The following is a 144,179-nucleotide window of genomic DNA, read 5'->3' as shown; positions in this document are numbered from 1 at the left end:
AAAGCCCACACCTTCCCCACCCAGATGTAGGTCTGACTACCTAGCTCTCCATTAATTGAGTTGCTTGAATGTTCCATAGCAACGCAAATTCTGTATGTCCCAAACCAGCCAATCCTGTACTTAAATTTACAGTGATCAAGACACTGACATAGGCATTGTATTTAATCTTTCTTCTCCTTCATTCCACACTTGAACAGTTTCCAAAATACATTGATTCTAACTCCTAACCATAAACACCCATTCCACCCTTCCATTCCCAACGATATTCTCCTCATCCAGGAAACCAATTTCTCTCCCCAGGGTTTCCATAGTATCCTTCTAAATGACCCACTGGCATCCAATATAATCTTTCAAAATTAACTACAATCCCAGCAAACTCTCTAAGTGGAAATCTCATCTTGTCACTCTTGCTCTTGAACCACTTTAACCAACTAGAGAAAGTACTGAGGTCTAAGGGCCTTCATGATCTCACCTCTGTTTACCTCTCTAGTCTTGAGTATCTTTACTTCCTACTTCATTTTTCTTGTATTTAAAAATGTTACTAGGGGCACCTGAGTGGCTCAGTGGGTTAAGCATCCGACTTTGGCTCAGGTCATGATCTGGCGGTTTGTGAGTTCAAGCCCCGCATGGGGCTCTGTGCTGACATCTCAGCCTGGAGCCTGCTTCAGATTCCGTGTCTCCCTCTCTCTCTACCCCTCCCCTGTTCATGCTCTGTCTCTCTCCATCTCAAAAATAAATAAAACATTAAAAAAATAAAAAATAAAAATGTTTCCAGTCTTATTGATATATAATTGATATATAACATTCTGTTTAAGGTGTACAACATGACGATTTGATATATGTGTATATTGCAAAATGATTAAATAATTTTACATTACATTACATTAATTTAATTACATTACATTACATTAATTTAATTACATTAAATTACATTAAGCAATAAATTTAGTGAACACATCCATCACCTCACATAATTACAACTTTTTCGTGATGAGAATATCTAAGATGGACCCTCTTAGCAACTTTAAAGTATATAATATTGTTAACTAGGACCACCATACTGTACACTAGATCCCCAGAAATTATTCATCTTGTAGCTGGAAGTTTGTACCCTTTGATCCCTTTCCTCCCCCCACTGCCAGCTCCCAGTAATCACCATTCCATTCTCTGTTTCTGTAAGTGTAGCTTTTTTTTTTTTTTTTTTAGATTCCACATGTAAGTGGGATCATAGAGTGTCTTTCTCTGTCTGACTTACTTCACTTAGCATAATACCTTCAAGGTCTGTTTATGGCTTGATTGCTCATTTCTTTTCATTGCTGAATAATATCTCATTGTTTGCATATGCTGAAGTTTATGTATCCATTCACCTACTGAAGGACATTTTGGCTGATTTCAGGTGTTGGCAATTATGAATAAAACTGATATAGGCATCCATATGCAGACTTTTGTGTAGACATCAGTTTTCATCACCGTTGGGTAAATACCAAGAAGCACGATTGCTGGATCATATGGCAAGAGTATGTATAATCTTGTAGGCAACCACTAAAGTGCCTTCCAAAGTGCCTGTACCTTTTTCCATTCCTACCAGCAATGAATGAGAGTTCCTGATGCTTCACATTCTTGCCAACATTTGGTATTGTTAGTGTTCTCAATTTGGGCCATTCTGATAGGTGTGTAGTGAAATAGCTCATTTTAAGCATCAGTTTAAATTTTATAAAAGGTGCCTCTTCTCATTTAGTGATAGTGTATAAGTTATACACCCACCTTAAAAATAGCAACAAATACAATTCTGTCTTAAATAAAACAAACTACTATATAAATGAAAATATGTAATATGTAATGTTATTCAATATAAAATATGTGCTAGTATGATTATTTTTATAATCTTCATACATTTTCAGATCAACATATTAAATGTAAAAGTGTAAGTTACTTGTATGAGTGTAATTACTAGTCTACTTGAAATATACAAGGATTGGTCTTTAAACAAATTTATAACATATTCAAACATCTTATTTTTATCAAAGAGCCCTGAAATATGTGTGAAGAAAATAAAGCAGTACAGGAAATTTTAACACTTGGAAGAAAACAGTTTAAAAGAACTTAGAATTTGCAAAATTATTTGTAAGTTACTTCTTATAATACTGAGAAAAATCTTACTCCTAATGTTATAAAACAGGAAACCAAATTTGAGAGAACATAAGGCAATAGCAAAGTATCAAGGGCTTGAAAATCCCTCAATATCTATGTAACTCAGGTGAGAGTTGCAAAGTCAAGATGTCTCTTTAAGATTCTATGGCATAGAAATTGCATAGAGTCTCCAAAAGGAGAGAGTCCACATTTCTTGCATGTCCTGAGGGACACAGGTGACCTCAGAATCCTAGAAATAAAGTTAAAATGGTAATGGATACAGTATATACAATGAAACCTAGATAAATTATTTCTTCCATTTTTTATTTCCTGTATTGCATCCAGGCACTATGTCAGGCATTGTAAGAGTACAAAACTGAATGAGGTACATTTCTTGTCTAGGTACTAATAATGTCTTACAGAGAAGCTAAACATACCAAATATAATCTAATGAAGAAGGTGACAAATGTCATCAGAGGGATTAAAGGCAAAGTATTAAAATAACTTAGAGCAGGAAGGATTAGTTCTGCTTGCAGGAAGACTTTCCAGATCAGGGTTCTTGAGCAGCGCCTGTCAGTATGGGTAGATACAGACAGAGATTATTAGGAAGTTATGGTAGGGAAAAGCAACAACTTCAAGCAAAAGTTTTAAAGTGGGAAAGCATGGGATGTAGATAGAAAGAGAAAGTAATTAAGTTGATTTAGAGCATAGAATGACTGAAATGCAATAGTAGACGATGTTTGGAAATACAGATTGCGTTCAGTCTTTAGAGGACTTTGAAAAGCATAAGTGCAGTTCTTTTATTCTGGAACATTGACTAAAATTTAAATCATATAATTAATTTGATTGAGAGCTACCTTTAAGAGTGTGCAAGAATACACTAGCTCAAATCAGGAAAAAATTCAGTTCTTGGTTAAAGATGTACCAGTCCTCTTCAAAAGGACTCGAAAGATTAATACTTTGCAAGCCAGCTTTGGAATGGACCTGGGGTATTTGCATAACACTTTGCTTTCATTTCCTATCTCTTAGTTTACTAAAACAAGAATGTATCACCTTCGATTATTTGACATTTCTTCTCCTGTAAGAGGAATTTGTTTATATGTCCATGCCAAAATTTCTGTCTTTCAAAAAAATAATTTCAACTAGTAATAATATAATAAAAGTATGATTCATTGAGTGTCTGTAATATCCCAGACATTATACAAGCCTATTAAAATATATCATTTAATTCTCATAACAAGTCTACATGTGTAGTATTACTATACTAATTTTACACATGATGAAACTGAGGATCTGAGAGACAAAATCACTCTTTGTCTTATAACTAGCATGTTAAGAGAGATAAGGTTTGAACACAGGATACTTTGACTCCAATATGAGCATAGTCTACTAACGATAATAATTGAAAATGCAGTAAATTCTATCTCTGGTGTTTCTTGCATAAAAGGCCTATAAACTATATTAGTCTATATTATATCTTCCGATCAATTCTTTCATTTGAATTCCCATAAAAGAGATCTCAGACAAAATTTCTCTTTTCTTCTTTTTTTTCCTCTGTATATAACATGACTCTTTTATACATTTACCATGATTAATTGCTCCAGATTCAGTACCTTACATGATATTAATGGTTCCTAGAGGAAACATTCAAAATGCTTAGTAACTATGACATAGCAGCAACCAATAAGAAAAGACCACCAAACATCAAGCTCTGCCATAAGCAAAGAGAATGGCGGCTCTGATACAGACAAACTGAAATATACCTCTTGTCAGTACCTCACTGGAATTGATAAACAGTACCTTTATCCAAACAAATTTCCTGGTTGACTGCATCTCTCATCTTTTATGTACTTAATTCTCATAACAGATTCTGACTCTTGAAATATTCATTCAAGGAATAGTGGGCAGAATTCAAAGAGATCTGTTTCATGCTCCCTGCTTAGAACCACACACCCTCAAGTAATCCCTTACCTCTCAGAGTCTGTTTTCTCCTGTGGAAACAGTGATCACAACATCTATTTTTTAGACATTTATCAGGACTAAATTAATATGTGTCTAGGGCCTCATAGCTGCTGACACAGAGCAGGTATGATCCTGGATACTATCCTTCATTCCTCATGGCCTCTGCATTGGTTTTCTTCCTTCTGTTTCTTCAGCCTCTTCTTCTCAAATGTACTGATCTAAAGAAATGGTCCAAAGTAAAAAGAAAATCTCAGTTCCAAGATGAATAGAAGAGCAATATATTTTTCTTTGTAATTCTTTTTTATTAACCTATTCTAAATCCTGTTTTCTGCTCCCCTTGTCTAAACGTTGCATTTGTGGCTGATTTTCATCATGCTTATATATCTGAAACTTTGAGGAAAAGTCAGATCAAAATGTCTTTGTATAAGAATCAGGACCCTATGTCTTATAAAATTAAATCTGCAGTGGAATTGCATTGAAAAACCTGCTATTCTCATAATTCCCAGCCTTTATAGTATCATTCTCAAAGGATCTATTCTTAAGTATATTCTTTGCTTGCTTCATACTTTTAATTCACACCTGTGACTTTTCCCAAATCTACATCTGTGCCATACTGTCTTTTGAGATCCATACCTGTGTTTCTCTTTATTGTTTATCTAATCCTGAATGTCTCAATGGCATTATTTCCTCTTCCCTTCCACATTTCCAAAACTGTATATCACCCCTCCCCTAAAGCCTAGTGTTAATACCCATCTAGTTGCCAAAATTAGAAATCTGGGAAACCAGGTGAGAAACCACATGAGCTTCCTCTACTTCTCATCACCTCTACCCCCAGCTAAATCTGTCATCTTTATCCTTTATTGAATTATTTTATACACATTTATTCATTCAATTATTCAATATGTATACACGGAATAGCCAATATATTCCAAATACATTGAGGGGAACAAGAGAATGATAGACTTTGTTCTTGTTCTTATGAAGGAAAGGAGAGAGAGATATCAAGGTAGACACCTGGATTTTGAGGTTCTCTACTGAAATGATTTTTGTAAGGCTCAAACTGGACAGATAAATAAAAATTGTGCAGCACTCTATTCTACCTTATGTTATAATTAATTGTATATATGTCTTTTTTATTCTCCACATTATAAGTGAAAGAACCATGTGTCATTTATCTCAGCAGAGTGCCTTCTGCTTGGTCCATGATTAGTAACTGTTCACTGAATTAAAAGGATGTGATTGAGTGAATGCTGAGGTTAAAGTAACTGGATATGATAAATAATCTCCCTTAGGAAGCATAGACACAAACTTTCCACTTCAGGTGTTTAAAAATAATTTTTAAATTATTAATAATCCATTTTGCTGCATTTTAAAGCATCTATAAATGGAGTGAAAAAAAGACTTAATGGCTCATGTTTCATTGAGGAAGAAGCAAGAATAGTGAGCTGAAATATACCTTGAACCATCACCTGATTTGAGAAATAGTGAAATACTTCATTTCAATATCCAAATGCTTCCTTAAATGGGCGATTTTTAATGTCTGCTGTCCCCTATGATATGTCCTGGATCTATTCCTGAAATTCATCATAGTCAACAAGTAGCTGAGAGCAAGGCCATGGCCTCTGTAGACCCCAAAATAATAGCCTCCTAGAAATATGGCTTTCCAGATGATGGAAAGAAGTTATATTGTTAATAGTGACAACAGAATAGGATTGTTATCTATCCAAGCATAAGGCTCAAGCCTGTATCCAGGAAAATATTTGAAGAGTGAAAAGAATCATTTTTCCATTCTTTGCACCTGTCAGGATACATTATTATTATGTTTCTAAATATGAAATATCAGTATGGACAAACAGTTGAAATAATGCCAAGGGAACAAATAATGTGTGTGTTCCATTTCAGATCACTGTTGATTTGTAAACTGTTCAGTAACCTGCTTATTACTTTGTGGACTGTTATAAAAATAGCATGTTCAATGTGTTCTCCCTCCTCAGGATACTGGAGGAGCACAATGAGAGTGAAGGGAATAAAATGAGTGATGAAATGTTTACCATGCAAAGTTCAGCTCAACAAATAATGTGATATTTCTTTGCTTGACTAATTCACATTTTATGAGAGCTATTTTTAAATGTGTGCCTCCTTCTCTGTTGACTTTGCCTATGCTCCAGGGATTCTGCCACACACAGAAAACATTTGTATTGATATTTCTAAAATGAACTTGTTCATTCATTTGGTATAGTATTTCTAATTCATCCATATCTGCTATCTTAATATGTAGTAACATTATTTTGATTAGATATTAATTAACTACTCTTTCTCCTACTACACATAGGAACTCTATGATCACTTATGAAGGAGAAATCATTCTCCACCCATGCTTCCTCTAAAAGAATAGCTTAAGCAAAGTTTGTTGTAAAAAATATGTGTAGTAAAATAAGTAAGACAGAGAAAGACAAATACTGCGTGATCTCTCTTATATGTAGACTCTAAAAAAATGAAACAAAACAAAAACAAAAACCTCACAGATGCAGAGAACAGATTGGTGGTTACAAGAGGTGGAGGCTGGAGGGTTGGGGATGGGAAATATGGTGAAGGTGATCAGAAGATACAAATGTCTAGTTATAACGGAAATAAGTCCTGGGATGTAACATACAGTATGATGACTATAGTTAATTAACAATAGTGTATTGTATATTTGAAAGTTGCCAACAAAGTAGATGTTAGAAGTCCTCATCACAGTACAAAAAAGCATTGTTACTGTGTGTAGAGATGGATGTTAACTAAACTTATTGTGAAAATCATTTTACAATACATACAAATATCAAATCACTATGTTGTACAATGTTATATACCAGTTATATCACAACTATAAAAAACTCTCTGACCCCATCTACTCTACAAGAATAATAATTATGTATTACATACATATGTATACATAATAATTCATTATGTATAATGAATGTAAATGTGGATGTTTACAATGAAATCCAGATCTAAACCATATTTTTTGGTAGTTTCAGGTTTTTATTTAAATTCCAGTTAGGAGCACCTGGGTGGCTCATTTGGTTGAGCATCTGACTCTGGGTTTTGGCTCAGATCATGATCTCATTTGGGGGTTTGAACCCCACATTGGACTCAGTGCTGCTGGTGCAGAGCCTTCTTGGGATTTTCTTTCTCTCCTTCTCTTTCTGCCCTTCCCTGCTCTCTCTCTCTCTCTCTCTCTCTCTCTCTCAAAAATAAAAAATAAAATAAACTTCTAAAATATTCCAGTTATTTAACATACAGTGTAATATTAGTTTCAGGTGTAGAATTTAGTGATTCATCTCTTACATAACAATACTCAGTGCTCATCACAAGTGCCCTCCTTAACACCCCTCACCCATTAAACCCATCCCTTTCTTATATCCCTTCTGGCAACTCTGTTTGTTCCCCAAAGTTAAGAGTCTGCTTTATGGTTTGCCTCTCTCTTTGTCATCCTATGTTTATCTGTTTTGTGTCTTAAATTCAACATATGAGGGAAATCCTATATTTGTATTTATCTGAGTTATTTTGCTTAGCATTGTACACTCTAGCTCCTTCCATGTCATTGCAAGTGGCAAGATTTCATTCTTTTTTATAGCTGAATAACATTTCATTGGTTGTGTGTGTGTGCGTGTGTGTGTGTGTGTGTATACACCACATCTGCTTTATCCATTCATTAGTTGATGGACATTTGGGCTTTTTTCATAATTTTGCTATTGTTGATAATGATGCTATAAACATTGGGGTGCAGGTATCACTTTGAATCGGTATTTTTTTTTGTGCTTCAGGTAAATACCTAACAGCAAAATTGCTAGATCATAGGGTAGTTCTATCTTTAACTTTTTGAGGAAACTCCATACTGTTCTCCAGAGTGACCGCACCAGTTAGCATTCCCACCAGTAGTGTAAGAGGGTTCCCTTTCTCTGCATCTTTGCCAACATCTGATGTTTCCTGTGTTGTTGATTTTAGACATACTGACAGGTGTGAGGTGATACTACATTGAAGTTTTGAATTATATTTCCCTGATTATGAGTGATGTTGAGCATCTTCTCATGTGTCTGTTAGCCATCTGTATGTCTTTTTTGGAAAAATGCTATTCATGTCTTCTACCCATTTCTTAACTGGATTATTTGCTTTTTGGGTGTTGAGTTTGATAAGTTCTTTATAGATTTTGGATACTAACCCTTTATCAGATGTGCCATTTACAAGATCTGTACTATGAAAACTATAAAACATTGATGAAAGAAATTGAAGATGACACACAAAAAATGGAAAACATTCCATGCTCATGGATTAGAAGTACAAATATTGTTAAAATGTCCATATTACCCAAAGCAATCTACACATTTCATGAAATCTCTATCAAAATACCACCAGCAGTTTTCAGAGAGCTGGAGCAAATAATCCTACAATTTGTATGGAACCACAAAAGAGTCTGAATAGCCAAAGCAATCCTGAAAAAGAAAAGAAAAGCTGGAGGTATCATAGTTCCAGACTTCAAGTTATATTTTAAAGCAGTAGTGATCAAGAAAGTACAGTATTGGCAAAAAAAACAGACACATAGATCAATGGAACAGAAGAGAAACCCCAGAAATGGACCCACAACCATATGGTCAACTAATCTTCAACAAAGCAGGAAAGAATATCCAATAGAAAAAATACAGTGTCTTCAACAAATGAGGTTGGGAAAATTGGACAGCAACATGCAAAAGAATAAAACTGGATCAGTTTCTTAAGCTATACACAAAAATAAATTCATAATGTATGAAAGATCTATGTGAGATAGGAAACTATCAAAACCCTAGAGGAGAGCACAGGCAGCAACCTCTTTAACATCAGCCAGAGCTTCTTCTTGATACGTCTCAGGAGGCAAAGGAAACAAAAGCAAAAATAAACTATTGGGACTTAATCAAGGTTAAAATCTTCTGCACAGTGAAGGTAACAATCAACAAATTTAAAGGCAACCTTCAAAATGGGATAAGATATTTGCCAATGATATATATAAATCATATTCTTAACAATTCAAGAGCCCAAATTTTGTGTAGTCTTTTATAGTTGAATAAGTTAGATCCTCATTATATAAATTGGCTATACTTCCTTCATCTAGACTTCATGCTTTTCAGATTAGCTAATGCTAATTTCTCAAGATTTCTATTGGGAAATTTCTAAAGGCAAATTGTTAGGAAAGGCTGGGTTATGAATTAGAATTAATCATGAGCAGGTAGAAATCTAAGACCTTATTTTATAATGATAATTGAACCAAGAATAGAAATCTGCCAAACTAGTTGTTTATTGTCAACCAGCATAGTAACTGCTTTCAGCATTAATTTCTGCTTTATATGGCATCATCAAAATCTCTTTCCTATCAAAATGATGCATGATTACATTGTGACTGGATGTCACACTTCATCACTGTAGCAGAGTCTTGCTTGGACCAGTATTAAAAATACCTACTCCATTTCTGGTAACTTCAATTTTCCTTTGGAGAACCAGTCTCCTCTCACTCTCAGTCTGTGTGGTTGTGATGAGACTGACCTCATCCCCTAAGTTCACTGACGAGTTAGAGTAACTGTGACTGGTTCAGAATGGGCACCGGATACAGAAGGGGCTCAAGAGTCCCACCCTAAACTTTCACCACTTGTAAAAGGCTTCAGTTTCTCCTGATATTGCTAAACCCATAGAAAATAAGTGAATTTTCTAAGGTTATTGTTTAGAGAGAGCCAAGATGAGAATAGAGCCAATACAGAAGAACACAGAAGTCAAATGCAGACAGCCATTTTCCTGAAGTCACTGTTGAGTTCATAGATCTACCTGTGATCAGAGTTGCAGAAAACTGTACAACTCTAATAAAAAAAATAATGGATAGGGGCGCCTGGGTGGCTCAGTCGGTTAAGTGTCCAACTTCAGCTCAGGTCATGATCTCGCGGTCCGTGAGTTCAAGCCCTGCGTGGGGCTCTGTGCTGACCACTCAGAGCCTGGAGCCTGTTTCAGATTCTGTGTCTCCCTCTCTCTCTGACCCTCCCCTGTTCATGCTCTGTCTCTCTCTGTCTCAAAAATAAATAAACGTTAAAAAAAATAAAAAATAAAAAAATGGATATAAATAAATGAAAAGATAGTCCATGAACATGGCCTGAAAGCCTCAACTGATTTGAAGATTCAAGTGATTCAGAATCTTATGTCTACACAAAAGCCTGCACATGTATGTTTATAACTGTGTTGCTTATGAGTGGCAAAAGATAGATGCAACCTCCAATAGGTGAATAGATAAACAAGCTGGAATATTCATATAACGGAATGTTATTTGGTGATAAAAGAAATCAGCTGTCAAGCCATGAAAAGACATAGTTTAATTTTAAATGCAGACCGTGAAATGAAAGAAGCCAGTCTGAGAGGCTTTATCATTATATCATTAAATGATTATAATTATATGATATTCTGGAAAAGGCAAATTATAGAGGCAGTGACTAGATCAGTGTTAGCTATAGGTTTGGGGGGACTAATGAATAAATGAAACGCACGGGTTTGTTGGGAGCAGTAAAGCTATTCTGTATGATACTCTGATGGTAGATACATGATATTGTGAATTGATCAAAACCCACAGAACCTTATCGCAAAGAGAGCTAACTATGTTTGTAAACATTATAAAAATCATTTAGGGCATTGGGGATCCCAGAAAGAAATGCAGTTTGTGACAAGAAAATCTAACTGTGTTACAAATATAGGAAACAACCCCACTTAAGGTAGGGTGGGAGAAGGTGCTGACTTACGTAATTTCAAAGTGAGTGGATTCTCTAAGAATAGGGGGAAAAGGAACTGCACATAAAGTTTGCTTTGATAAAGTTAATTCCCACAGGAGTACTGGTTGATATTTCTGATATTGCTATAGGTATATACTCGAACTGAACAATTAAGTAAATAGATGGTGGATGGTGAGAGTCATGTTTTTCACTGTTGTTATAAGAATTTATGAACAAGGATCGGGAGAATCCTAAAATGATCTACGTGGGAATAGATTAGAATTAAATATCAGTATGCACTGATATTTAGATTAACATAAACATTGAAGGCTATGTACAGAAATATTTATAAATGTGTATATATGCTAGTTTGTATAAATACCATACTTTTTTTGCTGTCAGCCAAAAGGGCCTACAAGTAACAACATCCCAGTAACAACTAAACATCAAGTATCCAGAACTTGGTTTCTAATACCATACCATACTCCATACATCCCTGGATAAATGGCTGATTTTACGACTAAGGCTGGAATCAGTGAAAGAGTTCTTAATAACCAAAGGGAGAACAATTTGAGCAAATTAAGTCATATTGTATTATAACCCAAAGTATAAAATAAATATCAATAATTTTAGACTGATATAAACGAATGATTGAATAATGGATAAATAGGGAGAAAAGACAAATTTCTTATGCAGAATAATTTCAAAGAATTTTTGAAGGTATACCACTTTCAAAGAAGAAGACATACTCCAACCTCAAGGAGTATATTGTATTATTGTTGCTATTTATATATAGTGCTTATATATTGCATACGTTTATATTTATATTACATACATTATAAATTATGTATTCTGTATATCACATGAATATACATACACACACACACACACACACACACACACACACATATATAGTACTTAACACAGTGCCTGGCTCATAATCATTATTCAAGGAGTAATAATGGTGATAGTAGGAGTCATAACTGAAGAAGTAATCAGTAATAGTGATTATTAAGTAATAATAATAAATGATTGGCACTGGTAGAATCATTTTGGAAGCCTATTGGACAGTATTTACCAAAGTTGAATATTTGTACAACCTATGTCTCAGCAGTTCTGTTCCCAGGAGGAGTGTGTGTGTATGTATCTGAAATATGTACATATTTCACCAAATGGCTTATACTAGAATGCTCATAATAGTACTGTTTATAACACCTAAATGCCTGTGAAAAGTAGAGTGGATAAATAAATTGTGGTATACTTATGATCTTTGGAATAGCAAACAGCAATTAGAATAATAATATGGAGCTACATGTGACAATACAGATGGATTTTACAGGCATAATGTTAAGTTAAGCCAAATATAAAAGACTATGATATATAATTTCACTGATATAAAATACAAAAGCAGGCAAAGATAAGTGTTGTTAGAACTCACGATCCTGGTTAATCTTGGAGTGTGGTAGGGTGGATAGTTACTAAAAGTGGGCATGGAGAGTGTCTAATGCTCTTGGTCTGGGTGCTGGTTACATGAATGTGTTTGATTTGCAAAACCCCATCAATCTGAACACTTACATGCACTTTTCTGTTTGTATATTACACTTCTCCTCGAAAGGAAAAACCCTGAAGGAGCATTATGTAAACCTGTGTGTGCAGACACTACATGTGGGGTTTTTTGTTTGTTGGTTTGTTTTTCATTTCCTTTTTGCAGCTCTTACCAGTTTATCCACCTTCTGTTCTTTTTTTCTACTCAAAAATAAATCCAGGCTGCAATGCAGCTGATCTGTTCACATTCAAAACAAAAACAAAAACAAAAAACCCAAACATCATGTAAAGGTCATTGTGTGTAGGGAAGCTGTCAGTAATTAGCTCTAAGAGCCTGAGCTACTTAACTTCTGAAACTGAGTTTACCCAACTACAATATATCACAGAGTTATTGTAAGGATTAAATAAAATCAAAGTATGTAAAACCATCACAAAAGAACTTAATCATCACTGACTGTACTTGTGTAATGGGTTTTGGACCACTGAATTGTCAGTATCACGGATGTGGAGAAATGAGTGATGTGTTACTCATTTTCAATTACTCTGTATATTTTCTAGCTAGAGTAGGATTACCTCAAACTCAGTCATCAGGGGGGGTCTTCTATCTCTGAACTTGTGTCACATGGCATGACTGCCAAGTAGATGTAAAGTGAAATAAGTTAATATAAAATTTGCTTCCTCACAGTGTCAAAGGATGCCAATAGCTATTTTGGGCAGTGTGCCATGGTGAGAGGATTATTATCACTTTCCATATGACTGTGTTAAGATTGCACCTGGAAAACTAGTTTTTTTTAATGTTTGGCAGCTCAAGAGCCTCCAGCAATAGACCAAGTGGTGGAAGCCTAGGAAGTGGAAAAAGAGTCCATGAAGTTCCATGCCTTTGAGAAAAAGAAAAAAAGAAAGATGATAGGTTAAAAATGCTCATTTTGCTTTGTCAGTGAGAATGAAAATAATAGCTCATAGATATGGGAAATGTATAAATTCTAAAATAAGGACAAATGATCATAGTCTAGTGTAAGAAGGTATATCTATTTTTTAAAATAACAATTTAGGTTAAACACCAGAAAGAAAGGTCTCCTGAGAGTAACAACTATTCGACTATGGGATACTCATTTAAGAGAGGCAATGTGAGCTCCATAACTCAAGACGGTGCAAACAAACGCAGTCTAAGCAGCCAGAGGGTGAGTTATAGGGAGTAATGCTTTGCTGACAAGATGTTGGTTTGGTTTAGCATCCAAAACACAGAAATTAATCTCATTTTAAAATATACTAAGAAGTAACTAACTTCAGATATATATTTTTCTTTATTTTTAGCTTGTCTTGTTACCAATTATTTGTCTCTTAGTGGGTGGATAAGAAAGATAAAAGGTCTGTTTCATAAAATACATTAATGTGTCTCTGTAATGTCATTAAAACAAATGATATTTTAAAAATTTTGACTGAAAAAAAGAGGTTTTCTGTTCATAAAACAGTGTTTTGCAGGCAGGCAGTAAATATTTTTTTGAACAAATGATGAAAAGATTGAACTTAGAGGAAAATGGCCATACCTAAATTAGGCTTAGTATTTAAACATAAAATGAACAAATCATTACGTCATGCCAAGTCCAATTATTGGCACTATAGTGAATTGAGACTCTGATAGAGTATTTAAGTGCTACCGAATAAGTTCAATCCTTGCATATTTGGAAATCAATCATTTTATCTTCCCTGATCCCTTAAAGTTCTTTGAAGTTCAAAACATAGTACAGTGTTAGATTTCCTATGTAGAAATGAAATTACAATGAGAATATCTGATTCTACCAACTCTATTTACCAAATATTTTATTAGTATCACTGATGATATAGAACAATAAACAAAACCATACTTGATGAAATGGACAAGTTACTATTTTGCTGAGATACCACTTTTCCTCACAGAAGAAATCTGTTTTTCCAAGTTCCTCTCAATTCTCTTCTATAAGTGATAAGGATCTTCGACTAAGTTGTACCTTACAGGATGATTAAATTCTCATGAAATTAGCATTTGTTCTCTCTTTTGCTGTCTTCTGGTTTATAATTGTCTATTACATAAAATTGGCATAAACATTCTCCTCAAAAAATATATGTAATAAGAAACATCACATTGTTTTTTTTTAATTCAAATTCTTTAACTTAAATTACTGTTTTCAGAGTTTCTAATAAAAGTCAATATGATGGAGGGTCAGGGAGATATTTTTCCCACCCAAGAATTGTTGTATAAGAGTTCAAGAGATCATACACAATCCAAAAAGTTGGAAAATGATTTTGTCCTTGATCCATCATGGTCTTTCCTGAGAAAGTTATTGTCCAGATCATCCCTTCTCAACCAGGGGTTCCATAAGAGTTAAGCCCTACTGCCCTAAGACATTCATTATATATAATGAATTATCTTTTCTCCTATGTTCCTAAAATGGTACTACCTATAAACCATCCTTGGTAAAATTGGCAAAATATTCATTTCCTGTTAAGCTTAATTGTTGGGGCGCCTGGGTGGCTCAGTCGGTTAAGCATCCAACTTCAGCTCAAGTCACGATCTCAGGGTCGCTGAGTTCGAGCCCCGCCTCGGGCTCTGGGCTGATGGCTCAGAGCCTGGTGCCTGCTTCTCCTTCTGTGTCTCCCTCTCTCTCTGCCCCGCCCCCGTTCATGCTCTGTATCTCTCTGTCTCAAAAATAAATAAACGTTTTAAAAAAAATAAAAAAAATAACTCATTTCTTAAAAAAAATAAGCTTAATTGTTTTGCAGAACCTTGGTTGGGAAAGTGTGGCATAAATCCATGTGATCCATTTTAAGACTATTCTTTGACTACTTAGAGTATCCATTCATCTCCTCTCAGCAACTAGGACTTTTTGATATTTCCAAGGGTTCTTCCTGTACCAGCAATCACATATAACAACTCTACATGTAACAGCTCCACCTCCCAAGGCCCTGCATTATAATAGGGACCAGATTTTATCACTCACAGAGATATTACCTCCTCCACTGTCCCTGAATCCTGGGAAATGCGGTCCTCCCTAACCTTTCCTTCAACTCTACCAAAGGCCTTCCAATTCTTTTCTTCTACTAAAACAAAGCTTTTGGCTTTCTCCTGGGGCAGAGGAAGTCTCAAGATGAATTTGTTCTACTGAAAGAAGAGATATTATCCCTTATGCTTCCTGAAAGATCCTAAGAAGCAACAGGACAAGATAAGCTCTTAGTTTATTTAGACATGAGCATCTGAAGTATCTCCATGTTCTTAACTGTTCCTTCCTAGGGTACAGTATTTTCTGAGCTTCCTGACCTTTCTCAAATCATAGCACATAGAGAAGATAATGGAAGATGTATGATCCACTGGGAAAAAAGGGAGGGAATTTGGGGACATCCCAATGGCGTTTGATCTAAAAAATCATTACATTTTCTTTAGATGGCCTGATTATGATTAAAACCATATAAAATATTAGATAAAATAATACCTTTTTAATTTATATTTTTTCCAAATATATTCTAACAAAAGACTATATTAAAATTTTTCCCATTAATGGGATACATCATCCCTAATCAAAACTTTGCTAAAATGGTCTTTTCAAATTCTTGACAAAAAACTATTTTTGGATCAGTAGTTGATAATAATTTTCAGTCACTACTATAAATCATCATAAATAATATTTAAAACAAACATTTTAACATTATTTCTTCTGAAATTTCTTATAGTAATGTGAATGTTCCTCAAGTTCAATAGATGTTTTTATATCAAGTGTTTCCTGATAACCATCTGTAATTGCAAAACTGCTTGCAAGTGGCCTACGTGGCACTAAAAGGGCACAGGTGTCACCAAAAAAATGTTTCAAATAAGCATAAAGATACTACTACCTAAGGCTACACTCTCTGGAAGCTTCCATCTGGCTATCTATCCCCCATTCCACTAACTCTGTCACATTGTGCTGCTTCAGTAATCCTTGACACCAGTAATCCTTAGGGTTATTTCATTAGCCACTTTATTCATGGAGTATGTTTGCACCTGACTACTGAAGTAGATGCCCAAAAGATAGAGTACCTCCTTGGCAATACTCAGTATCACATACCATACCCTCAAATACTGGAGGATACTGAGTACTATGCTGCCTGCAGTGATTGCAGATTTCATCCAGTGGTGACACATATCCATTGGTGGGTATGGGAGGTGATGAAGGTAAGGAGCAACAGCACTACAAGATTACAGTTGAATGCTCTACTTTTTTAAAATTTGATTTTTTAAAGTAATATCTACACCCAACATGGGGCTTGAACTCCCAACCCCGAGATCAAGGGTTGCATGTCCCACTGACTGAAACAGCTAGGCACCCCCTTGAATGATCTAGCTTTTTAAATTCAGATTTCTCCTTTGCACAATATTGTCAAAATGTCCATCTCACCAGCTACAGCACTACCTCTCTAGTTCCAGCCTTCATTTTTAGAGCTGTAATAGACTTCTACTTCTTTCATTCCCGCCCCATCCCTCAGTGGATTGCATCTGGAGTTAGCAGATTCAGAAATAGATTTTATTAAAATATAAGTCATTTCATGTCACTTCCCTTCTCAAAAGCTTCTAATCTATCAATTTAGAATTAAGTACAAAATATTACCATGGTCAAGCAGCTTTAAATAATGTAGTGACTGGCCACCTCTTCATTCTTATTTCCAATTACTTTCCACCTAACTCACTGGGCTTTAGCCATTCCAGAAACATTCTGCCCTTTGCCTACTGTGCTTTTTTCCCCAGTTCTTCCTCAGGTTCACACACTCCTTCATCCAGGTTTCTCTGATCATGTGTCCCATACTGTACACTGCCTAAAATACCCATTCAGCACTTCATTCCCATACCTTAACAATTTATTTCACTCTCTGAAATTATATAATCATTTGTTGACTTGTTTGTTGTGTGAATCCCCCACAGAGTGTAAACTGGTTAGGGCAGATATTCTGTCTTATTTATGGGCTATTCCCAGCAGCTAAAAGAGTGTCTGATGCACAGTAAGCACTCCATAGATACTAGCTATTATTCATCTTTAGTATTATCTCACAAATTAGTATTACCCTGCCCTGCTCAGAAAATGTTTTCAGGGTCTGAGCCCACAGATAGTCAAGTTCTGGTGTATGGTTGAGAGTAAACTAATTACAGTAATCGGGAAGAATAATTAATATTATCTAACTTATTTTTGATATTATGTAATAGTTCTCTTCCTAACTCATGCTCTTCAGAATAAAGTTTGACCTACTTCTTTAAATATTCTACTTTTATGGCAATGCAACTGTCCGATCAGTAAACCTAAAATTTTTAACTGCTGTTGGCTGTGTACAGAGTTCCAAACAAAGAACATTCCTAAGTTACCAATAAAATGTAAAAGCTGCTTTTATTCTTCACGATTTACTGATTGAAGATGCAGGAAGTGAAATAAAGTACTAATTTTATTTTTTTTTAATTTTTTTTTCAACGTTTATTTATTTTTGGGACAGAGAGAAACAGAGCATGAACGGGGGAGGGGCAGAGAGAGAGGGAGACACAGAATGGGAAGCAGGCTCCAGGCTCCGAGCCATCAGCCCATAGCCCGACGCGGGGCTCGAACTCACGGACCGCGAGATCGTGACCTGGCTGAAGTCAGACGCTTAACCGACTGCGCCACCCAGGCGCCCCAAAGTACTAATTTTATTTGTGTCTCAGTGGCCTGAAAAAGTGAACAGAACTTCTGATGTTTCTTATTTATTCCCAACAATTGGCATACAAGTTGAGAGAATATAGAGTTAGCTGAACAAAAAGAGTTTCCCTTGCAATCTCAGAAACCTTATACTTATTCAGCTCCTGTGGCATATAATCTACTACAGTTATGGCCTCTGATCTACTACAGTTATGACCTATCACTGGAGGAATAAACTCTTCTCATTGGATTTTCCATATTCTCTTATGATTTAAAGGCATAAGAATGTATTTTTTTTAAAGCTTAAAGATTTCTGATTAAAAAAAATTATTTTTAAATTTATGATTTATTCCCCTGGCTTCTTAAGCTGGGAATATTTAACACAACTTTAATTTCCAAGCATTATCATAACTTAAAATTTTAAATTAAATTTAAATATAATAATACTCTATGGAGGTATTGAGATTCATAGGTATTTTCCCACCCACATTAAGCAGCCTCACACTGCTGTGCTTTTTAGTTTCTGTTTCTCATTGTATAACTTCTTCTGATTAAAAATTAATACAAGATTTTGTTCACAAATTGAAAAGTACAGAAAGTATAAAGGAGAGAATAAAAAACATAATCACCACTTAGAGCACTAATAAAATGTATAATTCCTTACAGTGTTTTTTACATTCATACTTTTAAGGAATATTAGGATTTTTTCTTTACTTATATGATTTTTAAAGTATAATTTCAAGTCATATTTATTGCTAAATAGTATATAATTTTATATATAATTTTAATGACTATAGATTATTCTGTTTTATAACTTTACAATTCTTTCTTATAATTTTAGCTTTTAATTGGAGAATTAGGCTGATTTTAACTTTTTTCCTAAAAATTATACTGTTACGAACATTTTTATATGTTATCCTTTTGATCATCAATGAATATTTTATTAGAATAAAAATGCATAAGTTAAATTACTGAGTCAAAATATATTAGCATTTTTAATACTCCTGATAAATATTGCTGGATATCGCTTTAAAATATTGTACCCATAATGCAAATTGGTGCAGCCACTCTGGAAAACAGTGTGGAGGTTCCTCAGAAAATTAAAAATAGACCTACCCTATGACCCACCAGTAGCACTGCTAGGAATTTACCCAAGGGATACAGGAGTACTGATGCATAGGGGCACTTGTACCCCAATGTTTATAGCAGCACTCTCAACAATAGCCAAATTATGGAAAGAGCCTAAATGTCCATCAACTGATGAATGGATAAAGAAATGGTGGTTTATATACACAATGGAGTACTACAGGGCAATGAGAAAGAATGAAATATGGCCCTTTGTAGCAACGTGGATGGAACTGGAGAGTGTGATGCTAAGTGAAATAAGCCATACAGAGAAAGACAGATACCATATGTTTTCACTTTTATGTGGATCCTGAGAAACTTAACAGAAACCCATGGGGGAGGGGAAGAAAAAAAAAAGAGGTTAGAGTGGGAGAGAGCCAAAGCATAAGAGACTCTCAAAAACTGAGAAGAAACTGAGGGTTGACGGGGGGTGGGAGGGAGGGGAGGGTGGGTGATGGGTATTGAGGAGGGCCCCTTTTGGGATGAGCACTGGGTGTTGTATGGAAACCAATTTGACAATAAATTTCATATATTGAAAAAAAATTAAAAATAAAATAAAATAAAATAAAATATTGTACCCATGGAGATTTCCACAGTATTTATGAAAATAAATATTTAACTTCACCCCAATATGAATTATCATTTTTTAAAATAATAACTAGTCATTTGTTATATTTGTTTACATATGAAAATTGCCTGTTAATACATTGTGATCTTTACAATCAAGTTGTTTTCTTTTTAGTTTGAAATAGCTTTTTATATGTTAAGAATAAAACTGTTATTATTGTTTCACATTTTTCCAGGTTATTATTTGCCTTTTTCATTTTATTTTTAAATAGGTCAGTGAAGGAAACAAGGAGAGGAATCACTATGCTGATTTGATTTTTTTGTAAATATCAGTTGAAGAAGTTGTGGATAAAGGCTTGGAAAAATAACATCTCTCCATCTTTCATCAGCTCTTTATTTTAATTGCTCATATATTTGTTCAACAGATAATTTCTAAGTGTTTGTTCAGTGAGTTTATAAGTTAGTGTCAATTCAAAATAGGGGAAACAAACATCGACATAGTGAGATATACACCCAAATTTCTACTAAGCCCCTAGCCAAATACTGTAGTTGTAAGATAGCTGAACTGGACAGGAATCTCTTAAAACTAAAATTATTATTATAACAAAAAATTCCCCATTTGAGGGAAAATAAAATGGTAAAAATAATTGAATCTTGTACCTGTCCAAGAATTAATCAGATAAGCATGTATTTTGAGGGAAATAGAAAAAGCTGAAAATTGGGACATGTACATGATGATAAAACCTTAGAGTAGCAGGAATCTGGAAATACAGAGACAGAAAAGTAAGAAGCATAAATGAGCAGAAGCTAGTTAAAAATGTCAAAGACAATAAAAATGACATTTTTAGAAATGTTAAGAAGAAGAAGAATGAGGCCAGAATAGGCCCACTGCTTGGGGGCAAATGATGCATAATTCTTTAAGGAATAGATAGTGCAGAGGATGACAGAAAGAACATCCAAAAAGATCTCAGCAGGAAACAATGAGGGGCAAAAGCCAACAAGATGAAATTAGATAGAGATAAATGAATCAACCAGCCCTTAGGTTAAAAAACAAACAAACAAACAAAAAAAAAAAACGTCTATGAGTACAAGACTGGAGACAGAGGACAATCCATAGGACAAGTACTATGCAGTTTTCATTGGTTGAAAACTCAGCCTTGTATCAGGATTCAGAGTGTGATCAAAAATGGCCAAAATTGTTATAGGGTACATTTACAAAAAAATATAGAACCACAGAGAAAATTATCCTCTAGTACATGGTTCTCACTGGAACACACCTGTTGTACTTTACACAGTGTAAGTATTTTTATATTAGAGAAGCAGGGACAAGTTAAGACTCCCTAGTATCAGTGACCTGTACCTGATCTTGAAGGGACTTGGAAATTTCTCCCATAAATTTTCGATGTGACACAAGGCATGAAAATTGTAAAATATTTGCATGATCATGACAATAAAAATAGTCTTTACTTGTTTTTTGTTAGTCCAGAAGACAGATGTTGATTTATTATGCAGACTTTTTAAAATGCAGTCTCATCTGGGTCACTGGATGAGTTGAAGAGGTCAGGAATATAGTAAGTAGAAAGGATCTAAACATAAGATGAAATCTAACAAGTATTCTCATGGCCCTGTCAATTCTACCATTATGTGCTAATCTACTTTTCATATTTGGTAATGTAACCTAAGAGCTTGTTCTTAACAATTTCTTTGGTTCTGAAGTAATGATGTGAATGATTGTTCAGTTGAGAAATACATAACATTATATCTTAGCACTAATTTTTTAAGTGTAAGAGAGGGTCAGAAATTACAAATGCATGTAGTTTGAGAAGAAACAGGTATTAACTCTTCTTTAAATGTTTGGTAGAATTCACCTGTGAGGCCATCTGGCCTTGGATGCTTGTTTCTTGGAGTTTTTTTGATTACTGATTCGAATTATTTGCTGGTTATCAGTCTGTTCAGGTTTTGTATTTCTTCCTATTTCAGTTTTGGTAGTTTATATGTTTCTAGGAATTTATGCATTTCTTCCATGTTGTCCAACTTGTTGGCATATAGTTTTTCATATTGTTTTCTTATAACTGTTTTTATTTCTCTGGTGCTGGTTGTGATTTCTCCTCTTTCATTTGTGATTTTATTTGGTCCTTTCTCTTTTGATAAGTGTGGCTAGAGGTTTATCAATTTTATTAATTTTTCCAAAGAACTAGCTCCAGGTTTCATTGATCCGTTCTATTGTTTTTTAGTTTCTGTGTCATTTATTTCTGCTCTAATCTTTATTATTTCCTTCCTTCTAGTGGCTTTAGGTTTTGTTCTTCTTTTTCTATCTCCTTTAGGTGTATGGTTAGGTTATTTATTTATAAAGGACTTACAAGACTCAACACCCCAAAAACAAATAATCCAATTTAAAAATGGGCAGAATATATGAACACATATTTCTCCAAAGAAGATTTAAAAATGGGCAGTAGAGGCATGAAAAGGTAGTCAACATCACTCATCATCAGGGGAATGCAAATCACAGCTACGATGAGATATCACCTCACACCTATCAGAATGGCTAAAATCAACAACACAAGAAACAACAGGTGTTGGTGAGGATGTGGAAAAAAGGGACTCTCTTGCACTATTGATATAAAGGCCAATTGGCACAGCCACCCTGGAAAATAGTATGGAGTGTCTATAAGAAGTTAAAAGTATAAATACCCTACAGTCCAGCAATTGCACTAGTAGGTATTTACCCAAAGGATACAAGAATACTAATTCAAAGGGATACATGCACCCCAATGTTTATAGCAACATTGTCTACAACAGCCAAACTATGGAAACAGCCCAAGTGTCCATTGATAGATGAATGGATAACGAAGAAATGGTGTTATATACAATGAAATATTACTCAGCCATAAAAAAGGCTTCAAGAATGAAATCTTGCCATTTGCAATAACATGGATGGAGCTAAAGGGCATTATGCTAAGTGAAATAAGTCAGTCAGAGGAAGACAAATACCATATGATTTCAGTCATTTGTGGAATTTAAGAAACAAAACAAATGAGCAAAGAGGAAAAAAAAGAGACAAACCAAGAAACAGACTATTAACTATAGAGAGCAAACTGAGAGTTATCAGAGGGGAAATGAGTTTGGGGGATGGATGAAATATGGAAGTAAGGGTACATTTGTGATGAGCACCAGGTGTTGTATGGAGGTACTGAATCACTATATTGTACACCTGAAACTAATATTAAACTGTGTTAACTAACTGGACTTTAAATAAAATCTTAACAAAATAAAAATAAAAAAGAAACGGGTATGAAACCTGTGTCTTTCTGGTTGCAAGAATTTTGGCTTTCTCTTTTGTTTTAGCTATTCATCTTCTTGGCTTTACTAGAATTGCAAACTTTTTACCTTGCATGGCATCTCTGGTCTCAATTGCAGAATCTTTGGTCTCCAAGTCCAAAAACATTGTTTCCAGTTACCAATATATTATGGTCAGTGTTCCTTTTATAGGCCCATATTTTAATTCTGCTTGAAGAATATTTCTTTTCTTTTCTTTTTTTTAAGTTTATTTATTTTGAGAGAGAGAGAGCACGTGAATGTGCACACACACACATATAGGCACAGTGGGGGAGGGACAGAGACAGGAAGAGTGAGAATCCCAAGCAGGCCCGATTCTAGCAGGGCAGAATGCTACTTAAGGCTTGATCTCATGAACCCTGAGATCCTGACATGAGCTGAAATGAAGAACGAGATGCTTAACACACTGAGTCACACAGGCACCCTAAGAATATTTCTTTTAATATTCATTTTGATGAAGATCTTATGTCTAAGTAAATTCTCTTAGTTTTTTGTCTGAAAGAAATCTTTTTCTGTTTGATTTTTAAGGCATTTTTCTGTGCATATGATAGAGTTTTTTGTTTGTTTTTACATTTCATCGCTTCAAAATGTCATTCATTTGTCCTCTGGATTCAGTAATTTTAGGTGAGAAGTCTGAAATTCCTTCTTCTTTTCTTCTGTACGTAATGTGTCATTTTTCCTCTGGCTGCTTTTAATGATTAATCCTTATCACGGGTTTCCAGCAATTTGATTGTGATGTACCTTGTGTGTTTATCCTGTTTGCAGTTTATTGAGCTTCTTGGGTATGTGCATTTGTAGTTTTCACCACATTTGGAAAACAATATGCCATTATTATGTCAAATTTTTTATCTTCCTCTTTTATAATTTATATTATATCCATGCCTCACTTCTTCAATTGTCCTGCAGGTCAATGAGTCTCTATTTTTTTTCTCTCAGTCTTTTTTTCTATCTGTGATTTAATTTGTATTGTGGGTTTGGGGTGGGGTTTTTTGTTTTTTTGTGTGTGGGGGTTTTTTTTTTCTTTTTTCCTTTTTTTTTGCTGTAATTCTAATTTCTATTGTTGCATCTTAATATTCACTGATCTTTTCTTCTTTAGTGTCTAATCTGCTATTATTCTCAAATTACTGTTTTTGATTTCAGATATACAATTTTCCATCTACAGAAATTATATTTTATTGCCTGTTATGTCTATAATTCATATAGTTTCACATTGTTTTCCTCTTTGAATATATTTCTAATATGTGTAACAGAGGTTTTAAAGTATTATCTAATTCCGTCATCTCTGATATCCCAGTTATAGATCACATTTTCCAGTTTTTTTCATATTTAAGATATTAATTGGTTAGTGTATACTGTGATTTTTACACTGTTGAGTAATGGTTGGTAATTTTCGTTAAGATGTGTTAGACTTTCTTTTTTAAATTTTTTTTAATGTTTATTCATTTTTGAGAGACAGACAGAGCATGAGCAGGGGAGGGGCAGAGAGACAAAGGGAGACACAGAATGTGGAACAGGCTCCAGGCTCTGAGCTGTCAGCACAGAGCCCAATGCAGGGTTTGAACTCCAGAACTGTGAGATCATGACCTGAGCCGAAGTCAGATGCTTAACTGACTGAGCCACCCAGGCGCCCCAAGATGTGTTAGACTTTGTTAAGTTACTTACTGAAGAGACTGATAGTTGAGAGGCCTGTTTTGAAGTATTTCAGTATTTCATTCAGATGTAGTTGCCTTTACTCCAGGCATAGGTTAGCCCTCCTACCTATGAGTGCCCCACCTCAGTTTTCCACTGAAGGCTGAGTGTTCAACAAGGACTCTTTTTTGCTGCTTTTGAACCTTAACCTTCCCAGACATCTTGTAAGCCTCAGATTTTAGTTCTCTCATCATTCTGTTTCTAGTCTTGTGAAGTTGCACCTCATGATTGTGGGGCTAAGAATTTAAGCACACACTCAAGGGATCCCTGTAGAGATCTCTTTCTCCTGAAAAGACCCTCCTCTCTAATATTCTGTCCTGAAAATGTTGCTACCTCAACCTCCCAAAACTCTGTTCTTTGTCCCAGAAATTCCATGCTCTGTTTAGTATTTCTTTTCTTGTAACACAATCTGTTAAGTGCCTATAGTCAAAAGATCAGGAGAGAAAACCTTGCTTTTATTTCTCCTCACCCAGAGATTACAATGGTGCTCTGTCTGTCACACAGTATCTGAACAGTTTATTTGAATATATTGTATATAGTAATAGAGTGAATCCAGTCCCATTTACTCCATAATGGCCAGGAGTAGAAATACCCATACTTTATTAAAGGTAGAAATCACTATAAATACATCATTTGGGGTTATTTTTATACATGTTTAAAAGTCATTAATAGTCAAAGGATATTTCGGATATAAATGAGAAATTGTGATGAATACAGTACTAAGTACCATACTTTCTCTAATTTTCATAAGCACTAACAATATTATTAGGTAATGACTTCTAAGATCTATCACCAGAAAACAAAACAAACAAAAAAAAGATAAATTTAGTTTTAATTATCTTCACTTCTTGATATTTAAATTTAAAAATATTCAAAATATTGTTTTCTTTTTTCCCTTTTTACCAGAATCACATTATCAAATCCTACCTAAGTCTTTAGGTATAATCATTTCTAACCACACTGACAAGAGTATTAAGATATTAAATGTACTTGTAACATTTAAAAACTGCCAAATGGTTGGTAATGATTTTGTGATTTTTCTTTTCTTTAATTTTTATACTAAATTAGTCGTTCAGTCACCATACAAATTTAGCTTATAGTAGCTTGAACACTTGAAATCAGATTTCAGAATTAATGTTTAAAATTTTGACCTTTTCAGTTTCTAACCAGTATTGGTGACTGACTTGCTTGTTTCATCAGCTTACTTCATTATACAAAGACAGGTGGTATTTGTTTAACAACTTTTGGATTTTCCTTTGTCCATATTTTAAAATTTCTATGAGTCTTATTTGGGAAGATGGGTGCATGAGTATCTCAGAACTCTTAAATGCTTATTGGCAGAACTTAGGTCCTTAAAGAAATCAGTTATGAAGGATTTTTTTCTGATTAGCTGATAAGTTTAATATGAATTATTTCAGGTTACCTATACACTCATATTCATTGTGTCATTTATAAACCAGCAGGTGGCAAACTTGAGATTTTTTTATACTATGACTCTTGTTAAAGATGTACAAGTATTGAGCCATGTATCACTGGATCTCATGAATAGCTCCTTTGTTGTCCATGATTTAAAAATTAAACCCTCTAACTGTAGAGCCACTGGTATTTGGATAGCAATGCACTTTATTTATTTATGTATGTATTTAGTTTTAATTTGATTTGCAGTTTCATCCTATAATTCTTTCTCTAAAAACCAGTTTTGAAGCATAAAAGATGCCAATTTAAATCCATTTTTGTTATGATTTCTATGATTAAGAATAAATTTTAGTGGTCCTTTTGTTTACTTTGGGGGAACTTTACATCATTGAAAGGGGCATGTAAAATTACTTTGCTCCCAGAACAGGCAGTATTCTTTTGAAAGTTCTAACAGCATTAATTCTCATGTTTTTAAACATAAAACATAATTTCCTCTATGTATAATTATTGGTTTTATTTTATTCCTCTAAATATTTCTGTATAAGTAAGTGTAATTCATTGGTAGTCACTGATAAGTGAAGATAGATTTAATTTCTTCTTTATACATTTGATTTTTAAAAGTTATGAGTTATGCATCAGTTATCTAGGATCAATCAAGATTGATTATATTCAGGCATATGATTAAGCTGTGGGGGCATTTAAGTGAACATATTTCTAGGCATCGCATTCAGAAATAATACAACCATAATATGTGATTTACTTATTTCTTTCTCTTTCTGAAGTCTATCTATTGTTAACACTACTTGTATGTCCTCTACAAAATTAATTTCCCTTCCTTAAGTCACACTCCTTCCTGTATGTCTGCATTGACCAATCTATTTGAACAGTTACTCTAGTTTGTTATTCTCTTTCAAATGGGGGAAGAATTTAAAAAAAAAAAAAAAAGAAAAGGAGTGACTAAAGACAAACCAAAGCTAGGCAACCTGGATACTTCATTATTTCTACATATAAATTGGATCATCTAGATGATTTCTACAATATTTAAATAAAATAAACTGTGCCTCATTAAAACCAAAAAATACTTGAAGGATTCTAACAACTGGCTGTTTGGTGGACTGGGTTTTCAAGACGTGGAAAATGAATTCACTAATTAATCAACATAAATGTTTGAGTTGTTTTCCAAATATCACAATAACTGAGGACTATTAAAGGCCTAATAACTTATAATTCTTCCTTCCTGCTTTTATATTTTTTAAGGTGAGAGGACTCAATTCTTTTTAAATGTAGAATATAAACACATCATAAAGAAAGTAAATTATAATCGTTTGATAATTTAATAGTTTAGTTTAAATGATTAAATAAGCCCCAAATCAAATTTAAGAGAAAACTGAAATTGACACTTAGGCTATACAATATGTATCACTCAGCTTTAGTGATCTCAGCATTAGGGCTTTCAAAAAAGAAACTTCTAATCAGAGAGATGCCTACATTGCATTAGTCTGCATGTATGCAGAGGACAAGATGCCCTGGTTTGGTCTAGTATATCCTCACTCAATCCTCCTCTTTTTTTTTTTAATTTTTTAATGCTTATTTATTTTTGAGAGACAGAGAGACAGAATGCAAGTGGGACAGAGGCAAAGAGAGAGGGAGACACAGATTTTGAAGCAGGCTCCAGGCTCTGACCTGTCAGCACAGAGCATGACATGGAGTTTGGGCCCAGGAACTCTGAGATCATGACCTGAGCCAATGTCTGATGCTTAACAGACTGAGTCACCCAGAAGCCCCTCTCCTTTCTTTTATTTTCCTCCAATCTATCTCCAACTGTGAAACTCAGTTTTTGAGAAAGATGGCCCACACCCCAAAAACACCTTCTCATCTCCCTGTTTCCTGAGTCTCCCTGATGAGATGCCTTGTGATTTTTCGTGAAGTAAAATCAGAGATATGAAAATGGGAAACAGACACAGTGATTTCCATACTTTTGGAACACCATGTGCATCAGATTATAACACAGAAACACCTAAGCTAGGGTTGGCTCCCGCCCTGATGACTCTGACAACTGTCAGTTGTTCAAAGAGCCAGATTTTTGTTTTTAATAATGCCCTTTCCAACGTAATACTTAAATGTACACATGTCTTGAATTTCAATGTGAACACAGGGTCCTAGTCATGCTCAAATCTGGCGATGCATCCCAAACGGATAGCAGTGCTACTGGATAAGAGCAAGGGTCTGCTGAAGAATAAGGACCACCAACATCCCCACTAAAGTGTGTTCGGCCCATTGAGTCTCCACACCTCCGCCACCAACACGCAAGGGACTTGTGGAAACAAAGGAGAGTTGACGCTCCCTATGAGCAGGCTTGAGTCTAGCTCTTTAGAGTGTGGAATTCCTGGGTGAAAGTCCATAGGGGCCCTAGTGAATTTAGGAGTCTGGCCTTTCTCCATCCCTTCGGCTCTCTCTGCCTTTCTATTTCTTTGCCCACTGTGCCCCCACCCTACCCCGTGTATACGCAAAAGAAAGTTTTACACAGAATGAGCTCCGCGTTGACGTAGGCATCCCTCCCCTTCCATCTGGATACAAACCCAGAAGGGAGCAAGCAGGGGAGATGCGAAGGCAGGGATCGCGAGGATCATTGTGGTTAGGGTCCCCAGGGGGGGCCGATCAGGAGCCAGCCAAGAGTATTGGTTCTAGACCCACAAATAGATCAGGCTTTTCCCTCCTCCATCAACCTCTCAAATCCCAATGAGGTCACTGAAATGAAAGAGAATCAGAGCAAGAGGCAGGGAGAGGAAGAGGACGACGAGGAGGGAGAAGAAACCCAGACGGAAAAAGGCCATCAGACAAGGTCGCTTTTTCTGGCGACACAGCAACTACGAGGAGCGTGGTGCTGAATATATCCGCCCGCTCAGCCTGGGGACCGAGGGACTCGCAGAAGCACTTTGTGTTACCACGAAAACAAAGGAGAGGAGACGAGAGCGAGAGGGAGAGAGAAGCTCTGAACAGTTCCGCTTTGGATCTCTGGGAAGCAAGGCTCATCTCCTTGGCAAGGAGAGAAAGGGAAGCCTGAAGGGTCTGGGAGGCTACGAAGGAAGCAGGTTTCCTGCGGAGACTTGGGACGCGGCAGAACTCTGGACAGCGCCTCTCGAGCAGGGCTCCTTTCCTCCTGGCTCCGCCAGGTTTCTGGCTCCTTCCTGAAAGCCCTTCTGCGGGTACACTCTCCTCTCCTGACCCCGACCACCGAACCCGGGAAAATCCGACGATCGCTGTCAGAACGTGCCAGGGGGCGGAGCGACTCTTGCCTCTGGCCCGGTCAGGGAAGAGGGTCTCCGGTTCTGGAAATCTAGTCCTTGTGGAGAATGCTTCGCTGGTGAAGAAAGAAAAGTTTTGGGGTCTGGTAGGGGGTGGAAGGGGTAAGGAGGGTAGTGGAAGAAAGAAGGTGGATGGTTGGTTTCCCTCTCTGATCTGGAAGGAATGATGACCGAGGAAGGATGTGCACCAGCGGCCAGATTATTGGGAGCCTCTTGGTGCTCTCTGTGCTGGAGATAGGGCTGGGGGTGTCCAGCGTGGCCGTGGGGGCGGTCAGCTTCAGCCTGGCCCTCCGAGAGCACAAGCCGCAGCTCGGAGACTCGTCCCCGGTATGGAGCGGGGTGTGTGTACGTTGAGCCATTTCACTCTCTCTTTACCTCTTTACGGTGATGGTCAGTGTGCGTGCGTTAGTCACTCCCTCCCTGGGGAAGAAAATCATAAATCTCTGGCTTGCATGTAGGTTCTTGTTGGCAGATTATTCCTCTTTATGTTTGTCCCTTTATTTACTAATTGGCTTTTTCCCCCTCACCTTGCTTAAGACCAAATTAAATGGCTTTGTTTAAAGTGGTGGTGGTGGTTAGGGGGGTTCAGCAGTTTCCCCTGGCTGAATCTGCAAAAGGCTGCCTAATAGTGCTGATTAGGGAGTCACACCTGTCAAGGGCAGACTCACTTAGCCTGTTTCTTTTACAAGGAATATCAAAATGAAAGTGTTACATCATTTCTTGTATCAGGAACAAGCAAGGGTAGATTGATGCATGTATTTCTGGGCAACAGTGTCCGACTAAAGACAACACTGATAAAACAGAAAGAGAAATGTGTTATGCGTGTAAAAGGAATATTTTATCCCAGAAAACACTGCTCTTAATTTTTCTTTGCTAGCTTTCTGATACTTCACATCTAAAAACTCTTCTGTAAGTTCTAAGCAATAAGTTAAACAATAAATGGTAGGATATGTAACTACATTCTAATTGGAGAATAACTCGGCTTAAAGAGTACCTAATGCTCAGAGAGAATGTCATAATTTCCTCTAGGTCAGATGTCAGACCCAATGACCTTCTTGTTTACTGTGGGTGGAATCTCCAGGAAAGCTTTAGAGACTCTTTCCTTCCACCAAAGACCAATAAAATAACTCAGCACTATTCCTAGTGTGGCCCTGATTGTGAAAAATCATTTTTTTTTCTTCTCCTTTGAGTATATAGACGCTATATCCTTCTTGGTTTCTAGCTTGATTCCAGTTTTCAAGATAATTTAATAAGATGTTGTTCTGTCACTGATGATCAGTAGGTGTAATTAACAATCATGGCTTGAGTATTTTTGTTTTAAGTCAATGAAGAAGAAAAAAGACTATTTGTTTAAGAAAAATCGTTTCAAAGTAATTCAGATTTGAGATACCTTCCAGCATTCCTAAAACTAGTACAATTGTGCTGTGGAAATTAGTTTTTATATTTTAATTTTTCAAAGTGAAGCAAATGTTTTTAAACTGCAGAAGTTAAAAGGAAAAGTAAAAATGGTACTCAATTCTACCACTGAATGTTTCCAAAAATCCTTGTTCTGAATTCAGTAAGTTACTATCATCTCCAAATAATTAACTTTTTCTTTATTATGTAAATTTTATCAATATACATTTTAAACTTAAGTATGAAAGGCTAAAAGGCAAATCTTAAATTTGAGAACTTTACATCTTATATGTAATAGTGATTATTTTGAGAGTTGTAGTTATCACTATTTAAACAGAATTAGTCAGACTTTAAAACTTCTATCAGACAACTATCAAAATTGGATATAATATCAACATTTAAAACAAATGGGGCAAAATGTGACCTTTTGATGACTTATGAAGGAGAATCCTCAAATACTCTTCAAATCACTTCCCCTCTTAATTTTGAGAAATTGGATGAATAAACATAGATTGTCTCTAAGTAGAATTAAAGTATCCACTTTATCTTTAAGAATTAAAAGAATGGTTACATTTGCTTGGCATCACATAAGGAAAATAGATTCTTTTTTTCTCTTCCCAGACAACGTACCATTATCTAAATGAGCCAACATATGTATTTGTTACCAAAAATGAAAGTTTTGAATCTGCCCAGTAAAAAGCAAATAAAATAATTATTTATATATAATATACATGTAGTCATCATAAAGAATTATTTCCATATTTAACTGGCTCTTTAGAGTAACCAAAATTCACCTAGGGTGCTCAAACAACAGTTCTAAATTCTATTGTCTGATTCAATAAAATTTTTAAAAAATACATGTGATTGAATGAATGGATTGAAACAGGGATGCCCCAACAAGTCCCTTTTGGGATCACTTTTATAAACTCAAGTTAAAAAATCAAATTTATGAAGAAATACTCAGTTTTGATCATTATTTATTAAATTATAGACTTCCTAAATTGATTTTTTAAATTGTTTTTCAGAGGTCATTTGTGATATAATCTCAATTATCTCTTATTTCTGTCAATGATGAATTCATATAACCAGTATTTATAGAGGGCTAACCATGTGCATTTTACTATTTAATACAAAGATTATTAAGATAAGTCAGAATAACTAGTAAATCAGACAAGATGAGTGTATCACTAACTTTATCAGTGGTGAGAAATTAAAGTTTGACCTCAGAGAGATATAGGGGCAGATATAAGGGTGAGAGTATGGGGTGGTCAGTGAAATATCCATGGGATAACAATTACTTTTCTCTTGATCTTGGAAGTTTACTGGGACTTGTAATTTATGTAACACAGTGTTAAGTAATGCATCACAGAGTGGACTCCAAAGTCTGCCTGGGTGCGGATCTGTCATTTGTTATCGAGATAACATCCACAGTTCTCATATTCTGTAAAACAGGCCTGTTAAAAGGAATACATGAAATAATGCTCTTAGTAAATATATAGTGTGTAGTGAGCACTGAATAAATGCAAGCCACTAATACTGGGTGCACAAACTGGCAGAAGGGCATAAGAAAGGAAAGCCTTTCAGACAGCATTGGATGAAGGCACAAACTGGGATGGGATGTGTTATGTTCCAGAAAGAATAGGCTCTTCTACTTTTCTGGGGCTTATGTGTGAAACAAAGATAAGGATGGAAAGAGTGGTTGGGGCCAGACCATGATGCAAGGCTGTGTGCCAGTCTAAGGCAATAGACTTATTGCCTCATATTTTTAGTAATAATAATAATAATAATACCAATTCATACTTCCCAAAGAGATTCAAGGAGAAGCAGAGAAAAACTAGATTAAAAAAATTATTAATCTCTTTGGTATTTTATGAATTAAAAATATGTGTTAGTTATAAACACTAGCTGGGATTTTACAATAATTAGCCTGTCACAATAACCACAGTCTATAATCAGAGTGTGCTTTGATTGGTGCCATGAAGTTTTTTTCAATACATTATTGTCATTATTACAAGATGTCTGAATTAAATTTTAGAAATCAATAGAAATAAAACTGTACTGTGAAGGAATTATTTTTTTATGTATGGACTCTGACATAAGCTTTTTATCTAGTCAAGTACACTAAGAATTCAGGCAACTATTTTGATCTTTGAACCCAAATATGCAAATTTTGCAAAATGTGATTTAAAAATTAAATAGTAAAATAAAAGTCTTAGAAACCCAGGGGATGGATGCTTATATTTCTAGTCACTGTTTTATAATGAAGCAAAGGGTGATCAGGTTCCTGTCATGGGTTTAAAGATGTGGCCAATAAGCAGGAAAAAAAATTATTTCACTATACAGAAAGAAAGTTATCAATCCCTTATAGGATTTTTGCTTCTTCTTGTTCATTTGTTATAGCTGATATAGTAACCTTGTTGAAGGAAGACATTACTGCTAGATAACAATGAATGAACTCTTGAGTAAACTGCTTTGGAAAAGAAAGTCATGTGAAATATAATTGACATGTACAATTTATTGACAGAGTTCAATAGACAGAGCTATGTTTCCAAGTTGCTGTATGATAGTTACATTTCCCCATCAATAATGAATCTGTAATGGAAATGGACTGTATTTAGTACTACACAGATTCATGGTTCCAAGAGAATTTTATTTTGCTGCTCTAGGTTGGCACTTGAAAATGTAGGGATTCAGATGGTTGTGTCCAGAACAACATCTAGTGCTAAGTTGTATTTGAGATATGGCATGCTAAATTCCATCCATCTATATCTAATACTCATTCTATAAATCAAAAGTATTAAAATTTTTTTTCAACGTTTATTTATTTTTGGGACAGAGAGAGACAGAGCACGAATGGGGGAGGGGCAGAGAGAGAGGGAGTCACAGAACCGGAAACAGGCTCCAGGCTCTGAGCCATCAGCCCAGAGCCCGATGCGGGGCTCGAACTCACGGACCGCGAGATCGTGACCTGGCTGAAGTCGGACGCTTAACCGACTGCGCCACCCAGGCGCCCCTAAATCAAAAGTATTAAAAGAAACTTTTCTAAGCCTTGTTTAGTCCACAGTCTTTTAAATATTCAAAAAAATATTTACCTTAAAATAATTAAAAGTTTGAATGACTTTGCTTATTTTTCTGGACAATACTTGATTTGTATATTATAACTTTCTCCAGATAATAAATCTGATACTTTAGGTGGGTGAAATTTATAGCATAATCAAGGCCACCTGTTAGGTGGACTCCTGATTTACCATTGCAACAACTCAGCCAATTGGAAGTTTGTGTTGAAATTAATCCTACATTAGCAATGTGAGGGAGGTGCTATATATAAAATGATATCTGCCTCAAAGTGTTATTTTTAATTTTTAAATCTATCCAATTCATTTAAGGAAAAATAAAACAATAAGGAGAAATAAATCTGAAACATTTGAAGTTACTTCAAATGCACAAAATTTGAAGCTAATGTGTCTCTAATCAGATAATATATCAATTTTCTCCAGCTTCAAAATATATAACATAAGAGACTTGTATATCTGAGCATGAGATGAAAGTTCTGCCCCACCTTCATAAAAATTACAAATATACATTTAAAACCAACTTTGGAATTAATTTTAATTACACAAGTAATTCATACATATTCTCATATCAAAGGGTTAAAAAAGAATCAAAGCTGATATTCTCTTTCAACTCATCAAAATTAGCCACCATTATAAATTTAGTGTGTAATCTCATAGGCATTGCTCCACATATAAATAGTATTGTTTGAACATGTAGATCAATTTTGATTAAGTTTTGGATGTAGTGAAGCCCATTAATGGACTCTGTAAAGCCCAGGCAAAGAATCTCTTCCTTATTTGATGTATACGATTATTGTCAAGTGCCACTTTTATCTACTGGGGTTAGGGCCATTAGATATTGGCAATTAAAGAAGTTGGATAAGTCAAACTACTAGGAAGTGTAGTTATTATTCAAGGAACCATACTATGTGTCAAATGAAACATAAATAAAATTCTATTTCTGGTATTGATTGATAATGGTATAATAGAAGAAAAATGGTGACTTTTGTCATTATCTGATGAAGTATTTTGCTTTAGTCTATATTTCATCCTCATAAAGTGACATGTGCTTAAATTTTTATCTAGGGCCTGTGACAAATTATGTCTCAGGATTTTGGCCCTGATCTGAGAGTATAACTATCTTGAAGACTTTGGCATAGGAATATTAGGGGATAATTGATAATAATTGCATCAGTCACCTTTTTGTGGACAGTTTCCTTGATACAAACATGATTTGAATAAAGTCAAACCCTTTCATTTGGATGATTTTGCCTAAAGTGTTCAAGTTGGTTTTCTTGTATTGACATGGTTATTAACCAGATCATCCAATACATGCTTCAAATGTGGCCAAGAGATTTAACTTTCTATATTAGCCCTCAGATAATATTTAATTTTTTTGGTTGGTGGCATAACCCACCCATCCAAACTGAAATGCTTGTCTTTAAAATTCTATAAGAACTAGAATAGATTTTGGTGAAAGTGTGTGTACACAACTACTAGAGGGGGAAAAACCCCAAAAATTTTATGTTCAAATAATGTTGGGTCATTTACTTATGAAGTAAACAGATTTTCATTTTACTACTACACTATATATATATATATATATATATATATATATATATATATATAAACTTATTCATTCAAATGAATTCTATAAATAAATAAGCTCAGAGTCTTAAATAATATTTGACTTTACTGTCTTAGTAATTTAGTAAAATTACCAGGTGGTCACTCTGCAGGTAGATGTTTATTTCAACATGCTAAATGGACAATTCCAGAATAAGTGGGTGGCAGTATATATTTTCATTGAGTATATTTCTAGGAGACAGAAGAAATTGTATGAGTACTTTTTTCTATTATATCGAAAACCATGCAACTTTTCTTGTGAATGCAGATCCAAGCTATATATACTATAGTCAAATTGAATGACAGGTTGGATTCATATATCCTACTCACTATAACTGTGGCACTGGATAACTTCTGTTTCTTTATGAAGTCAAGGAGAGAAATGCCGGTACCAGTTTCATGGATTACCGTCAATACTAACATTGGCATAGAATAAGTGCTCAGTGAGCGTAAATTGCTTCTTTCTTCAACTGCCCTTATACTATCCTAGGACTGCCTGGGACCTAGATTACACCAGTACTACACTGGGTCTCAACATTTCTTCAACACCGTTGATCAATTTTAGTTTGACTCACCTTTTGTTTTTTTTTTCGTATATGGTATGTGTCTAGTTACCTTTTGATTTAATTCACAAGGTACATTATTAACTACAAAAATGTACCAAAATATCTGCATTAGACAGGTCATGTAAAATATTCAGCTTTAAAACTGAATGGGGAAACAGCAGTAAGGCACTTCTCTCTCTCTCTCTCTCTCTCTCTCTCTCTCTCTGTTTTTCTTTTGGGGGTAAAGAGAATGGTAAAAATTCTATCATAAAAATATTCAGTAATAAGATAAATTAGACAATTATCTAAGTCAGACAAGTCAAACAGTGAGGATGTAGGAACCATTATTTATGCCATAAATCAAAGTCCTTGAAAACATATAAAACTATATACGTTCTTATCGTTAGTCAAAATAAAAGTACAAATTAATACTTCTAATAAAGACACATAGTATTGGGACACCTGAGTGGCTCAGGTTAAGCATCTGATTTTGGCTCAAGTCATGATCTCATATTTCATGAGTCCGAGCCCCGCATCGGCCTCTGCGCTGTCAGAGCAGACCTTGCTTCAGATTCTCTGTCCCCCCTCTTTCTGCCCCTCCCTTGCTTGCACTCTGCCTCTCTCAAAGTAAATAAACTTAAAAAAAGATACATAGTATCTTGGAGGTTTTTATGGTTTTGCTTTTGAAGCAATATTTATTACATGTTGTAGTATTAATAGATGCATCAATGAAATACCTAGATTTCAACAATGATTCTTATTAATTAGGGCTCATGGTTTTTAGCACCAGTATCAAGATTCCTGAGAAGAAATTCTAAGCTCCATTAGTTCATGATTTATTATTAAATATTGAACAAAATTATGTGGTCAAGACAAAAAAAGAAAATATTAGTGGCTAAGAAGACCATTTTGGGAGACAGGGTGCCTTGAGCTATTTGTCTTGTAGAAGTAATACAAGATATGATTTATTAATAGTTAACTGTGTTCCAGATGTTTTTATATACATTATTATTTCTAATCTTAACAACGTTGTGAAGAATGTAGTATTATATAAAATTTATGTAGGGAAAAGGACCTAGAATCCACTTTTATTTAATCAGCTGAGTTAGTATTTAAAGATGGACAGTCTCATTTTAAAATCTGCACTTTTTCTATTGCATTGTGTGGAACATGGGAAATTGTCATGAAAAAGTCATTCACTGAAGTCTGATCTCATTATTTGCTCCCATCCCTGAATATATGAGTCAGGCAGAATGGCATAAAGATCCAGTCCCCATCACTGTTTGTACCTGTTTCCCAGAAGAGACTGACATAGTCAACTGATGAACAAGCACAACTTCCATATTCCCAGAAGAATGTGAAATATTAGACCAAATCGTTCTTACCTTTAGAGCTTAGGCTTTAGCCTTAAAAAGTAAACTGAAATTATGCATCTCAAATGATCATTACATATTATGAAAGCAAGTCAGGAATATACAAACCATATTTAAACATAGTTCAAAATGTGAGTTATCAGTGAGGGATCAGGGTTGACTCCCTTGTGGGGGGAGCTCTTTATCCGGGCCTTGGAGATTGGGCAGGTTTCCAGTGGGCAGAGGAGAAAAAGAAGATGTGCTAAGCAGAACTATTAACATGTGTAAAGGAGACTAGACTTGTTAAAGCAAAGAGATGTTCACATAATAATTGGCAAGTGAAGATGTAGCTCACCCAGATATGATAAGACCAGCTTTAAAAGGGTCCTGAAAGAATGGTAAGACTAATCTGCCTTTGATTCCTAACTAAATTTGGTGAGCTTTGCTGGTTAGAACTTGATGATCATGAGGCCAAAGCAGTTGGACCGGGCATTGGTGCTCATTTCAAGGCAAAACACCAGCTCTTGATTCCAAGACATGTGTCCTGTATCAGAAGAAAGATGTGAGGGAACTCTTGAGACTTGAGGGAAGTGTAAATCTACCATCACAAACGTAAACCCACTTCAAGTGGCTTTCCTGTTGATGGTGCATTTGTAAGATGTTCAATAATTCTTACAGCTGCCTGACATATAAGAGTTCACTTATTTAATTGGAAACATCAGCGTTACACTAAGAAATGAAAATAGATTTGGAGGCATTAAGACTTGGGTTCACATTCTAGCTCTAACATTTGTTAGCTTAAGTTTGAGTAAGTCACATTATCTCCCTGAGCTATCAGCTAAGTTATCTGTAAAATAGCAATACTAATACCCATCTTATGGAGTTCAAAAAATTAAAATGAATACTTATATAAAGGGCTTGATACATGTTAAGTATTTAATAACTATGATGAGCCCACAACAATGACTGCATGCTATTGCTGTATGTCTGGAAAATCAATTTTCTGTACGTGGTTTCTATTTTTGTGTTAATAGAAATGTTATTTTTATACATTTCTGAAGGGTAGCTTTTTGTAAGGCCATTGATGAAATTGATCTTGGACTCAATGCTTGGTAACATTTAGGTCATATACCCTCTCTTAGAAAATATGTGCTTTTCATAACCAATTTCAAACATTAATAGTTGTGATTTAGAGTTCATTTTCCAGGGTCCCAGGAATATTATCTAGCTCAACATTGGGATAATTTTTGTGTGTTCTCCCAAATAGAGATCATGTATTTGAGTTTATCATTATTTTTGGCTAGGCTGTTGGAATTCTTATCTCTTTCTCTACTTGTTTCCTGCTGACTATTTTCCTACATTGTTTGCTCTGAAGAATTAATAATAATAACAGTCACATTAATAATAGTAATACTGGCAGCTTATATTTCGAATATACTGCATTGCCTAAGAATTCAAACTGCTATGTTAGACCATTTATCTCAGCAGGATGAGTTTCTTCACCTAAGGAATGAGTACCTAGCAGATTTAGGATTTAGTGATCTAAATCACCTGAAGAGATAATGTGTGCATGTGTGTGTGTGTGCGTGTGTGTGTGTGTGTGTGTGTGTGAACACATGCATGTGCTCATATGCGTATGCAGGGGAGATTAAAAGATAAGAAATTCATACAAGGAAGTTGATAATTGTCACTGATATGCACTATATGCTGCGTTTAGGCTGCTAGTAACCCGACTTGGGTACAAGTTCACAATGCTGTGATCCTCTATGAGCTGCAACTTATTTCCATAACTGGCTGGGTTTCAGAAACTGCCAGGCATGTTGGGTGGACATTCTTCTATGGTGTTGACAATTCTTGGGAAGAACATAACTTCTAGTCCCCTGGAGTCCCTGGCTATTTTCAATTCTGTGAGAACAGGTCACAAATCACAGACTCAAAGCTGGCACGTACCCAAGGAAGTATTTTTTGTTGTTGTTTCATCTTCACCAAATGTATCTTCTACATTTTAAATTTTGTTGTGTTTTCCACATGTATCAAGTTATGGACATAATATTTGAGTGTTGTCCAAATACATTACAGCATCTATGTTAATCTTACTCGAAAATGACATGAAGAAATCTTAAACATAAAAATATAAACAAAAATTATGCAAACTAGGATAGCCCACATTAATGTAAAATTACCTTAAGCTATATACAAATACCTACTAAACTGTCATCACGACATAGGTCATAGAGAGGCCCTATATAATATATATATATATATATATATATATATATATATATATATATATATATATATAAAGTTTAAGCTGCTTTATTTTTTTTTTAATTTTTTTTTCAACCTTTATTTATTTTTGGGACAGAGAGAGACAGAGCATGAACGGGGGAGGGGCAGAGAGAGAGGGAGACACAGAATCGGAAACAGGCTCCAGGCTCTGAGCCATCAGCCCAGAGCCTGACGCGGGGCTCGAACTCACGGACCGTGAGATCGTGACCTGGCTGAAATCCGACGCTTAACCGACTGCGCCACCCAGGCGCCCCTAAGCTGCTTTAATAAACAGAATGTTATTGACAATGTTTCCATACCTGGGTGTTCAATATTGATGACAACTTCTTGTACTTCCCTCCAGAAATAATTATCTTAAAATTTTATGTGTTTGAATTTTGAAATTCATTTATTTGTTGTAATGGCTAAAATAACAAAAATTTGGACTCAGAAGATAAACTCTTCGATTTTGTTACTGCTATACATGAGATAGTTTTATTTTGTTCCATTTTCAGGATTAACATGAGTAATGACTATACCTAACAATTATTTGGGTGATTGACACCTAAATGTGTAGTACTGCAAATTCAGTCCCTCCTACCAAAATTTATAATTTTCTTGCTACTTTTGGAGAAGAAACAGCTCTAACATCAAAAGCCTTATTTACTCAGCATATTCAAAATAGTCAACAGATTATTTTTTAAAAAGAAAAACTATCACAAAGCAGAATTGGAATAGAACACAATGCATAATGCATTAAATACAAGAAAGACTGAGTTCCATGAACACTGAAAGGGAGATGTGAGGGAATGGTGTTGTGAGAATCAAGACTGATTCTTTCTATACATTGAGGGATTTGGGTCCAGGGGCAGTCAGAAGTTTCTGAGGTTTTTGGACTTGGATTCATCTAGAAAAGTTTGACATGCCAATCAGCTACGTGCTATGTTTGATGATTTCTTCTGAAATTCAATCTTGTGATTGTTGGTTTCATTCAGTTACCTTACAGTCTCTGGAAAAGGTTTACCTCACTGCCTGCTGTGCATCCCTTTTTATCACTGTGGGGGTTTTCTTTCCATGTCTCCCTTGAGTGCTTTTGGTTCAATTTATTTTTTCACTGTAGTTGCCTCTTGCCCCATGCTACCTGCTAAGCCACCAAGATGGCCTGATGCTAATGGAGAACTGTTTAGCACAACAACATATCTGTTGTACATTTTATTCCTTTGGTATTTTATTTTTTGTAAAGGTGATCATATTTGTGAGAGGTCATGACTTTCTTGATAAAAATGTACACTTATCCTTTTCCAGTTGAATTTTTGAAATATTGAAAACTTCATAATTTTCTGGAGTGAAAGACACATGGTATATGGATCTATGTGCTTTGCTTTTTTCAGTGCTCTGTTTTGGGGTGGAAAATAAGAAATTAGTTCTAGCTTAAGGGAAAAAATAACACTGCATAATTAGCAGGGTTTTCCATGGACTAAGAAAAGAAAGAAATATAAATAGGAAAGTGGAAAAGTGACTTATTTTAAAGATGAACATTATGCTAAAAATGCAAAAGAATTGGGAGAGGGGAAAGCAGAGGTCATTAAGGAGATTTGTAAATCTAATAAAGGCAGACAAATCCCAGGGAGCTGGGTTGTGGGATAGCATAGCTCAGGGGCAAGGACCCCTAGGGGTTAGGGATATGGAGATGGGGACCATTCCCTGTTGAGATCAATGGTAAAGACATTTAATGGGCCTGAGCTCATCCCACTGGGTTGGGATGAGTCAAGAAGAGGAATGACAATGTAGCATGGAGAAAGAGCTAAAACAAATCAGAAGAGTCAGGTTCCCATTCCAATTCTCATGCCAGATGCTTATTCTCCTTAGTTCTCTTTCCTATAAGATTTTGTCAACAAATATTGATTCTACAGCTACAGCATTTTACAGTCTGAGTTAGGTTCTGAGGATCTAGCAGTGAATACAATAATCATGATTCCTGATCTTCTGAGGCTGATAGATAGATAGATAGATAGAGACATATAGATAGAGATATATAATATATTATATTGTATATTATATACAATATAGATAGATATATATAGATATTATATACAAAATAGATAGAGATATATAATATATTATATATACAATGAACAAATAATGCACAAACATCTAAAACATCTCAAGGAAGCAGTATTTTCTGAAGGATGATGAGGCATTACCCGGATGAAACAGGGGAAGAACGCTGTTCCAACTAGAGGGAACAGAATGGATAAAGACCCTCAAATAGGAAAGGTTTGATGTATTTGAAAAACTGAAAGAAGGCCAGGGTGACTGGATTTATGGCAAATGAGCAGAAGGAGATAGAATGCACTCAGTGAGGTAAAGAGGCAAAAAGGAAAAAATCACTTAAGGCTTTATACACAATTTGCAATGTCTTGATTTTTCCTTATTTATAATAGGAGACTATTAAAAATAATGGAAAGGCTTTAAACATAAAAGTGACAAGATAATATTTGCATTTAAAGAAGCTCATTTGGGGCTTCAGTTTATAAAATATATTTGAGTCAGACAAGAAGTTACAAGTCTAGTTAGGACGCTACTGACATTTATGATATTATGGTTACATGGATGACAGTGAAATATTGAAATAAAATGGAGGAAGCACAGATATTTGAGATACAGAGTTGACAAGACTTAGTGTTTGATTAGATGTCATTGTTGAATAAAGCATTAAGAATGATGGGGCGCCTGGGTGGCTTAGCCGGTTGAGTGTCTGACTCTTGATTTCAGTTCAGGTCATGATCCCAGGGTCATGAGATCAAGCCCTGTGTGGGGCTCCATGCTGAGCATTGAGCCTGCCTGAGCTCCAATCTCTCTCTTTCTCTCTCTTTGTCTCTCTCCCTCTCCCTCTGCCCGTCTCCCCTGCTTTCACTTTCTCTCGCTTTCTCTATCTATCTAAAATAAAAGAAATAATAGTAATAATTAAAAAACAAAAGAACAAGTCTCAGATTTGGGGACTGAGCAACTGGTAGGATCCCATTTACTCTTTTGAGAATTAGATGATTAGAAAAGGGAAAACTGTGTGTGTGTGTGTGTGTGTGTGTGTGCGCGCGCCTAGAATATAATTGTGTAGGATGTGGACAGATCAAGAATTTATTTGTGATCTGTTAGAGGTACCTGTGAGACAGAGACATGCTGTGGACTATTAGATGGGTCTAGAGTTCAGAACATAGAACTGTGGTGAAATCTAAACATGGGAACAGTCTATAAATACATTAAATACATTTAAAGGTATTTATAATATTATTTTTTTAAATTTTTTTAACGTTTATTTATTTTTGAGACAGAGAGAGACAGAGCATGAACAGGGGAGGGGCAGAGAGAGAGGGAGACACAGAATCAGAAGCAGGCTCCAGGCTCTGAGCCATCAGCCCAGAGCCCAACGCGGGGCTCGAACTCATGGACTGTGAGATCGTGACCTGAGCTGAAGTCAGACGCTTAGCTGACTGAGCCACCCAGGCGCCCCCACTTAAAGGTATTTAAAGCCATGTTACTGGTTGAAATTACCCAAAACAAAGCCTTTAGTTCCTCTGAAATTCAGAAGCTGGATATTAATATGAAGGTAAGAAAGAGAGACTGAGAAGTTGTGACCAGAGAAATGTATGGAAAACCAAGAAAGTGTGGTGTTAGAGAAGCCCAAAGGAGAGAGCTTCCTTGTAAGATGCGGACTGTAACATGGAAGTCATTGGTGACCTTAGCAAAAGCAGTTGAAGTAAAGGACACATACTCCAGTGTGAAGTATGCTAAACAAATAATGGGAAGCAAGAATACAGAAATAGTAAGTGTAGTGGTGTAGTGGTGGTGAAGGGGTCTGTGTAGAGAGAGAGAGAGCAATTAATGTGAAAGGATTTGGAGTCAAGGAAGGTTTTTGATTTTAAGGGAGATATTGGAACACTTCTGTGTGCTGAGGTAAATAATGGAGTAGGTAGAAAGGGAGAGAAAGTCTGAGTAGACTAAGGGTGATTTAATGTAGAGATGAAGTGCAGGTCTTGTGTTGATACATTGTATTTTTGTGTATTTAAAAAAAAAGAAAAGCAAGATGAATATGACTGAAGATGCAGTTTATCACACTGAATGGCAAATGGTGAGAGGAGCCTTGATGGCTTCTGTGTTCTCTGTCTCATCTGAGGGCTGTCATGGCTATAGGGGTAAAGAAGAGAATGCCATTAAAATGTTTCCTCTCCCTATCAGTTGAGAAGTATAATTAAGTCACACAACATAAACTGTATAGAGACATAGAAGTAATTTATTCCAAATTCATCCTTTTATAGATAAGTAAACTAAAGCTCTGAGAGTTAACACTGCTGGCTAACTATAGAACCAGGACAAGAGGGCAGTTCATCTAATACTTAGTCTAACCCAGTTTTCATAGATGCCTCAAAATATTGAGTAATCCTTAAGATAAATGCTGAACCGAAAGGAAAATGCAGTTATTTGTTTACTGTCTCAAACTGAACAGGAATGATCTCAAATTATTGGCACTGCTAAACTATCACGAAGATGTAAGTATTTTAACACATTTTAGAGGTCTCCCCCCAGTTGGGAGTTTCAACAAAACAGCTTTTTACAGAAATTATGGCATATTCTCTGTGGTGCTTTTCCAAAGCAACAAGGAAATTGTAGTGAATTTTTAGAGGTTAGCAAATTTTCCAAACCCACAAGAGCTAGTGATCAATTTAGGTAAGTAAGTGAATTGCTTTCAAGAAGCCTCTAAAAAAGAGATTCCAAAGCTCATTTATCAATCTATACACATTCAAAGAGCTTGGATAGGGAATGTCAAAGTCATATAATTCTGAATATTTTCTGTCTGAGGGTTTTCTTCTTAGTTCAAACATAAAGAAATCAAAATTAAGAGTCAGATTTAGTATACAATTGGCCTAAAGTGGCTAGGAACAAATATGTGTATATGCATTGTGCCTTTATCCAATACTGTCTTAAAAATTGTCAAAATATTTTATAAAGATAGATGACTTTAAAAGGGCCACATTTAAAAAAGGTGCACTTTTTCACAAATGTATCCTTGGCTATAGATACAGCAGAGTGTATTTACTAGTGTTAGGGTAAGCTGAGTTTTCCACTGCAATGTTAATAAATTAAAATATCATTATAAAAGATAATAAGTATTCTTATTTATACCCCAGTCACTTATAAAGTAAATGATTTCCTCAAAGGAACAGGTTTTGTTTTGTTTTTGTTTTTGTTTTTGTTTTGGAGAAAGAGGTATAACTTTAACTCATGATTTTGCTGTAGCCAAGGGGTATCACCAAACATCTTACGTCTTCAGACCTTCAAAATAGTCTTAGAGAGGTACATAAGGAGTTTAGGAAATATCAAGGGGAAAGTATCTGATAAGTTAAAAAATACAAATTTGGCAGACATCACCCATTGAATTATCAGGGAAACCAGGCCAATAGAAATTAAATTGTCTCTAGAGCTCACACATAACTGAAATGAACTCGTTTTGGAAAGCATCATATCTCCTGGGTGATATTTGTGGGGGGAACTTTTTTCTTTGGCTTGTGACTGTAATTAAAATCAGGTGTCATCTAGATTTGTACAACTAGAGTAGTCATTAGCCACATATGGCTATTGAACACTTTAAATGTAGCTGATCTGAGTTGAGATGTGCTAAAAGTATAAAATACACATTTGGATTTCAAGGACTGAGTATGGCAAAAAGGACTGCAACATATTTCAAACTTTTCAATGTTGACTTCATGTAGAAATGATAGCAGCATGAATATATTGAGTTGAATAAAATATATTCAACTTTTCATCTTTTTCTTTTTTAATGTGACTATCAGAAAATGCGACATTGTGTATATGACTCAAATCTGTGCCTTATGCTGGATTTCTAATTTATCTGATCCAGAAACATTTTTCTTATCAAAAGAAGTAATTAGCTCATCAGGAAAATCTTCATGCTTTGTTTACCTAAGACGTGAACTATAGATGAGGAAAACCTTTAAGACTATTTGAGCTATTAGTGGACTAGAACGCTAAATTGACTTAGTTGGCTGGTAGAAACAGTATGCTAAGTGTTCTGGTACAGTATTTCCCAAAATGGACACCCAAGTTACCTTCCCCCACGACATAAGCCTTTCAGCCTTTCTTTTTTAAATGGTGAAATCCAAATCTTTGTCTGACTTTTCATTAAGGGGATTTCAGGTATCATTTGGCAAATACCAAAAGTGTTTTGAGAGAGGAGAGGCTTTTCCCCACCTCTCCTACTAACTGGAAATTCAGTCATTCATTTATCCATTCGCCAATGAGTTTTCATTGAACTTTTTGTAAGTGTGAGGTCCTGTGTTAGTGCCAAAGTTTTAAAGGTAAAAAATATGTAATACCTGACTAGGAGTTCAGAGCCTTCGGGAGTGACAGATATGTAGTGAATAATTACCATAAAATATTATCAGCGCATCAGTGTTATAATAGACTTGAATATAATATGTTTTGTTAGGTTCTGACTAGGAGTACATGCAGGGATTGAAAAGACTTCACAAATAAACAATATTTATACTGGATCTTGATGTGTAAGAAAAAAATTTTCCAATTAGAAGGAGAATATAAACATTTATTGGCACCTGCCACATACCATAACAAGGCAAGCACTTTCACTGGATTGTTTCTTTTAATTCCATAATCATGTGATATTAGTATTAGTCTCCTCATTTATATAAAATGAATGAAGAATAACATTTATTATAAATGATATATTCAGTGTCAGAGAGCTGTGATAGTGCCATGGTAGATACTCAAGAAATACCTCATAAATACTGGAGAAATGTCTGCTAAAAATGAGTGGGGTAAAAACAGGGCCACTTAGATTAGGGATCAGAGAATATCAGTGCAGGGAGGAACTCATGAATCCCATACAGTCCAACTCTCTCCTTTTAAAGATCAAGCCCCAGAGAATTCAGTTGACTTGTCTAATATAGTCAAATGACAAAGGAAGACTGAATGGGAGCCTAGGGGTTCTGTTATAAAGTACAGAACATTTTTCTCAATAGTGCATGGTCATAGCCTTTTAGCCCATGACTACAGAAAACAATTCCATCAAAAGCTGCACTTTGGTAACAACACATATCAAACCCTACTGTCATTTCTCATAAGTCTTCAGCTTGTTTGTACAAGATTCCTTTGTGTATTCTCCTGTTTAGAGTTGCAATTACAATATTAATGATAATGTTTTCACATAATTTCCTCCCTTTTAAAAATTCTAATAATTTTCCCTCCCTTTTCCTTGCTTTCCTGAATATTTGCTCCTTCAATAGGACCTTTAACAGGATCTTATTAAAGCAGTTATAGTAATACAAAGCCTTAAGGTATACAGGACCCTAGAACTTTGCAATTAATCAATTTGACAGATAATTACTTGTCTTAGTTTAAATGAAGCACTTTGCTGAGAATTTGGAGAGAGATAATTATCTGTGCTTTGGATCCAAGAGCTTTATACCTGGTGTCACATATGTATGCAAACAATAACAGATATCGAGCACTTGAATTCTTCTAAGTGCTTTGCACCAATTATTTTATCTAATTATTTACAGCAATTCTATGAAGTATGTTCTCTTATGCATCCAATTAAAGAGAAAGCTGTGGCAAATCATTTAAGTAACTTTCCCAAAGTTGCACAAATTGAAAATGATGAAACCATGATTCAAATTCAGCCATTTGACTCTGGAGAAGACATTCTATCACTAAATTATAGTGCCTCCTCCTAAATCCAAATAAACGTAGTTAAATACAGAATGTAGTGTATGAACATCCTGTGGATGCAAAAAGGAAAGTAAAAAGGGAGACAGATGACTTCATGGAGGATGTGACTTTGGTGGCAAGTCTGGAAAAATAAAGTAGGGAGGGCTTGATGGGAAGTGAGGAAAGAAGGGCATTCCAAGTTGGCGGAGACATGATGCATGGAAAGCTTGAGAATGGAAAAGAGAACATAGGTTTCAGAACACACAATGTGCAGAAAAAGAGAGTGTAAAGCGGTAGGTCTGACCTAACTGTGAGGAACTTGCTATGGAATTTGAACTATATGTCTTTAAAGAAATGAACAGGTACTGGGCATCTGTGTGGCTCGGTCAGTTAAGTCTCCAACTCAGTCTCAGCTCAGGTCATGGTCTCAAGGTTTCCTAAATTCAAGTCCCACATCGGCCTCTGTTCTAACTGTGCAGAGCCTGCTTGGGATTCTCTCTCTCCCTCTCTCTCTGCTCCTCCCCCAGGCATGCTGTCTCTGTCTCTCTCAAAAAAAAAAAAAAAAAAAAAAAAACAACTTAAAAAAAAATGGACAGGTACTAAGAATGTTTTAAAGGTTTTGAAAGACAGGAGTAACATGAGCCATTGTATTTTAGGAATAATCACCTAGACAGCGGTGTGAAGAATTAGAGCCATGGGGATTATGTACATCTTTCAGGTTAAAATTTAGAATCAGAAGAAAGCTAACTTGAATGCAAATGGATATTAAAGGGCATATGTGAGAAACTTTATGGAGGCAGATTCAACAAGAATCTGGTGAGAAACAGCCTATGAAAAATGACAGTGGAAGAGATTTGAAATTAAGGCTGACTTTCTGCCCAGGTTAAAGAGAGTAAAACTATACTGAGCTCAGAAAAGCAAAAACAGAGGCATGTTTGTAGGGCAAGAAAACAAATTAAGTTTAGACAAGTTGTGCCTCTTTGATGCATTTATTCATGAAATATTCATCCATCAACTTATGATACACTCTGTATTATATTCTGGTGGTACTATAAAGAACAAGAAGATAATGTTCCTGCCTTCAAGACACAATCTATGGTAGGGATACAAACATTAAACAAATAAATATACAACTAAGCATTTAATTATAATGCTATAAAGGGAAAAGTCAGGATGCTATAAGAGTTTAAAATGGGAACTTAGTCCAGAAAGTTAAGGAGTGGGGGGGGGGGGGGGGGCTTTCATGAGGAAGTAATATTTATGCAATAATATTTAGGTAATATTTAATTCAGGAATAATAGTTAGCCTGTCAGAGAAGAATAGGACTATTTCAGGCTATGGAAATATCAGATGTCAAGTCCCTGAGGGGGAAGGAATTTGATGAGTTCCAAGAAGTTAAGAGAGAAATCAGTGAAGGCTGAGACTGTAGAAGAAGGCAGAATATGAAACACTTTATTGACCATGTCAAGATTTTGATTTTTTTTCTTAAAGGCAATGGGATAAAATTGAAAAAGTTAAAATGTGGAGGTAGCAAGTTCAGAGAAGAGTGGGTTTGATGAAGGTAAGGATGGAAAGAACAATTTGGAAGCTTTTGCTCTTACACTGATGAGGTTTGGAATAGAGTGGAAACAATGAGAGTGAACAGAGCAGATATATTTCTGAGGACAAACCGAATACTGTGTGGTTCACTGACATACCTGAGGGTATGAAACAGGTGTCAATAAGGAGTCCCAGATGTCAAGAATGAGAACTCAGTGGATGGCTGTGTTATTTCCAGAAGTGAGAAATTTTGGAGAAGGATATCTCCAGGGGGATGATGACAGGATTTTCAAGAGAATATTTTCACAATATTTTCAGGGAATGATTTGGGCACTCTGAAGGGTAAAGTATTTTTATGAAGCATCTTAGTGTCTATTCTTCTGGTTGAATTCATTATTTTTTTTTGAAAGAGAGAGTGAGAGCAAGAGCGAGAGAGAGCGAGCGAGAGAGAGAGAGAGAGAGAGAGAGAGATGAGTGGGGGTGGGAAAGAGAAAGAGGGAGAGAGAGAATCCCAAGCAGACTCCATGCTCAGTGTGGCCTGACACAGGGCTCGATCTCATGACCCTCAGATCATGACTTGAGCCAAAACTAAGAGTTGGAAGCTTAACTGACTGAGGCACACAGGCACCCCTGGTTGATGTCATTCTTAGTTTTTACAGTGTAGCCCCTACTATTTCTCAGGTCATATCATCTCCATACATAGGGCAGTGGAAAAGACAGTCTGTTTCTCTGAATGATGAAATAAAATTTCTAGAATTCATTCTTTTCCCTCTGATTGGCCTTACTTGCATCTTGTGGCCATTTCTGAAGCAATCACTATGACAAAGGAGACAGAACATCCTAATGCATTAAAGTTGGTTTACAGAGCTTTGTGGGGTGAGAAACCCATGACTGAGAGTGAGGGATAGATGCCTTCCTCAGCAGAAAAATGAGGTATAATTGCTAGAAGATGGGTAAATAAATTCTGAAGACCAAATAATGGCATTCAACCACCACATAAGATCATTGATACTGTAGAAGTGAATACAGAAAGATAAAAATGTGTAGTTTGAAATTTTGGGAGGGCATCTTTGTAAAAAATATAGTTGGAACTGTTTCAGATAGAGGGCATTCTCAATCTATACATGTGAGAAGTTTTTGGCAGAGAAGTAATAGTTAAAGCTGCAAAGAGTTTAGATGAGAAGAGACTGACACTTCAGGAATACCAGCTTATAGTAAGATAGAGAAAAAAGAACCCAGTAACAGAGACTGAGGACTGATAGACAGAAAAGAATGGGAAAATAAGGAGAGTTGAGTGCCGGCGTGCCTGGGTGGCTCAGTCACTCGAGTGTCTGACTTCTGTTCAGGGCATGTTCTCACAGTTGGGTTTGTGAATTCAAGCTCTCAGCTGGGCTTGCTGCTGTCAGTGAAGAGCCCACTTCGGAATCTCTGTCTCCATCTCTCTCTCTCTCTCTCTGCCCCTCCCAAGTTCATGCCCTCTTTCTCTCTCTCTCAAAAATGAATAAACATTTAAAAAAGAGAGAGAGAGGAGCACCCGAGTGGCTCAGTTAGTTAAGCATCTGACTCTTGGTTTTGGCTCAGGTGATGATCTCACGGTTCCTGAGTTCAGGCCCACACAGGGCTCTGCACTGACAGTGTGGAGCCTGCTTGGGATTCTGGCTCCCTCTCTCTCTGCCTGTCTGCTGCTCACTCTCTATCTCACTCTCAAAAATAAATAAATACCATTTTTAAAAAATAGGGGAGAGCTGAGTCCCGTGGAATCCTGTTAGGAGACTATTTCAAAATAAAGAAATAATCAGTAGGGTGTCATTGATAATCGTTGAGCAATTTTATGAATTATGGGAATAAAAACTGCACGTATTACTTTATACAACAAGTAATTATTGAGAACCTATTGACTGATAAGTACCATGACCAAAGACCTTCCTCTTCCATTCCAACAATTTAATAAGTATGTACTATACATACACCTGGGAGCATTCTAAATATTCTGCTTGGGAGTAGGGTACTGGTGGTAGTTATAAATATGAAAAAATAGTCTCTTCCTTAAAAAGCTTCTTGTCTAGTGATACAGGTAATAAACATAAAAATGACTAGAGTCGAAATAAAGTCCATAAAAAGATGTACATTTGGTACTATGAGAAATCAGAAAAAAAGATGAAATCACATCTGGTCAGAAAACTTAAGATGGGCTCTGCCGAATAGGTAAGAATAAGAACAAAGTTTTGCAAATAGAGAAGTGGATTTAGGGAAAGATGATAAACTGAGTGTGTGCAATGATTACTAAGTCCCTTTGGCTGTAGGATATCAGCAGGAGACTAGTTTGCAAATTGGATTGAAACCATCCATTTAGGGTCTGATGGCAGGCCAAGATATTTGTTGAGTCATTAAAAAAAAGTGTATGAAGAAGTGAGGTATTAAAAATCATGCTTAGGATGAACTTCAAATGACATTAGAAAAACAGAAGGCAGAGAGAGACCCTCTCTAGAAAGCTCATAGATAATCCAGGGGAGGGCTGTTGAGGGCTTGGATGAAATAAGAGATTCACTGTGGATGTAGAATTAATGGCTCACAGTAATTGGATTGATAGGAGTGATACAGAAAGGGGAGGGGAATCAAAAGTGCCTCTGAGTTTTAAGAAAATAGTAGTAAGAGTGATAGAAACAGGAAAGTAATGAATGGAAGCAGACTTGAAATTCACTTGTGAGTATAGTACCCTGCTGGATCTCTTTTGTTGACTTCCATGCATCCGGCTGTGAACACACTGAATTGTAAAATGATTGTAGGCTAAGCTAAAAACAGACAAAGCTTTCATGATGACCAACATCCTGTGTTATTCTCTGATCTCTTAGAACATGGACCCACTTTGGAAATGACATTTTGTTTTGAAATATCACATTCAGGGCAAGTATTATTGGCAACACTTAGAAGACTTCATTGGTATCAAGTAGAAATTAATACATTTGATAATTACTTTCGAAAAGGTAATCCCCTTATAAGCCTTAAAATCTTGTTAATTGCTGCTCCGAATATCACAGCTGGAAGTTGGAGAGAATAATAGTGTCCACATTCCTGAGTAAATATTGATTTCATATGGGACAATCCACCTCCATGAAGGAGGAAACATGAGCAAATATACACAGTTTTGCCATAATGCAAGATTCTGTGAATGAGGAAAATAAACAAAGAATCAATATCTGAAATATTTTGTATAATTCCTCTCAGGAATTCAGACACTAGTCTGTACTCATCAGATACTAAAAAATATTATATAATTTTGTTAATAACTCCACTTATTTATGGTTTATTGGGTCATAAAAATTATACCAAATACATCATAAATATTGTCTCATCAATCCTTTTAATAGCACTGTAAGATAAGTTTGAGGATATTTGTAGTAGTATGCCCATTTTATAGATGGGGAAGTTGAGATTCAGAGAATTTAAATAGCTGCTATGAGTCCCACTACTTTGTGGCATAGCCAGACTTAAAGCCCATGTTTTCTTTACTCCAAAGTCTGTACTCTTAGTCATTATGCTCTATTCCATCCATTTGTTTTAAGCTCTGGCTGTAAAGAATAGTGCTGATTCTATATTCCAGGCCCTAGTGGACAATACCCATCAACCAAGCTTTTCCCAGAGCAAGAAATGTCCTGACACATACATATAGCTCCTCTAATGATTCAGAGGACCCAGCAGTACACTATAGAAAGCTGTTGCAGATACCTTCTTCCTGTTTATAATCTCATTTGTACGACCATCATGCTATATCTTGTAAGGGCAAAGGGATTATTTTCTCTCCCAATATATGTTTCCTCTTCATGCCATTTAATGGTAGAAAAATCATGCCAACCTACTTCCTATTTCTGCATCAAAAAACAATATAACCATGATATCTTCTTCATCTAAGCAGATGCTTTCCTTATTGTTTCCCAAGAAATCAGGGTAAAACTTAAAATTGTATTACAGTTTTGACTATTGTCCTCAGCATGTTCTGACTGTTATAGCTACTCTTCACAGATAACTTTGGAAACAAAACACTATTCGAGGAAATGCACATTGGGAAATTGTAATCTTCAAAAAATTATTTATTTATTTAATATTAATTAATTAATTAATTAATTAATTAATTTATAGAGTGAGAGCACCCTTGAACGGGGGAGAGGGGCAGAGGGAGGCAGAGAGAGAGAGAGAAAGAGAGGAGAGAGAGAGAGAGAGAGAGAGAGAGAGAGAGAGAGAGAGAGAATCCTAAGCAGACTCCATGCTCAGTGTAGAGCACCACTTGGGGCTCCATTCTGCACCCTTGAGATCATGACCTGAGCCAAAATCAAGAGTCAGAGTCAGATGCTCAAATCATTGAGCCACTGAGGCACGCCTAAAAAACATACTTTAAAAAGACATAATACAAGGCACCTGGGTCACTCATTCGGTTAAGCATCTGACTCTTGATTTTGGCTCAGATCATGATGTCATGGTTCCTGAGTTCAAGCCCCATGTTGGGCTTTGGGCTGAGAGAGCAGAGCCTGCTTGGGATTCTCTGCCTCCTCCCTCTTCCCCTCTCCTGTTCATGTGTGCTCTCTCTCTCTCAAAACAAATAAATAAATATTAAAATCAATCAATTAATTAATTAATTAAAATTAGTAAATAAAAAACAAAAAGATATAAAACATGATTGTTTCTCATTCATAGATTCTAAAGCTGCATTTTGGTTACAAATTGTGCAAGCCTCACTTTATTTCTGAGGGAATGATGTCATTTCTATTGAGTTCCATAAATTATAGAACTATTTGTAAAGGAAAGGAATTGGATAATGGATGGTGATTGGTTATAGACTTCTAAACATTGTAGAGCCAATATATTTTACTCACTGTTGTACTTTTTGAGAGTAGAAAATGGCCTGGAATTGACAAAGAATAGCAGAGGGCCACTGCTTAAAACTACCTCCCACCAGACAGAAAATGTCCATAGGTAAAGATAGATATGTGTTAATTCTTGAGAGATACAAGTACCTCTAGGGAGGGCAAGTGTTATAAGCCAGACGTAATAATGATTAGGAACATCAATGAACTGGAAATTTACTAGAAAGAAATCTCCTGACTAAAAGAAGAAGGTGTGCCAATTTATCGATTTGCTTACCAGGCAATTCCATGTCTGACTTTTTTTTTTTCCTTAAAGAGACACAGAGAGAAAGACAACAGAACATTCACGAGAGAGCAATCACAAAGATGACTGAGAAACCAGGGCATGTTTGCCTAGAGAACACACAGGGTTGACGGTGTATTTGTCATAAAATGTGGGCAATGGGTATATATCACAGGGACAATGGCTTCAGGCTTACTGAAAGAAAGAAATTTGTGGCAATCAGAATTATTTAAAGGTGAAAAAGCCTGCCTCTCTTAATGGAAGAGACTGATCCTAAACTGTAAAGATTATTATCAAGTAAGAAATGCAAATAATATATTGATGTTGGGCACATTATGAATCACTAACATTCTAGTTTCCACAGACTGAGCTTAGCCCCAGTAAGCAGAAGTGTTTGTGAATGTTGTGTATTTGGAAGAAAGACGATTAATGGTAGAGAGGAATCTGGAGGAGCTGTTAATGAATATAAGACTAACTCACAAAAAGCCTTGACCTTCCCTTTCACTGAAACAGTAATTTCCAAGACGTTTAGCATTGCATTGGATTATTATCAAAGGTTCTCACATACACATAAAATAGGAAAATCGTGTTTTTCCCACATAGATATCAATTTTTGTGTGTGTGTAAAAGCCACCCAAGTTAAAGGATAGATTTTAAATGGATGCCTTTTGGGGATTCTGTGACTTAATTCAAATAAAGCATTCACATGGTGGGAATTTAAAAGCCAGCAAGGAAAATATTTTGATGAGCTCTTTCCATAGCATATTTTATGAGTAGGTCTTCCTTCACTTTTAAGAAGGTTGCCTCGGCTGACTTATTTTCCATCTTGTTATATTCATTAACTCTTCTAAATGCTAAAGCCATAGACCAATATGATATGATGTAATGTGATCAGAACAGAGTTATGGAAAGATTAAATGAAACATCCTGTTATTTTATATAAGTTTACCTCAGAGAACTGGGAAAATACAAAATTGCAAAAGTGATGTTAAAATGACCAGTGATGCCACCACTCAGAGGTAATCACTATTTACATGGTGATATTATTGCCTTAGCTTTACATGTATGAAAATAGTAATTTTTACAATATAAGAAAAAAATATGCATAGTGTTGTATTCTGCTGTTTTGTTAAAATAGTGTTATAAGGATTTCATCATGGCCTAACATATCCTAAAACAAAATGTACATTTAAGTCCTAAATTTTAGTACCTTAATCCTGTCTTTTGCTTTTAGATATTTCCATAGAATTATTTAAGACTGATATTGTCTAAACCTCCCCAAAAAAGATTTGCCTTAGCTCATTTAGTAGATGACTCCAACTTTCTACCTGACTTTAAAACTGAACAAAATGCATTCTGTATCACCATAAACTCATTTCTTCTTTTCTCTACGTTGGAGAGTGGAACATCCTTAGAATTTTGATACTCCCTTTTGAGCCCCCAAATTAGAAGTCTTTTGTGACGGCTTTCTCCTGTAGAATAATAATACCACTGTCAGAAAGGCAGCATGAGACAGTGGAGAATGCACATGCTTTTGTGTCAGACTGATCTGGATTTGAATTCTGCTTCTGCCATTTGTTAGCTGTGTACTCCATTCAAGTGTAGGCTGGATAAGATCACTTACACTTCTCTGAACCTCACTTTATTCTTCTGTAAAGTGAACTGTACATTAGGACTGAGAAAACATGCTTGAAGTTTCTTTATTATTATGAACACATACTAAGTTAATACTGATTGATTATATGTTCCCTTCTATTTATGGTTTGATAAGCCATCCTGTCTGTTATTTCTGAGCTCTGTCATTAGCCTATTTTGGTCAGCTACACAGTGAACACCTCTGAAGCTAAAAGGTTGAATGGAGGAAACTGGAAATTTTCTATTTTCATTATGTATGATCTTCATTCTAAAGGGAAATCCAAGGAACTGAATGATGCCCAAGACAATAATTAATAATAATAATAACAATAAATATATTTATTGGAAAGTAAATGTATTGCATGAAAAGGTTAATGAACTGAAAGGAGAAAACTACTCCCAAATAGGAATTAAAGACCACTACTTAAATTCAATTGAAAAACAACACTGTGAATTAATTGGTAGCTACTGCCACCAAGTGGTAGGAAAATACCTCTTTAGAGACTAGAAACCAGTAGCCTTTGGGGGAAAAGCTCCCTTATCACAATTTAGTAATTACCTGTGGATCTGAATTTATTTCATCCCTTCCCATTTGCATCATAACCATCCAAGATCTGATTGTCATTAAATGGAAAATTGCCTTGGATTTCTATTACCCCAATACCAAAATATCCACCTGTCAAAGAGAAAACTTAGGGCTTATTTGGATCTTTGTCCTGGAGCATCCTTTAAAACACAGCACTGGAAATATACAGCACTGAATACTGAAAAAGTTGGGGTAAAATTATTATTGGAAAATATGAAGTTAGTTCATCCTCTAAAGTTTGAAAGGCCAGTGTTTGAATACCAGTTCTGCCAAATGCCAGCTGTGTGGTATGAAAAAATTGTGTGAGGATCAGTTTTCTCAGCTGAAGATGTGAATTAAATAAGGTGATGTATGTAAAATGTTTAGCCCAGAGCCTGGCAAGTGCTCAATAAATGTTATCTCTTATCTTTTTGATAATGGGCTATTCTAACAGGCATGAGGTGATATCTGATTATGGTTTTAATTTGCATTTCCCTAATGACGTGGAGCTCGATCTCAGAAACCAGGGATCATGACCTGAGCCAAAATCAAGGGTCAGTCACTTAGCGGATTGAGCCACCTAGGTGCCCCTGGGGTCTTTTTAGATATCAGTTGTAATGTCTCTTCTTTTCATTTATAATTTGTTGGTTTGGGTCCTTTCTCTTTTTTCCTTGGTTAGCCTAGCTAAGGGTTTGTCTATTTTGTTTATCTTTTCAAAGAACCGACATTTAGTTTGGTTCATCTTTTCTATTGCTTTTCTGTTCTGGACTGCATGCACTTCTGTTCTAATCTCATTACCTCCTTTCTTCCACTAACTTTGGGCTCCACACCTGGTACTGGCTTTGCTCTGGGGTGGTCAGCTCTGCCTGCCCACTCTCTGCTTCAGGGCCCCCGAGCTTTACCAGTGCTCTGTTGTTACCAGCCCTTCTGGTCAGATGGGGCCAGAAGACACTCTCCATAGCAGGCAGTGCTCTGATTCAACTCTTTGCCTGGGCCTGCGCAAACTAGGCTCTCAGGCCAGGAAAACTCCTCGACTGAATGTCTGAATCAGGCATATATGCCCCCTGCTGAGTTCCCCGATCAGAGTGTACCCCTCACTCGGTTCTAGAGACGTACAGAGCTGCTGGTTGGGATTACTCCTTGGGCACTGAGGGTGTGAACTCCGTCTGCTGAGATCTATCTGTGTGCTGGTGGTTGCAAGTCCCTACCCTGCCTTCTCTGTCACAGTCGCTTCCCCAGTGTTTGAGTTTTGTAGATTCCCCTGCAGTCACCATGGTGTGAGGCCAGAGTAGGGGCTCCCACAGAATGACCCACAATGCTGGTGGGGGTGGTTGTCCCTCTCGGGTTCTCTTTTCTCACTGGAGGGGCAAGAGGCTCAGGGGAGACCTCACTGCACGGTAAGGTGCTGGCCTGGGGGAGGGGCAAGGTGGTCAATGAGTAGCTGCTTCTCTTACTCTTCGAGGGCCGTGTGCCTTGGTCTTTGTGGTACAGGGGGTGCTTCAGTCCCAACCCCACGTTCCAGGGTTTTTTCCAGTGGTGTCCTTGAACAGTTGTTAGTTGTTCTTCTCGTGAGGGGGAACAAAGTAAGGACCAACCTATGGCACCATCTTGATTATGTCACTCCTGAGTTCTAAATCTAGTTCTGGCCATAGTTCCTTCCTGCTGAGGTTCTAGGCGGAGTGATAAAGTCCCCTAACTCCCGCAGTGCTCTAAAGAACATAAATTAACTGATGTTTTGGAAAGTGGCCTAAACCAGAAAATCTGTATGTGGATGCCAGTTATAATTTTATACACTAGGAACCATAAAGAGTCATCTATTATTAACCTTAAATAAAAAGAAAGGTAAAAATAGCATGGCTGTTTCTGCAGTTACAGTAAAACGTTAACCAGCATTCTATATTCAGGGGTGTCAATTAACCATACATTTATACATTGTCTTGGCTAATTTATGGTCACTACGATAAATAGCCCAGGACACAGAGGAGCCTGAAATGTCTTCTGTTTCATCAGAGAGAGAGACTGCACAGAGCCACTTTTGTCCCTGGGTGCCAATTTTTTTTTTTTAAGTGATCTTGTAGTCATGTGGTAAATTAATCTCATTCAGAATGTCAGTATATTTCATAGAATCCTACTTCAGTCCCTCATCAGACTTATATCAACTTGTTCTCTGCACCCTAAGAGGTGGTCACTTGGCCACTGTCCATACATTTCCAAAGGGACCTCATTAATGTTGTGAGGAAGTCCAAGCTACTTTGTGGACATGAGAAAAATGTACTTGGTCATGAGTGAAAATCTCACTCCATATAACTCCTATCCTTTATTCTTCATTATAACATTTAAATCCAGAAATAATCAGCAACATTTTAAACTGCCCCCGTTTCCCAGATACATCAATGAAGAGAATTTTGGCTAGTCCTCATTTCACCCTATGAGTACACACGTCCTGCAGAACCAGAAGCACTTATGTTTGAATCAGGTAATCTCATAGACAGGCATTTTTATGGTCTTAGCACTTTAAAATAAATAAAAATAAAGGTTCTCTGAGTTATTTCATCAAAAAAATATCTGGATAGAAAAGAGAATGAAATGCAAAAGAATCACCATTTTTATCAAATCAACTCACATAATACTCAAAAAAGTAATTTTAACTGGGAGCAGAAGAACCCGGAGTGGCCCCTTACACATTGTTTCTTAGGTTTGGCATCCTCTTAGAATCCGCAATCCTGGGTCCTTCAGACGGGATGTGGGATGGCACAGGCATGCATATTAGATGAGATATGCATCAGGAGGGGACCATTGCCCTGCATCTTACAATTTCTCTGTCAGTTTTGCTATTGTACCTCTTGGTTTTTTATCAAGTCCTTTTGTAAATGTCAGCTTGTTTTAGTTGTCTTGAGGAGATAGAGGTTTACCTTACTTTAGGTTTTATCCACACTGGGCTCGAGATACAGCTGGGAACCTGAGGCCAAATATGATAGTGACTATAGGAAAAAAGAGAAAATGGGTACCTGGGTGGCTTAGTTGATTAAGCGTCTGACTTCCGCTCAGGTCATGATTTCGCGGTTTGTGAGTTCGAACCCTGCGTGGGGCTCTGTGCTGACATCTTGGAGCCTGCTTCAGATTCTGTGTCTCCTTCTCACTCTGCCCCTCCCCACTTGTGCTCTGACTCTATCAAAAATAAATAAATGTAAAAAAAATTTTTTTTTAATAAAAACAAGAAAACAGATTCCAGAGGAAAGTTAAAACTAAGGTAATAGTCATTCTTGTATACCTGTCCTTCCCACCAGGGAGATTTCTCTCACAGGCTTTTCATTAGGAACATTTTATGACTTGTGTATTAAAAAGGCTATCTTTGGGGGTGCCTGGGTGGTTCAGTCTGTTAAGCCTCCGACTGGAGTTCAGCTCAGGTCATGATCTCCCAGTTTGTGAGTTTGAGCCCCACATCAGGCGCTGCGCTGGCAGTGTGGAGCCTGCTTGGAACTCTCTCTGTCTGCCACTCCCAGCTCACTCGCTCTCTCACTCTCTCTTTCAAAGTAAATAAACGTAAATAAACTTAAAAAAAGAATATTTTTGACAAGTGTTTCTAATATACTTAGAGCTAACATGAAATGGGGTATAATGCACAATAAGCAATGAATTGGAAACCCCAATGTTCAGCTCTGGTTGAACTCCTGCCACTGACTTGCTGTATGATTTTTTTTGGCTTCTTAATTCTTCTACCCACAAAGTGGAAATATTAAAGACTGTTTTTTTAGACTTCCCAGAAATATTGGAAGAGAGAACCCAAATAGTAAGTGTTGTGAACTTTTGAAAAAGTAAACTTTGGAAATTTGAGAATTTATCCCAACAGAATACTTGAGAAAGTGTTGCCATGTGGGGTCCTTTAACAGGAACCAAACTAAAAGGACTGGAAGATGGGGGTAAAGGTCCATCTGCTAAGATATCTTGTAAACTTTCTTCCAGTAAGGCAAATAATCTTTGTGCTGAAGGATATTGATGGAGAGTGCAGTGTTTAATATTTTCTCCAAAACCCATTACCCAAGTGTGTCTTTTGATGTTCCAAAATTATTTCTTTTTGCTACATTATTATTTCTTCCTGTAATCTTTGTGGGTTTTTCAGTAAAAGCACACCTTAACTCCAGGAAATAGAAAATCTGTCAGGCTTCATCTTTTTGCTTAAGAGCCAGCACCTCTTGTCTGGCTCTACCGAATGTTTAACTTATTTTCTATTCACTGTAGTATCACGTTATAATACTACAAAGACAGGTAAGTGTCTATACAATTTCACCAGGATAATATAGTTACTGAGCAATGAAGAAATGAATCAGTGGGAGGCTGGAAGGAGGGCTCAAAATTATCTTAGGCTAATCTTCTTTATCCAAAGAAAGCTGAAAGCCATCACATCAATAACATAAATCATTGAGACTCAGAAACCACCATTCAGAGCTATTCTGAAACAATTCAGAAACTCGGCATCTTCCCTGGGTCCTTTGTTAACTTAAGTTTATAAATCTTCTACACCATTATTGCACTTCAATTACAATGATTTCTTCCAGGCTTTAGTCCTCAAAAACCTCAGTCTCCAGATTCACTTCCCGGAATCTGATAGTCTTAACAGCCTAATTCAAGTTCTTTAAAGATCTTATTTTAGATGTTTTAAGGCAATGAGAAATTTTTGATCAGTTCTCAATTTTGTACATTTGTTAATGATCTCTTTGGAGGATTGACTTACAAGTCTATTTACCTTGTCAAGGTTTTAGGGCTCTCTGGCAATAAAACTGAACCAAGTTATAGGAAAGATATAATGCACATTTGCCATCATTTGAAACCAGTTTGAAGTTAACTAAATTGGTAAATGGAGACAAAGGATACTTCACCCTTAGTAAATGTCAGGTGTGTTATAAATAGTGCTCCACAACTTTGATTAGCCATGGAGTTTGGAAACATCTTATTCTAGTTTACTCTTTCCAACCTAATGGTTTTCACAGTCCAATTATGTATACTGACAGGCTCTGGCATAAATATATTTAGGAAGAAAACTATAATTTCCTACCTGATCCAAAATATTCATTATGAGAACTGTAGCAGACACAGAAACCTGGCTAAATAATATAAACTGTAATGCTGAACCACAGAGTGGGAGTAAAATTCTTCTCTGTACTTATTTTGCAAGACGCTAATCAGGATTCCAGATTCTCTTAAAAGAGAGTAGACAGAGGGGCACCTGGGTGGCTCGGTCGGCTGAGCTACCGACTTCAGCTCAGGTCATGATCTCGTTGTTTCCGAGTTCAAGCCCCATGTCAGGCTCTCTGCCCACAGCTCCGAGCCTGCAGCCGGTTTCGGATTCTGTGCCTCCCTCTCTCTCTCTGCCCCTTCCCCACTCATGCTCTGTCTTTATCTCTCAAAAATAAACATTAAAAAAAATTTTTAAAAAAGAGTAGACAGAAAACAATGAACAGAAAAAGTTGGGCAAGAAAACTTTCCTTTTGTTAATGCCCTTTAAAGAAACAGTTCTGCCATTTCTTAGAGGCTCTATATGGAGCACTAATAGCCCCACCTTTGCTTCAGTCTGGGTGTTCTGATCACCAGAAGTGATTTATCATCAAGGGAAAATGGGGGGGGGGCGCTTGAAGACCCTAACAGCCTCCCTTCTTTGATGGGGGAAATGTACCTGGCAAAGATAAGCCACTTAAAACTTGCCTTGCAAAGGCACAGAATGTCTAAGATCCCAAGAAAGCAACATCAATTTCCTTCCCCACCCCACCCACCATGGTTGATGGAGATATGCCTGAACAAAACCCCTTTACTTCTGCTGTAAGGCTTCTGATAACTGTCTTAATACCTGGGAATTAAGAGACAAATACTCTCTATTAAATCCTTCAGGAAAGAGAATAAGCTTGGTTCATCATATAAGCCTAGGGAGTCTTCGAAGTCTGATATTAGACATCCATCCGTTGCTGCTCCCTTCAGGGCTACTACTCCCATGCTAAGGTCCCACATCCAGCCAGTTCTTGGCAGGGCCAGCTCACCTAAGTCAAACCAGAGAATTAAATCAGTCCTCGGTTCTATAGCTAAGGTTCTCAAACTATAAGGAGCAAAGCAGTTACCCTGGAATTTATCCAAGATGCAGAGTCTTGGATCCCATGCCACCAAAAATTGATTCAATGGGGGCCCATAACTCTGCATTTATGATAAGTATCCCCATGTCACTCTGTTAAAAATGGTTTACAGATGCCATTGTTTAAAAAATTCTTGTCAGTGTTTATATCTAAGATCATTTGAGCCAAAGTAGGTCAAATCATTAAAGCAGCCAAAAGTGTATTGTCAAAGATTATCCTGGCAGAACAAAAAGGGAGATAGCATGGGTAGCTTTTATTCTCTGCTTAAATCTTAACAGTGTTAGGGCAAATCTTACGACATGAAACTGGATGGATACATATTCAGATGGAATTATCGTGTGAAACATATGTCCTCAAATGGGAAGAGATCCCTTCACTTTGAGATCCTACAAAAGATTTCAAGGAGGATCCCTAAGGTCAGGATTGCTGTAATTGTGACCTAAGGTCTAAAGTTGGATGAAGTTGTTTTTAGGGATCCTTCTCTGCCTACCATAGTATTCTCTAAGGGAACACACGAAGATGGTAGTTACCTACCTCTGATCATAGTCCTTCCAGGACAGGCCATTTCTTCTAATCATAAAATGAAGAACTACTCTCCTTCCTTTAGAATCTCTGTTTTCAGACAGAAAGGCTTGCCAGCTATAGTACCCTGAGGGCTTGAAAGAACTCCAAAGTAACAAACCACTTGATCCCATGGTTAAAAAAATTATATTCTGATTTTTTAGTGTCCTGAAGCTTTTCTGTGATACCCGCTGACTGTTTTTTACATTATTTGATCTTGTCTAAATGAAAAGTATCCAATTTCTTCCAGGAGTAAATTTGAGAATCTTACTGGAATAGTGTGTGCATCAAGAGATGCTGTCTGCATAAAGAGTATTTAAAGGTGGTGGGGTGAGGGTGGGTGGGAGGATGCCTTGGTGGTTCAATCATTTAGCCTCCAACTCTTGGTTTCAGCTCAGGTCATGATCCCACAGTTCCTGAGTTAGAGTCCCACATCAGGCTCGCTGCTATCAGTGCAGAGCCCGTTTTGGATCCTCAGTCTCCCTCTCTCTCTGACCCTCCCCCATTCTCTCTCTCTCTCTCAAAAATAAATTTAAAAAAAAAACATTTAAAAAAAGGATATTTAAAGGGGAGGTTGCCCTATAATCACTCAGAGTCATTTACAGAACAGACTAGCCAATAGTAGGTAATAACATTCAGCTGAGAGTGTTGACACACTGCTCAATTTCTAGTTTCACCAAGGGGAAACACCTACACTGTGTCTATTGAGAGAAAATAAGTCAACAGCTGGAATATATACTCCTAGGGCCCTTTCCCAAATCGTGTTCTGTCCAACATAATTAAGAGCACAAACTAATATAATGTTATATGTCAATTATACATCAATACAAAATTTAAAAAGAATACAACCCTTTCTAGTTTGGGAAGTTACTTCTCACATTTAAAAAGGATCTACTGGCAATTACCACTCAGTGTCAAGGTAATATCTTTTTCAGTGACTTTTGTGTGGAAAAAGGTCCGCTGATGCTGACATCTCAAGGACATCTGAGGTTTGAGAAGGAAACTTTTGAAACCCACAAAGCTGTGATTGTGACATTTAAAAGGTCAACTCCATCCCAATTATTTTCAAATGCCACCATTGAGAAGAGAATTGCCCTAATCTGACCAATCATGAGTGTTCCAGAAAAACAAAAAAGAAGTTAATTGGATTTGATTCAGTGAAAAGACTAATTGCACCCAGTTATGTGTCTTGGAATTTGCTCAATTTGATTAATACTGTGATACATTCATCCATCCATCTACTAATTCATTCATTCAGTTTGAAATTCCATCATATTATCCAGAAACTTGATCGCAACAGCAGAGCTTTGTCTGAGGAGTTATGGCAAGGTTGGATATAAAAATAGATGATTCCCTCACCCCAACAGTACCAGTAATGGCAAATGAAACAGCACATTCAATTCCATTTTTATGTAGCATGCAGTTCAAAACTGTTTCTTTGCTTCATAATTTCTTTTCTTCATTGACTTGCCCATCATGAAGCAAAATTCCCTTTTTCAATACATTTTTTGCTAGAGAATTGAGAGTATCAAAATGCTTTGCAACACAAAAGCTTTATTTCAGCCACTGTTATGAATATGTACAAGTAAAAATTTTTTTCTGAGTAAAAATGAAATATGGTGGTCATTGAAGCTGCATCTATTTTAATATGCGGTGGTTTATGATTCATTATATTTAACTGAGAATAAAACCACTCATCCTGATGGGTCTAGCCATAGTATCATGTAAGAAAATCACAATCATATCGTCACAGTATCAGGAAAAATATGCACTATGTTGGCACACTAGCATTTTGTGTGCTAAATTACAAAATAATCCTTGAAGAACTCCAGTTATCATGCTTTAATAGGTGATTGAAGTAGAATGAAAATATTCAAGAACTGGTGGTAGAAAAGTAAATTATCAAACTTTTGATCCATGTACAAGGAGAAATACACTATTCAACCAGAAATAGATTTCTTTTAAATCCATCCCCCCAACATTTAACGTCTGTTTTCCTGGCAATTTTTCTATATATTTTAAAGAAATGTCAATTTTGGCAAAACTGCATAAATCATTAATGGTATCAAAGTATTAAGTTCAATTTTTGGTTCAGCTCATTACCCTAAGGGGGAAAAAGTAGTGTCATTTCTACTTTATAGTATGTATATCTTCTGTAATGGCTAATGAATTTCAGTGAAAATTGTTTCATCTGAGGTGGTTAAGTGTTACGCTGCAAAAACTATAATAAGCTGTCTTAGAACAAGATTGGCCATCTTTCATAATCTCATCACCCAATACTTGCTTGTTCTGGCCATTGTTTTTGTCTGCTTCCATTACAACCATGGTTTCAACATTTTCCATTATGTAGTTTAAAATTGAGAAATTCTACAGTAGACTTTTTTACTCTTAAAAGTAAAATAAACTTTCTTGGACAGAAAGAAATACTAATAAGGAATTCATTAACCAGCATTTAGGTCAATGCTGAGAGAGAAACAGAGACAGAGAAAAGCAGAAGGAATAAAGAAGTTTTCAATCATTTATTCATTTTAGGGATCTTTGAACAACCCCTTTCCTTCTTTACCTCGTAGACTGTTTTTTCCCTTCTATTTTCCCTCTTATTAGGAAAATTGGGCACATTCACATTTAGTCTGATTGCTTACACTATTGAAATTATTTATACCAACTTATTTTATAGTTTCACTTTATTTCCTTTCACTTTTAAAAAAATTTCCCTGACATCTACTGGTTCAATCTTTATTGTCAAATTGTATTTTTCTCTTTATTTTTATTTTCTCAGCCGCTATATTGTAATGCACAAATTTAAAGTTGTACTTATCTGTCAATATCTAAAACTCGTTAGTTCCTCTGTTATTCTGATAAATGATAAAAGAGTTTTAGAACCACTGCTTACATCTTTACCCCCACCTCACCATCTCTTACACCCAAATCACCTGGGATACTCATTGTAAACAGATATTAATTTTTCCAACCAATACTTTTCAACCTAAAAGATTTACTGGGGTTTTTTTTGTGCTTTTTCTACTACATTCCTTTCTTATCTCATGTCTTTCCCTGTTTGTTTTCCTAAACAACGGCTAGTAATTCTTATAGGATGTCTCACGTGGAATAATGTTTTGGAGCCTGTATTAGTTTCCTAGTGCTGCTGAAAAAATTGCCACAAACTTAGGGGCTTAAAGCAACTGAAATCTATTCTCTTTCAGTTCTGGAGGTCAGAAATCTAAAATAGGTCTATGGGACTAGATTCCTTCTGGAGGCCACTGGGAGAATCGGTTTCCAGCTCACAGAGGCTGCCTGCATCCTGGCCTCAGGGCCCTCTTCCTCACCTTTCAAAGCCAGCAGTATGGCCTCTTCAGATCTCTTTCTCTGTGTCTCTTTGTGTCTTCTTCAAGCCTTCTTTCTCTTTTGACCTTCTTGTCTTCCTCCTAAATGACTCTTGGGATTACATTTAGGGCCCACCTGGACAATCCGCAATAATCTCCTCATGTTCAGATTCTTCATTTAATCACATCTGCAAAGGCTTTTTTTTTTTTTTTTAACATACAAGGTAACATGTGTAGATTCTGGGGAGTAGGACACACATATCTTTGGAGAGCCATAATTCAGCCCACCACAGTACTTTTGCCCAAATGCTCCTGTCTTTTTTGTAATCTCTTGTGGGAATGGAGTTTGACTATACATACAGCTCAAAGTTCAAATGTTCTTTTTTTCAAAATCTTGTATTTTTATCTTAATATTCTTTTAGGCTGTTAGTTATCTTTGGTGCAGATATCTTTTTCTACTTTTCCTGTAGTTACAGTTGCCATCCATATTTGCATATACCCTGGAAATGATAGGCTTTGCTACCCCTTTGCCAGGGGCTTAAAGCATTTGCTTCATAAGAAAGAAGGCCTAAGGACAGAACAGAACTTGGCACCACCAACCTCCCTCTCCCCACACCTACTTACGTGACAATCCATGTCCCCTCCTCCTATCTCTGTAACAAATGGCACAGTTTGTGTATCAGAGTTTTCTTCGAGGGCCTTCTTCCTCTTTAATTGCAGTTATTCCACTGCCCTGGACCTCGACATTCTGATGGGCTTTCAAAGTTATCAATCTATAGTTTTTCTGCTTTCTCTTATTGTTTAAGTGGAAATGGCATCGTTGTTCTTTCTACATCTTAAGCAAAAGCACAAGCCTCCATGGGCTTTCCATTAAGAAAGTCCACTCAAAATATAGGATGCTATTTCCATAATTGCTCCATTTTATCCTACAGTGAGTCACAACTCTAGTTATCTATTAAATGTAATCTAAATTGAAATCAAATGAATTCCCTTTGGAGGGCTAACTGGTTTCATTACATAGTGGCACTTCCTATCAGTAGATCACTTCATTTATGTAACTTCATAGTAAGAGCAAAACAAATGATTCTCCCTGGATTTAAACAGCCCATCTTCTCAGAAATAAAATTATATTTTCTCATGTAAAATTTCATATCTAATTTAGATATTTTTCCAGCCATCATTTTTACTTTTTTTAATAAAACTATTTTTTCACTTGTTTCATGTCGGGCAAGTGCTTTGCATTCTTAATAAAGTTCTATTGAGCACAAACAGTATTTTGAAAAATAACAAATTCTCTGTATAATAAGGTACACTTCACTTTGGACTGTAATACAATTGATTCATCTTGCGATCATTTTTATTACACCAAAAATTAACCATGGCAGGGGGAAACAAGCATTATAGATGACCAGATGTTCATTGAACACTTCTGGTTGGACATAATGTACACTGTACTAGCACTGAAAAATCCTTTTGAAAAGCATTCCATTTTTAGAAATTAACTTAAAGAAGTAAGAATATTACATGTGTGATTTGTGACCTTGATGAGTGACATTGAGCAAGTTGCTAAGCCTGTCTAGACCTCTACTTCCCCGACATGCAAACTGCAAGGGCTGAATTAAGTCATCTTTTAAGATCCTTTCCAGTGCTCTGACTTAGGGTTCAGATAGCCAGTGAAATAAAAGATCATATACTGCTTTTTTTGTGCTTCCTTTATACTTCTTTATAAACTGTGATGGCTAAATTTCAGCTAAAATCCTTTAAATCCTCCTCAGAAATTCCATGATTTTTATACACTGCCCATTACATGGGTTAGTTTTTTTCCTCAGATTCCAGTTTTCCTCCAGGGAATGTGAATTTTGGATACCCTGACAGATGTGACTATTGAGAAGTATTTACACTCCACCCCTGATTGAGAGTGAAAAATATTGTTTGGCTCACCTCATAACTCTACCTTTCCCCTCCCCAGGCCTGAACTTCCTTTTCTTAGTGGACGATAGAAGGAAGCGATTTTATTGCCACCTGGATCTTCTTTAAAAAAATTTTTTTAATGTTTTATTTTTGAGATAGAAAGAGATAGACCAATTGTGAATGTGGGAGGGGCAGAGAGCAAGGGAGACACAGAATCCAAAGCAGGCTCCAGGCTCTGAGCTGTCAGCACAGACCTTGATGCGGGGCTCAAACTCAGGAACTATGAGATCAGGACCGGAGCCGAAGTCTGACACTTAACCCACTGAACCACCCAGGCACTCGTGCCACCCAGATCTTCTAACCAAGTTGCTGGGATGGAGAGCTCTGCCTAAGCTCCTGAGGTCCCCTCAGGCTTGGCTGTGAATAAATAATGGCAATGTTTACAGATTTCAGAAGAGATCCAAGGAACACAAAACTCCACTGCTTTCAAATTATTTCAAGAATGAGTTCTGGGTGAATGGACTTTCAGGGTGAGTAATGGGTTAGTCAGGCAAGCAAGGAAAAGGGCATGTTGAGGCTTTGACCTGAAGCTTGGAAGCACTGAGAGGTACAGAACTAGTCCAAATCTGGAATGGCTTGAGCCAGCCTTGATAGACGTGAGATGGGGTCATCACTTAGAGTCCACATGAGGACAAGTTCATCTAGACCCAGGACACAAAGGGGGGTGACAAATGGTTACTCAAAAGTAGCTTTTTAAAATTTCTGAAAAGTATACAAGTATTTAAGTTTTATGAAGTTCTGAGCTTTTATCTTCTCATGATTTTATGGTATTAAAATTATTTTATTAGTTCAATTTATATAGTGTATTAACCCTTTGTCTTTCATATGCTTTCTAAATATAATCCCAATCTGTTTTATGCCTTTGAGAGATATGTTATTTTTTACTATCAAAAATATAATTTTATGTATTAATATTTATAAGTATTTTCCCTTTTTGTCTGTGACTTTGCTGTTATGTTTAGTGAATCTTTCCCTCTCCTCCAAAATTATATAAATACTTAACTTTGTTAAATGTTACTATACTTTTTTTATACACTTAAATATTCAAACCATTTCCTAGACATTTTGGTGTATGATGTTAAGGACAGTTAATGAACTATCCCAATCCCATTGGATCTTGATCTTTTTCCCATTAATTTGAAAGATAATCTATATAAGAAGCAAATTATAGCATATCCTTGTGTTCCCTGATCTGTCTTGCTGCATCATTGCCTGCTTTATAATCATTTTGTTCCCCTATATAGAAAGTTCCCTGAAAAGGGAAACTTCCCTTACTCATTATTTCTTTATCAAATTTTGTTGGTGTTTCTCACAAGCATATGATTTATTTCAGATAATTAGTAGAATATTTTATGTGTATATTTAATAATCTACCCCTGTGTGAAACACTCATTTAAAACCACTTATGTTATTAGTTCAGGCTTGAGATAGAAAAATGTAAAAGAAAATCAGAAGGAAAACCTTAACAGCATTCAAAGCTTTCTTTGCTAGTCTGAAAGCCCTTAGCAGGCTTATTATTTATTAATGAATGTATTATTTTATTTATATGGTTTTCTTCTAGCCAGATGTATGTATAAATGTACCTTGAAATGGCTCTAAATATTTTTAAACAATTTAAACGATTTGCTGTTTTCCGATAACCAAAATATCTAATAGTGTGTCACTGGTAGACGATTTCATGCAGCTGCTTTTGCAAAGCAATTATGTCACCAATATGCTCATTTACAAGAAATTACATGCCACCAATATTCTCCTTGAGTTCTTCTAACATACCCACAAGGGCAGTATTTCTGATAGAATGAGGAAGGAAGTTACCATTTTACTGACATAGTTTGAGAGATACAAAGAATGTCTCTAAAGAAAAATATTCCTGTCTGATGCCTTATTTTTTGTTTGTGTGAGATTCACTACCTGTAGTAAAGCTCATTGATTTTTAATTGCTTAGAAATCTATTATGAATGAATGTATCATACCACTTCTCTCCCTGAGAAAATAGAAAGGGATAAGAAGACAGTGAAAGAAAACAGGAATAACAAAACTCTAAATTTATTTACTTCCTAATTTTGCCTGGTGTAAAACTGATTCTGGTTTGCTCAAGTCCCACAATTACTTATATCAACCTTACAAAGAACAAATTTTCATTAAAGTTTGCATTTTTATCTCTTACTATTCTAGAATGAGGCATTTTTCTTTCCAGCTTTTGATGGGAATATAACATTTTCAAGCTTCCCTGGAACAAGTGTCATGAGTGAGCTATAAGCTAAAAACTAGAGGTCTTCTTATCTTTGAATGTGGAATAATTGTTATTCTTTTCCTTTTCAGTTTCTTCTTTGTGGCATATGTGGAATATTGTGCGCCAAAAAAAAATCTGGACTTGTCGTAAGTTTCTGCCTTGTTTGTATCGTGCATTGACGTATTTGAAATGTTGGAACCCAAAAATGGAAATGATGAGAAGCCAACTTTCACATAGTGAATGTTACTCATTTAGGATGAAAAGAAGACTGACAAATAAATACTGGCTTTTTCATTTGCAAAAAAAAAAAAAAACAAAAAAAACAAAAAAAAAAAAAAGAAAAACCCAACAACAAAAAACAAAACAAAACCCATCAAGATTATTACAGACTATGACAAAAGAAAAAGAAAGAAAAGCTTTGATATACTCTTTAAATGCATGAATATGCAACCCATAATGACTGCTGTGGTTGACAATCTCCACTTTTCCAGTTTATAGACTCCCAGACACACATGAATTCTTCAGTAAGCTAAAAAAGACATGGCTTGAGTTCATGGGAAATTTAACTGTTTAAATGTGGAACTGGGCCTACAGATTACTGGCTTTGACTGTGAAGTTAATTTTGCAATGCAGCAAAACAGCTGTGTTGTTATAGTTACAGTTAATTCCCAATGATTTTTTTATTTAATTTTATTTTATTACTGTGAATGTAATTGTAAGTGTTTTCAGATGTTTTACGGTACTATCACGACTTTCCGGGTTGTAAGACATTCACCCAGTTAACTCTGATAATGGCTGGAGTACAATTTCTGTATGCTGAAGTGTGGATTCCCCACATCCCTCCATGATGTTTTTTGAGAGTTCAAAAGAAAGAAACAGTGTTGTTTATTTTATCATGTGCAATAGGAAAGATCATAGACCATTCTAAGTTGGAAAAATTAATACTATGCTTGGACCTTACAAAGCAGGCTTTGAGCCTAAAAAGAGTTTTCCAGGGGGAGGCCAGTTATCTGAGGAGGACAGGGATAGGAGTATTACAGCTATTTTTGTTTAACTACTTTTTCAATCATATCTTTTTTTGTGAAAATATCTACTGTGACAAAAAAAAAATGAAGCACCCATTGCTTTAGACATACGAGGTATAATTTTTTAAAATCATATAAAGGGAAACCTTTACATACAAATTTTTGGAGGCTCTTAATTTTCATCTATGATTCTTCCATCACTTTTTAGACTTGGCCTTCATTCTTTGTATGCTTTTATTTTACTACTGTCTTTATAGCCATATAAGAACAATTTCTTAGAACTTAGAAGAAAGAGAGAGAGAGGGAGAGAGAGGGAAAGAGAGGAAGGAAGGAAGGGAGGGAGGGAGGGAGGGAGGGAGGAAAGGCAAGGAAAGAATGAGAGAGGGAGGGGAAAATAGGGAGAGGCGGAGAAGGAGAAAAGGAAGAGGGGTAAGAGAAGGCAGGGGAGATGTCTTCATCCATTTGGGCTATTAACAAAGAAGGATATACTGGGTGGCTTATCAACAACAGAAATTCATTTTGCACAGTGCTGGAGGCTGGACCTCGATTAGGGTCCCTGTGTAGTTGGGTTCTGGTAAGGTTCTCTTCCAGGTTGCAAATTTTTGACTGTGATCTCATGTGGCAAAAGGAAAAAGAGAGCTCTCTAAAAGTCTGTCTTACAAAGGCACTGACCCCATTTATGAGGGCTCTATTCTCCTGACCTAATTGTCTTCCAAAAATCCCATCTGCAAATACCATAGTATTGGGGTTTAGGCTTCAACATTTGTATTTAGAGGGACACAAATATTCAGTCATAGGAGAAGGGGAGGGAAGAAATTTTTTTAAAGGCACTAGTGTCTTTTTTCTGTCTTTCTAATTCTCTTAAGAGTTATAAAAGAAAAAAATCATCAGTGCTAAACTTTTTAGAAACTACCATTCACTTTAACTTCTTTCACCCTCTGATATTCCCATTGATGACATTTGGCTATCAAGGATTCTCACCCTTCAAAGTGCATGGTAATTTCTCCACTCCAAGTATCTCTAGAGTCTAAATTCTGTAGTCTGGTGAAATTCAAACCTCGTATATGGTTTTAAATGTGGGTATAGATTTTAACATTTTAATACCTAGGTGAGAATGTTCTGTTTGCATATGTTAAATGAAGTAGCATGCCTTTAAAGAATGAATAAGAATAATATTAGGAGAGATACATTGTGTTCTTATGATAGCCAAATAATTTGTCATTAACTTTCTTAATTAATAGTAGTTCATCATTTGAAGGCTAGAATGTCACATCTTTCCATGTTTTCTGAGAATATGTAAACACCAAAGTATTTCCCAAGAAACTGCATGCCATCTGAATATCCTTTAAAAGGTAGTATATTGATTCTATGTGAAACTAGGAGCTACAGGTTCCCACTTTGGATGATTCAGTTATTTGGTAATTGATATTCAGTATTATATTTAATTAACTATAAAAAGATACAGTCACCCATCATTGGATTTTTAGGCTTGGTAATAAATACTGTGAGACGGACACAATTAGGATGCTGAATTAAGTGAGAGAAACAAAACAAACTACTTGGTATTCTTTCTGCCCACCATCCTATTTCATTATGCTATTTCATACATCCATGGCCTTACCCTTTTCTGGGAGTGGCATGCACTTAGTTTAGATGACATGTTATCAGGAAGCCTTGTCTGAAACCCTTGGTTATGCTAAATTCTCCTTCACCCTACTCTAAGGGCAACCAATTCATCCCTCTTTCTTAATATCTGCTATGCCATGTTGAAATGTTGGATCTTCTCTCACACAAGACCGCTGTGTACTCAAGGACAACAACTATGAGCTATTATTTTTTGTAATGCCAACAGCTGCCTCACTCAGGGCCTAACAGATGCCAGGTACTCAATAAATGCTCGCTAAAGTCAACTAATTGTCGACAGCAAATGATTCCTAATAATGTAAAATTAAATGTTAAATTAAGTTAAATAACTGTTTGTCCTATGGAATTATGCCAAAGGAAGTCAGTAAATCCAGGAAGGCTTTCTGAAGAAGGTAAGGCTAGATTTGAGTCTTCCATCTAGCAATTCAAGAAAAAAGCAAACTAATTTCCAGGAAATGGGAAATATCACTGAGGCGGGAATGAACAAGCTATATGATTGGCAAGAGAGGCAACTGGAGTAGAGACCGTGTTCTGGACAAAAATGGAAATAAGTTTAAATAATTATATTAGTATCACACGCTAAAGTATAAAGGAAGCCCATAGGGGAACTTAGAGAATACAAATACAAAAAAAAAAAAACCCCACGTTGAAGCTTTTGGAATATTCAATATTCAGTTACATATTTATGTAACATTTAGGTTGACTACCATCCACCCCCACCAGCTCTCTTTATAGAGACCCAAATCAAACCAATAATGAGATCAAAAGTAAAGCCACATCCTGTGTTTCCCCAAAACAACCAGATAGTATTTTTGGAATGTATATTGTGTATTCTTCATTGTGGTGCCACAGATTTAAAAAAGATTTGTAGTATAAACGACCAGTTCACAGGGAGTCCCTAACCTATCCTATGGGGGAAACAGATACACGATAAAACTCGTATAAATGAAGAAAACAGGTTAACTATATTCTCTAAGCTCACTTAGCTAGAGCAGTATAAACATTTGAAGTTTGTTGGAACGAATGACAATTCAATGAGAAGATATTTGGATATTTTAGGGGGATTAACATAGTGAAACTGGATTTAGAGTCAGAAAATCTGGATTCAGTCCCTACCTAACCTTGAGTTTTGCCTGTTCACCATTGTCCTAAGTATATATCACGATTTCTCTCAGAGGTTTGCTGGGTGGGTTAATTGAGATGATATCTGCTCAAGTTCCTAGCACATGATAGATAGTAAATATTTAAATCTGAATCTACCTTGAAGACAAATTTTGCTTACTTCAGGGTTTTCAAAAAGATGTATCCCCAGCCTTTACACAGTCAGCTATTAATTCTGAAACACTGGTCTGCACTCTCTTCCCTGAGTTGGGTTGCATGGGAACTTGGTGAAACTATGGCTCTCGTCCTCTAAGACCCAAAGCACTTTCTCTTTATTGTAGCTCAGTCTTCCGGGAGGTGCGGCAGGATGGGGCGCTGTGTTAGGTTGGCTTTGCTTCCTCATCTTTGACACTCTCTTCCTTCTTCCTATCAGATGATCCTTTTTTCTGCCTGCTGCATCTGTGGACTCATTGGGGGCATCCTGAACTTTCAGTTCCTGCGGGCAGTGACAAAGAAGACCTCTTCCCTCTATCCTCTGCATCTCGCCTCCATGTCTCTCGCGTGCATTGGGATTGGTGGCTGCACCCTGTCTTCCTGGCTCACGTGTCGACTAGCCAGCTACGAGCAGAGGAGGATGTTCTCTGAAAGGGAGCATTCGCTGCACCACTCTCATGAAATGGCCGAGAAAGTGAGTTTTGTACCTTTTCTCTCACTGCGAGCGTGGGATGAAGACTGTCGTCAAACCTTGGTGAACCAATTTGCAGCTTAGATGAGAATTTGAGGAACTGGGATTTTATAAAAGTTTGGCCCTATTGGACTAGGAGTAGAAAATTTTTATTATTTTTTTCTCTGCTATTTTGGGTACACCTATTTTCAATCTCATAGCTATCTATATAAAAACACCGTTCCTAAAATAGCATTTCATAAAATATTGAATGCCTTATAAATATGGATTTGTATGTATTGTACTGAGGAAAAGCACGTAAACTAAATACACTTGCAACTCAATAATGCCAGTTTCAGAAATCTGATGAATTCCCCTTTCTAGCTCACCTCTTGTGCTTGTAAGTAGATGCATTTGATTATGTAAATTAGATTTTCGAGCATAAAAGGACCTTTTAATAAGGCCACAAAAAGCCTTGCCTATCAGTGCCCATATTACAATCCACATAAAGCTTCACTAAATTCTCATCTAAACTTCATGCATATTTGGGTAGCTTTGCCTGTATTTTAAGTAATATTCTTGCATAATTGTTTCATGAAACCCATTTATACCGGAAACAACACTTATTGCTTAAAGCACAAATAGTGAGCTGTCTGTGTTTCTGTTACATTTTGCACATATTTCGTAATTCAGTTCCTGTTACTCGACCTCTGAAGGAAAAGATAAAAGATCTGTAAAATAAACTTGCTAAGATAATGGCCACATCATATTTCACTTGGTATCATGGAAATAAAACTGCATGATCACAGGATAGAAGAAAGAGTAGCAAGAGTTACTACTGCATATTCCTTTATAATGTTATCTTGAAGAAAAAAATATTTGTTCTATAGTTTTATGCATTTCCATTTTGTATGCAGTCGATACATTCAAATAAGGGGAGTAGATATTGGATATTCATTCTTAAATTGTTCCGTGGAAAAAGCAATTTTAAACAGATGTACACATGTTCTTGAAAAGAATTTTATAGTACAAATAGCAGGACTGGTAATTTAAAGAAATGGGTTGTTAAAAATAGATTATCATTATATATTTGGATAGTGGCTCTTTTGTTCTCTACTTGTATACTAGTGTGCTTTAGTTTGTTTTGTGTATATGTGCAATATTTATTATATGATTGTTATATTTATATTAGAGATTGAGGGCTATTGAAATAACCGACTTGCCCAGCTGCCCGGTGGTGCCCCCGACACCAGAGTTACCTACAAGGTACGCTGATTTTTAGGGAGTTACCATGTTGTAATGTCACTGCAGGAAGCAACGCCTCTTCTAGGAAGCCATGATGTCAGCAGATCAGTCTGCTGTAATGTCTGTTGTTCCTCAAAGTATTGCTTTCATGAGAACTACTTTGAGGACGCAACATGAACCTACATGGCAGAGTCATGCAGCTTGAAACTTGGTTGAATATTTAAAATATTCAGCCTCCTATAAGCATCCAAACACATTTCTGTTTGGATGATTCGTGACTTCTTTATTTTCTGCTACATCATGATTCTGACTCAATACCATCATTCACAGACCAGAGTTTTGTTTTTAATAATAGGTGACTCTGATAAAGACAAACTATATCTCCCTTGTGCCAAAACTACATGAGCAGGTAACCTAAGTTTGACACTAATATAGTAAAAATGCTATATGAAAGCCATCTTTTCATGAAATTATCTGATGTGATACATTTCAAATTTATTTCCTGTATTTTTGGTTGCTAAAAATAACTTAGTCACCCACCATTCTTGCCTTGATTAAGCAATATAATTGGAAATGTAGAAAGCTACACAGATACTTTGGCCCCATTGCAGAAAGTTTATCCATTTGCAAATAGTCCCATTTGATCCTGCCCAAATTTAGAGTATATTCTTTGTGTTAAGTTGGACATGCCTATCTGCAAATAAACTGAAGATGCTAATACATTTAAAACCTAATTTATGCTGTATTCTCTTATCAGTGATTTTTACTTTGTCCATACTAGTATGAATTTAGTTAGAAAAAACTCCTTTCTTTTGTAAGATTTTTAAACACTGGATTTTTTCTTCACCCTGAAATAAAATATTATACATTAGATTAATTTTTATGGGTTTTAAGCCAATTTTTTTTAAATTTGATTTATTTTTTTTTCAACTTTTTTTTTTTTTATTTATTTTTGGGACAGAGAGAGACAGAGCATGAACGGGGGAGGGGCAGAGAGAGAGGGAGACACAGAATCGGAAACAGGCTCCAGGCTCCGAGCCATCAGCCCAGAGCCTGACGCGGGGCTCGAACTCACGGACCGCGAGATCGTGACCTGGCTGAAGTCGGACGCTCAACCGACTGCGCCACCCAGGCGCCCCTAAATTTGATTTATTTTTAGAGAGAGAATGTGCATACCTGAGCAGGGGAGGGGCAGAGAGAGTGGGAGAGAGAGAATTCCAAGCAGGCTCTGTGCTGTCAGCATGGAGTCTGACACAGAACTTGATCTCACAAACCATGAGATCATGTCCTGAACCAAAACCAGGATTTGGCCCTTTAACTGACTTAGGCGCCCCTGAAGCAACTTTTTGAATGCAAATTCACTTTAAGAGAACAAGTACCTAAGAATCTTACTTCTATAAATTCATTAGGAAATTGTTTTTGTACTAATAGAAGGAATAGAGAAAGCTGAATGAGTAAATTCTGTTACAGATCATTTTTGAAGAATCATTTCTATCTTATCTCGCCACCCACAGTGAGTTCATGAATGAAGCCTCAACTCAGGCTTCTTATCTATAAACTTAACCTCAGGGCAACAATTCCACCGCATTTCCACACTTACTTGTACCATGTACACATCTAGCAAAGCCAACCACTCAGATAGACTGAACCATCGCCAGGCCACCAAAGCAGGTTGCTGGCACCAGAGGACCTTCACTTTCCCTCTGTCTTTACCTCCAAAGAGTTTGAGTTTCTAGACTTACCTTGTAATTCCCTGGCACCTTACTGAGGAGGCACATTGGATACCCAGGTATAAGACAACTCCCTAGGGCCTGGAAGGAGCCAGGCACTTTGCAAAGAGACACAAATCTTGATGTAAGAAGAGGTTAAGTCTCCAATGCATATTGTCTCCTTTCTCAGAATTTTCTTGGAAGGAACTCTACCAAATCTTTAAAAGACAACAAAATTTTCAAAAGCAAAGTTCTAAAAACCAGGTCAATTCCTACCTTCCGGTCCTTCCTGGATCCTCCTAAGTAACTTTCCAAACCACCCAATACAAGAAGCATGAATCTTTATTCTACTTCATCTCCTATATTGAATTTTCAAAGAGAAGAGATTCAGAATAAGGCATGGATACCTTTTTACTTTTCAAATAAATATTTGGAAGAATTCCTAAAGTTTACAAAAGCAAGTACATTAACTTTTAATGTACTTAAAAGGTGAATTTAAATGGTGAATTTCAATTCACCCAAATAGCAATTAGATATAAACTGATGGGCTTGAGATAAATGAGCAAATAATTTTGATTTGAATTTTATTTACTATATATTTTGCAAATAGGCTTGTTCAAGTGTAAAATTCTTTTAGATATTTTTTGCCTAAATATTCTTTATAATATGGTGTACTAATATTATAAATGAGAATGGGCTTCATATCTCCTCATATTTCTTTAATGTTTAGGGAAGATTTTACTGTTCAATAAACATGAATTCAAAACATCTAAATTTTTTTTAAATTAACATTTTCTAAAATTGCAAATGGAACTTATGTTAGTTCATCCTTTATATCTAAATTTCGTTTGCCTTCCATGTAGTTTTCCTTATTAACATCTTAGTAATTGATCCCTTAAAAAACATGTCGAGGTTTTAATGTTTGGTTGGTTGTTTTTTTTTCACTGTAGCATTGATAGTGTCATGAAAACCAATTATTGTGATTTATTAGTAACCCACCATTACATATGAGCAATGATCGCCTTGTGGGCCTAAAATGTCACCCATTTTTCTATAGAATAAGGTAACCCCTAGAATATGTTGGCACTTTGTTGATATGCTCAGCAGAGAAGCCTATGCAATATGCAATGTGCATAGGCTTAATCATCTAGTTTCTAGGTGAGGTATTTCCAAAATAAAGTTGAGGAACAAAAGGAGAGACTCAGGGCACTGGGGACAGATTAAACTGTTTTTGTGTGTAGAAGACTTTGGTCTAACAGACTATCATTTCAGCATTTTCATGCGCTCCAAGATGCCATGAAATTTCATTTTCTCAAATGCAATAACAAATCAATCCTTGTCCTTCCCCAAAACTCAACAAGTTGTTCAGTGGCTTGAAATTTGTTTTGGAAATTCATTAACCAAATCAGTATCTTACTCTGGAAGTAAACTTTAACTAATTCATCTTATTTTTTCTAACAGGAAATGACAGACAACATGAGCAATGGAGGACCACAACTGATATTTAATGGAAGAGTATAATCAATGTTTTAAAGAACTGAACATTTTTTAGGATTTTCATGAGGAAAGGAAATACCAAAGGACTAGGAGATAAAATTAAAACAGTTCTTGCATTTGCTGTTATCTCTCTTGAGCACCCACTGTAATTATTCTCCCACAGTTTTGCCTCATTTATTTCTTCAGCTTTTTTATTGGGTGAAGGCTTCAGTAATGCAGTAATTTTAGCAGAATTTCCAGATTGTTCTAAAGACTTTCCAGGAAAAAAAAAAAGAGGAATAAGCAGATTCATATTCTACAAAACCACTATTTGACTAGCATGAGTGTTAGATTTGTAATGATATATTTCATATAAATAATCAAAAGTACAAATATCAAGAAGTAACAATAACCTACTGATGTCTTTGTTTTGAAAGACAATGGCTTCAAGAATACCACAATTCAAAACCTCAGCAATGCCTTGTTGTAAAAACATTATAATTATTTCCAATTTGTGAATGAACTATATTTCATAATTTATTTGTAAATGATAAAAAAACCAAAAACATAAACAAGAATTTTTTTAGAGAGAGACAATGCTAATCTGTATGATATTTTTGCATTTTTGCACAAGAGTGAAAAATTAAATGAACATCATTTAAGGAAAATAAATATGCTTTCATTATACCGTGCAGATTGATCTGCATGTTCATGAATGAGCCTAAGAATAAAATAAAGTGTGTGTGTGTGTGTACATATACTGTAAATATAGAAAATATATACAGCATATATTTATAGCACTCATGAATGTAAATAGGTAGTCAAAAAGAAATTATAATACTTGTTGGGATATTATCAAGATTCTACCCCCAAAGATATGGGAAAGCAATTTTTCAAGGCTTTTATATGCCCACAAAATCACACATTTGATTTCTACTAAATTTGTTCATTTTTATTCTTTTTATTATGTCTGCTGTGTGTAAATTTCATTGTGACTGACATTTATGGAGTTGAGATATCTGAATAGGGTAGTATAAAGATAGATTACTTATTTGGCTATTTTACTTTTAGGGTATTTATGTAATAACAATGATCAATACTGATTTATAAACATAACAACTTTAAATCACATACTTCCACCTTATAAATATAAACATAATGACTTGTGATTATTCATGATACTTCTATTTCAACACCTTACAGCCCCGATGATGTATGCCCAAAAGGTAAAGTTATAATTAGCTTTGGTAGAACTTAATTTAGTTTTTTTTTAACTTTATAATTTACATGAAACAATACAGACCATTTTTACAAATACATTTATTCAAAGAACCTGAAAGAGTTCTTTGTAGAAGGAAATAGGCCTACATTTATATAGCTAGATTTAAATCTTCCATAATGGAATGTTAAAATAGAAATCTATGACAAAATGAATAGGCAAGAAAATAGCATAGTCTTTGACATATTTATGAGAATAAAACCTCTGGTAATAGATTTTAAAAATGTAATATTTTAAAATATGTAATTCTCACTGTATTGTATACTTTTATTTTTTCCCCAAAGCTAGTCAGTTTTCAAGTCATTTTTATGAGTTACTTATTGAGCCATAGGTAAATTCAACCTTTAATGTTCAGGATGAGAACTTGTTATAATTTAGAAACAAAATATGGGTTTTAATTATAACAAAATAATAATTCCAGTTAATGGAAATCTGAAGGTATTTTAGTTTTAGAGCAACATGATCATCACCTGCCCCATTTAAGTCAACTCATAAGAAAATTCTGGCTGTATATAATCAAAAGAAATAACTGAACTATGGTTGGTGTAGTGTTTGAAGTCTTCTAACTCATATGAATAACTTCTTTATCCAGCACATTACAAAAGTTGCCCATAAATGCAACCTCAATAGTGAATCAACATCATCACTGTTCTATTGATGCCACAAACAGGCATAATCATTGTCACTAAAAATATAAACTATACAATGCAGATATTTTGTATATATCTGGCTCTACTGAATTTACACAAGGATGTAGTTTTGTACTGAAGGAATAACCACTGACTCTAATTTTAGGTGGCATTTCTTTGTAGACGTGTTTGTATAATACAGAGTTATAATACATCAGTAAGATGTTTTAATGCCTTTTGAAATAATCTATGAAATCACCCATCAAAGGACAAAAGTAAGCATCTCAGTGCTTTGATATAGAGTTACGAAGAGATGCTATCATTACAATTATCCACATAGTCTACAGTGTATATAACCAAGTATAGATATGTCTTTAAATGTAATTATTTTAACCCAGTATTTTCAGGGCTCATTTATTTAGAGGGATTTATTTGTGCTTTATAGCAATTCTTTCTGAATTAAACAGGGGAAGTTAGGAAGACATTGTTCAAGTAGCTGAAAATTTAATTTTCACAATAAATTGAGCTATGAACTAGAAAGTGACTGCATTTTAAGTGACTGCATTACAGTTTTAGTATGAGCCTACCCTTGGGAGAAAGTAAGTTAGGAAAAAAATATGTGAAACTAGTGTGGTGGCGTGCTATAGAGACTAGCTACAAAAAGATGCAGTTATTAGAAGCATAAAAGAATAAAAGTGGACTCTGGAAAATTTTAAACATATATGTGCATATATGTATAAACACACATACATACATATATATACAATTGTTTAGAAGTGGAACATGGTATGATGACTCTATGGATATGTCTATGTAATAAAATGGTGTGCTTTGAAACTACATATAGTGTGAACTTTCTTTTCATCATGAAAAAGTAGTTTCTCCCAATAGGTTCTGAGATTGGCAGGGGACAGGATGTTGTGCACAAAGAGGCAGCAAGAGTCCCAGTAGTGGATACGGTATTCAGAAAAGCTATTTTATGAGATAGGAGACACTGAAGTCTGTTGAAATATAGAGAGGGAGTGGTTGAAGATACAGGACAAGATGCACATAAGAAAGTGAGGTCTGGAGGAGGCAGGAGTTAATAAGATACACATTATAGGAGACAGATTTAGCTATAAATAGGACTGAAGTTGTAGGCGTTCTCACAAATGAAACCACAATATTCAGAGAACTCTGCTGACCTGTGTCTGTCAAAAGGTTGCTACTGGCATTTGGGGTAGACAGTAATTCATTGTACAGACTGTCCTTTGCATTTCAGGTCATTAAGCATCTCTGGTCCCCATCCACTAAATGTCAAGAAGATACCCCAGCTGTAATAACCAAAAATGTCCTAACAAATTTTTGCCTCTTTGGCAGGTAATATTGCCCCCTAATTTAGAACCAGTGAGGAAAACCCTTTAATACAATCCAGAGCAGCCAATGTTAATGCTACTTACAAATGTAGACTTGAATTGCTCAGGATCATAAGTTCACTGTTCTAAGGTCTACCTATATTATCTAATAGAGTAGCCACTAATCTAAGCGCGTGTGATTAAATATATGTATAAATTAATCAAAACAAAATTAAATGTTCAGTTTCTCAGTTGAACTAACCACATTCAAAGTGCTTGAATAGCCACATATGAACAACAATTATAGAATATTTCTCAGAAAGTTCTATTGGACAATGCTAATCAAAAGCACACAGAGGGGAACTGTCCCCAACCCTCGGTCAGCCAATTATCATTACAATAAAATGTGTGAAAAGAATCAGTAAAGTCTCCATGGAATTTGAAGTTGATGGATCAGTTAAATCCATGGACTGAAAAAAACTGCCATATATATATACAGTATATATGTATGTACGTATGTGTGTGTATATATATATACTGTATATATATACACACACACACACATATATATAGTAGGCCAAACCCATTATAAAGTCTAAAAGTTGCTATAGAGATTTCATGTTTAAATCTGTTCATGAAAGATTCCACTAAATAACTAAATATTTTATGTTTAACAGGTAAAATGAGATGTGTAACTCCCATTTTTGAAGAAATTTATTCAGCCTATTACCATGCGTCAATGAAAAATTCTGCATTTCTTATGCTTGGGAAGGTGAGAAAAATATGCTGCCCTCCACTTTTTTACTGACTTAGCTCAAAAGTGGCATGTTCAGAAACCGTATGTCCAAGGCTACATTTTCAAAGATGATTTAGCAAACACGTTCTAGAAATTCAGAGAGAGCATCTTAAGTACCATTTGGTTAGAACACAGTTTCCAAATAAAGTTTCAGAACTTGGCATCACTTCACTCTTGTCTCCCTTAAATCATTTTCTGGAAACATATGTGATATTTTTTAATTCAAAGTATATGACAGCCAAGAAATTCAGTTATTCCAAAACCATAAATCACAGGTTGTGAGTTACTCAGAGCAGAGGAAACCAATTCAGAAATTTCTGGAAATGTGGATGCCTAGTAAAATTATACAAAAGGTTTTTTTTCCTCTTTTTTCCAGGAAAATTATTTACTGAATACAAAAGGTCTTTTACCAGGAATGTAAATATACGGGAACATATTGTAAAAAGTCAAACCATAGATCTGAACAAATGTATTTAAAATTTTAATAGTTTGATATTTTCTACATTAACTAGTTATAGGCATATAGCCTTCATCTAATTGGAAATCTTTAAGAACTAGGATCCATCTTTACTTTCCTTCACATCAACTAGGGACTTTTGATTTCAGAGTTTTTTCTTCATTAACACCCAAGGGCTCTACTCTCTTAGCCACACAATACATTACAAGCCCCACCCCAAAAGCCATTGTGTATTTTGTTACTGAAAATTGCCAGATAGACTCTAGAAGTTGTCTGAAGCCCCACAGAAAATCCTAAGATCTTGTCAAATGTGCAAGTGTTTGATTAGCCTCAAGGAATCAGGACTCATGACTTCTCTTTGTATTAATTAATCAAGATATTTGTCCTCACCTACTCACTAAGAGGTCCTCAAATGCCATTTCACGGCATCCCGATGGAGGACTGGAAGATGTCCCTTGGGCTCTCCAAGATCATTGCTCTGGAAAGAAAAGCGGCAGATTCCTTTGTTGGGGGCTCTATCATCCGTTGCTCTGTCCCTAATTGTAAACCAGCCAAGGAAGGTTTTATTCATATAAATACACTCTAAGGGCCCTATGCTGTCTAGATGTTCACTCCCCCTCAATACTATCTAAAAAGTCTTTTGAGATCTGGACTTCTGTGTCTTTTCTATTTATTTTATTAATAACTTCTGCATCAGGGGCGCCTGGGTGGCTTAGTCGGTTAAGCGTCCGACTTCGGCTCAGGTCACGATCTCGCGGTCCGGGAGTTCGAGCCCCGCGTCGGGCTCTGGGCTGATGGCTCAGAGCCTGGAGCCTGCTTCCGATTCTGTGTCTCCCTCTCTCTCTGCCCCTTCCCCGTTCATGCTCTGTCTCTCTCTGTCTCAAAAGTGAATAAACGTTAAAAAAAAATTAAAAAAAAAATAACTTCTGCATCAAATCTCTGAGACAAAATACATTTTTAAATTTAATTTAATTTTAAAAGGCTCTAGTTCTTTTATAATAAAAAAAACTGTTGGAGAGGATATTTTTTAAGTCATCATAAATCATTGTGATATTAGCCTATTGCTATCTATCAAAAGAAAGGATGGTAGTGCAGCAGGTGAAAGGTAGCCTTTGGTCAAGTGCTATATAATGTACATTGTCTCTAAATGTGAATATTCCTCTATCGTATTAATATAACTTATTTAATATGAAATATGGATAAAGCGGTAAGACTTTTATATTTCACCTGAAAGATAAGGTCATTTCTGGTTGTACCCATGAATCTTAAAGCTATTCAACCAAATAATGCAATTTGTACACCCTTAAGTCCATAAAACAAACCACAACTCCAACCCCTGGGATCCACTGCCCTTTATTTGTTCTGCTTCTTTTGATTTCAGATCCAAATTTCTGGTTTTGTGACAGTGCTTTGATTTCAGTTTTTAGTTCCTGCACTTGGACCTGAAACCTTATCTCTGTAGTTGTCAAGTTTGACTACGAAAGCTACTCGCTTTACTCAAGGCACCCAGGTTTGTTTAACAGGACTCCCTACTTCTGAATCAGCTAGTGAAATCCAGCCAGCAGCAGCTAGTGGTGACAGAAGCAGCTTCAACAAAAATGCTAGTCACCTGGTAAACAGACATGTGCTCCAGTAGGAAACGGAATTCAGAAGAAGGATCCCAGATAAGTAAACAGAAAACGTGAGCTCTCCATACCTTGAATATACAAAGGTTGGAAAATGTATGAGATCATTGGAGACAGGCAGGGAGCTAGAAGTGAGAAACTGAGGCAAGATTATTCCTTTCCTGGGTTTCATCGGGGGATTAAGTCAGTAAGCTCCAGAGAAAATTTGTCCTGAACAAAATTTTGCCATCATATATCAGATATGTTCTTTTCTTGCAGTATCTTTTTCTTCTTTTAAATCTCTAGCTTAACGTATTCCCTTGTGCCAAAGAATTGGAAAAAGAGGTTTCATTCAAGGAACACTGTAGGTGTGACTCTAGCGCTGATATGGTGCATGACAGTAGGAATCAAGGGCAAGTGAGACACAAGGGGTTGCTTTCATTAGTCACTGGTCCTTCTCAGCCAGAAATGCCCCTTTCAGTGTGAATCTTGGAGTTAATTTAATTGTGCTATTGGGTATTTACCCAAAAAAAACAAAAACACTAATTCAAAGGGATACATGAATCCCATGTTTATAGAAGTATTATTTACAATAGCCAAATGATGGAAGCAACCCAAGTATGCATCAATAGATGAATGGATAGGGGCGCCTAGGTGGCTAGGTCAGTTAAGCGTCCGACTTTGGCTCAGGTCATGATTTCACCTCTTGTGGGTTTGAGCCCTGCATCGGGCTCTATGCTGACAGCTCAGAGCCTAGAGCCTGCTTCACATACTGTGTCTCCCTCTCTCTCTGCCCCTGCCCTGCTTGTGATCTCTGTCTCAAGAATAAATAAATATCTAAAAAAAATCTAAAAATAAATATCTGTAAAAAATAGATGATTGGATAAAGAAGATATGAAATATATATATACACACACATACACCATACATATATATATATATATAGTGGGATATTATTCAGCCATAAAAAAGAACGAAGTCTTGTTATTTGCAACAACATGGATGGAGCTAGAAAGTATAATCCTCATTTTACTGTTTAAACCAGTCCTTTTTAACTAGAATCTTTCATCCAAATGGTATGTAGTTGCCTTCCTGTTAATAATTGATACCTAGATAGATACTTGCAACCTCAGGTAAGTAGAGCTGAAAATTAGTATGATTTTTATCAAAGTCCATATTTTAAATTATATATGTATATATCTAGATCTATCTATTGAATTATAATACACAAACATAATACATATTCTTAGGTAATAATCAGAGAATCTCAACTACAGCCAAGAGGTAAAACCCAAGCATAAAGATCAGGGAGGATGTTTGAACATTATTGTATGTGGTTACCACACAAGTGAGAAAGACACAAATAATTCCATTGTTAGAGAGTGAGAATCTAATGTGATTTACAAATAATCCATTTATTAAAACTGTAAAAATTGTGTTTATGCCTTATGGACAAGAAGACAGGTTGCGTTTAGACTGCAGAAGTTGAATAAACACTGCCTCTTCATGGGAACCAGAAGTTTATGTGTTCGTTGAGAAATTCTGAATTAACGCAAAAATTAATAAAAACATTTTCAGGTAGGAAGGTAATTGAGGCAAAACAGTATTTATAATAAAATTATCACAGTGATAAACAATTTTTGCATAACTTCTCTTATTTACAAATGAAAACGTGGCCTGTGTATATTTGTAACTAATTAATTAATTTTGAGAGAGAGAAAGAGAGAGGGAGACAGAGTGGGAGCAGGGGAGGGCAGAGAGAGACGGAAACACAAGATCTGAAGCAGGCTCCAGGCTCTGCACTGTCAGCACATAGCTCCATGCTGGGTTCAAACTCCTGAACCACGGGATCATGACCTGAGCCAAAGTGGGCTGCTTAACGGACTGAACCACCCAGGCAATCCTGTTTGTTAAATTAAATAGTTGCGACTCTTATTGCAGTAACAAAATTGCAGGGAATTAACTATGCCTGAGAGAGCACGGAACATGCACACGTGTTAATACAAATTCCCTTTATAGGTAATTATTTTCCTTCCTTCCTGAAGATTGTTCTCTACTCCTTGGAAATAATCATATTTTGACTTAATTTTGTTAGTTTAGGTAAGTTCCAACACACAATTTACCATAATTTATCCCTTTTAGTACAGTCTAGTAGGGAACATAAATTTTCATTCAGTATAGGAAATGTGTGACAATTAAGCAACAGCATTCTATGTCTCTGAGTCTATGCAAATTGTGTACTATTTTATGTTCCTTATTTTGCAAACTTTACTGTGTGTGAACACTAAATCACATGAAAGAAATAATCACCTACATTGTTAATTATTACTGCATTTATGTCAATTATATCTGAATAAAAATGATCAGTCCAGAGTCTCTCCCATAATTCAAATTTTGTTCAAGGCACTGGTTCTTAAACTTCAGCAGGTATTACAATCACCTGTAGGGCCTGGTAAACAGATTACTGAGCTACATCCCCAGAGCTCTAATGCAGTAAGCCTAAGGTGAGGCCTAAGAATTTGTATTTCCAACCATATATCAGGTGATGCTGATGACAGGCAGGGCCATTGGAACCAAACCCAAATCCATCTTCCTGATGGATGCACAGCAATGCCAATCACTGAGACATCAGGTGTGTAGCAAGGAAAGGGTTTATTCAAGAGGCAGCCAAACCAGGAGACCAGAGGACAAGTCTTAAATCCACCCCCCTGAAGGGGAAAGAGCGAGGTTTTTATAATCATGGGGATTGAGATTACATATTGATGAAAAGGGCAGGAAAACTTATGACTATTCATGAAGAAAGATGGGGTATGTGCACTGAGCAGACATATATGTAACATATATCCCATGTTCACTTTGGGGTGGAGACTTGACAGCAAGGAGGCAGGATTCAGCCCCTGATATCAGGAGATTGTTTTAGGACAAGGAGAAAGGACTATGGGCATGCTCCAAGAGCCGAGAGACGCTATCAACTGGATGGGGACTTGGACTCCTTATATCAAGGTGAGGAGCCATATCAGTTGACCTTGGGTCCATGTTTCTGCAGAGACAGCTAATGAATTTGTCAGTAGGGTCTGAAAAAACACAATAGCTTGTTAGGGGAAATTAGTTCTCTGAAAAACAAGCTTTAAACTGCTAGTTTCAACCTCATTAATCCTCTGGGGTATGGTTTCACTACCAATAAAACAAAACGTTATTAAAGCAGTTGTGTCTTAACTTACAGACAGACATATCTGAATTACTTCATTTTTATGTATTTTCAGCAATAGCTATAGTTTGCAAAATATAAAATCTAGCAAATTCAATAAAATACAATGTCTTCTTTTTTTCCCTCAGTGTAAGCACAGTGCACAATCCGTCAGTTAAGCAATCTAATAAGCAAATAGGAAGAGCTTTCAGAGTTAAAAATTTATGCCAGTTCCTTTTTTAAGGATTGTAGGTTAAAAACAAGCCACCAATAAATATTTGCCTTGATTCTTGCCATTCCTGCAGTACTTTAGGCTAACGCGAAACTTTACAAATTTAAAGCTCACATATGCCATCTGCTGACACATTTTGTGAATTACAAGAATAGCTAATTGGACATCAACCAACAGCTAATTGATTAGTATAGGTTCAGACTTAGGTTTGTTTCATTTCCAAAACCCATTAGGCAAATTTTAAACATGCATTTTCCCCCAAAGTACTGTAGTTTTCAATTTATTTAACTACTAAAAACTTATTTCCCAAAACACATTTTTATTTCAAACAGTGTGTTTGTACTGAAGCTATTTTATTCTTCCTACGGACAAAGGAAATTGGAAATTGGTATCTCAGTAAACATAGTTCGTATCTACAGTGAATTTTATCAGTAAAATATTTTAAGAGGATATTATCTTGAACTCTGTTTTAAGCTGAATCAAATGTTTATGTATATAAATTGTTTAAAGGGGTAAGTGCATTGATGAGGAGCTGAAACTAATCATGCTAGTAACACCAAAGCAAAACAAACAAAATTCATTCATGGAGATGGGGCCAAGTTATTCTCCAGTTTATTCATACTGTTACATGAATTTTCCTCTTAGATCCAGGGCTCTGCCTCACTCTTCATCCAAAGAAGTCGTAGCTCCTGTTCACAAAGTCAGCTTTACAGCCTTAATCAGGCTGCACCAGGCATATTATACCTGAAGTGTCGCTCATGGACTCCAACATGCCTATATTATTAAGCACTTACTATAGACCAGTCACCATGTTCAGTATCACACTGTCATTATCTCATTTACTCCTTGCAGCTTCTCCCTATCATTATACTCCTACACTGCAGACTGGGAAGTTGAAGTTTAAAAAGAGTAGACATGTTGTCCAGGGTGAATGAGGCAGGACTGAGACCCAAACCAGCAGACTCTTGCACCCGGTTCCTACACTTCCTACCCGCTGTGCCACATTGTCTGAATTACTGTCTGCAAGACGGCTAGCACTCACACTTTGGCCCAAAGTGGTGCTTCTTTGACATCTTGCCAAGCATGTTAAAAAGGTATTATTTACCAGTTTGATCTGATTCCCACTTTACCGTTTGTTTTTAGGCAGAGGCTAACTAAAATCAGCCACCATTTTCTTGACTCTTAAGATTTCTTCCTTTATCATCTTTGGCCCTGTGTATAGGAAAAGTGAGGATTTTTAGGGATTCAAAGCGTGAGCTTTGCCTGGAATGAGTCATGCCTGGGTTAGCTTCCTTGATTAACAGCTGTGTATCCTTGGAAAACTCATTCATTTGCTCACTCAAGAAATATGTGCTAGGCAGTAGGCCTTCAGCTTTTAACAATACAGACACTGGGGCGCCTGGGTGGCGCAGTTGGTTAAGCGTCTGACTTCAGCCAGGTCATGATCTCGCGGTCCGTGAGTTTGAGCCCCGCGTCGGGCTATGGGCTGATGGCTCAGAGCCTGGAGCCTGTTTCCGATTCTGTGTCTCCCTCTCTCTCTGCCCCTCCCCTGTTCATGCTCTGTCTCTCTCTGTCCCAAAAATAAATAAAAAAACGTTGGAAAAAAAAATAACAATACAGACAGGATTGCAACCTTCATGGGGCCAACATTTTAAAATCTTCCCTAGACTGTAGTCTCCTCATCTGTAAAAATAGTTAATAATGGTAATAACTGCATAAAGATCCTGTGTTGGTGATTAGTTTAAGGCACTTACCACAGTGCCCGGCAGTTTTATCATAAAGTTTAGCTGTGGTGATGATGATCCTGGTGATGTTGATGAAATCATCATTCATGCTAATAATTTCATAAAATTAATGCATAATGGAGTTGAAACTCTTCTTGTCAGGACTGTTATTACTGTATGACAAGCAGGGGCACTTTTAGGGACTTCCCATGCACACCTGGTATATGATAGAAGTAGCCCTGGATCCTTTCTTAGGCAAAGGACAAAGTACTTGAGATCATAAGTATTTCATGCATTGGACTGCATTGTGCAAGAGGCCATATTTTCTCTGGTGCACTCCTTCACTCTCTCTTGCTCCAAAAAGAACACAGCTGCCAGGCAAACAAGGCTACTCCAGCCTGTTGGAGGATGAGACACATGGACCACCCACCGCTGACTACAGACGCTTGAGTGAGTCCAGCTGAGCCCAGCCCCAATTTGTACTCACAGAATGTTGAACTGAATTAGTGATTGTTATTAAAGCCACCCAATTTGAGGATGGTTTGTTATGCAGCAAAAGCCAACTGATGCAAAGGCATTTTTATCTGAATTGCCCTTTATATGAAACTACCTTATGTAAACCTTTACACATAGTTCAAACTTACTAATTCCATTTCTTCAGTAAAGTCTACTCTAACAATTTCAGATTTTTTTATTAAAAAAAAAAAAGAAAGGGGCGCCTGGGTGGCGCAGTCGGTTAAGCGTCCGACTTCAGCCAGGTCACGATCTCGCGGTCCGTGAGTTCGAGCCCCGCGTCGGGCTCTGGGCTGATGGCTCAGAGCCTGGAGCCTGTTTCCGATTCTGTGTCTCCCTCTCTCTCTGCCCCTCGCCCGTTCATGCTCTGTCTCTCTCTGTCCCAAAAATAAATAAACGTTGAAAAAAAAAATTTAAAAAAAAAAGAAAAAAAAAATTTAAAAAAAAAAGAAAAAAAAAAAAAAAGAAAAAGAACTTGCCCAATGCCACACATCTAGTAAGCGGCAGAGCCAGGACTCAGACTCAGTGTAACTTTATCACCCAAGGCTCCTTGAGTTGCACTATATTAAACTGTTTAAAAATTGAGTATATCTTGTAACAACCAAAATCGTCAACAATGGGAACCCTTTCTTAATTTTCTACTTTTTAAAGATATAAAACAAGGCACACTCATTACAATATGTGAAAATTCACACAATTTTAAAAAGCAACTCACCCTCCAGATAACTAACACAGAATTTATACATCCAGATTCTTTTCTAATCATATAAATGTGCATATTTTCTATAAAAATCAGAGCATATGCCACAAATTACACTGTAATTTATTTCAGCAAACTACCAATTATTGCACATTTATATTGCTCCAGGGATTCACTGATTTTGAGGAATAGAAACTAACATAATATAGAGTGTGTGCGCGTGTTAGAGAAGAGGTCAGTGGTAAAAAAAGATAGTTGCAGGGACATTTTTCTTTTTCTTTGGGGTCAGTGGACATAGAGTCAAAGTCACATCTAACCACTCTTCCCCTTATCGAAAAGGGGTTTTCTTAGCACATGTTTGATGACTTTGACTTGACAGGGCTTTTCATGAAACAGGGAACACCAATGCCTGACTTTCCATGTCACTTTGATCAAATTTTAGACCAAAAGACAAAGGTACAGTCTATCTATAGGCCCTTGATCAAACGAAGTTTGTGGATTTGTGTGAGATGGGAGATAGGAGGGGGGAATCTCATTGTATTTGTTTCCTTCCTCCCTGCATGGTAGGTGAAACAGGTGGATTTGCTAAAGTAACTCCATAATGGTGAACATTTTTGTGTAGGCTAGATCACCTTCTCCCTCTTTCAAATCATGCAGATTGTGGATAGCAACCAACAATCAAGACAGGACTTAAAAAAAAAAAACTAAAAAGTAGAAAACAAATTTTTTTTATTTTTTTAAATATTTATTTATTTTTGAGAGAGACAGAGACAGAATGCGAGTGGGTTGGGGCAGAGAGAGAGGGAGATGCAGAATCAGAAGCAGGCTCCAGGCTCTGAGCTGTCAGCACAGAGCGCGATGAGGGGCTCGAACCCATGAGCCGTGAGATCATGGCCTGAGCCGAAGTCGGACGCTCAATGGACTGAGCCACCCAGGCGCCCCTAGAAAACAATTTTCAAAATCAAACAAGCAAATGTCTTACGAGCATGCAAAGGGTTATAAAACTACCCCATATTTATTTCCTACGCTTTGGCTATTTTGAGTCATAGGGGAGTTGCAGTGGTGAAGAAGACAGTTATCATGGTTCCTGCCTTAGTGAGCTTGGAGTGTTTGAAGGAAAGCCAACAGGCAACTGACATAAAATTAACATAAAAACAAGTGCTTGAAGGTAGTAATTTACAAAGATGGGGGACCTAACTAATCCTTATGTGGGGGGCAGGGAGAGGTAGGGTGGTAGTAAACTGCAGAGGAACAGAATGCAGAATCTAAGCTAGAGTTTTCCCATATGAGAGAAACTACTGTATTCCCACCAGGTAGCAGAAACCGAGAAAAAGAGAGGGAGCAAGCTAAAAGTGAATGAATATGGGTGGTGACTAGCAGATAATGTAAAATGGGAAGTGTGATAAATCTAACTCCTGGGCTGACAGCAGATCCTAATATGGTCTTGTAAGTAACTTAAGAGCCATATTAAGGAATCTGTATTATCCTTAGAAAAATGGGGCATGCATGGGGACAAGTCATGGTTACATTTTCGTTTCGGAGAAGGTGCTCTGAGTGTCCTCTTGACCATCCACAGGCACTTCTGTAGTTTTGGAAGCGAGAGCGGAGAGAAGTATCCCAATAGACTGATGTTTCCACTTTGGACCCCACAAGCCTTGGGGCTGATTTGATATTTGAGGGTACAAGAGAGGCTCCAAGGTTGACAGCTGGACTGAGCCATTTGGAAAATGGTGGTAAGATTTCCTGAGTTAGTTATTACAGAATGAAGAGAGAAGCGGGATGAGAGAGATGATGGTTTTATTTTCAGATGTACTGTATTTGAGGCATCTGGGCTGCTTTTTAGGATTGAGTTTCCTGCAGAAAATATACTCCCTAAATATATTAAAATTTATTACTGTACTGTCCACGCTTGTAAAATTTACCAAACCACGTTACTACGGGAAATTATCAAAGCGTGAATCCCTATTATACCTACATACTAACTCTACCGAGGACGTTCGCGAAAACGTCGGTTTGCCAGCCCTGCCTTGGAGCACGTTCCAATTCGCTCAGGCTCCTAGCAACCCAGTCGAAAGAGCGGTTGCCCTCTGCTGGTCAGAAGTGCGTAATGCATCTGAAGGAGAGAAATTTCCTAGGGGCGTGCCAGCTGGCGGATGACGGAGAAACCCGGCGTCCGGAGATAGGCGGTTTTGCCTGCGTCAGCGGCGCGCGCCGCGGGAAACCTGACAGGCCGCATGGCTGCGGGTTGTTCAGAGGCTCCGCCGCCGAAGGCGGCCTCTGAGGGACCAGTGGCGGGACCGGCCGGCGTCCTGCCCTGCCTAGAGCTGCCAACCTACGCTGCCGCGTGTGCGCTGGTGAATAGCCGCTACTCCTGCCTGGTGGCGGGGCCGCACCGAAGACACATCGCGCTTTCGCCGCGCTACCTTAACAGGAAACGCACCGGTATCCGAGAACAGCTCGATGCGGAACTCCTGCGCTACTCCGAGAGGTATCAGTCTCTCCGTCTTTTCCTCCGCGGAGCGCATAACGCCATAACGTAGCTTGCCCCCCTTTCTTTTAGGCGCGGGGAGGGGGGGGTTGCTGGTGGACGTGCTGATGGCGTCGCAGAAAAGGGGTGAACGGGAGAGAACGCGCCGGCCACTCGAGCTTATACTCGAGACGTTATGGAGTTTCCAACTAGCCGAAATTTCCAGTGTGTCCCTAGTCGGGATCTGTTCTTACCGTTTCATGGACAAGAAGGGAAGCGTGAAGGTGACGTGAATTGTGCGGGCGGAGCCGGTGGGGAAGCTTGTTTTAGAACTGGCGTGTATGGGTAAGAATAGATCAGGGGTCTGGAGACCCGGTAAGCCAGTTCTGTGTTTTCCCATTTGACAGTGGGAGTTTCGAATGCATTACTTCAACATATTGTCTCTCATTCTGTAGAAAATTGTACATATTAGTACAGTCTTTTGTTTGTAAACCGTGACGAAGTTTCTGGTTTTTATTTTGGCCCTGGTATTTTCCTTGGGTTCTCTTCTCGTGGGCCTGATCACGGATAAGAGAAGCAATATTTCTGTTTTGTTTTTAAGAGCAGTTTATTAAGTCTTAATTGGAGTGAAAAAAAACTTTGTGGTGCATTTAAGTTAATACATTCAGTAGAAACTTGGAGACTGTTGGAGTTGCGAGAGTGGAGGGTCAGAGGGAGGGGGGGCATATGTACGTTAATACTACTAAAGACTACTTTGTCTCGAAAGCAAGGGTTGTAAAACTAGGGTGAGTGGAATCCCTAGGGATTCCTTGTTGCTCTTAAGGAATTTCATGACCCTCCCTCCTCCCCTCTGGGAAATTTCCTTTCAGTTTTCTTGGGCAAAGTACCCAAAGTGTTCACTTTCTCAAGGGATCCTGAACAGGTTAAGGAATCAAGCAGGTCTAGAATGTACAGCTTACTCCAAACACCTACAACCCACTTTTGTGCCTATTTTGTACGTAAGGGACTTGGGATTAAAAAAAAAACAAAAACAAAAAACCAAGATCCCTGTTTGAAGAAACTGTTATCTCTAGTAAAGATACAAATGTAAGCCAGGTAGATCCAATGAAGTGTTAAAATTTGCCAGAAACAAAGTAAGTTATACTGAAAGAGTAGTGAATTTGATATTAGGACCTTTTTGGAGAACAACTTAATAGGAGAAAGGTTCTTTGTGATGGTAGTATTCAAGGGAAAAGGTGTGGCATAAACAAATGGATAGTAGATATAAAATAGACTGGTTCGGTCAGAGATTTATAAGTACTATATAATTGGAGTAAGGTTTATTTTAGGGGAAGGACATTGTGTGCAGTTGGAGAGAGGAGGGCAAAGACAGCTTGGGGGACAACTCAGGATGACCATTTTGCTTTTTTCCTCCTTTCTACTAGGTTTTTGTTTTTTAACCTTTTTCTGTTTGCTTAAGCAGACTTAGCACTTCATCCTTTCAGTGTGCCCTCCAACTCCGAAACTTGGTGCAGTCCGGAGAGAGTAGTATGAATCTGTGATCTCCGGGACATAATCAGACACACAGTTCAAGAAACCACACTTGGTAGCATTAGCTGATGGCTTAAGGAAGGTGAGACTGTAGACATGGAGACCAACTAAGAGACTGTTACAGTTGTCCAAGAGAAAAATGATGAGAGTATGGGTTTGAGAGACTTAAGGATATAAATATGGTCATAAAATCTGGGAAGAGGCAACTGTTTGATGTATTTTACCACTTACTGTAACCAATCAGTGCCTCCACTTGATAGGCTAGGGGGAAGCCACCTGAAGTGTCTCCCGTCAGAGCCCTTATACCAGAGATACAAGGAACCAGTTGAACGGTAATTTTTGTAACCAAACGATATAGTGTGACTATGTGGAGCAGGTTGCACTTGAGCAGATCAAGACTGCGCGCTCTACACCCTCCTCCCCCACCCCCACCATTACTTGTGGGCTGTGGTTAAGACTCTGGCTTACTCAGTGCTGATAAAGCAGCACACATTAACTGTGTATTTCTAAGTAGGGACAGAACATGGAACATACCAACAATTGTAATGTCAGTCAACCACTTATGTATAGTTAGATTTACAGATTTCGGGGCCATCCTATAGAATCAGGAGGACTTGCTTCTCTTTTTGTAAGAAACAAGGAAAAGAGAGTGTTGGAAGGTGGAGGATGCACAATAAAGTATCCCCTAAACTGAGAAGGCACTTTGAGATTAGAAAACGAAGCAGGTGACTCCATACAGTTTACACAGAGTTTTATTCAGGGTAACTTACTGACCGGGGGATTGGGCAGGTGATGATCCAAGTAGCTGCACAGCTGTTCTTCACAAAGTCTAGACCTCAGTCCACAGATTTTATAGAGTGTGAAGGGATGTGCAGAGGGCACTGTGGTGAGGACACAGGGTTTAACACTTAACAGACCCTGTGGCACCACATGTACTCCAAATGATGGGGGAGGAGTCAGTTCAGTTAAACAGTTGTCTCATGGCTTTCAGTCAGGCCTATAGTGTGTAAGTAGTCAGGCAGAAAATTATCCAAATAATCAAGGAAATCATTAGAAGTCAGGATCCAGCTAGTATGGTAAACAAGAAACATGCAAGGACAATTACAACTAGAATCTTACACCCATAGAGGTATGTTACTGAAACATAGTTTTTTCCTCACCAAAATCACCCTCGTTTCCATCAACAATAGCCAAAATAAGACTAATATGTTTGTAAAACAAGTCCATTTTTCACAAATTTGGCCCAGATATTTTTGTAAGTACAGCAAGAATAGTAACTGGCCTTACATGTTCTCTCAGATCTTCTTTGCTGGAATTTTTTTTCATAAGGAATTTCAGATTGAGCTTTTGAAAGCCTTTCAAGGCAAAGAGCCAAACCAAATACTTGCCATCAGACTCGCTTGTAATAACTAAAGAAATGAAATACTCCCTCGCTTTTCGGGGTCCCCCAAATATCCTGAGGTTCCTGAGCCTGCCAGGAAGTGACCTTCCTTACTTAACCTCGTAAGGCTCCAGGAACCTTGTTAGCATGGTACCAGCCAGGCCAGTTATTCTAGGGGGCTTCCTTGGCACCATAAAGTCAACCCTAGTTCCTTAGCTTTCTGGTCATATCTGAGTCTATGCATGTCTTTCTCAAATGTGACATTCTAGTCAAAGCCATGGTAATAGAATCAATTTCTCTAATGGTGACCTGTTACAAGAAATTCTTACCTAATTTATGCAAATAACTTAAGTGCCATGAGGGTAAGAATACTCACCAAGAATTCAGGAGGGATCTGAATTCAGGAGGGATCAGGTTGGGGGAAAAAGATAAAATGTTTTTTAAAATCCCGAAGAGCAAACATTAGATAATCAGTGATGTTTCAAACGAGTCATAAAAACTGTAATAATCTTCCTTGATTCCTTTAGTCATGTTATTAATTCTTGTTCAGTTTGAGTATGGTTTCCCGTTCCCAGAAATTCTTATTTGGCTTAGTTTTATTATCTTAAGGGTATCACAAACCTGTGTTTGTCAAGAGTCCTCTCTATGAATGTCCTTGAAGATGAAACACATTTGTAGGAGTACAAATCAGAACAGTAACTGTAAATAACAAAGGACTCAAAAATGAGCATGGTTAAAGATGTGATGAGAGTTCATTATAGTGTAATGAACATTATAGTTGATAAGGAAATTTGGTTACTTCTGGGATAGACAATACTTCAATACTTAGAATTACAAGTAATGATTATTGGGATTTTGGGATTTCATGGCATTCACTTATGCAGTAGAACCTTAAAAGGTTTCTGATAATGCTTCCCATGTAGTTTAACATACCATAATAAGTAAGCCTGATTAGTTAAAAAGACTTAATTTAGAATTTGAATTTTGGGAAATTTGTTAAAAATATCAAAGTTTTAAAGCACATGCTGAATGGTGCGCCTGGGTGGCTCAGTTGGTTAAGTGTCTGACTTTGGCTCAGGTTACGATCTCCGTCAGGTTCCTGAGTTCAAGCCCTGCGTCAGGCTCTGTGCTGACAGCTAAGAGCCTGGAGCGTGCTTTGGATTCCGTGTCTCCCTCTCTCTCTACCCCTCCCTTGCCCATGCTCTGTCTCTCTCTCTCTCTCAAAAATAAATAAACAGGGGTGCCGGGTGGCTCAGTTGGTTAAGCATCCAACTTTGGCTCAGGTCACGGTCTCATGGTTCATGAGGTCGAGCCCTGTGTTGGGCTCTGTTCACAGCTCAGAGCCTGGAGCCTGCTTTGGATTCTGTGTCTCCCTCTCTCTCTGCCCCTCCCCCTCTCATTCTCTCTCTCTGTCTCTCTCTCTGTCTCTCTCTCTCTCTCAAAAATGCATAAATGATTAAAAATATTTTTTTTAAAGCACACTCTTAAGAAGAAACACAAATCATTAAAAACTTAAAACTTATTTAACCTAGGTGGCAATAAGAGATTCTAAAGGCATATACAGAAGGTTACATAGTTGTTAGCAAAACTTAGCTCTTTTAGTATTGATGAGATTTAAATTTATTAAGTAAAGACCTGATAGCAAACTTTGTATTTTCAGGGCAGATAAAGGAAAAACCTTGTACTTTTTTCTGTCAAAAACAGACCAATATTCCAGGATAATCCTCATTTCAACAGAGAGAAAAACCAAACTCCAATCATGAACCAGTATATTTTTAAAACTCATTAATTCCAGTCTTTGTCCTGACCACACATTCTTTAGCAAAGACTCCTTTTTCACAGACTTTCTACAACTTTTTTTTTTTTAAACATTCATATTTTCTCCAGTTTTCCCTTTCTAAACCAGTCTCATTTTAGGTCAAATTCCTTTCTTTTCCCTCAACAAAAATGTATTCCCATTTCTCAGAATTTTCTTAACAAAAACACATATCTTATTTTCCTTGCACACAGAGTGCTTCCTTCATTATTTCCAGTAGTCTTAATGACATTTGTTAGAATTCTTAATGCTTAGAAACTACTTTCTAGTGAAAACTAAATAGTAAGCAATATTAGTTTCAGGTTTACCATAGTGCTTTGAGAGGTCTACATATTACTAAATACTCATCCTGATAAGTTCACTCTTAATTCCCTTTATCTATTTCACCCATCCCCTTCACCTACCTCCCCTGTGGTAACCGTCAGTTCTAAGTAGTTGAGTCTGTTTTTTGGTCTGTCTCTTTTCTTCTTTGTTCATTTGTTTCTCAAATTCTGCATATGAGTGAAATCATATGGTATTTGTCTCTAACTTATTTCACTTACTGTTATCCCCTCTAGATCTATCCATGTTGTTGCAAGTGGCAAGATTTCATTCTTTTTCATGGCTGAATAATACTCCATTGAGTATATATACCACTTCTTTAACAGTTCACCTGTTGGTGAACACTCAGACTACTTGCGTAATTTGGCTGTCATCAGTCATGATGCGGTAAACACATGGGTGCGTGTATCTTCTCACATTACTGTTTTTGTATTCTTTGGGTAAACACCCATTGATAGAAATACTAAATCACGTGGTAATTCTGTTTTTAAATTTTTAAGCAACTTCCTTCTTCCCATTTTTTAATTGGATTATTTGTCTTTTTTATGTAAAGTTATATAAATTCTTTATGTATTTTGGATATGAACCCTTCATCTGGTATGCCATTAGCAAATAACTTTTCCCATTCCATAGATTGTCTTTAGTTTTGTTGATTGTTTCCCTTGCTCTGCAGAAGCTTTTTTTTCTTTTTAATATATGAAATTTATTGTCAAATTGGTTTGATACAACACCCAGTGTTCATCCCAAAAGATGCCCTCTTCAATACCCATCACCCACCCTCCCCTCCCTCCCACCCCCCATCAGCCTTCAGTTTATTCTCAGTTTTTAAGAGTCTATTATGCTTTGGCTCTCTCCCACTCTAACCTCTCTTTTTTTTTTTTTTTTCCTTCTCCTCCCCCATGGGTTCCTGTTAAGTTTCTCAGGATCCACATAAGAGTGAAACCATATGGTATCTGTCTTTCTCTGTATGGCTTATTTTACTTAGCATCACACTCTCCAGTTCCATCCACGTTGCTACAAAGGGCCATATTTCATTCTTTCTCATTGCCACGTAGTACTCCATTGTGTATATAAACCCCAGTTTCTTTATCCATTCATCAGTTGATGGACATTTCGGCTCTTTCCATAATTTGGCTGTTGTTGAGAGTGCTGCTATAAACATTGGGGTACAAGTGCCCCTATGCATCAGTACTCCTGTATCCCTTGGGTAAATTCCTAGCAGTGCTATTGCTGGGTCATAGGGTAAGTCTATCTTTAATTTTTTGAGGAACCTCCACACTGTTTTCCAGAGTGGCTGCACCAGTTTGCATTCCCACCAACAGTGCAAGAGGGTTCCCATTTCTCCACATCCTCTCCAGCATCTATAGTCTCCTGATGTGTTCATTTTGGCCACTCTGACTGGCGTGAGGTGATATCTGAGTGTGATTTTGATTTGTATTTCCCTGATGAGGAGTGACATTGAGCATCTTGTCATGTGCCTGTTGGCCATCCGGATGTCTTCTTTAGAGAAGTGTCTATTCATGTTTTCTGCCCATTTCTTTACTGGATTATTTGTTTTTCGGGTGTGAGCTCTTTATAGATTTTGGATACTAGCCCTTTGATATGTCATTTGCAAATATCTTTTCCCATTCCATTGGTTGCCTTTTAGTTTTGTTGATTGTTTCCTTTGCTGTGCAGAAGCTTTTTATCTTCATGAGGTCCCAATAGTTCATTTTTGCTTTTAATTCCCTTGCCTTTGGGGATGTGTCAAGTAAGAAATTGCTACAGCTGAGATCAGAGAGGTCTTTTCCTGCTTTCTCCTCTAGGGTTTTGATGGTTTCCTGTCTCACATTCAGGTCCTGTATCCATTTTGAGTTTATTTTTGTGAATGGTGTGAGAAAGTGGTCTAGTTTCAACCTTCTGCATGTTGCTGTGCAGTTCTCCCAGCACCATTTGTTAAAGAGACTGTCTTTTTTCCATTGGATATTCTTTCCTGCTTTGTCAAAGATTAGTTGGTCATGCGTTTGTGGGTCTAGTTCTGGGGTTTCTATTCTATTCCATTGGTCTATGTGTCTGCTTTTGTGCCAATATCATGCTGTCTTGATGATTACAGCTTTGTAGTAGAGGCTAAAGTCTGGGATTGTGATGCCTCCTGCTTTGGTCTTCTTCTTCAAAATTACTTTGGCTATTCGGGGCCTTTTGTGGTTCCATATGAATTTTAGAATTGCTTGTTCTAGCTTCGAGAAGAATGCTGGTGCAATTTTGATTGGGATTGCATTGAATGTGTAGATAGCTTTGGGTAGTATTGACATTTTGACAATATTTATTCTTCCAACCCATGAGCACGGAATGTTTTTCCATTTCATTATAACTACTTCAGTTGCCTTCATAAGCTTTCTATAGTTTTCAGCATACAGATCTTTTACATCTTTGGTTAGATTTATTCCTAGGTATTTTATGCCTCTTGGTGCAATTGTGAATGGGATCAGTTTCTTTATTTGTCTTTCTGTTGCTTCATTATTAGTGTATAAGAATGCAGCTGATTTCTGTACATTGATTTTGTATCCTGCAACTTTGCTGAATTCATGTATCAGTTCTAGCAGGCTTTTGGTGGAGTCTATCGGGTTTTCCATGTATAATACCATGTCATCTGCAAAAAGTGAAAGCTTAACTTCATCTTTGCCAATTTTGATGCCTTTGATTTCCTTTTGTCGTCTCCTTGCTGATGCTAGAACTTCCAACACTATGTTAAACAACAGTGGTGAGAGTGGGCATCCCTGTCGTGTTCCTGATCTCAGGGAAAAAGCTCTCAGTTTTTCCCCATTGAGGATGATGTGAGCTGTGGGCTTTTCATAAATGGCTTTTATGATCTTTAAGTATGTTCCTTCTATCCCGACTTTCTCGAGGGTTTTTGTTAAGAAAAGTTGCTGAATTTTGTCAAATGCTTTTTCTGCATCGATTGACAGGGTCATATGGTTCTTCTCTTTTTTTTGATTAATGTGATGTATCACGTTGATTGATTTGCGAATATTGAACCAGCCCTGCATCCCAGGAATGAATCCCACTTGATCATGGTGAATAATTCTTTTTATGTGCTGTTGAATTCAATTTGCTAGTATCTTATTGAGAATTTTTGCATCCATATTCATCAGGGATATTGGCCTGTAGTTCCCTTTTTTTACTGGGTCTCTGTCTGGTTTAGGAATCAAAGTAATACTGGCTTCATAGAATGAGTCTGGAAGTTTTCCTTCCCTTTCTATTTTTTGGAATAACTTGAGAAGGATAGGTATTATCTCTGCTTTAAACGTGTGGTAGAACTCCCCTGGGAAGCCATCTGGTCCTGGACTCTTATTTGTTGGGAGATTTTTGATGACTGATTCAATTTCTTCGCTGGTTATGGGTCTGTTCAAGTTTTCTATTTCCTCCTGGTTGAGTATTGGAAGTGTGTGGGTGTTTAGGAATTTGTCCATTTCTTCCAGGTTGTCCAGTTTGTTAGCATATAATTTTTCATAGTATTCCCTGATAATTGCTTGTATCTCTGAGGGGTTGGTTGTAATAATTCCATTTTCATTCATGATTTTATCTATTTGGGTCATCTTTCTTTTCTTTTTGAGAAGCCTGGCTAGAGGTTTATCAATTTTGTTTATTTTTTCAAAAAACCAACTCTGGTTTCATTTCTGGTTTCATTGATCTGCTCTACAGTTTTTTTTAGAGAGGACAGCAGAGAATCTATTGCTACAGAGATCAAGGGACTAAGGAACAGACAGGAGGAGCTAAAAAATGATATAAATGAGCTGCAAAATAAAATGGAGACAACCACAGCTCAGATTGAAGAGGCAGAGGAGAGAATAGGTGAACTAGAAGATAAAATTATGGAAAAAGGAAGCTGAGAAAAAGAGAGATAAAAAATTCCAGTAGTATGAGGGGAAAATTAGAGAACTAAGTGATGCACTAAAGAGAAATAATCTACGCATAATTGGTATTCCAGAGGAGGAAGACAGAGGGAAAGGTGCTGAAGGTGTACTTGAAGAAATAATAGCTGAGAACTTCCCTGATCTGGGGGAGGAAAAAGGCACTGAAATCCAAGAGGCACATAGAACTCCCTTCAGACGTCACTCGAATCGATCTTCTGCATGACATATCATAATGAAACTGGCAAAATGCAAGGATAAAGAGAAAATTCTGAAAGCAGCTAGGGATAAACATGCTCTAACATATAAGGGGAGACCAGTAAGACTCCTGACGGATCTCTCTACTGAAACTTGGCAGGCCAGAAAGGAATGGCAGGAAATCTTCAATGTGATGAACAGAAAAAATATGCAGCCGAGAATCCTTTGTCCAGCAAATCTGTCATTTAGAATAGAAGAAGAGATAAAGGTCTTCCCAAACAAACAAAAACTAAAGGAATTTGTCACCACTAAACCAGCCCTACAAGAGATCCTAAGGGGGATCCTGTGAGACAAAGTACCAGAGACATCGCTACAAGCACAAAACCTACAGACATCACAATGACTCTAAACCCATATCTTTCTATAATAACACTGAATGTAAATGGACTAAATGCACCAACCAAAAGACATAGGGTATCCGAATGGATAAAAAACCAAGACCCATCTATTTGCTGTCTACAGGAGACTCATTTTAGACCTGAGGACACCTTCAGATTGAAAGTGAGGGGATGGAGAACTATTTATCATGCTACTGGAAGTCAGAGGAGAGCTGGAGTAGCCATACCTGTATCAGACAAACTAGACTTTAATTAAAGCCTGTAACAAGAGATGAAGAAGGACATTATATAATAATTACAGTGTCTATCCATCAGGAAGAGCTAACAATTATAAATGTCTATATGCCGAATACGGGAGCCCCCAAATATATAAAACAATTACAAACATAAGCAACCTTATTGATAAGAATGTGGTCATTGAAGGGACTTTAAACACCCCACTTACAACAATGGATAGATCATCTAGACACATGGTCAATAAAGAAACAAGGGCCCTGAATGATACATTGGATCAGATGGACTTGACAGATATATTTAGAACTCTGCATCCCAAAGCAACAGACTATACTTTCTTCTCGAGTGCACATGGAACATTCTCCAAGATAGATCACATACTGGGTCACAAAACAGCCCTTAATAAGTATACAAGAATTGAGATCATACCATGCATACTTTCAGACCACAATGCTATGAAGCTTGAAATCAACCACAGGAAAAAGTCTGGAGAACCTCAAAAAACATGGAGGTTAAAGAACACCCTACTAAAGAATGAATGGGTCAACCAGGCAATTAGAGAAGAAATTAAAAAATATATGGAAACAAACGAAAATGAAAATACAACAGTCCAAACGCTTTGGGATGCAGCGAAGGCAGTCCTGAGAGGAAAATACATTGCAATCCAGGCCTATCTCAAGAAACAAGAAAAATCCCAAATACAAAATCTAACAGCACACCTAAAGGAACTAGAAGCAGAACAGCAAAGGCAGCCTAAACCCAGCAGAAGAAGAGAAATAATAAAGATCAGAGCAGAAATAAACAATATAGAATGCAGAAGCTTTTGAGTTTGATGTAGTCTCAGTAGTTTATTTTTGCTTTGTTTGCCTTGCCTTGGGAGACATATCGAGAAAAATGTTGCTAGGGTTGATGCGGGAAAAATGACTCCCTGTGCACTTCTCTAGGATTTTTATGGTTTCAAGTCTCACAATTTGGTCCTTAATCCATTTTGAGTTTGTGTGTATGGTTTAAGATACTGGACCAATTTCATTGTTTCACATGTAGTTGTCTGGTTTTCCCAACACCATTTGTTGAAGAGACTGTTTTTTCCCCATTGTATATTTTTGACTCCTTTATTTAAGATTAATTGACCATATTATCATGGGTTTGTTTCTAGGGTATCTATTCTGTTCCTTTGATCTTATGTGTGTGTGTTTTTTGTGCCACTACCATACTGTTTTGATTACTGTAGTTTTGTAGTATAACTTGAAATCTAGGATTGTGGTACCTCCAGTTGTGTTTTTCTTTTTCAAGATTGCTTTGGCTGTTTGGGGTCATTTCTGATTCCATAGAAATTTTAGAATTGTTTGTTATAGTTCTGTAAAAAATTCTGTTGGGATTTTGATAGGGATTGCATTAAATTTATAGATTGCTTTGGATACTATGGACATTTTAACAATATTGATTCTTTCAGTCTGCGAGTGTGGAATGTCTTTCCACTTGTGTTGGCTTCAATTTCTTTCATCAATGTTTTTAAAAAAAAAATTTTTTTTTAATGTTTATTTTTGATAGAAACAAAGTGCGAGCAGGAGAGGGGCAGAGAGAGAGGGACACAGAATCCGAAGCAAGCTCCAGGCTCTGAGCTGTCAGCACAGAGCCCAATGCAGGGCTCAAACTCACAAACTGTGAGATTATGACCTGAGCCAAAGTTGGACACTTAACCGATTGAACCACCCAGGCTCCCCTTTCACAATGTTTTATAGTCTTCAGAGTACAGGTATTTCATCTCCTTGGTTAAGTTTATTCCTAGTTTATTCATTATTTATGGTGCAATCATAAGTGGGATTGTTTTCTTAATGTCTTTATGTTACTTCATTATTAGTGTATGGAAACAAAACAGATTCTATATATTGATTTTGTATACTGTGACCTTACTGAATTCATTTATCAGTTCTAGTAGGTTTTTGGTGGAGTGTTTCAGGTTTTCTCTATATAGTATCATGTACAAATGGTGGAATTTTTGCCTCTTCCTTACCAATTTGGATGCCTTTTATTTCTTTTCATTGTCTGATTGCTATGGCTAGCACTTCCAGAACAAAGTAGTGATAGCAGACATCTTTGTCTTGTTCCTGATCTTAGTGGGAAAGTTCTTGGTTTTTCACCATTAAGTATAATGTTAGCTGTGGGTTTTTCTTATATGGCCTTTGTTATGTTAAGGTATGTTCTCTCTAACCTACTTTGTTCGGGTTTTTCCTCATGCATGGATGTAGCACTTTGTTAAATGCCTTTTCTGCATTATTTGAAATGATAGCATTTTTATCCTTCCTCTTTTTGATGGGGTTATTACACTGACTTGTAAATACTGAATCTTTTGATCATGGTGAATAAATTTTTTAAAAGTACTGATGTATTCACTTTGCTAATATTTTGTTGAGGGATTTTGCATTTTTGTCTTCTTTAAATGTTTGATAGAATTCACCTGTGAAGCCATTTGGTCCTGGCCTTTTGTTTGTTGGGAGTTTTTTAGATTATTCATTCAATTTCATTGCTGGTAATCAATCTGTTCAAATTTTCTACTTCTTTGTTGAGCTTTGGGCAGTTATATGTTTCTAGGAAGTTACCTATTTCTTCTAGGTTGTCTAATTTGTTGGCATACAATTTTACGTAATCTCTTAAAATCTTTTGTATTTCTGTGATGTTGGTATTTCCCTTTCAATTCTGATTTTGTTTGAGTTCTCTTTTTGTCTCTCTCTTGATGAGTGTGGCTAAAGGTTTATCAATTTTGTTGATCCTATTAATGAACCAGGTCTCGGTTTCATCTGTTCCATTTTTTTTTTTTAATTTCTATTTTGTTTGTTTATGCTCTAAACTTTATTATTTCCTTCCTGCTACCAGTTTGGGGTTTTGTTTGTTTTTTTTCTAGCTCCTTTGGGTTTAAGATTAGGTTGTTTGAGATTTTTTTCTTGTTTCTTGAGGTAGGCCTGTATTTCTATAAACTTCTCTCTTAGAACACCTTTTACAGCATCCCAAAAACATTTTGGACCATTGTATTTTCATTTTAATTGATCTCCATGTATTTTTTGATTTCTTTGATTTCTTGGCTGACCCATTCACAGTTTAGTAGCCTCTTATGTAGTTTCCATGCATTTGTGTTCTTTTTAGGTTTTTTCTTGTGGTTGATTTCTACTTTGATAGCATTAAGGTTGGAAAAGATTCATAATATGACTTCAGTCTTTTTTAATTTGTTGAGTCTTGTTTTGTGGGCTAACATATCTCTTTTGGAGAACTCTCCGTGTGCATTTGAAAAGAATGTGTATTCCCTGTTACAGGATTGAATGTTCTGAATAGATCCAAAAGATATATCTGTTCTAATGTGTCATTCAGAGCCACTGCTTTCTTGTTGATTTTCTGTTTGGATAATGGAGGTGGGGTGTTAAAGACCTCTACTATTATCGTATTATTATATTACTATTGATTACTTCCTTTATGTTTGTTATTATGTTTAGTGGTGATGAATTTCTTTCACTTAGGTTGGGAAAGTCTTTATCTCTCCTTTTATTCTGAATGATAGCCTTGCTGGATAGAGTATCCTTGTTGCAGGTTTTCTCTTAACAGCACTTTTAATGTATCAAGCCATTCCCTTCTGGTCTAAAGGGTTTCTGCTGAAAAACCCTCTGTTAGCCTTATGAAGTTTCTTGTGTGTAACTTCTTTTCTCTTGCTGCTTTTTAAATTCTCTCTTTATCATTACTTTTTGCCATTTTAATTACTGCGTGTCTTGATATGGACATCTTTGGTTTGCTTTTGTTTTTTGTTTTTTTTTTTTATTTTATTTTTTTTTTAATTTTTTTTTTTAAAGTTTATTTATTTTTGAGACAGAGAGAGACAGAGCATGAACGGGGGAGGAGCAGAGAGAGAGGGAGACACAGAATCGGAAGCAGGCTCCAGGCCATCAGCCCAGAGCCCGACGCGGGGCTCGAACTCACGGACCGCGAGATCGTGACCTGAGCTGAAGTCGGACGCTTAACCGACTGAGCCACCCAGGCGCCCCTGGTTTGCTTTTGTTACGGGCTCTCTCTGCCTCCTGGATCTGGTTGTCTGTTTCCTTCCCCAGATTCAGAAAGTTTTCAGCTATTACTTCTTTTTGCTCCCTGTGTCTCACTTCTCCTTCTGGGATCCTTATAATGCAAATGTTATTATGCTTGATAGTGTTCTGAGTTCCTTTAATCTATTTTCAGTTTTTATTGTCCATTTCACTCCTGTTCCATCTTGATGGCTTTCCATCATGCTTTCCTGTAGATCACTGACCCATTCTATTTTCTCTAGCTGTTATTTATTCCCTGTAGTGTAATTTTAATTTTAGTTACTGAGTTCTTCATGTCTAATTGTTTTTTTTATGTTTTTTTGAAATATAATTTATTGTCAAATTGGCTTACATACAACACCCAGTGCTCTTCCCAACAAGTGCCCTCCTCAATGCCCATCACCTACTTTCCCCTCTCCCCACCCCCCATCAACCCTCAGTTTATTCTCTGTAAGAGTTTCTTATGGTTTGCCTCCCTCCCTCTCTGTTTGTAACTATTTTTTTCCCCTTCCCTTCCCCCATGGTCTTCTGTTGAGTTTCTCAAGATCCACATTTGAGTGAAAACATATGGTATCTGTCTTTCTCTGACTTATTTCACTTAGCATAATACTTCCAGTTCCATCCATGTTGCTGCAAATGGCATGATTTCATTCCTTGTCATTGCTAAGTAGTATTCCATTGTGTATATAAACCACATCTTCTTTATCCATTCATCAGTTGATGGACATTTGGGTTCTTTCCATAATTTGGCTATTGTTGAAAGTGCTGCTATAAACATTGGGGTACATGTGCCCCGATGCATCAGCACTCCTGTATCCCTTGGGTAAATTCTTAGCAGTGCTATTGCTGGGTCATAGGGTAGTGCTATTTTTATTTTTTTTGAGGAACCTCCACACTGTTTTCCAGAGCGCTGCACCAGTTTGCATTCCTACCAACAGTACAAGAGGGTTCCCATTTCTCCACATCCTCGGCAGCATCTGTAGTTTCCTGATTTGTTGATTTTAGCCACTCTGACCAGTGTGAGGTGGTATCTCAGTGTGGCTTTGATTTGTATTTTCCTGGTGATGAGTGACATTGAGCATCATTTCATGTGTCTGTTGGCCTTCTGGATGTCTTCTTTAGAAAAGTGTCTATTCATGTCTTCTGCCTACTTCTTCACTGGATTATATGTTTTTCAGGTGTGGAGTTTGGTGAGTTCTTTATAGATTTTGGATACTAGCCCTTTATCCAATACGCCATTTGCAAATATCTTTTCCCATTCTGTCAACTGCCTTTTAGTTTTGTTGTTTTCTTTGCAGTGCGGAAGCTTTTTATCTTGATGAGGTCCCAATAGTTCATTTTTGCTTTTAATTCCCTTGCCTTTGGAGATGTCTTGAGTAAGAAACTGCTGAGACTGAGGTCAAAGAGGTTGTTGCCTGCCTTCTCCTCCAGGGTTTTGATGATTTCCTGTCGCATATTTAGGTCTTTGATCCATTTTGAGTTTATTTTTGTGTATGGTGTAAGCAGGTGGTCTAGTTTCATTCTTCTGCATGTTGCTTTCCAGTTCTCCCAGCACTATGTGCTAAAGAGACCGTCTTTTTTCCATTGGATCCTCTTTGCTGCTTTGTCAAAGATTAGTTGGCCACACTTCTGTGGGTCCAGTCTGGGTTCTGTATTCTATTCCATTGGTCTGTGTATCTTTTTTTGTGCCAATACCATACTGTCTTGATGATTACAGCTTCATAGTAGAGGCTAAAGTCTGGGATTGTGATGCCTCCTGCTTTGGTTGTCTTCTTCAGGATTACTTTGGCTATTCGGGGTCTTTTTTGGTTCCGTACAAATTTTAGGATTGTTTGTTCTAGCTTTGAGAAGAATACCAGTGGGGCACCTGGGTGGCGCAGTCGGTTAAGCGTCCGACTTCAGCCAGGTCATGATCTCGCGGTCCGTGAGTTCGAGCCCTGCGTCAGGCTCTGGGCTGATGGCTCGGAGCCTGGAGCCTGTTTCCGATTCTGTGTCTCCCTGTCTCTCTGCTCCTCCCCCGTTCATGCTCTGTCTCTCTCTGTCCCAAAAATAAATAAACGTTGAGAAGAATACCAGTGCAATTTTTATTGGGATTGCATTGAATGTGTAAATTGCTTTGGGTAGTATTGACCTTTTAACAATATTTATTCTTTCAGTCCGTGAGCATGGAATGTTTTTCCATTTCTTTGTGTCTTACTCAGTTTCCTTCATAAGCTTTCTATAGTTTTCAACATACAGATCTTTTACATCTTTGGTTAGGTTTATTCCTAGGTATTTTATGGTTCTTGGTGCAGTTGTAAATGGGATCAGTTTCTTGATTTCTCTTTCTGTTGCTTCTTATTGGTGTATAAAAATGCAGCCGATTTCCATACGTTGATTTTGTACCCTGTGACTTTGTTGAATTCCCGTATCAGTTCTAGCAGTCTTTTGGTGGGGTCTTTCGGGTTTTCCATGTAGAGTATCATGTCATCTGTGAAAAGTAAAAGTTTGACTTCTTTGCCAGTTTTGATCCCTTTTTTTTCATTTTGTTGTCTGATTGCTGATGCTAGGACTTACAACACTATGTTAAACAACAGCAGTGAGAGTGGACATCCCTGTCGTGTTCCTGATCTCTGGGGGAAAGCTCTTAGTTTTTCACCATTGAGGATGATATTAGCTGTGGGCTTTTCATAAATGGCTTTTATGATGTTTAAGTATGTTCCTTCTATCCCAACTTTCTTGAAGGTTTTTATTAAGAAAGGATGCTGTGTTTTGTCAAAATGGTTTTTCTGCATCCATTGACATGATCATACGGTTCTTATCCTTTCTTTTATGAATGTGATGTATCATACTGATTTGTGAATATTGAACCAGCCCTGCAGCCCAGGAATGAATCCCACTTCATAGTGGTGAATAATCCTTTTTTATATGTTGTTGAATTCTATTTGCTAGTATCTTGTTGAGAATTTTTGCATCCATGTTCATCAGGGATATCGGCCTCTAATTCTCCTTTTTTGTGGTGTCTCTGTCTGGTTTGGGAATCAAGGTAATGATGGCTTCATAGAATAGGTCCAGAAGTTTTCCTTCCGTTTCTATTTTTGAAATTCCTTGAGAGGGATAGGTATTAACTCTGCTTTAAATGTCTGGTAGAATTCCCCATGGGAAGCCATCTGGCCCAGGACTCTTCTTTGCTGGGAGATTTTTGATAACTGATTCAATTTCATTACTAGTTATGGGTCGGTTCCAATTTTCTATTTCTTCCCATTTTAGTTTTGGTAGTGTATGAGTATGTAGGAATTTGTCCATTTCTTCCAGGTTGTCCAGTTTGTTGGAATGTAATTTTTCATAGTATTCTCTGATAATTTCTTGTATTTCTGAGGGATTGGTTATAATAAATACACTTTCATTCATGATTTTTTCTATTTGGGTCCTCTCTTTTTTTTTGAGAAGCCTGTCTAGAGGTTTATCAATTTTATTTTTTCAAAAAAAAAAAACAAAAACAAAAAACTCTTAGTTTCATTGATCTGTTCTACTGTTTTGTTTTATTTTGGGGTTTTTTGGGGATTCTATATTTATTTCTCCTCTGATCTTTATTATTTCTCTTATTCTGCTGAGTTTGGAGTGTCTTTGCTGTTCTGCTTCTAGTTCCTTAGGTGTGCTGTTAGATTTTGTATTTGGGATATTTCTTGTTTTTTGAAATAGGCCTGGATTGCAATGTATTTTCCTCTTAGGACTGCCTTTGCTGCATCCCAAAGGGTTTGGATTGTTGTGTTTTCATTTTCATTTGTTTCCACGTATTTTTAAATTTCTTCTTTAATTGCCTGGTTGACCCTTTCATTCCTTAGTAGGATATTCTTTAACCTCCATGCATTTGGAGGTTTTCCAAACTTTTTCCTATGGTTGATTTCACGTTTCATAGCATTGTGATCTGAAAGTGTGCATGATATGATCTCAGTTCTTTTATATTTATTGAGGGCTGTTTTGTGATTCAAATGTGATCTGTCTTGGAGAATGTTCGATGTGCACTTGAGAAAAAGGTATATTCTGCTTTAGGATGAAAATTTCTAAATATATCTGTCAAGTCCAACTGGTCTAGTGTATTGTTCAGGGCCACTGTTTCTTTATTGATTATCTGCCTAGATGATCTGTCCATTGTTGTAAGTGGAGTATTGAAGTCCCCTGCAGTTACCACATTCTTACCAATAAGATTGCTTATGTTTGTGATTAATTGTTTCATATATTTGGGTGTTTCCAAATCCGGTGCATAGACATTTATAATTGTTAGCTCTTCTTCATGGATAGACCCCATAATTATTACATAATGCCCTTCTTCATCTCTTGTTACAGCCTTTAATTTAAAATCTAGTTTGTCTGATATAAGTATGGCTACTCCAGCTTTCTTTTGACTTCTAGTAGCATGATAGATGGTTCTCCATCTCCTCACTTTTAATGTGAAGATGTCCTTGGGTCTAAAATGGGTCTCTTGTAGACAGCAAATAGATGGGTCTGGTTTTTTTATCCATTCTGATACCCTATGTCTTTTGATTGGACCATTTAGTCCATTTACATGCAGTGTTATTATTGAAAGATACGGGTTTACAGTCCTTGTGTAGGTTATCTGTAGGTTTCATACTTGTAGTGATGTCTCTTGTCCTTTGTGGTCTTTGCAACATTTCACTCACAGAATCCCCCTTAGGATCTCTTATAGGGCTGGTTTATTGGTGATGAATTCTTTCAGTTTTTGTTTGGGAAAATCTTTATCTCTCCTATTCTGAATGACAGGCTTGCTGGATAAAGGATTCTTGGCTGCATATTTTTCCTGTTCATTACATTGAAAATTTCCTGCCACTCCTTTCTGGTCTGCCACGTTTCAGTAGATAGAGCTGCTACTACCCGTATGTGTCTATCCTTGTACGTTGAGGCCCATGTATCCCTAGCTGCTTTCAGAATTCTCTCTTTATCCTTGTATTTTACCAGTTTCACTATGATATGTCATTCAGAAGACCAATTCAAGTTACCTCTGAAGGGAGTTCTCTGTGCCTTCCCCAGACTGGGAAGGTTCTTAGCTATGATTTGTTCAAGTATACCTTCGGCCCCTTTCTTTCTCCTTCTTCTGGAACTACTATGATATGGATATTGTTCCGTTTCATGGAATCACTTAGTTCTCTAATTCTCCCCTCGTGATCCAGAATTTTTTTTATCATTTTCTCAGCTTCCTCTTTTTCCATAATTTTATCTTATATTTCACCCATTCTTCCCTCTGCCTCTTCAGTCCTCGCTATGACTGCCTCTATTTTATTTTGCACCTCATCTATAGCATTTTTTAACGCATCATTACTAATTTTTAGTTCCTTGATCTCTTGGGCAGTAGATTCTCTGCTGTCCTCTATGCTTTTTTCAAGCCCAGCGATTAATCTTACGACTATTATTCTAAATTCTTGTTCCATTATATTGTTTACAACTCTTTTGATCACTTTTTTAGCTCTTACCTTTCCTGGAATTTCTTTTGTGAATTCTTCTGTTTCGTCATTTTGCCTAGTTTTCTGTCTCTTATGTGTTTTAAAAGCTTGTTATGTGCCCTGCACCTGTGAGCACTACTATATTAAAGAGAGGTCATACACTGTCCAGGACCTGGCCCTTTAGGAAGTGTTTTTTGGAGAGTGTTACTTGCTCTCTGTTGTTGTGACTCTGGTTAGTTTATCTCCCTACTCGTAGTGATGTTTTGGACCCTCCACCAGGTGTGCTTTGATTTGTTTGTTCAAGTAGCCCTGGAAAGGAAAACAAATAAGCAAAAAAATAGAAAACAAAAACAGGCAAACAACCAAAAAAACCCAGAAACACCAGCTACAAGTAAACAGGGTGGGCGCAGTACTGATGGAAGAGGCCTTATCCTGTACAAAGAGAGAAATGACAGGGGCAGGGACAAAGAAAGAATAAAAATTGACCAGAGAAACTATACGGCTTAATCCAGAGAGAAAGAAAGGGAAATAGAGAAGGGGATGGGGAAAAAGAAAAAAGAAAAGAAAGGTATGCAGACAGAGAAACTATAAGGCTTAATGCAGAGAGAATGGAGAATAAAGAAGGAGGTGTGGAACACGTATTAAGAGAATGGATTAAATATGTCTGCTTAAACTAACAACCAGAGATAAGAATGAGAAAAGGAAGGAAGAATATATATAATAAGAATTGTCTGAGAATTAATCAGGCAATGCAGCAGTGCCTGTCTGGAGGTAGGGCGTCTGTTTCCTCACTGTCAATCCTTCTCCTGTAGCTATGCAGTTACCAGGTGCAGATGGGCGTGGTTTGGTATAGGCGGATCCTGCCTCCACCGTGGGCCCTGCTGGGCCCTACTGTCTGGTCCTTGAGGTCCCACCTTGGTGGTGGTGGGGAGAAAAATGGCAACCCCCAGTCTCTCGCAGACCGGGTGTCCCAGACCACTCTGTTCGAGCCATCCTCATTGTGCCACAGGTGCAAATGAGGCAGTTTGTCCACTCCACTGACTCCTGTGCCTAGCTCCGCATGCCCCGTACTGGGGAAGAGCGGCTCCACGCCTCCCGATATGTGGTCCCTGGCTGGCAGGCACAGGCATGCTTTGTCCTGTCCCTCAGCACTCCAGGGAGGGAATCGCTTTCTCCTTCTGTGGACTGCACCCCTGACCTAGCCACCGAACCTGGGGCTGGCTCCCCTCCTCCCCAGGTACGTGATGCAGGGGCAGCCGTCCCCAGACCAGAGAAAGCCCACAGTTAGATTGATCTTTCTCTCTCCTGGACTGAAGTTTTTCTCTTGTCCAGATACAGGCCTATGCTTCCTTTTCTCTTTTTCTCTTCCTTTTGTCTCTCCACAAAAGGGGATCCCTCCTGTCTGTTCCTTTTCTCTCTCCCAGTTTGCAGTCACACAACTACGGCCCCTCAGGCTGTCCCAGTGGGTCCCTGGAAGCCGGCTGTCTCTTTTCCTCCCAGACTCTTGGGGTTCAGAGTCCTTCGGCTTCAACACTTCTCTTTTTTATGTTTTTTACCTTTGTTTCTAGCTCCTTTGAGTGTAAGATAAGGACTACGATTAGGACTGATGTTCTCCACTCATTTCAAATCCAGTGATTATCTTTATGATCATTACTTTCTTTATTAGGTATATTATTTATCTCCCTTTTGTTTAGCTCTCTTCTTTTGAATTTGTCCTTTTTTTTTTTTTTTTCTTCATTTGGGACATATTCCTTCTCATTTTGTCTGTCTTTTTCTGAGTGTTAGGGAAGTCACGTGCTCTTGAAAGCAGTGCCTTTATGAACAAGAGGTCTTGTAATGCCCTGCAGTGCAGTGTCTCCTATTTACCATAACCTGGCGCTTCAGGGGTGTCTCCTTTGTGTTTTGCATGTGCCCCAATTTTGTGGCTGAGCCATGTTTTCCTTCATTCCAGTTATCTGCAATGGGTCTCTTTGCTGTTGTGGGCAAGGTTTGGTCCTTGTGTTTTTAGTGGACCAGTCTGGGGCTACCTTGGGTTTAAAGTGAACCAGAACAGGCATTTGCCAGAGCTATGGTAGCTCCAAACTCAAGGGTGCTTTCTTCATGTTGTCACTAGAGAAACTTCTTGGTGGGCTAGGCCTGCAGTTCAGCCAGGTGTCTGACCAGCCTACTGCTGGGGCTGTAGTTGGACTGAGGTGTGCTGTTACTTTCCCTCTCTCAGGGGCAAGAGTCACTTTGGAGTGGTGCTCGCCCCTATTGGGGCTGCTTGCACACCACAAGGCTTGCCGCACTGCTTGGGATAGGCTCAGCCAAGGTCTACAGGAGAACACGGGGGCTGGGTGTGCTGCACATCATGCCAGCAGGGTCTGCACTGGGCTGCTGTGGAATGGAGCTGAAGCAGCCTGGGAAAACTTCTGCCCAGGCAGAGGGTTGAAGGGAGTATATTCACGGAAGTATGTGGCTGGGGTGCACTTTTTGCAAGTTAGGTGGAGATCATTGCAGTGTGCTTGTTCCCACAGGTGTCCGTGTAATTAGGCTGGGGATGGGGAGTGGGGGAGGGAAATAGCACCCATCAGTTCTTTTGTTCTTGGAGAAATCTCTCAGATTTCCCTGACTCTCCAGCACATGCTCTGAGACCATTAAATCTCTTTTCTGTACACCCGCGGCATTTTTCAAACTGTTGCTTCTGTGCTGTATCTAAGTGGAGCTGTTTGTTGTGCTGTACTTTAAGGGCAGAGACTCAGTTTTCTGTTACCCTCCTGCCTCTTAATCTATTGAGCCTGTTGATTTTCAGAGTTCAAGGTGTGAAGCCCTTCTGATTGTGGAGGTGGGGAGGGGACAAAACTGAAGAAGCTTCTGGACCTCTGGTTTTCAAAGCCAAATGTTACAGGGATTTGTCTTCTCAGGGCAACCTCTCAACCTGAGTGCCTGGGGCAGGGTCCTCTCCTTTCCCCTCTGTGCCCGTGGAGGCACTCCCTCTCAAGGTCAGTCCCACTTGATGGTACAGTCTTTCAATAAGCATAAAACATCTTTATGAACAAATCCAAATTTCCTTTCTCAAGACAAAAGTAGATAAAACAATATTTAGTAATCACTGTTTTGGTATTTTATTTGGAAAACAATTTGATGTCAATAAAGGGTTTCTCGGGTTTGATGGATTTACACAAATCTATTTGGGTTTAGGGCTCTATGGTTACATTCCCTGGTTACCAATTTTGAACCCTACATAACCCAATACCTCTTTCTTATGGGAAATATTTTGCAGTACTACCTTTACTATCATGAAAACACATCGTTATTGTGAATTGAAACTTAAAGGTAATACAAGCTACTTACAGCACTTACAGATTTTTGTTTTTTTTTCCAAATGTGTAATACAATACAATACAATATACTTCCGTGTGAGAATACTCAAGCATGACTACCTGGGAAGACTGAAATAGTTGGATGACATATGCACTGATACCTAGAATCATGAATGTGTCTAGAAAGGTAGATTGATGCAGGGGTTTTGAATTGACAACTCAGAGAACACATACAGTGTCTCCAATGGCAAAATGCTTTTCTGAAGTAAGGAGTACTTCTCAGTAAAGTTCCATACTTAATAATCTACCCTTGAATTTTAATTTTATTTATTTTGAGTGAGAGAGTGAGCGAGCAGGAAGGGGCAGAGAGAGAATCCCAGGTAGGGTCTACAGCAGTGTGGAGCCCGACTCATGGCTTGAACTCAAGAACCGTAAGATGATGACCTGAGTGAAAACCAAGAGTTTGACGCTTAACCAACAGATTGACCCAGGTGTCCTTCCTGGAAATTTTTATGTATATTGAAACCATGCAAACATGATTTTATGCTGATATGTATGTATTTATGTGTGTGTATATGTATACATATATATATTTAGAATTAGATTTTGTGTCCAGCTATTTATAAATAGGTTTGTTCCCTCATTGACAAGTCTGGTGGACTTCTGGGTTTCTGTGATGGTGTAGTTCCTGCTTGGGAAAACACATTGAGAAATTAACAGTTCAAAAAGGGCTTTCTGGAGTAAATCTCTAAATTTAGGATCTTCTTGATTTGGTAGTTATTAAAGTTCCTTTCCAGTGGCTCCTGGCTGTTTTATTAAGCAACAGCTATTGGGGTAAATTCTTTCTCTTATACTGTGTGAATACTTTTAGGAATTTAGTAGAGTTCTACAAAGTGTTCTGTCTTCTCAAGGGTTTTTGAGTAGTGTGTGGAATACAAACATACACAGAGCTAGAGTCAGTAAACCGAGATGAAGCACACTTAGGATGCGATGCTGTGCCATGGAGTCTTCTAGGAGTGATTTAAGCCTTTCCTGGGGAGTCAGTGAAGTTTTTGTGAGTAAGTAGTGGGTGTGCTAGTGAAGTCACCAGGTTTGCCTTTTTAGTAGTTAAAATTCCTTAAGTACTTGGAAATGACCTTTTGAAATAGTAGTTGTCCCCTAATCCTTTCATACTATGTAGACTAAATTGGCAAAATCAGTTTTGTTTTTGAGAGAGAGAGAATGAGCGTGTGCATGAATGCATATACACAAGTGCACAAGCAGAGTAGGGACAGAGGGATTGGGAAAGAGAATCTTAAGCAGGCTTCATGCCCAGTGTGAGCCTGATGTGGAGCTTGATTTCTTCACTTTGAGATCATGACCTGAGCCAAAGTCAGGAGTCAGAGCCTTACTGCTTGAGCCACTCAGTTCCTAATAAATGAAATATGTAGTTGTATTTAATAACATTTCTATTTACTATTAACAGTTATAATTTGAGGATTTTTCTCCCATAAGTCATTGGCTTTAATATTCAGGGCCTTCACCTTTAATACTGATCTTGCTATGGGCCGTCTAGTACAGAAATCTAGTAATGGTGGGTAATACCAAAATTGCCTTCATTCAGTTATACTCAGAAATTAGAGACATTTTTCTCTCATTTTTTTTTTCTTTCTCTCATTGGAGAATGACTATAATTCCAGTGCATAGCTATTAGAGAAGAAAGGTCAACCTGCTCATGCATAATTGGACATTTTGTTTCTGGGTACTTATGTTGAATAATCCTTTTAAATTTAGTATATTGGAAGCTTTTGGTCAAGTTGAATTACTCAAGTCATTATGGACTAATGATAATGCTATTGTATTTTGGCATGTGTGCTGATGTTTAAGAGATAGATGTATAATTTTTGGACTCGGCCAGTTTAATCAGGACATTGGACTATTTTGAAAGAGAATAAAACATATCATTTTTTCTTTTTTTTTTTTTTAACAGCCTTTTAGGTGTCCCCATTGCATATGATAACATCAAAGTGGTAGGTGAACTGGGAGATATTTATGATGATCAAGGACATATTCATCTTAACATTGAAGCAGATTTTGTTATTTTCTGCCCTGAACCAGGGCAAAAGCTTATGGTATGTATATATATTTAAAGCTTTCTTTGTATAATGGTATAATTTGGAAGATTTTTAAGACTATACACCTCGAGAAGTAAATGGCTTGCTATTGTGGGTAGCTAAAAGTTATTTTTTAAAATGTTTATTTTTGAAAGAGAAAGCAGGGGAGGGGCAGAGAGAGGGGGGCAGAGGATCTAAAGCAGGCTCTGCACTGACAGCAGATAGCCCATCATGGAGCTCTAACTGATGAACTGTGAGATCATGCCGTGAGCCCAAGTCAGATACTTAGCTGACTAAGCCACCTAGACACCCCTAAAAATTATTTTCAAAGAAAAAAAGTCAATTCAACCTTGGTAAGTTTTTAAACTCCATTCTTCTAGAACTCACCTGTATATGCAGAGTATGTGTGTCATATAATTTATTCTCTTCTTTGTATAGCACCAGAACGATCTTAAGTGATAAAAAAAAAATCACTAGTTTCTTCTCAATTATATACCAATAGTTTCTTTATAAAGGATGTAAACAGGGGCTAGGGGCTCCTGGATGGCTCTGTCAGTTGAGCTTCCTAATGCAGCTCAGGTCATGATCTCACAGTTTGAGTTCGAGTCCCATGTCAGACTGTGCTGACAGGTCAGAGCCTGGAGCCTGCTTCAGATTCTGCTTCTCTCTGTCTCTCTCTGCCCCTCCCCCGCTCATGCGCATGCACTCTCTCTCTCCCCCTCTCTCTCTGTCTCAAATAAACATTAAAAAAATATTTGAAAGATTCAAACCTTGTAGTAGTGTTTCAAATAGGAGTTGAAAATTCAAATAGTTGTGGGACCAGGCAGGTAATGAAAGTGAATGAACAATGAGGTTAGGGCACCCATCAGATGCCATGGTAATGAAGGCCCTGTTGGGAAGGTTTTTTAAGACAATCTAGATATACAGATGGATGTGAAATTGACTGTCTTCTACCAGCAGTTTTGAGTGTATTTGTTGATGTGTGTGTGTGTGTGTGTGTGTGTGTGTATTCATACATATGTTTGTATGTTTTTTTCTTTAAGTACTTCCTATAAAATTTTTTATTAATGGTTCTTATAAGATTAACCTTTATTGTTAATGAATATACTGATCAAATTTCACTGACAAATTCTACAAGGCATTTCTAATTTAAAAAAAATTTTACAGTGTCGGTTAAACTGGTAGAAATAGTATCCTGGGCCTGCCAAAGTTGGGTTATACAGCTAGCCTCCATACTATTAAAGTTGGCAGATTTGTACTTAAAAAAATTCCGACACTTAACTCATCTGCTTTGTGTAAGTTACCATAGATATAAACATGGAAATAACATACTGTACAGAAAGTATGAAACTAAGAATAAAATTATTCCTTTTACTCTATTCCCCACAATGAGATCCAGTCTTCAAATACATCTGGGCAGTTTTTTCCAGTTTTTAATTTTAAACATTTTAAACATAATTTACATACAATAAAATAAGAGATCTAAATTATATACAACAAAATGCATAGATCATAGTGTTCAGTTCAATGAATTCTGACAAGTGCATATATACCATTTTATTTGAGAATGACCGTCATGCCCTTTCCTGGTCAATTCTCTCTTCTAGATCCAACCACTATTCTGCTTCTGTTTATCATAGATTAGTTTTGCTTAAGCTTCTCATTTTATATTAGTGGAAATTTTCATTATACACTCTTTGATGAAAATCTGACCTCTTTTGTTCTACATGTTTTTACACTTCATCCATGCTGTTTGATGGTATATTGGTAGTTTTATTCCTTTTTGTTCATAGAATTCGGTTATATGAGTGTATTACAATTTGATTGTTCATCTTCATTGATGGACATTTTGGTTTCCAGTCTGGAGCTATTATGAATGAAGCTGTGTGAATGTGTATTTTCATTTCTCCTAGGTAGGAACTGTAAGCTGTATTGTAAGTCAGAGGGTAGGTGTTTGAGGAATTAGCCTGTTTTTCATAAAATTAAACATTCAACACTATTAGTTGCTCTGTGTCCTTGCCACCATCTGGTTTTGTTAGTCTTTTAATTAAACTGATGGATAATACTAGGTTCTCCTTAATTTGTGTTTTCCTTCGTGAGATTTTTCTTGTGTTTCAATAAGAAAGGCCTGTTTAAGTGCTTTGCCCATTTTTAGCTGGACTTTTGTGTTACGGAGGTTTAGTAGTTCTGTTTATAAACTTCATACTTTTTAGCTTTAAAGCTTCTAAAAATGTTTTTGTGATTCAGAGTAGCCATGCTCAAGATCTACTGATGAAGGATAAGTTGTCTTCAAATACAGTGCTTATTATATCCTACTAAAGTTAATTGTTAAATAATTTTTTTTATGTTTATTTCTGAGAGAAACAGAATGTGAATGGGGGAAGGGTAGGGAGAGATGGAGACACAGAATCCAAAGCAGGCTCCAGACTCCCAGTTATCAGCACAGAGCCTGATGCAGGGCTGGAACCCACAAACCTTGAAATCATGACCTGAGCCAAAGTCAGGCACTTAAGTGACCATGCCTTCCAACAATGCTTTTTAAGCTTTGAAATTCAGACTGTTTATGGAAATATAATGTGGATCCTAGTTATAAAAAAACATATGCTTCCTGCCTTGAGGTCTTTTCACATTTAGGTAATATCAAACAGTATTTTCTGCTTGGTTTCAATATGGTTATAATCTACTCCCCAGGGAGTCCTGTAGCCGGAGCTGAGGTAGGTTGGTTTTTTTTTTTTTTTTTAGAGGTGTAAGAGTTGTTTATCCAGTTAGGCAATTGATATGCATGCAGTTTACCAAAGTTCCAGCCTTCTAAAAACTCTACAGTGTTTTAAAATGGTTTAGTATAACATGTAAATTTTAATTGAAAATCTTTTTCCATATGAAATTATTCCATTATTTCAATGTTTTCTCTTTAAGATCAGTTTGAAGCTTATAAAGTTTTATTTACCTTTTAAACTCTTTAGATAGCTTGATGCTTTTTCTTTTTCTTTCTTCCCAGGGTACAGTTAACAAAGTGTCTTCTAGCCACATTGGCTGTTTAGTACATGGGTGTTTCAATGCCTCCATCCCTAAACCTGAGCAGATGCCAGCTGAGCAGTGGCAGATCCTAGAGATAAATGTGGGTGATGAACTAGAATTTGAAGTATTTCGTTTGGACTCAGATGCTGCTGGAGTATTCTGCATTCGGGGAAAATTAAATACCTCTAGGTCAGTTCCTCATCACATTATTTTAATTTTGGTAGTCATTTCTGTTTAATTCTGAATTTAGAGAACATAAGCCCCTCTTTCGGAAAGTAATTTAGAATATGCCATAAAGTCAATGTAAATTGGAATCTTAAGTGTTTTGACAGCATATTGAATATTCCAAAGGCCTGCACTTCTAGCTAATGGGTCTGTAGTTTACTAACTCAATCTTCCTATTTTCTAGTTTGGTTAATTTTTTAAACAGTTGATCCTTGAGCTTGAAACTGCTGAAAGCTTAATCATATTTGATTAATGTCACTATGCCAGGTAGATAATTTCTGTATTTTTCTGTTAGCTCATTGAAATTACTTAGTTAGATGTAGCTAGTGCTACTGGATGGGACTCTGCATCCAGTAGAGAGGGCTACTTCACTGATCCTTGGTTTTTTGTTTTTTTGGTTTTTTTTTAGTGTTAACTCACAACTTTGAAAAAAATGAATAATTTGAAACAAGGATTCATAGATGGGAAATTCCATTAATTTTGGTAGACAGTACACGTGTATTTTTTATCGCTCGTCAGTTGTTTGGCTACTAAGCCTGAGTATTGTGATGTTTCATGCACAGTGAGCAAATTTTTTTGAATCAAAACAAAATTTATAAGGTACATTTTGATAAAAATTTATGTCATTTTTATGTATGAAAACAGTCTGGAAGGACTTTGGAAAAATTTTAACTTTTCCAAGACATTTTAATGAGCTGAGGGATAATAGAATAGAATATTTATAGATATTTATGCCATACTTCTGTATCTTGTACTACTGTCATTATTTAGAAGAAAGATTAACATTTGGTATATTCTTGATCTCATTATTTTTGTTTATTGCTCTGTAATTTTTTTTTAACTGTTATTTTAGTTTACAAACCAAGTGCTCTACAGTTTCTGAAGAAGTAACAGAAACTGGCACTGAAGAAATTGTAGAAAAACCTCTGAAGAAGAAAAAGAAAAAGAAGACAGACCCAGAGCCATATGAAGTGGAGAGTGATAACAGAGAACTAGCAGATTTTGCAGATGTCACTGTGAAAGAAGAGACAAACCTGCAGATTAATAATACGAATGGCTTCCAGAACGAAGAGCCAAAGAAGAAGAAGAAGAAAAGGCACCAGGAGGACCAGGATCCTGTTTTCCAAGGTAGTGACTCCAGTGGTTATCAGAGTGACCATAAAAAGAGAAAAAAGAAAAGAAAACACAGTGAGGAAGCTGAATTTACCCCACTTTTGGAACACTCATCTAAAAAGAAAAGGGAAAAGTAATTCCTTTAGTGCATTTTACTCAGTTTTTTGAAGATTGATTTACATACAGTAGACGAATAAATGTGGGAATCATATGAAATGCTTGTGTATTCCAGTAGTCTGCAAAACAGGAAACATTTCATTAGTAGGAATTTTTGGTGCTAAAATTATTAAAGTGGTAATTACTTTTGGAAATACCAATATTATCAAACTGCCATTTTATTGTATACAGAATAAGAGGATAAGACCTCTCTCAAGTCTTGCATTTTTCCAGTTTTTACATGCTACATAAAATTATTTCTGTCATCTGAAGACTGGTAAAGGACTTTGTAATAGAGTGTTATTTGTATCATTACCGAATGGTTTTGAGCTTGTGTATTTTTTAGCAGGTTTGACCTTCAGTCATAATATTATATGAGATTTTTAGATTTTCTCTTCTCTGGCTACTACGAGATTTCTATGGTTCAATTTAGAATGGTTTGCCAAAGGAGCTCTGAAGTCTCCAGAGCTCATTAGAACCATGCCACTATTGACAGTGGTAGGAAACATTGTTCACTGTTCTTCCCTTCCAGATGTATGTTGGTTTTTGTTTCTGTTTTTGTTTTTTTTTTGTATAAGAGGTTGATGTAGAGGGCTCTTCTCTTGTACTTGTTTATGTGTGCCTCAGCTGTAAATGCCATTCTTACTAGTAGGAAATTTCTCAACTACTTTATAATTGGGTTAAGGTATTAAAAACGATTCTTAAGAGAAAATTGCACTGCGAAATGTGGACTGTGATGAAATGACAAGCTGGTTCAGGCTGATAATCAATGCATGGCCACATTCATTGATTTAACAGTACCTGACCACTTTGCTGTGTGTAAAACATTCTACTAAGGAACAGATGTATAATGATTGTAGTCCCTTCCCTTATGTAGTGTCATAGGAGAAACAGATGCACACATGCACAATATATATAAGTAAAATACAGAAAGGCAGTAATTCTGGGAAGTACTAAAAACAAGAGTGTCTACTGAATGTTAATTGTGTTAATATCTGTAAATGGATGAATGGTTGAAATGAATTTCAAGTGGCAACCATTTTGTTGCCGTTTATCTAATATCAGATGTAGTACTGGTCTCACACTATTAAATTTTACTGATATATAAATTCTGCAGAAAGTGTATCTTGATCCAAATCTATAGTAATAGAATACAGAGTTTGGAGAGTAACATACGTTCACACGCTTGTTCTTAATTAAATTAAGAAGACCAGACAATGGACCAGGCCAATTTCTTTTTCTACAGTTTGTGTGGGTATTGAGCCCTTAAAACATGGCTAATGCAAATTGACCTAGCAGTATAAAATACAAGATTTTGAAGATGTACAAAGAATGTAAATTATCTCAGTTTTGTATTGGTGAAATTCTATTTTTGGTATAGTGTGTTAAATAATGTTATATCTAGCTTTTTTTCATTTTCTGGCTAGAAGATTAAAAATTGTAGGTGAAGCTATTTTGTTTAGGATTTTTGCATTTAGGGTCATCAGAGATACTGGTCTATAGTTTTTTTTGTTGTTTTGGTAGTGTCTTTATATGATTTTGGTGTCAGGGTAATTCTCAACAAAATATTGTCAAAAAAAAAATCTAATACATTACAACAAATCATTCACCACAATCAAGGGATTTATTCCAGGGATGTAAGTGTGTTCCAATATATGCAAGTCAGTCACATTATACATCACATTAAGACAAAGGATAAAAACCATATGATCTTCTCAGGGGAGGCAGAAAAATCACTTCATAATAAAAACTCTTTTAACATTGTAGGTTTAGAGGCTACATACCTCAACATACTAAAGACCATCTATGAAAAACCCACAGCTAACATCATACTCATTGGTGAAAGATTGAGGTTTTTTTCCCCCTCTAAGATCAGGAACAAGGATGTCCCCTTTCACCACTTCTATTCAACATAGTACTGAAGTCCTCACTGTCTTATACCATACAAAAATTCAAGATGGTTTAGTAAAGACCTAAATTTGGGACCTAAAACCATAAAATTTCTGGAAGAAAACACAGGCACTGATTTTTGATATTGTTCATAGCAACAGTTTTCTAGGGATGCCTCCTCAGGCAAGGGAAATAAGCAAAATAAAACCAGTCAGACTACAGGAAAATGAAAGGCTTTTGTAAAGCAAAGGAAACCATCAATAAAACAAGGCAAGCTACTGCATGGGAGAAGATATTTGCAAGTGCTATATCTAATTAGGAGTTAATATCCAAAATATATAAATAAAAAATGGGCAGAGGACCTGAATAGACATTTTTCCAAAGGAGACATATAGATGGCCAACAGACACATGAAAAGACGCTCAACATCAGTAATCAGGGAAATGCAAATCAAAACCATGAGACATCACCTTACACTGGTTAGAATAAAAAAGACAAGAAACAAAAAAAGACACCAACAAGTGTTGGTGAGAATGTGGAGAAAAGGGAACCCTGGTGCACTATTTTGGGAATGCAAACTGGTGCAGCCATTGTGGAAATTTTATGAAGGTTTCTCAAAATTAAAAATAGACATGGGGCGGGGCGTCCAACTTCAGCTCAGGTCATGATCTTGCGGTTTGTCAGTTCAAGCCCCGCATTGGGCTCTGGGCTGACAGCTCAGAGCCTGGAGCCTGCTTCCGATTCTGTGTCTCCCTCTCTCTCTGCCCCTCCCCTGCTCATGCTGTGTCTCTTAATAATAAATAAACATGGAAGAAAAAAACAGACACGGACTTCTAGGAAGATGGTGGAAGATCATAAGCTCAGCTTTCCCAACACACACACCAAGATAACCACATCAGTGTAGCTAATTCAGAAAATGACCAGAAATCTAGCAGAATAGACTTCCTACTGTTAATCATAGAGAAGAGGCCACATCTAAAAGGGTAGAAGACGTGGAAACATGGTTGGGAATCAAGCCCTTGGTGAGACTTAACCAGTAATGGGAGAGACCCCTACAAGCATGGAGAATCAAGAGTATCAGACCTCACATGAGGCACCAGGGACCTGCACAAGGAAGACGAGTCCCCTTAACATGTGTCTTTGAAAGCCAGTGGCACTTTGTGAGTTTTACAATCATCAGGGCATAACATGGAGTACTTTAAAAATCAGCATACTTAACTCCAGGAGAGCCTGAGGGCCATAGGAAACTGAGTCCGTGCCCTTAAAGGCCCCTAACATGGCTGAGATACAGCACAGAAACAGCAGTGTAAAAAGTGCGTAGGATAAATGTGAAGATTTATTTGCTAATCTCAAGGTGTGCAGGAGAGGCAGGGACCTTTAGAAGACTCCTCTAAGAACAAAATATTTGACAGGTACCATTTCTCCCCACCCCCAGGTCAGATAGCAAACACTTGTTAGAACCCACACACACACTATCTTGCTAAGATCTCATGCGCCATCTGCATGTTCTGCATATTTTCCCCATCCAACTCACCCCATTTGGCAGGTGTCTCCAAAGTAGCTCCTGTCCCAATACACCCTGCAAGCAGCCCCAGTAGGAACTGGCACCACTCCAAAGTGACTCCTGCCCTGGGGATAGGGGAAAATAACCACACACACCAGTGTGCCCACATACCCAGCAGCTCTTACAGCTGGCAGCACAGAGAATGCCCTGCTCATCAGTGGAATTGCAGCCTCAGGAGAAGGACTGGGAGCAGGCATTGGGCCTCACCACAAGCCTCGACCTATCAACAGAAGCCTCCAAGGGAATAAGCAAGTGAGAATGCTTTGCCTATGCATGGACTACAGCCCTGGTAGATGAGCTGAGGGTAGGCATCTGGTCTGACCACTGATAACGACCCAACTCTAGGACCATGGTGACCCCCACACCGGCCCCTTAACAGTACAGGGTCCAAACCCTGCCCATTGCACCCCCAACAGGCAAAGTAGCCTCTTGCAACTGACTAGGCTGAAGGTGAACACGTGTCACCAACAACAGTACAGCACAAACAGCCCACATAGGAAATAGCTCTGAAGCACCTGGTCCTGGTGAATGGGAGGTATTGCACTATAGGGGATACCTGGACCTCTTCTTCCTAAGGCCACTACTTTCAAGAGCAGGAGATGTAGCTCACTTCCCTAATTCTTAAAACCAGACAAAAGGAGACTATGAGCCAAATGAAAGAACAGTGCAAAATCACAGCCAAAGGGCTAAATTAATTGGAGACAGTAATTCCCAATAGAGAATTTGACCTAATAGTCAAAAAGCCACTCAGTGGACTCGATGTGAGAGTGGAGGATCTCATTGAGAGCTTTGACAAAGAGATAGAAAACACAAAAAGGAACCAGAGATGATGAACTCAATAACTGAAATTAAAAATAGACCAGGGGTGCCAGGGTGGCTCAGTCACTTAAGCATCCAACTCTTGATACTGGTTCAGGTCATGATCTCACAGTTCATGAGTGTGAGCCCTGCCTTGGGCTCTGTGCTGACAGCATTGGGATTCTCTTTCTCCCTCTCTCTTTGCCCCTCCTCCACTTGCTTTTTCTGTCTCTCAGAAGTGAATAGATAGATGGATAGATGGGTGGATGGATAGATGGATGTGTATACACACACACACACACTAGAAAGAATAAATCAATAGTAGACTACAGGATTCAGAATGGATCAGTGATACGGAAGAGAGAGTAATGGAAAGCAACCAAGCTAAACAAAAAGAAAAAAAAAATGAGATGAAGGGGTGTTGGCAACATCATCAAGCCTAATACGTTTGCGTTATAGAGATCTCAGAAAAAGAGAGAAAGATAGGCAGTAAAATTTGAAGAAATAATAGCTGAAAACTTCCCTAATCTGGAGACGAAAGCAGACATCTGGATCCAGGAGTCACAGAGAACCCCAATCAGAGGTACACACCAAGACAGTAATTAAAATGGCAAAAAGTACTGATAAAAGAGAATTTTAAAGCAGTATGAGAAAGTTACATACAAAGGGAAGCCCATAAAGTTAGCAATAAGTTTTCAGCAGAAACTCTAGACGCTAGGGAGTGCCATGAAATATTCCAAGTACTGAAAAGAAAAAAATCTGCAACCAAAAACACACTATTCAGCAAGGTTATATATTGGAATAGACAGAGAGATAGTTTCCCAGACCAACAAAAATTAAAGAAATTTATCAATTAACCAGCCTTACAAGAAATGTTAAAGGGAATTCTTTGGAAAGAAAAAGCCATAATCAAAGAAAATTATGAAAGCAAAAATTTCACAGATAAATGCAAACAAGAGTATATTAATCTCTTATAAAACTAGAATGGAGGTCAAAACACTTAGGCAGGAAAATCATCTATGAAAATCAGTCAAGTGTTTCATAAAATAAGAGGATGAAAAGTATGATATCATGTACTAAAATGTGAGAGATCAAAGTAAAAATGCTTTTAGAATGGGTTAAAACTTAAGCTAGCCATTAACTTAATATAGACTGCTATACACCTAAGATATCTATGAACCTAATGGTAACCAAAATTGAAAACCTGTAACACATGCGCAAAGAAAAAGAAAAGGAATCCAGGAGAGCAGATGGCAGTAGAGAAAGGACCCCAGGCTCACCTCTTGCCAAGAATACAACTAGGTAACTATCACATCATCATAAATACCCCAGAAACTGACCTGAAGACTGGTAAAACAAGCTCCATAACTAAAGGTGGACAAGAGGCCTCACCGAAGAAGGTAGCAAATAAGGACATACAGAGATGTGGTTTGGAAGAGAAATGGATTGTGGCCGCTGCAGTGGGGAGGGAGTTACAGTCACAGGGAAGGGGGTGGGGGAGACAGACTAGCATACAGGGGAGTACACCAAGAAGAGGAAGCCCCATAGGAATTCGTTTGGAAAGCCTCTAAGGGGCTGAATTTCCTGACTTCTTGCAATAGGCAGGGCTTAAAGCCTGGAGTTCTAAAGGTCAGTGGCTTTACTTGGACAGAGCCCAGAGGGCAGTGTACTGCTCTTGGAGAGAAGGCAGGACAGACAGTCCACAGACCTACAGTGTGGAAACAGTGATCCAAAGAGTACCTGGGGCACACAGTAGGGAGTTTATTTGCTTATATCACAGTGTGTCCCAGAGAGGCATTAATAGAGAGATCCCTCTGAGAATAAACTGGCAGATGCCATTTCCCTCTCCTACCTACCACTCAGTATAAGTGCAGGCCACTTACGGGAACCAGCACAGCACCAACACTTGCTACCAAACTTGATTACACTAAGCCCCGCCTTCCCATGGTCTGGTTGAACTGCCCTTCCCAATCACACATGCCTCAGTCCCAGCAGGGCAGGCCCCCTCCCCCAGAGGACTGGCCCAAACCTCTGCCAACACCACATTTCCTGACCCAAGAGTTTTGCAGGACCTCAGTTCTGTTGGCAGACCAGAGTCCACCTAGTTACAATGTACCACATTCAGGCCAGAGACCAAACACTGCCCACAACAGGCAAAGACAGCCTCTGCAGACTGGCATGACAAATAAAGAAGCCAAGAAAAAACAGCAGAGCACACACAGCACACGTTGGAGACACTTAGAAGCACCAGGCCCTGGGGAACAGGAGACACTACACAGCAGGACACTGTAGGACCTCTTCTTCATAAGGCCATTACCCTCAAGAACAGGAGATATAGCTGACTTTCTTAACACACAAAAACAGGCACAGAGACTTAGGCAAAGTGAGAAGACCGAGAAATGTGTCCCAAGTGAAAAAACGGGATAAAGCCACAGCCAGCGATCAAAGTGAAACAGAAGTAACATGCCTGAGGGAGTATTTAAGCAATGATCCTAAGGATACTCACTGGACTGAGTTACATACAACAGACACCCCATAAGGCTATCAGTGGATGTTTCAGCAGACACTTCAAGCTATAAAGGACTAGCACGATATATTCAGAGTGCTGAAAGGAAGAAATCTGGAGCCAAGAATATGCTAGCCAGCAAGGCTATCATTCAGAATACAAGGAGACATAAAGAGTTTCTCAGACAATAACTAATGGCATTCAAGACCACTAAACCAGCCCTCCAAGAAATACTAAAGGGGACTGTGAGTGGAAAGCAAAGACCAAAAATGACAGCATGAAGGCAGGAACAAGAGCAGTAAAAATTCTTATTTCTATAAAAAATCAGTTAAGGACGTCTCAAAATAAAAGAATGTGGAATATGACAACATGTATCTAATAGGTGGGGAGTAAAGAATGGGTTTAAACTTAAATGACCATCAACTTAATATAGATTGCTATATACAGAAGAGGTTATATACACATATAATGGTAACCATATATCAAAACCACTAGCACACATGCAAAGAATAAAGAAATCCAAATATATCACTAGAGCAAACCAGCAAACCATGAAAGAAAGATAACAAAGTTTCAGAGAAAATCTTCAGAAACCACCACAAAACAGGTAATAAAATGACACAATGTATTAAAAAGTAAGACCCATCTACTTGCTGCCTACAGCAAACTCATTTTATACCTAAAGACACCTGCAGATTCAAAGAGGGAATGGAAAAGCATCTATCATACAAACGGATGTCAAAAGAAAGCCAGAGTGGCAATACTTAGACAAAATAGACTTTAAAACAAAGACTGTAATAAAAGACAATGGACACAATATAATAAAGAGGACAACATAACAGGAAGGTATAATAATTGTAAATATGCACTTAATATGGGATGACCCAAGCAAATAAAACAGTAACAAACATAAAGGAACTAATCATTAATACAATAATAATAGGGGACTTTAACACCACACTTAACAACAAACATATGATCTAAACAGAAAATCAACAGGGTAACAGCAGCTTTGAATGCCGACTGGACCAGATGAATTTAACAGATATATTCAGAACATTACATTCTTAAAACAGTAGAGGGGTACTCAATCTATTAAGTGTCCAACTCTTAATTTTGGTTCAGGTCATGATCTCACAGTTTGTGGGATGCCCCATGCTGGGCTCCTTGCTGTCAGCACGGAGCCTACTTGGGATTCTCTCTCCTCTCTCTTTGCCCATCCTCTACTCATCATCTCTCTCTCTCAGAATGAATAAACATTAAAAAATAAAACAACAGAATACACATTTTTTTTTCAAGTGCACATGAAACATTCTCCAGAATAGGTTCCATGTTAGATCACAAATATCAGCAAATTTTTAAAAGATTCAAATGATAACATGCACCTTTTCTGACCACAGTGGCATAAAACTAGAGTTCAATCACAAGAAAATAATCTGCAAAGAACACAAATAGCATGGAGTTTAAATAACATGCTACTAAATAATGAATGAGTCAACTGCAAAATCAAAGAGGAAATGAAAAAAAAAATACATGAAGACAAATGAAAATGAAAACACAGCTGTTTAAAACCTTTGGTATGCAGCAAAAGTGGTTCTAAGAGGCAAGTTTAGAACATAGGCCTACCTCAAGAAAAAGACCCAACAACCTAACCTTATACCTATGAGAGAGAGAGGTAAAGAATAAACAAAGCCCAAAGCCAGTAGAAGGAAGGAAATAATAAAGATTAAAGCAGAAATAAATGGCACAGAAACTTAAAAAAACAGTAGAAAGATCAATGACAGCAGGAGGTCCTTCTCTGAAAAGATCAACAAAATTAACAAACCTTTGGCCAGACTTATCCAAAAAGAGGAGAGAGGACTCAAATTCAGAAGTGAAGGAGAAGAAATAGTAACTGACACCAAAGAAATGCAAAGGATTATAAGAGACTATTATGAAAAATTATATGCCAAGAAATTGGACAACCTAGAAGAAATGGATACATTCTTAGAAACATTTAACTTTCCAAAACAATGAGGAATAAAAAAATTTGAATAGACGGACTACTAGCAATGAAAGTGAATCAGTAATCAAAAAACTCCCAAGAAAGCAAAAGTCCAGGACCATATGGCTTCTCCGGTGAAATGTACCAAACATTTAAAGAAGAGTTAATACCTATTCTAAACCCACGCCAAAAAATAAAGGAGGAAGGAAAGCTTCCAAATTCATTCTATGAGGCCAATAATAAATACCATGATACCAAAACTAGATAAAAGACACCTCAAAAAAAAAATAAATAAAGGCTAATATTTCTGATAACCAAAATCAAAAGTACTCAACAAAGTATTAGCAAACCAAAGCCAACAGTACATTAAAAAAAAAAAAAATCATTCACCACAATCAAGAGGGATTGATTCCAGGATTGCAAATCAGTCAATGTGATACATCACATTAGGAAAGGATAGGGGCACCTGGGTGGTTCAGTCAGTTAAGCATCTGACTTCAGCTCAAGTCATGATCTTGTGGTTTTCCAAGTTGGAGCTCCACATTAGGCTCTGTGCTGACAGTGCAGAGCCTGCTTGGGAATCTCTCTCTCTTCTACCCTCTGTCCATCCCTCCCTCCCCCTCCCCCTTTCAAAATAAATAAAAAACTTAAAAAAAAAAGGAAAGGAAGGATAAATACGATATGATTATCTCAATAGATGCAGAAAAATCATTTGACAAATGCAACATCCATTAATAAGAACTCTCAACAGTGTAAGTTCAGAGAGAACAAACCTCAATGTAATAAAGGCCATACATGAAAAACATATAGCTACCATCATACTGAATGGTGAAAACCTGAGAGCTTTTCCTCTAAGATCAAGAACAAGATAAGAATGTACACTTAAACCATTTCTGTTCAACACAGTACTGGAAATCCTAGCCACAGCTTCAGATAAGAAGAAAAGGCATCCAAACTGGCAAGGAAGAAGTAAAACTTTCACTACTTGCAGATTATATGGTACATTATATAGAAAATTCTAAATATCTAGTGAAAAACTACCAGAATTGATAAATTCATTCCGTAAAGTCACAGGATACAAAATTAATATACAGAAATCTGTTGCATGTCTATACACCACTAGTGAAGTAGCAGAAAGAGGAATTAAAATCTCATTTACAATTGCACCAAAATAATACAATATCTAGGAATAAACTTAACCCAGGAGGTGAAAGAGTTGTACTCCAAAAACTATAAAATTTTCATAAAAGCAAGTGAAGATGACACAAGCTATTCCATGCTCATGGACTGGAAGGACCAGTATTGTTAAAATGTCCATAATACTCTGGTTTCTCTTCAGATCGTATAAATCTTTCGCCTTTTAAAATGTCCATACTACCCAGAACAATCTACAGATTTAATGCAATCCCTAACAAAATGCAACATTTTTCAGAGAGCTACAACAAATAATCCTAAGATTTGTATAAAACAACAAAAGACTCTGTACAGCCAAAGAAATCTTGAGAAAGAAGAACCTGGAGTTGTCAAAATTCCAGATTTCAAGATATACAAAGGTGTATTAAAACAGTATAGTGCTGGCATAAAAATATACATTTAGATCAACAGAGCAGAACAGGGAGCCCAGTAATAACCTCATGCTTACATGGTCAAGTAATATGTGTCAAAGAAGCCAAGAGTATACAATGAGGAAAAGACAGTCTCTTCAACAAACAGTGCTGAGAAAACTGGAGAGCTACATACGAACAAATGAAACTGAACCACTTTCTTAAACCATACACAAAAATGACTCAAATGTGAGACCTAAAGCCGTAAAACTCCTGTAAGAAAACACAGACAGTGATTTTTGATGTTGGCCTTATCAACATTTTTCTAGGGATGTCTCTTCAAGCAAGGGAAACAAAGCAAAATTGAACTAGTGGGACTACGTGAAAACGAAAGGCTTTTGCACAGTGAAAGAAGCCATCAATGAAACAAAAAGGCAAGCTAATGCATGGAAGGAGCTATTTACAAATAATATAACAGATACGGAGTTAATATCCAAAATATTTAAAGAACTCACTCAATGCTAAGAAAAAAAAAATCTGATTAAAAAATGGGCAGAGGACCTGAATAGACATTTTTCCAAAGACATAGATGGCTGGCCAACAGACTCATGGAAAGATGCTCAACATCACTAGTCATCTGGGAAATGGAAATCAAAACCACAGTGAGGTATTACATTGGTCATAATGGTGAAAATAAAAAACAAGGAACAAATGTTGGTGAGAATGTGGAGACAAAGAAAGCCTGGTGCACTATTGTGGGAATGCAAACTGGTGCAGCCACTGTGGAAACTGTATGGAAATTTCTCAAATAATTAAAAATAGAATTGCCATATGATCCAGTAATTCTACTATTATGTATTTATCCAAAGAAAACACTAATATGAAAAGATATATGCACCCCTATGTTTATTACAGTATTATTTACAGTAACCAAAATATGGAAGCAACCCAAGTGTCCAATAATATATGAATGGATAAAGAAGTGGTATGTACATACATTAGAATTATACTCATCCTTAAAAAACAATGAGATCTTGCCATTTCCAACAACATAAAGGGTATGATGCTAAGTGAAATAAAACACTAGGGAAAACACCATATGATTTCACTCGTGTGGAATTTAGGAAACAAAACAACAAACAGAAAAAAAAGGGACAAACAAAAAAATTAGACTCTTAAATACAGAGAACTGGTGGCTGTCAGAGAGTTAGTGGGTGAGGGGATAAGTGAAATACATAAATGGGATTAAGAATACTCTTATCATGATGAGCACTGAGTAATGTATAGAATTGTTAAACCATTATATTGTATACCTGAAACTAATATAGCACTGTATGTTAATTATACTTCAATTAAAAAAAAAATCCACAGGATACCAAAACTTCACCACACTTTCAGAAAAATAAAAGTCTTGATGGAAGATTTAAAAAATAAAATAATTTTATACACTAGCCTTCTGTGAGGCAAGATATGCCAAAGTCTTGTGTATGTTATTTGCCTTCTTAAATTACCACTGGTTTTATTTACCAAATTTGCCAGTTTCTGTTTTGTCTTTTCTAAATCCTGAGTTTCAGCCTACTTTTTGTTTTCTTGGGTCCTTAGATTCTTAGTTCCTATTTAATTTCAAACTTTATCCTTTTTTAATGGATGCATCTGACCCTAAAATCTTCCTGTGATTTCACTCTCGTTATGTATCCGAGATGATACATATGTACTGTTCTTACTGTTCGTTAACACCTACATATCTCTGAATTATTTGATCCAAGATTTATGTAGACGGGTATTGTTAAAATTTCTAAGAGTTTCTTTGTTGATGATGTTTATTGTTAGTTTTTTTCTTTTCCCCCCCCCTAAGTTTCTAGCTGTTTTTTGCACTGTGGCCTTCAAAGTTAAGCTCTGATTTCTACTTTTGGAAATTGAGATTTTCTTTGGAGCCCAACGGTCAGTTTTTTAAAAATATTCTTTAGGCACTGAAAAGAAAATATATCTTTTTGCAAGTACACAAATCACTTTAAAAATAGTCTTAATATACCGTTCAGTGAGAACAAAACTAAAATGTAATGGATACCTCTGTACATGATCTGACGTTTTTTGGCATTTCTTTCGAGTAATTCATGGAAAATGTAATAAATGTTGAACTCAGTGTGTTATTGGCTCTCCTTACTAAAAACAAAGATGTTCAAATATTTGGTCTAAACTGTTTTCTCTCTCAAACCTCTGTCCTGACAGCAGTAAATAACTTCATATTATGTTTTGTCTTCTTTCATATAAATATTTAGTACACTGGATCATCTTAAAGCCCAGTTGCCTTTCCTCGGGCATTAGACTGATAAACCTGTTCCCACTTACTTACATTATTTTGGTAACTTGAATTTTAAAATTTTATAGTAGGGTAAATATTTAGTAAGTTATAAAATTCGAATAATTAAGAATAGAAGCAGAATCAGCAAATACCAATTTGCAGCCAAGAGTTCAATAGCAAATAAGCTGCAGTGTGTATAGTTGTAGGTAACTAGTTCCACATTCACTTGACATAAATAGAAAATGCTCTGGTACATACTGACCCAAAGGAAAACCAGGACGAATGAAATACCTTACCCATTTTTGTCTTGTAAACAGTTGAAAATACAAGGTAATAGATCCATGAAAGAGGACCATGATCCCTAATTTAAAATTAGTGTGTTAGTAAATAAAATTACCTAGAGATTTATGAGATTAGGAAGGAAAGAAATCTAAACACAGTGTGTCTAATACATGAAAGAAATTCCTGCTAATTCTGCATCCCACTGTATTTTGTTAATTCTAATGTCTTTCTGACAGACTGTAGGCCAGATCACCAGTTAAAGAAGATTCTTATAGGCATTACAAGATATATTTTGTCTGTTACTATTCATGCATATGAATCCTGAAAGAATACAGTCCTCAGTGCCTAGTGTTCTCAGATATTTATACCCAATTTTTTATTTATTACTTTTAATACTGGCATGTTAAATGACAGTGGCTAACCCATGGGGGGGGTTGGAATAAAGCCAACGTGATTGTGAATTTAACGGATTCTTATCAATTTGTTACTTTGAACAATTTTGCTTACCTCTCCAGTGTGTGTTCTTTTTGGTGCACAATGATAACATTCTGTTGGGGGCTGGATGATCTAAAGATTTCTTTCAGTTTAAAACCCTAAATGTCATGTGTACTGCTGTATATCTCAAATAGTTTATTACATACCTGGAATCTCATTCCTTTACTTGAATCTGTTAAGAACAGTGAGGAGTGACATTTCAACCTACTTGCAAGCTAACAAGTTGATTTGCCATAGTTTCATGGAATGCTGGCATAACATGAAACTCTCAGGTGACGAACACGGGACTTTTATTATTCATGGCACACCAAGAAGCTTGAGCTTCTTGTTTTGTCAGTTCCTTTTGCCCTGCCAGTCCCCTGAGGACAGTGCTGAGGGCCTGTGATAGATGTTGTGCCTGAAGCAAGCTTGTGTTACAGCTAAGAAACCCTATGCTTAGGGACTCTAAGCATTTATAATGGCTGCAGGCACACTTGCCCAACCTTTGCCCCAGAGGGAGATGTTATTATTACAGTGGACAGCAAACCAACATGGCCTCTGACATGAAGGAAGACGCTTTTTACTTTCCATGGCTTTAGCTATATCTAACTTTGAAAAGTTAGTCTGGACCAGAAGCTGAGTGACTCTTGGTCACAAGACGTGCAAAAATGCAAGAGACCTGTGGAAAACTGTCTCTTGACATCACTTCTTCTCAAAAGATAAGGCAAATTTATATCCTTTATATATTTTATACATATACTATATATCACTACAGTTTGATATAATATATACAGATGTATACAGGGATATTTTCATATTATAGCACCCATGATCTCAACTTTAGTATCAAACTTAACTAATATTTTTTATTTTATGGATTCACCTTTAGAAAACTTTTCTTCAAGTTGCTTACTGTTTATGTCATTTGTCTTATTTTAAAACTAAATGTCAAATAAAGTGCTAACGTCTTGGTCATTATATGCACACATATATACATTCACAGATACTAGTGGAGATCTACTAATTTTTCTGTGTCATATCCCTTTTAGAAAACACCTCTCCTCTACTCTATGGATTAACATGGGGTTATGAAATCATGGGACCCAATATTGGGGCTCCATGTGACCCCATCCCAGCAATTATGGTTTACAAAATAACCAACTGATGAAGCAAATGACCAGTGAGCTTTGGGAGTACTAATTTTGAAACTGTAGGAGAGAAGCTTGTTTTCTTATCTTGGAGATCATTCAACCTCCTTGGGAATAGACATCTCACAGACCTCCCAAACAGGGAGCTTTATTAGCTAACTGCCCTAGCTGCTGCACTCTGAAATCCATACAACATTTACACAAGGCCATGCTCTACTACTGGCACTGATGGCATGGTAGCATGAATGTAAGACAGTCATTCCTGGGAGGCACAGGACTTCCCTAACAACTGGCTTTGACTTGAGGACTCCCTAATTGCCCTTCTATGAGCCACCTTTCGAATACACAGCAACCTAGAACATCTCTACCTAACTTTCCTTACCTCTCTATTTCCTTCTCTGTCAGACTTGCATTGCAGTTTGACAGCTTACCCTGTCTTCCCCAGTTCCCTCCAATTCTCTCTTTCTCTCAGGCATTTTCCCTAACAAAATCCTTACATGTTTAACTGTGCTTAAGTGCCTGTTTGTGGTGGAGCTGAGTAATACAGATCCCTAGCTGTTAGGTTCTAAAGGTGATGGTAACTATTTTGACCATCATGTGGAATTAACCTATTTTCAGGAAAACAGGACAACAGAGCCAAAGAGATGGAGAGAAGTTATAATAATCTGAATGCCTACAACCAGTCAACCTGAAGTCAGAAACATCTTCTTGAATGTCTGCAGCCCACAAACCAAGAAATCTCTCTCTCTTCTCCCTCTCCCTTTCCAGGAGAGCAGAAACATTGCCTCTGAATTTCAGATAGTACACTGCTGATCACACAGGAGGCACTAAATACAGATTTGTCAAATGAGTGAAAAAATTACACTCCAATTCCATTCCTTGTAACCTCTAACTACTGAAGCCGAATTATTATAGAGATATAAAAGACAGCCATGGAGCCAAGTGTATTCTTTCAGTCCAGGAGATCCAATGGGCAAAATTTTTGTTTGTTCTTTTTTAATGTTCTTTTTAAGGGTCCAAGTAATCTACCCTTAGGAGAGAAAAGCACTTAAGTCTACTTTAATATGATACAATTCAGCTTTGCTCTTCTCTGTAGAGCTCTATGCCAATAACAACATGTTTTCTCTTGCTTTGTTTTTCAGACCCACATTGTCTTGTCCCATCAAATTAACATTTTCCACCTTGACAGGCTCTGTTGCGGCAAAAAATTCACAAGAATTCACAAGAACTTCACAAGCAATATATAGATTTCTCTCCCCATAAGCCCATCATTTATAATTATTCCCAAGTAAAGGAAGCCTACTATAATTTACTTAAGCTTAAAGAAAAGTGAGAGTTGTTATATGAATTCAGCATTGCTGTAGGAATTCCAAGACAAGTATGAAGCTGGACCTCAAGAAAGATTCGAAGTTACTGCACAGTACCAAGAGTTTTGATCACTCACAGACCTTCTCTACAAACATTTTACAGCCCCAACCATACAGAGAGTGATTCTTGGCCCTCAGTCCCCATAGCAAATTGTCAGGGGAAAGAATCTGGCCCAGGTGGGAGCTGGTGTCCACTGCTGGAAGTACTAACATGGCTGCCTGCCATCCTGACTTGTGAGAATTTATTACAACTTGTGAAGACTTGTACAAACAAGTCCTCCCAAAAGGGGATCACTGTTATCTGACAGATATCCCAAAAGGTGACTTCTATATCTGGTACCCAATAGACATAATATTTTTATCTTAATAAGCATTTTGAAATGGTAAAATTTCCTTTTTGTATTGTTTCTTTCCCCACAGAGTTCCTGACTGAATGACATCTTTTGTTCAGTGAAAAAGGCATGGGATAGAAATAGCAACATTCAAGAGTCATAGAATGATCCTAACCCATGTATTATTAGTATCTGAATCTACCAACAGATGGCTCAGGCTATTGCTAAATGAATCAGTCAAGTTGGGAACATTTAGCTTTGAGACGATGTAGGTTCTGTTTTTATAACTCAAAAGTAACATCCTAGTCATCACAAGGGGTCATAAGTGGTGGAAGGATTAGCAGAGACATTTACAAATTTATTTACAAATTTATTACGATACAGTACTGGAAGTTTGTATTTTATCTATGAAATACATGGCCCAATCATTTCGTCCTTTCAAAAAAAATTCTTTTAAAAGAGAAAGAAACCATTTATTTTTAAAATCACTCATTAATTATAGCCATCCCTGGGACAGTGCGTTTATTCTATTCTTCCCATTCATTTGTTTGATTCTGTGTTCATTGCCCTTGAGGCTGTGGCTTGTGGTGCTGGCACACCACAAGAAAAACAAATGAAAAAATAAAGGGGGCTGCCAAAGTGCCTTTGTGGGTGTAGTCAGATTAAAGACAAGTCCAGAGAGGTATTGTTTTCATCCAGCTGAATGTTGGAGATTCTGTATATTTTACCAACACACATGTGATGGGGGAAGAAAGAATAAGTACACACACCTAGATCTGGGTTCATTTGTTAACTGTCTCTACATTTGAGTTCAAATTATTTCAAAATATGGAAAACCCGTACTGCTGACACATTCAAAAAACAAATGAAGTCATTGCTGGGAAGATGATGGAGTAGGAGGACCCTAAGCTCACCTTGTCCCAGGGATACAACTAGATAACATTCACATCAGTATAAATAATGCAGCAAATGCCCCACGACTGGTAGAATAAACTCCACAAGTAAATGTAGACAAAAGGCCACATGGAAGAGGGTAGGAAGGGCAGAGACACAGTGGGGAGCAAAAAGGACCTTGGGACTGTCTAAGGGAGGGAGGGACCCTGAGGCACAGAGAAGGGAGGGAAAGAAACATTATCATACCAGGAAGCCCACAGAAGGAAGCTAGATCCCTTTAACATTTGGCTTTGAAAACCAGAGAGGCCGAATTTCATGTGTTTTTTTTTGTTTTTTTTTTTTGTTTTTTTTTTTTTTTGTTTTTTTTTTTTTTTTTTACAACTAGCAGGACTTAAAGCTTGGAATTTTAAAAATCAGTGGGCTTGGCTCTGGAAAGCCCAGAGGGCCAGAGAAAGCTGAGACCCTGCCCTTAAAGACAGACCAGAACAAATAGCCCATGGAGATATAGCATGGAAGCAGCAGTTTGGAAAACAGTTGGGGCACAATGGAGAATGATTTACTCATGTCAGAGTGTGCCCCGGAAGGACAGAGATCCTGGGAGACTCCTCCAAAAACAAAGGAGCTAGAAGGTGCCATTTTACTCCCAGCTCCCTCATATAAACACAGGGCCACCTGGAGGAAGCAGCACTGTGGACATTCACTGTCTAACTTGCTTACATTCTGCCCTGTCCTTTGGGGCTTGGGGATCCACCCCTTTCACCCAGGCCTGCCTCAGTTTCAGCACCATGTGTGCCCTCTCCCAGAGGACAACTCAAATCCTACCACAACCCTGACTGCTGACCTGTATTTGTGGGTCCTGGGTCCTGGCAGCAGTGGGTCTCCTCTCACTGAGGACCGGCTTGCAAATGGATATACAAATCCGTGTGTTGCATACCCACACACTTTGCAGATCTGCCCCTCTCCAATACTATTCTTGGCCAGAGTCCACTCAAGCCAGGTCCCCAAGCCTGTCAGTGTGCAAACAGCCCCAAGTAGCTTCCACTACTCCAACATGACTCCTGCCCTGGAGGAGGCACATGAAGGAAAGGTAACTACACAAACCAGTCAGAATGTGTTTCCAGCAGTGGGCTGATCTGATTCCAGGTCCTGCCCACCAATGAAGCTTCTCAGGGGACAACACATGGAAAGCACCATGCAGTTCTGTGCTACTCCATCTCTGGGAAATGCTTGGTCTATCTCACCTCAAGCCTAAAGTGGCCCCAGACTGGCCCACCAACACAACAGGGACAAAACCCTCCCCACAAAAGCAAAGTGAGCCACTGTGAACAACTGGACTGAAGGAAAACATGGCTCAGACACAACAGGGCACCCACAATACATCTAGGAGACACTCCCGAAGCCCCAGTTTCTGGTAAACAGGTGGACATTGCATTTCAGGGTACTATAGGACCTCTTTTTCGTAAGGCCACTACTTTTGAGAGCAAGAGATATAGCATAGTTTCATAACACACAGAAGCACAAAGAATTAGACAAAATGAAGAGACAAATAAATATGTCCCAAATGAAAGAACAGGACAAAACCATATCAAGAGACCTAAGTGAAACTGAGATAAGTAATATGCCTGATAGAGAATTTAAAGTAATGGTCATAATATACTCACTGGACTTGAGCAAAGAGTAGAGGGCACTAGTGAGACATTTAACAAAGAGATAAAGAACCAACTAGAGATGAGGAAAACAATCAATGAAATTTAAAAAACAATTATAATTGCAATTTTAAATAGGATAGTGAATTAAAGTATCATTAGAAGGTGAAATTAGAGTCGAAAGATGAGGGAATCCAGAAGTAGAGAATTTCAGAGTTGGGGCATAGTCACTGAAGAGGCCTAAAGATAGGAAAAGTATCCTGGGTTTCATATTTCTGAAAGTTTTCCAGCCCCAGGATACCTATGTGGCTATAGCAGAGTGAGCAAGTTGAAGATGACACGCGATGAGTTCAGAGACAATTTTTCCTTTTACATCTTTGCATCTTTGACATCACTTAATCTTGGCCAATAATCTAAAGAAATTACTTTGAAGCAGTTAATGGTGTTTGCTTAATAATTATTTGAATATCAATGATATCAAGGATAAATGAGGACCTGTAATTGGGAAGTATATTTAAAATATTAAATGTCACATTAAATATGCCTTATCTGTTTTAGTTTCAAATTACAAAAGAAATATTCATAGGTTTTTAACTTGTATATCATAATAAGATCAAATAGCATTCCTTCTGTTTAATATTGATGTAGTAGCTTCCATGGGGCGCCTGGGTGGCGCAGTCGGTTGAGCGTCCGACTTCAGCCAGGTCACGATCTCGCGGTCCGGGAGTTCGAGCCCCGCGTCAGGCTCTGGGCTGATGGCTCAGAGCCTGGAGCCTGTTTCCGATTCTGTGTCTCCCTCTCTCTCTGCCCCTCCCCCGTTCATGCTCTGTCTCTCTCTGTCTTAAAAATAAATAAACGTTGGAAAAAAAATTAATATTGATGTAGTAGCTTCCAGATGTTATTTTTTTTTTTTTTGGTATTTTATCTTCCAGTGAATTTAAATGACTGCCTATGCTTTCTTTGAAAGCACAGACATGCATAATACTTAAAAGTCTGTGAAAATACCTAGTCTGATAGTTTGCATTGAAACTAGATGACTTAACAGAATAAGGAGGTGAATATGCAACTTAATATCCTATTGCAAATAAGTGATAAGAGAAATGCACCTTAAGTATAACTAGAAAGGGGGGCACCTGAGTGACTCAGTGGGTAAGTGTCCAACTCTTGATTTCAGCTCAGGTCATGATCTCACAGTCGTGAGATCGGGCCCCATATGGGAATCCATGCTAGGCGTGGAGCCTGCTTAAGATTATCTCTACCTCTGCCCTTCCCCACGTTCTTGCACACACACGCACATGCTCTCTCTCCCTCTCTCTCTCTCTCAAAAAAAAAAAAAAAGTATAACTAGAAATGAAGTTTCTCTCTTCCCATGTGCACCCTCTTTAACCCAGTCAGGCCTGGCCCACAATTCCAATAAGGGCAAGCCTTTGTTTTCTAGCCATGTTGATTCGATCAGGGATGGACAATGATCCAAACTGAAATCAATGTATCTTTCTGAAGACTGTGGAATATAGAAATAGAGACTAAATCAGCATATTCAGTGGAGACTGGAGCTGTAAATTCATGGAGAGTAGAAATAACGTCAGAAAAATAATCAGGTGGATTCTGGTGCAAGATACAATTACTGAAAAGCAAAAATCAGGACATTACAAAGAGCTGGTTTTCTGTGAGAAGACAGATTACTCCCAGAAGGGTAGCGTTTGAGAGACTGGCTGCCAGCCAAATTTCTACTTCATGTAAGGCCTACCTACATTTCCTGCTGTTGGTTGCCATGAGAATATTCTCCTCTTTATTTGCACACTTATGAAGTTCAAATTTGGTTCTTGCAACCAAAGAGCCCTTTACTATTGTTAGAGACTGGTTATTGTAAGGATTTGACTTAGGTTAAGTAAGTAAACTTGTTGCATTGTTTAAGCAGT

General features: G+C 37.1%; 2 protein-coding genes across 4 annotated transcripts; both read left to right on the top strand.

Moving 5' to 3' along the window:
* The first annotated feature begins 29,679 nt into the window (after positions 1-29,679).
* TMEM196 (transmembrane protein 196) lies at positions 29,680-80,028 on the top strand. 3 transcript variants are annotated; one of them, XM_047097082.1, is made up of 5 exons: positions 29,680-29,826; positions 70,659-70,715; positions 74,773-75,027; positions 76,196-76,269; positions 79,419-79,500. In XM_047097082.1, exons 1-5 carry the CDS (start codon positions 29,680-29,682, stop codon positions 79,423-79,425), a joined length of 540 nt encoding a protein of 179 aa, XP_046953038.1. In that variant the 3' UTR covers positions 79,426-79,500. The 3 variants fall into 3 exon arrangements, with proteins under 3 accessions (XP_046953038.1, XP_046953041.1, XP_046953040.1); XM_047097085.1 differs by lacking the exon at positions 76,196-76,269 and having other exon boundaries at positions 79,419-80,028; XM_047097084.1 differs by lacking the exon at positions 76,196-76,269 and having other exon boundaries at positions 29,680-29,844; positions 79,419-80,028.
* Positions 80,029-94,116: 14,088 nt separating this feature from the next.
* POLR1F (RNA polymerase I subunit F) lies at positions 94,117-124,645 on the top strand. Its single transcript, XM_047096976.1, has 4 exons — positions 94,117-94,376; positions 118,894-119,035; positions 122,016-122,224; positions 123,114-124,645. The coding sequence occupies exons 1-4, from the start codon at positions 94,123-94,125 to the stop codon at positions 123,508-123,510; spliced, it is 1,002 nt and encodes a 333-aa protein (XP_046952932.1). The 5' UTR covers positions 94,117-94,122; the 3' UTR covers positions 123,511-124,645.
* The last annotated feature ends 19,534 nt before the right edge of the window (positions 124,646-144,179 follow it).

The sequence above is a fragment of the Lynx rufus genome, unplaced genomic scaffold (assembly GCF_022079265.1).
Source record: "Lynx rufus isolate CCGP_SWC_20201006 ecotype Redwood Valley unplaced genomic scaffold, mLynRuf1.p SCAF_4, whole genome shotgun sequence".
NCBI classification, from domain to species: Eukaryota; Metazoa; Chordata; class Mammalia; order Carnivora; family Felidae; genus Lynx; species Lynx rufus.
The sequence above is the reverse complement of the archived record's forward strand: the minus strand, read 5'-3'. Positions and strand labels throughout refer to the sequence as shown.

Bases quoted from the DNA above. Each gene is read 5' to 3' on its own strand.
- TMEM196 (XM_047097082.1), top strand. From the start codon at position 29,680: ATGTGCACCAGCGGCCAGATTATTGGGAGCCTCTTGGTGCTCTCTGTG. The intron at 70,716-74,772 runs GTAAGTTTCTGC...TCTTCCTATCAG, and splicing joins AAAAAAAATCTGGACTTGTC to ATGATCCTTTTTTCTGCCTG. The intron at 75,028-76,195 runs GTGAGTTTTGTA...TATTTATATTAG, and splicing joins CTCATGAAATGGCCGAGAAA to AGATTGAGGGCTATTGAAAT.
- POLR1F (XM_047096976.1), top strand. From the start codon at position 94,123: ATGGCTGCGGGTTGTTCAGAGGCTCCGCCGCCGAAGGCGGCCTCTGAG. The intron at 94,377-118,893 runs GTATCAGTCTCT...TTTTTTTAACAG, and splicing joins CTCCTGCGCTACTCCGAGAG to CCTTTTAGGTGTCCCCATTG. The intron at 119,036-122,015 runs GTATGTATATAT...CTTTCTTCCCAG, and splicing joins AACCAGGGCAAAAGCTTATG to GGTACAGTTAACAAAGTGTC.